This window comes from Acanthochromis polyacanthus, chromosome 17 (assembly GCF_021347895.1).
Source record: "Acanthochromis polyacanthus isolate Apoly-LR-REF ecotype Palm Island chromosome 17, KAUST_Apoly_ChrSc, whole genome shotgun sequence".
In the NCBI taxonomy this organism is placed as follows: Eukaryota; Metazoa; Chordata; class Actinopteri; family Pomacentridae; genus Acanthochromis; species Acanthochromis polyacanthus.
The window spans coordinates 17454736-17557378 of record NC_067129.1 but is presented as its reverse complement, the minus strand read 5'-3'; the positions used below and the strand labels follow the sequence as shown (position 1 = coordinate 17557378).

At 39.7% G+C, this 102643-nt stretch overlaps 5 protein-coding genes across 6 annotated transcripts; 1 reads left to right on the top strand and 4 right to left on the bottom strand.

The window, feature by feature from the left end:
• Positions 1-16835: 16835 nt before the first annotated feature.
• Positions 16836-31107, top strand: cnih2 (cornichon family AMPA receptor auxiliary protein 2). Its single transcript, XM_051937866.1, has 7 exons — positions 16836-17400; positions 18235-18463; positions 20532-20600; positions 24436-24483; positions 26547-26659; positions 26737-26880; positions 27024-31107. The coding sequence occupies exons 2-7, from the start codon at positions 18383-18385 to the stop codon at positions 27049-27051; spliced, it is 483 nt and encodes a 160-aa protein (XP_051793826.1). The 5' UTR covers positions 16836-17400; positions 18235-18382; the 3' UTR covers positions 27052-31107.
• A 15650-nt stretch (positions 31108-46757) lies between these two features.
• On the bottom strand, positions 46758-63421 carry tm7sf2 (transmembrane 7 superfamily member 2). The gene is made up of 11 exons (XM_051937863.1): positions 63288-63421; positions 60179-60260; positions 59081-59277; positions 57588-57642; positions 56941-57135; positions 54938-55041; positions 51778-51897; positions 51514-51682; positions 51350-51430; positions 51065-51187; positions 46758-47425 (listed from the first exon to the last, which is right to left on the bottom strand). The coding sequence occupies exons 2-11, from the start codon at positions 60249-60251 to the stop codon at positions 47265-47267; spliced, it is 1278 nt and encodes a 425-aa protein (XP_051793823.1). The 5' UTR covers positions 60252-60260; positions 63288-63421; the 3' UTR covers positions 46758-47264.
• Positions 63422-65409: 1988 nt separating this feature from the next.
• Positions 65410-74384, bottom strand: vps51 (VPS51 subunit of GARP complex). Its single transcript, XM_022204949.2, has 11 exons — positions 73932-74384; positions 72678-72807; positions 72202-72348; positions 71892-72111; positions 70802-71717; positions 70401-70616; positions 70173-70256; positions 69947-70081; positions 69740-69861; positions 68049-68136; positions 65410-66490 (listed from the first exon to the last, which is right to left on the bottom strand). The coding sequence occupies exons 1-11, from the start codon at positions 74115-74117 to the stop codon at positions 66230-66232; spliced, it is 2505 nt and encodes an 834-aa protein (XP_022060641.1). The 5' UTR covers positions 74118-74384; the 3' UTR covers positions 65410-66229.
• A 1311-nt stretch (positions 74385-75695) lies between these two features.
• frmd8 (FERM domain containing 8) lies at positions 75696-91319 on the bottom strand. 2 transcript variants are annotated; one of them, XM_022204948.2, is made up of 11 exons: positions 91193-91319; positions 89088-89188; positions 88742-88909; positions 88546-88647; positions 86547-86605; positions 85919-86085; positions 82264-82479; positions 82052-82175; positions 81750-81899; positions 81006-81234; positions 75696-79176 (listed from the first exon to the last, which is right to left on the bottom strand). In XM_022204948.2, the coding sequence occupies exons 2-11, from the start codon at positions 89179-89181 to the stop codon at positions 79064-79066; spliced, it is 1422 nt and encodes a 473-aa protein (XP_022060640.1). In that variant the 5' UTR covers positions 89182-89188; positions 91193-91319; the 3' UTR covers positions 75696-79063. The 2 variants fall into 2 exon arrangements, with proteins under 2 accessions (XP_022060640.1, XP_022060639.1); XM_022204947.2 differs by lacking the exon at positions 91193-91319 and adding an exon at positions 90853-91056.
• Positions 91320-94639: 3320 nt separating this feature from the next.
• rom1a (retinal outer segment membrane protein 1a) lies at positions 94640-99041 on the bottom strand. Its single transcript, XM_022204951.2, has 5 exons — positions 98932-99041; positions 98442-98675; positions 96096-96526; positions 95759-96005; positions 94640-95449 (listed from the first exon to the last, which is right to left on the bottom strand). The coding sequence occupies exons 2-5, from the start codon at positions 98589-98591 to the stop codon at positions 95234-95236; spliced, it is 1044 nt and encodes a 347-aa protein (XP_022060643.1). The 5' UTR covers positions 98592-98675; positions 98932-99041; the 3' UTR covers positions 94640-95233.
• Between the last annotated feature and the right edge of the window lie 3602 nt (positions 99042-102643).

Genomic DNA, 102643 nt, shown 5'->3' with positions numbered 1-102643 from the left:
ATTTAGACAGATTTGTGAACAATATTTGAGAGAAATGGTGATATTTTGTATGCGGAAAAAGTTTTCGATCTTTGAGTTCATCTCATAAAAAATGGGAGCAAAACAAAAGTGTTGCGTTTGTATTTTTGTTGAGTGTAGCTACTGAATGCAAACAGATCATCATGCTTACATTTAGCATTTTCATTCTGTTAGCTGTCATGCTGTACAGCTAAAGGTGTATGGAAGCAAACATAGCTGTATTATAGATTATTAATATGTCAATTAACTATTCCTAATCAGTTACTGATATGTTTATGAAACTCTTGTGTCTTTTCAGGTTAAAGCTGACCACTGCTTCTAGCTTAGCCCATGTGTGTTTGTTATATAAGTGGGGTCAAAAATAGAGACCTCAGATCCTCACGATGAAATAGGGTTCCAGTCTGCAGGAGCTCATTTTTCTCAACAAGTGAAATGCAAACTTAGAGTTTCTGATATGGTCCAGAAGAATTCCATCAGTTAAAGTTATCGAACAGTTTGAAAAAAGCCAGTGGAAAAAAATGTTGTGTTCACTTTCAAACTAAAAATAATCTGCCACTCTTGTACTTGTCTTTGAGGGAGATGCTGAACAAACTCAGCTCTCTTCTGACTGCAGAAAGCAGTAAAGTGTTTCTTGTGTTGTTTAAGGTCGAAAGAGTCATTGCGTTTTTTTTCCACAACATGTGAGGTATTCAGTCATTGGCTGACCTGTCAGATGATCACCAGCATCATTAGGATTAATCATGAAAGTCTGTCAGCGTCTGCATCCAACAGCATCCACTCGTCTTTGACTCTGGAGGCGTTGGACTGCAGCCTGACAGAACAGTATTACCATCTCCAGAGCTGCACTGCAAGCAAAGCAAAACATATTGCTTTCATTTTGATAAAAATTCATTTAGCTCTTACTGGTGGATGGATACCTACAATAATGGTGGAATGGAGACCTGAAGGGATGATTACAGCAAACCTTGGAGGGAAATAAAAGAGATTAGGCTGAGATCTGGAGGACAGAGAGCACCAGAGGAGGGGAAACACCCTAACAACATGAGAAGCAGCAGCACACTGGAGACCTCAGCTCCTGCAGAGAGGACTCAGTTTAGAAGCACATGCTGACACTGGTGGAAAGGTTTGCACTGTCACCTGTGGAGCTTCTTCTTTTGAACAACTCGCTAAAACCACAGTGTTCGTCCAACAGCTTCTCTGAAACCGAGAACCGCTCCCATTAACACAGACATGTGCTTTTCTGTTAAATCTAGACAGAAAACCTGACCATTTATTATAAATGTCAAATGATTGATGTGCCAGTCTGTAATATGTCTGTGTAGAGGGTTAGGGTTAGACTTCTGGACTTCTCTTAAAGGTTCTTGAAGATATTTCACTTTCATCCAAGAGGCCTCTTGAGTTCCAACTGACTCATGGGTAGTTACAGAATATATAGTAAGTCTATCTCACATGGCTAGAGGTCTAGTAATGAACCAGGACTCACATCTTACAAGGTGTGAATTGTTGTTAAACCAGAAGGTCCACCAACAATGATGGAGCTGCCAGTTTACACGACAAAGGATGTGAATCTGCCATATCAGGAGTGACTCAAGATGTCAACTATGGTGGGAGAGGAGTAAAGGAAGCCATCTGCAAATAGATGTTTGTGACACCACTCATCAAACACCAATAACGTGGTGATTAGATCATTCGCCAGAAAATTTGGCAATCCTTAACATCTTGAGTCACTCCTGACTTGGCAGATTCACATCCTTTGTTGTGTAAACTGGCAGCTCCATCACCATGATTTGCTGTCATTGTTGGTGGACCACCTGGTTTCACAAGGACAGAAACAAGGCTTTTCTCATATTTTGTGGGGTCTATAGACACATTTAAAGCACATAAATCAATGAAAAACTAGATTCTGTATCATATGTCCACTTTGACTGTTGATAATATACATACATATACACTTAGCAGTAACTTTATTAGGAACTGATGCACAACATATTCAATTAATTACAACAAATCCACCATAAATTCGACCTTTGTGACATTTGTAATGTTCAGTTTTCGTTGATGTGTCAGAAATATGCAAATCCAATCATGTATTATCCCTCATAGATAACAGAGGTATTGTTTTATACTATACTAACAGACTGACCTCAGTGCTAAAACAGACACGTGAAATAACACCTGTGTGAGAGCATGACAAAATAAATATAAACATGAACATCACTGGCATAATAAAAGTAGATTTTCTATCAAAGCAGTTGTATTGGGGGGCTTTAATGAAGTCGTGTGTGTGCTTCCATGATTGAAGGAAAAAACTGGAAGCAGTGATACTAAGTTTAGACCTGTATGAAAGCTGTGACATGCTGGGAGATTATGCATTAAAAATCAACCCCAGGTCTGCACACTAGCTTTCTCTGAGCCTTCAGCTGCACATCACAGACGTTCATCGATGCTTCTTCTTCGAAATGATTTCCTCTTACCGTTACTAGTGACAACAAGGTTGCTTGGATAGGGAATCTACTACATTTTTCTCTCTTTTTTTGGAAGTTTTTGATGTGTTTTTAGAGGTGCGTGTTAGTTGAATTCACAGAGACCCCGAAACAGTCCACATCAGCAGTATTAATGCTGAAGAAAACATAAAAGTAAACAAACTATAAACAGGTGGGATGCTGGAGATACAGGTGTCCCGAGACCTTGTCACCAGCAGCAAGGTGAAGGAGGACAACAGCTGACAAGGAGAAGCAGTGGGTCCCTTTTAATTCCCCTTTGATTTTTTTCATATTAATATTCATGATTTTCTTTATTTTGAGTTTCAGAACAGTGGGATGACACAGCAATGCCATAAACACCCACCCACGGGAGGGGACTGGTCCACAGCAGAGGTTCCAGCCACAAATCGCAGTCCATGTTTCAGTTGTTCTGTCCAACGGTGCTGCTAATCACCACAAACTGGAGGCTCAGGCTTCATCAACACAGGTAAGATCTGTAAAATAAAAGAAAGTGGAGACCCGCCTAACAATAACAGCAGGAACAGATCGGCAGTCAGAATTGCATTCAATAAATTATGTTAATAAGAAGACTAATTGCTAATTTGAAAGAGGAGATGAAAAACGCAGATAAAGGATACACTTTGAGTAATGAAGCAATATTCCACCCTTATCCAGTTACTTCCCTCAACAGCAGGTTATCGCGTTCCTCATGTGGGAGATTTTTCCACGTTTTAGGGACACCATGAGCATCCAGTTACTCTCAGAACACAGGGGCTGCCGTTTTCTGATGTAACATGAGAGTAATTGTTGCAGCAAGAAGCCAAACATTTTGTGAGCTACGTTGTGTAAAGTAGATACTTTGTCTTCTGTGATTCGTGCTCGGTCTGTGCCCTCCGGCTGTGGACGCCAGCACTTTGATGCATTTTGTTGGGCTGCTCATTACATCAAAGTTGATGAAACAATGTTATGAACAAGCGGTTTTGTTGTCTCTCAATCAGATACACAAGTGATAAGAATGCAAGCGCCTGCTCAGTGACTGCTGCCATACGTACGAGTCAGCTTTCTGTAAGCTTCACGTTTCGCATTTTCAGTTGTGTGGGATGAGAAAACAGGATCCAAAGGCCACATTTTGTGCACATGACTTCATGGCTTTCTATCTTTTAACTGTGTTCAAACACTTTTGCAGGGATGTAGTTTTCCTGCATTTACTGCCAGCTCTCCCGGGCAACAAATTCTTGCAGCTATTGTGATGTTAAACTGACTCTGACCTTTGACCTTTATGGAAAAAAGCAATGGAAAAGACAATTCATGAAGCTATAACTTGAACTGCAAAACTTTCAGGATGACAACACGTGATTCATGAACCAGTACATCAGCCGTAATTGCACATATTTAAAAGGAAAATACAGGCAACTAAATCAGCTCAAAGGAAGACAGAAAATCCTCAGATAACCTTAAAAAAATCTCTTTTTTTTTTTATTGCTCTTGTGGAATGGAGGTTGGACGACTGGTTGGTTAGCCTTATCACCTCATGCATGGAGTTTGCATGTTGCCTGCGTGGGTTTGTTCCAGCTTCCTCCTACACTCCCAACACATGCATTATAGATTAACTGGCTAAATTGTCCGTAGGTTTCAGTATGAGTGTGCACGGTTGTCTGACTCTTTGTGTTTGTGCTGCTATGGACTGATGGCCTGTCCAAGGCCTCAGTATCACCTGGGACAGACTCCAGGAGACTCTCTACAGGATGAAGCTGGTATAGACGATAGAGGAATGGATGGAATACTCAGCCACAGTAGAAATGTGTGAAAATGTAGCTTCTTTGCACTAAGAAATATTTCTGTCCACAAATAACTTGCTCAGTATAACAATACATATGTCTAAAAATAGCCCTTTGTAGGATAAAATGGGTGTCACTTGGGAAAGTAGAAGGAAATTGACAGTAAATTCAACAAAATAAAAGCCATTTATGTTCAAAATGCAGGTTAATGTGCTTCACAATTCAGCAGCAAACTGTCAAAAGAAAAAACCAAAATAGCATAGGCATACACACAAAGAGGACAGAAGAAAGTGAGTTTTACTAATAAAACAGCATTAACACAATTTCTTCAGATAAACTGAAACAAGCAGCTGTTAGTTATAGGCCAAATTAAACAGATATGTTTTGAGCTTTCTGTTAAAACCGTTCACTGGGTCTGCAAGCCTCACACTTAAAGACAGAGCCATCCATAGTTGTGGGGCATAAAAACTAAAGCAAGCATCCCCAAAGATTTTTGTTGCGACCTTGGGAATAGTAAAAAGAGCAGCTGTGGAGGATTTTAGGATTCATGGAGGATCATAGAGCGACGGGGAGTCTGTGATATAAGAGGGGGTGAGGCCATTTAGAGCCTTTAAGACTAAAAGAAGAAATTCAGTTGTAAAAGAAACACCGAGCCCATGTAGGTTCTGCAGTTAAATGATTAATTGAGTTCATTTTAGTTTCTGTAAAAACTCGGCAGCACCAACACTCTGAATCGTTTTGCTTTGGGTAAACTGGTGGAGCCACTAGAAACAAAAGCTTTGCAGCATCTTGTTGGCTCAGTAGAGGTCTCACCTTTACTATATTGCAGAAATGACAAAAGGCTGATTTGGGAAAAGAATTCAAATAGATTGTAAAATGAAGGTCCAACAATGACACTGAGTTTCTCACTTATGGTTGTGTCTGAGAGGCCAGATGTCCCATTTTAGCAAGGACAGGATGTCTATTATTTTTTGGGCCAACTAGAAGAATTTCAGTTTTATCTTCATTCGGCATTAGAAATGATCTAAAGGAGGTTTTTCTTTTCTTTGTCTGATACAGTCCATTAGTTTCACTGTGGTGATCTTTCTTATAAAGCTACAGGAGTTGTAATGTTTTATTTAAAGCACACACATTGCAATATTGTACATCTAAATTCCTGTGGCCTCGGTGCAGTTTGCAGTGTACTCATTATTCATGGAAGTTTTTGTTCCAACTTAATTATTAAATAGCTGTTCACAAATAGCAAATCTGTTGTCTGAAACAGGAGACAAGTGCTACCCATTAAACAATATCAGGTGATGTTCGTTAACTGTTTTCAAATCAGGGCTTTCTTGTGCCAAGTTTGCTACAGAAAAGCGGGTAACTTTCATGAAAACAGGAAGACATCCTCCAGGATTATCAGATGTGTGTTTTAAGGGCCGTAAAAACATTAGATTTCTGCTTAGAGACTAAAAAGCAACCTCACAGGGGTTGTTTTTGTTGCTATGGTAACTGTTGCTGCTCCTGCGTATCCATGGATGTCAAGGACGTTTTCATGATTGTGATCATGCTGAGAGATCTTTTTGGCAGACACTTGTGGATTTTTTTTAGCTCGCAGTAAATTTATTAAAAATGGGATGATGCTCAGTGAGAGGTGCTGCACCAGCTCTGTTAGCAGGGATAATCCTGCTGGTTTTTCACACAACAAATCAGAAGAGAAGTAAAACTTACAAATGCATCAACTGATCACTTTTCTTGTTTTCAGCGTGAAGCGCAGTTAAATAATGACCTTGCTGTATCGCAGCCGTACGGGCAGGATTGACTGCATTCTGTTACACAAAAGGCTCCAGGAGGTTCTTCACGGGCAGCATCCGTCCAACAGATGCCCCAACAGCTTCTTGACAACAGAAAGCTGTTTCCTATTGAAAACGTGTCAGTAAGGTGGTGTACAGTGAAATTTATGCATTAGGTGTTAATGCCTCCGTGCCACACTGTGCTCCGTGGATGCTCTGGTAGTTTACTTTGATTTATTATAGCCGCTTCAGTTGCACCCAAAGGCCAAAAGGTCAGCAGTCATTAAATTGATCTCTTCTTATTAACGTATTTGTAGCATCGCTGATTACTTTCACACCCCTCAGTTCCTGTGGGATGTTCTGGATGCCTAGTAAATGTAGGAATATCGCTAAAACACTGCTCTGATGTGTTCGCTGCACTAAAACCTGCTGCGACCAGACTGTGACATCATTCTACTGAGGTCACCTGACTGCATGTAATGAATTATCCATCCAGCCTGCAATCATTGAGGATGTGGCTGTTTAAATTGAGGTGCAGGTAGAATTACAGTATTCAACCTTTTCTTGTACATTTACCAATAAATATATCAGAATTGTTAGTGAGGATGTTTTCCTCCCCCACATGACTGCATGCACAGCAAATAAATACCTGCAAGAATTTCGGATTCTGCCTGAGTGAGTCATTTGTAAGTCAATACTGCTGTTAGGCGTCTAATGCGACCATCTGTTGCTGCCTCTGTCTCTCATATGTTGCCATCTTGTGGACAATTTAAAATCTGTCAGTCTTCATTTGCACTAATACACCATTTAAAATGCCCCTGGATTCCCACATAGTGATCTGTGTCAAATGAGCTAAATAAATGACGGTGTCAGCCCTCATCGCTGTAACAGTCAACACAACTGACTGGGATCAGTGACCTTGAAGAAATTATAGGTCGACCTGAATGGATTTTTAAAAAGCAATTGTGCTTTTTTCAGCAATTACAGCTGAGATTGTGATGTTAAACCAGCAGATTTTCAGTGATGCAGCAGTGAATACACCAGCCTGGATGATGATTTTATAATTTGTAGAAGTAAAGGTTGAAAAGCCAGTCATTACGTTCACATTACCGCAAAGAGGGACAGTCACATTTCATTCATTTCTCACTCGTAGTATCATGCAAAGGTTTTGGGTAATTTAGGTGGAAAAACATTTGCTTTATAAGGTTATTTGATATCTTCAACATAAGTGTATGTCAGAATCAAATACTGTATGTTTGATTTACAACCAGTCCTTCTAGAAACAGAAAAAAAAATAGAATTTAGCATCAAACAGGTGCTATTGAATTGTGCATGAGGAGCATTGTTGTTACCTTTAAGACACTGCACATCCAGCATCGGTTTGATTTAGGTTAGATTTTGTTCCTTTTTACTGCATTTAGCTACCAAGTCAACTGATAAACAAAAAATCATTGCATTCTTTTTTTCCTCACAAGTGTCTCAACCATTTTGCCAGCACCTTACAGTTTGAAACATTGTTATTCCTCCTCATTCCACCTGCATTTATCAGCTGCTTTGGAATAAAATAAAACCAGGAGTAAATGCAGAGTAATGTCAACAGCTTCGACGGTCCTTATTATTACTGAAATGTGAGCAATCCTAGGCCTCTACTGCTTCTATTCTGGGGTTTTATGCCATGCCTTTGCATTGTGACTAACAAGGATGTAAAAAATACACGATGAGCTGCAGTCACCTACTACTGCCACTAGTGGGAAGCCTAAATCCAGTAATCCACAGACATCCACAAGTCTACTGTGGCTTATTGGTGAGGGCGGATTTAGCTTTAAAAAATTTTTTTAAGGTAGTTACTGTTTTGAAAAAAATTTGAGCAATTACTCATGAAAAAAAATCAATGGTTTTTACAGGCAGATTTACTAATGAGAAAGCCACACTCTGAGAAGAAAGCAGCAAACACTTGCAGAACACATATGTATGTTTTACTGTGGTTACTTATACAAGTATAGAAATGCTACCAGGCTGAAAAACAGGTCCGATAGTTTTAATGGGAGAAGTGTTCGCTGTGAGGGCCAGACTACTAACCTTCTTGGACTTCTTCCTGCAGCTTCTGGTCCAGAAACACTCATGTGGTGTTTTTGGGTTCTGAGCTTCTGGCTCAAGATGGAGCCAAAACCTCAGTCCAGAGCAGCCTGGCAGCTTCCAGAACCAGTCAGAGGAAACACATTTACTCAGGAGCTTACTTAAGTGCAAATTTGAGATACTTGTACATTTCACTGGAGTTCTTTCATTTTTTAAGACCTTCAACTGAACTCCACCGCATTCCAGAAGAACGTAATGTTCTTTTTACCATATTCACTTTCATTATATTTATCTGACAGCTTTATCCATCCATCTGTTACCTATACACCTCCTAATCCTCATTAGGGCCACAGGAGAGCTTGATTTCATCCCAGCTGACTTCGGGTGAAGACAGGCGACAGTCTGGACAGGTCGCCAGTCTATCACAAGGCCACACATAGAGACACATTAATCACATTAATCACCAACAACACAACAACAACAACAACAATAGTGCTAACCACTGATCCACTGTGCAGCCCCTGACAGCTTTATGTACTTTGAAAATTAAGATTTTTGCACACAAACATCTGAAAACCTTAAAAAATATGATTTTTTTTTGCTATTTATGGAACAGTAATTATGCAAATACAGCTGAAATGATTAGTCACCTGATCAGTCAGTCAACAGATGGAAAACTAATTTGCTAAAAATATCAGTAATATGAATGTAAACGCATTTAGTAGTTACAGTTTCACAAAAGTAAAAATGTGCTGCTTTCAATTACATTTTAACCTATTGTGATCATTTTGAGGTTTGAACTGCTGATTGGACATACAAGCATTGGGATAATAATCAATCAATCAATAAATTGTCCAATACTAAATAGCGCAATATGAGGTCCACCTCATACAGCTACACCAGTAAAATCCTGTTTTCACAAAGAATACTTGGGTAATAATAATGCAATGATAGGATATGAAATAGACAATGCATTCCAGTATAGGTTACAGGGGGCATTGTTCTGACTTAAAGTGCTTTTTCATAATTATTTTTACACATTTTTACTTACTTAATTTGTATCAACGTACTTATACAGCATGGTATTGAGACTTCTGGTTAAAAGTAATGTATGCTACAATTTGAATCAATCAGCATGTATTAATCACATTTAATTTAATTACATTTAATCACACCTCAGTGAACTCTGCCATTTTGCACTCCTCAGTTTATATCTACCATGATATATTCTTGTATCTACCTCATTGCCATAATACATCTGCTTTTATTCATATTTGCAGTATGTATGATATACTAGTGTGTTATTAAGCTGTGTTTTTTTTGTCTTACTGCTCTCTGTTTTATTTTCATTCTTTTTATTACTTGCTCTAGATTTGAACATATATTTATCCCAATTTCTTATTACGTCATTGTTGCACTGACTGCTCTGCGTGCCTTTTTATTTGCTCCCTGGGGACAAATAAAGTTTTCTGAATTTAAATCTGAATTTTGAGGGCCAACATGTGAATGGTCTGTGAAGCAACTTAATAAACGGGGCCTTCCCCAAGTGTAACAGCCTGTGCACTGACTCCAGTGTAGCAGACTCAAAGTGAATTTTCTGGGAAAAATGAAGACGTGACATTTTTCTCATTCTCCATTTCCTTGCCTCTGTGCATCTCTGCCTGTTCCATTTGGCACCAACAGCAGCTAATGTCGTCTTAGAACTGGAGTTCACAAATATCAATAAAGAAACAACAAATCACTCCTACCATAGAGTCTGAGCACCAGGGTGCTGACTGCAGTTCAATTAACAGCCACCTGCTTGTGTTGGTAACAACAGAGGTTTTCTAAATACTCTACAGAGGATCTGAACACTGTCTCCACCACAGGCTCCTGTGGCATTCAGCTGCAGCTCCTATTAGGAGTCCCATCCCTCTCCCAGTTGTTCAGCACCAAAACACTGAAGGGACACTGACTGTGAAATGGATTAATGCACTTCATCTTCAGTGACATTTTCTCTGTGACTGTTATGTTTTCTGTTTGTAGGTTTAACAACCGGCATGGCTTTAGGAAAGTAATTTAAATTAAAAATAACATCTCGACACAGTTTGACCGGACTGCAGGGAATCCCCCAAACACTGACAACACAGCCAACAAAAATAGACCAGCAACCTCTGCTTAACCATCAGATGGCTAACACACTTACCCAGATTGGTCTGCTTTGTAACTCAGACAGCGTTTCTCACACCGAGCCATCAGCCGTGTAAAGCTATGTGCACCATGTACTAACCTGACAATCAAACTGAATTTTCTTTTTTTTAATTGTAGGCAGAGATTCAGAGGTCTGTAGCCATGGATTTGTAAATACATTCCAGCATAGATCTATCACTGTTATCCATCAGTTCTTAGAGATATGACTTGATTTCACTTTACCATTCATTGATTGTTAATTGGTATCTACAAATACTAAAATTCCCCCAAAAATGCAGTAGCAACTTCTACTTTATATGTGATCCCATTGACATTCTGTCTGCTATAAAAGATTCCTAACATTTAAAATGTATCCCACAAGCGCTTGTAGAGAGCAAAACTGACCCAAATGAAAGTGAACATTCATTAGGTACACATGAAATTGAATGTTGTCGTTCCATATCTGCTGGATGTACTCAGAGGCAGCTGCTTGCTAACCTTTCACATCGGAAGCAGGCGATAATATGGCAACGCTGTGTATGCAGCTTATGTAAACTGCCTCAGTGTGGACAAAAACCAGTTGTTGAAGGTACAAAACAGATGTTGTTGCTCTATGGGATCACTCTGTTGATCAGTGATTGCAGATTTGCTATAATCTGCTCCATCTGGTTGAGATCCTGTATGAACAGACAGCATTGGCACAGAGTTCATTTGAACACTGGGGGGGGGGGGGTTACATTAGGTGTGGGTGTGGGGCTCCATTATGCACCGTTTTGTGCATTTTTCTGCATCAGTTTATGGCGAAAATGTCTTTGTTTCTATAAAGGAAAACATAAATTCGGCCACCAGGTGACATTTAACAACAAAATAAAGGAATATAATGCAGTGAGGCTGTCAGACTTTCTGTGTTGCTTTCAAATATTTATTCACCTGTGGATCTTTTTCTCAATTTTATTATTCTACTGAGTCAACACACACATATAGGCAGGGATTTCTCTTTTGTCCTCTTTTGTGTCCTTTGTTTGGGGAAGAAACAGCTTTAAATACACACCTATTCATGTAAATTAATTCATTTAGAAACCTTTAGACTTTAATAGCTCAGATGACTTTTGAAAAAAATCTGTTCCATCTCAACTGTAAAGCTGAGTGAAAATAAGAATACAACATATTTTGGCAATAACTGATAAAAACATGGTCAAATCTATCACAAACCTGCCCTCATCAGAGGCATTGTTGTGTCTCTGAGTATCACTACAGCTGTTTTTCAAACTAAAAGTCTTCTGCGTCTCTCATGTTTTCATCAGGGTGGCTACATGAAGCTTTTCTGAATATCGAGGGTGTCGAATCCTCTGCTTCTCCCTTAAAATCTATCCCTGTGGCTGAGAGGATCTGCAGATGGTCTACTGTCTCTCACAAAGCACTGATTAATGCTTCATCTTGTCTGGATCTCTGAGTGATTCCCAGTCAAAAGAAATCACCCCAGGTGGTAATTGTGCAACTGCAAAGGAGCAGCCAACATAAAAAGACCAACAAACTGAACTAACTTTAAAAAGCTGAAATTGTGTTATCTTTTGTATATGGGCTACTTTACACATATTTCTGTTTAGTTTGCAAAAATCAGTCAAATATAACTATAAATTAGATGATGCCTCTCTTCAGTTTATTACCACATCTGTGAAAACATTAGCAAGTGAGCATAGAAGTTGAAGTTTGAGGATAAATGATTGAAATAATAACAAGTCAGTACATAAAAGCAGCATAATGGATAAGTAATTGAAATTGTTAAAAGTAAGTGATGAAGAGTTGCCAAGTGAACGGATAGAATTTTAAAAAAGCAACAAAATGCTTTACAATATAAACACAGAGTTCAAAAACCAGAATTCAAGGCATAGACAAGATAAAATAAGTGAAATTTTTTTACAATTTGTTAAGAAAAGTTGATGAAAGTGAGTTTTAATTAAGAGATTTAAAAGATGATAATGAGTTTACATGTCTGAAATTGTATTCTTCCTGTATTTTGAGCTATAGGAGACAGCCAGAGCATTTAAGGCTTTAATAAAGAAACAAAAAAAAGTCTTAAAATCAATTTTAACACTCACAGGCAGACAATGAAGGGCAGCAAGGATTGGTGTGATGTGGTCACTCCTCTTAGTACGTGTTAAAAGCCTGCCAACAGTGTTTGTATCAGCTGCTGTCTCCGGATGTTTCACCTGCTGGCACCAGAGTGCATTAGGTGAAGACACAGAAGTATGACCTTTTCAAAACTTGCAGAGGATAGAAGTGACTGGATGGTAGTTAGCGGTCTCTGTTGGACAAAGCAGGACTGCCTTGTCACCTGAGCATCACTGGACAAATCAAAAATAACATTCAGATTGTGGCCACATACAAACGTTATTAGAAAAGCCTCCCGGACCAGAGGAGAGATTGTAATTATGCCAGAGCTGGGGCCACAGGGGGCAGCTATAATTACCTCTGATTTTCAGTTATTCCGCTGCAAGAAATATTTGGGCATCAGGTTTGTAATATCAGCAAGGCAGGGCATAATACAGAAAGCATCCATGGCACCAGGCTTAGCAGGACATATACTGATGCTGAAAAACTAATGCATGTGTTGTAAGAGAGGACTATTGTAATTCCTTAAAATCAGGAGGTCCCAGTAATTCTCTTATAAACCTCTAGCTGATGCAAAATGCTGCAGTCAGAGTTCTGACAGAAACCAGTAAGACAGATTGTATTTCTTCCATTTTAGCTTCTCTTCATTGGCTCCCTGTAAATCCAGCATGGAATTTTAAATTATGCTTCTAACATAAAAAACTCTTAATGACCAAGCCCCATCTTATCTTACAGATTTTATTTTACCATATCATCCTGACAAAGCCCTTCGCTCTCAGGCTGCAGTTTTACTTGTGGCTCTTGGAGTTTCCAGAAGTAGAATGGGAGGCAGAGTCTTCAATTTTCAGGCTCTTGTGTTGTGGAATCAGCTCCCAGTTTGGGTTCAGGAGGCAGACACCCTCTCTGCTTTTAAGATTAGGCTTAAAACTTTCCTCTTTTGATAAAGCTCTCACCACAACCAATCGAGGCAGATGACTGCCTTCCCTGTGTCTAGTTCTGTGGAGTTTTTTTCCCTCCCCGTTAAAGTTTTATTTATTTAGTTCTTTCTCACTGTTGCTGACTGCTTACTTGGAAGGAATCCAAAGACAACTTTGGATTGCTGGGTTCTTTGTTCTCTGTTTAAAATTTTTACTATGTGAAGTGCTATGAGATGACATATGTCGTGAATTGGTGCAATAAATCTGAATTGAATTGAATATAACTGGGTGCTATCATGTACACACGTGGACAAAATTGTTGGTACCCCTCAGTTAAAGAAGGAAAAACCCACAATTCTCACTGAAATCACTTGAAACTCACAAAAGTAACAATAAATACAAATTTATTGAAAATTAAATAATCAAAATCAGCCATCACTTTTGAATTGTTGATTAACATAATTATTTAAAAAAACAAACTAATGAAATAGGGCTGGACAAAAATGATGGTACCCATAACTTAATATTTTGTTGCACAACCTTTTGAGGCAATCACTGCAATTAAACGATTTCTGTATTTGTCAATGAGCGTTCTGCAGCTGTCAACAGGTATTTTGGCCCACTCCTCATGAGCAAACAGCTCCAGTTGTCTCAGGTTTGATGGGTGTCTTCTCCAAATGGCATGTTTCAGCTCCTTCCACATATGTTCAATGGGATTCAGATCTGGGCTCATAGAAGGCCACTTTAGAATAGTCCAACGCTTTTCTCTCAGCCATTCTTGGGTGTTTTTGGCTGTGCGTTTTGGATCGTTGTCCTGTTGGAAGACCCATGACCTGCGACTGAGACCAAGCTTTCTGACACTAGGCAGCACATTTCTCTCCAGAATGCCTTGATAGTCTTCAGATTTCATCGTACCTTGCACACTTTCAAGACACCCTGTGCCAGATGCAGCAAAGCAGCCCCAAAACATTACTGAGCCTCCTCCATGTTTCACCGTAGGGACAGTGTTCTTTTCTTCGTATGCTTGGTTTTTGAGTCTATGAACATAGAGTTGATGTGCCTTACCAAAAAGCTCCAGTTTGGTCTCATCTGTCCAAAGGACATTCTCCCAGAAGCTTTGTGGCTTGTCAACATGCATTTTTGCAAATTCCAGTCTGGCTTTTTTATGAGTTTTTTTCAGCAGTGGTGTCCTCCTTGGTCGTCTCCCATGAAGTCCACTTTGGCTCAAACAACGACGAATGGTGCGATCTGACACTGATGTACCTTGGCCTTGGAGTTCACCTTTAATTTCTTTGGAGGTTGCTCTGGGCTCTTTGGATACAATTCCAACGATCCGTCTCTTCAATTTGTCATCAATTTTCCTCTTGCGGCCACGTCCAGGGAGGTTGGCTACTGTCCCGTGGGTCTTGAACTTCTGAATAATATGAGCCACTGTTGTCACAGGAACTTCAAGCTGTTTAGAGATGGTCTTATAGCCTTTACCTTTAAGATGTTTGTCTATAATTTTTTTTCGGATGTCCTGGGACAATTCTCTCCTTCGCTTTCTGTTGTCCATGTTCAGTGTGGTACACACCTTTTCACCAAACAGCAGGGTGACTACTTGTCTCCCTTTAAATAGGCAGACTGACTGATTATGAGTTTGGAAACACCTGTGATGTCAATGAAATGACACACCTGAGTTAATCATGTCACTCTGGTCAAATAGTTTTCAATCTTTTATAGCGGTACCATCATTTTTGTCCAGGCCTGTTTCATTAGTTTGTTTTTTTAAATAATTATGTTAATCAACAATTCAAAAGTAATGGCTGTTTTTGATTATTTAATTTTCAATAAATTTTTATTTATTGTTACTTTTGTGAGTTTCAAGTGATTTCAGTGAGAATTGTGGGTTTTTCCTTCTTTAACTGAGGGGTACCAACAATTTTGTCCACGTGTGTATGAATCTAAATCACTGTCATGGCTATGTATGATTTGCCCCAAGGCTGTATATGATGAATAAGAGTCGACAAAAATAATTATTTCATTAATTCAACAAATTAGTCTCAGTCTTTAAACTGACTAAGCAGTTAAAATGACTGCCGTGCTAAAAGTAAACAGTTGAAATCTTACCTAAAAAATACAGTTGTGACAGTTTGCTCAAAAATATTTTAAACAGTGGAAACTGTCTAAGAAACTAAAGTTAATTAGCTGAAAGTGAATAAATGGTTAAAATTGAACAAAATTGTCATGTAAGATTAGCATAGACTATAAACCTACAAATGAAGCTAGATAGCTAAACTTAAAGTGAATAGTCAAAAAAACTTAAAGTAGTGAATAAACAGTTAAAATATAAATCGAAAGTAATGAAAAAACATTTGAAATATACAAAATATAACAATTGAATAATACAATAGATGGTTAAATTAAATAAATTGTTGACATGTTCACCAAAAGTAAACAGCTGAAATACAGCAGAAGCGTCCAGACACAGATTAGCATAGCCAGCAGATAAAATACTTTAGTTAGCTAAAAATAATGGGTGAATGTTTGAAATATGTAATGGAAATATAGTTTAAAAGGCTATCTAAAGATAATAGACATTTAAAATATCTAACATTAGCTTGCTAATTGTAAATAAACAGTTGACATGCTTCATATGAGTGTTCTGACAGTAGCTAACTAAAAGCACTGGCTAATTGATTGAAACAACAACAAGCTAATAACTGACATACGTAGTTAACTAAAATGCCTGAATAAATAGTTTAAAAGGTAGCTAAAGACATAAATGGCAGCAACAATTAGCCAAAAGCAAGGTGTGAAGTATCCATTTTCTGTCATTACAAGTGGTACTAAGAAGATTGTGTTCGCTAAATGTTGCTAATCTGACTGCATGAAAATACTGTAACATGTTCAACCATCATTTTAAAGAGCCATTTTATAATCCATTCAAAAACATAATGAGCAGTTTATTGGTGAGGGGACTTTAGAGCTCATCTTATCATGGACTACATTACAATCCCTACATAGAAAACATAGTCATGGCACAGAGAAGTATTGCCATTTGGCTTTCTTTTTAACAGTCAACATACAGATCAACACAGTGAATGCGTTTTAATTACAGTGGATGCTTTTAATCAAACATGTGGCTGTAATGCGCACCAGTGGCTTCTGTGCTCATAATAGGTTGAGGTTAGAAAAAATAGAACAAAAAGTGAAATAGCACAAATTAGTGAATGCTAATAAAGCGGAGGCAGGGAATGACAAATGACTGAGAGCAACAACCTCCGAGAAACACTTAAATTTCATGGAGTGATGTATGAGTGAAGGCTGTGGTGAGAGGGGCTGATCGGAGGAGAGAGATGCAGACATTTGCAGCCTGCCCTGCCCCCTCATCAGTCTCTGGGGAACGACGGATTATGGAAATGTATAAATGCAAGAGAGAGGGAGAGTGACAGACAGAGAGGAGGAGAGAGAGGAGGAGGAGGAGGAGGAGAGAGAGAAAATGAGAGAGGGAGGGAGGCAGAGCGATGCGATTGGTCGACCGTTATAACATCAACCGTGACAGAAATATTTCTCTCGCAGTCTAAGAAATAGAGGAAGAGACAGCCAGAGACAGTAGACTCAGGAAACACATTCAGGTCTGTTTTCAAAAATCTCTGGAAGGAATCAGAAGAGGGAGGACTTTAGAAAGAAAGAAAGAAAGAAACAAAGAGAGAAAGAAACAAAGCAGAGCAAAAAAAAAAAGCAGGGGGAGATGACAGAAAGGTGGACTTATTAACTTATGACTCCTGAGGGCAGTGGAGATTTTTCTCTTAAGAACAGGAGTGTTTTCAAAATCAGCATAAATGCGTCTCAACATGTAGACATTCTGCAGTTTTCTGGTTAGATTTCCCCCTTTTTTTCATCCTCCCCCTGACTTTTCTCATTTACTCTGAACGCCAGCAAGGAAAAGTCTGAATGTTTCTGGAGAAATCTGAGGGATGCGTTTGAGACAAAGATGCAAAGCAGAGAATTCTGACATGGTGCCGATCCAAATTGACAGAGACGAGGACAGAGTGGACTGTTCAGAGGCAGACACGTCTCCCACCAGACACAGGTATTCTCTACTCGATATTAAGGTCAGTCAAGATATTGATCCATGCTAACTGAAACCATCAATATTGTGCTCGGATCTTGTATTTGTAAGTCCTCTTGGATGTGTTAAATAATCATTTGATTTGAATGCTGATTAGAATATTTTCTGCCTCAATGATTTATACTTTTACTTTGCAAAATCACCGGGGGCAACCAGTAATTTGCTTTATCAGAATATAGCCGCCTAACGTGCAGAGCAATACACTGAATTGACAGTTTAGTAATAACAATAAGTACAGACTGTCTTTGTAAATAATAACTCAAAGCTAATCTGCCAGCTGCTTGTTTACAGACGTGGTAAATATGACTTAGAAATATGCGTCATTAATGGTGTTCTTGATTCTTGATTCAGAGCAACAGATGAACTGAAAGCCATACAAACAACAAACTACTGAACTATCACAAGCCATAACCACCGTAGACAATAATCCTCAGTGTTTTTACTGCGCTTAGTATCGACAAGAATCCTGTGCTTCTGTTGTCAGCGTGTCAGTCAGACACTTGGTGGCTACTGTGAGAAGAAAAAAAAAAGATGTGTAGGCTTTGTCTAAAGAGAAACTACAGGGAGGGGGAGGAGACAGACATTTTGCCTGTCAGAGACTGAAAAGAGGAGCACCGGGCCAACAACAGACAACTGTGGCTGTGAACAGACATATAAGCGCTTCCTAAATCACAGCCAGAAAACAGCCGTCCTGCTGTCAGACACACAAAAACTGAGACATGAGTGGAAGCAGAGAAGCCACAGTTTGAGCTGATTATTGATTGTTACTGAAACTGAGCTCTACCTGCCTGGAAGGTTTCGACTCAGCTTGCATCAGACAATAACCTCCAGTAGAGTAAAAGAAGGATCAGAGTGACCGGTATCCAGAGAGAGGAGGAGAGCAGGGAGGAAGTTCCCTTTCTCTCTCTCGGCCCGTCTCGTTGTCAGGCTGGCCAGCTCAGCCATGGCATTCACCTTTGCGGCCTTCTGCTACATGCTCACCTTGGTACTGTGCGCCGCGCTCATCTTCTTTGTCATATGGCAGGTGAGTGGCACCGCTGCACACACCGACACTAAAGCGGGCACATCTAGGACCTGCAAATGTCCACACTCCATCATCCCACACAGGCAGACAAACACATCCACCTACACACAGTTGTACAACGCTGACAGGAACACAGCATACACACACCACGCTCAGGTCTTCAGGAGGTAATAGCATGCATAAATGTTCCCACTGTACTGACACTTCAAATGACCCCTTAAAAGCCACCAGATGAGACTGTGGAAACATAATTGGTTGGAAAATGATTATTGTTGCGGTGGGTGAAACATTGTGGAATTAAAGGAGATGTGCGAGTCTTAATTTGTGCTTTTTTTCATGTATTTTGCATGCGGCAACTTTAAGCGCTTGGTGCTGTTAGTCAAATTAACCGGGGCCTGTCTGACCTTTTCACACCCAACAAAAAGAGAGGTTCCAGATGGCTCCATCCCATGTACTAACAATAAACAGTTTCTCAAGCAAGGTGTTCAGGGTTCAGCAAACTGCGCGTAATGAGTACAGGGAGACGGCAAAGCACAGCGATCATAAATCTCCCAGCCAGATTGCTTTGAATCTGTCTGCCTGCGGCATTTTGAGTGGAATTTGCACAGATATCGCTGGAGACCGGTGCACTCGGTTCGCTGGTTGCACAAACACAGACTCAACAAACACCAAGGCTTTGATCTCTCCCCTTTAACATTGACTCCATGGAGGCAGGAATAATGTGCTATACGGAACGCATCATTATGAATATAAGACTTGAAATGACTAACATACCAATTGACTAAGTGGGTGAGACTACATATGAGTCAGTCAGTGTGTCTGTGTGTGAAAGAGACGGCGAGAAGCGTGTGTCTGGCTCAGCTCTCGACCATGTGACTGAAACGCTTATCAAACTATGATTTTGTTCCCTCCTTCCCCCAGTCTGCCTCCACCCACGGGTACAGCACCCCAACTATATGAAGCTCTCAACCAATCGGAACATTTGTTCACTGCTATAGTAACCATGGTTCCCGCTCAGGGGCTCGCCATGTCGCCATGGAAACTGCATCTGTTTACAACAGAGCTAAGTGTGAAAGAAGATGAGGGAGAGCCGTATAGATTTATATGGGGGAAATTACTGCTTCTATTTCAGCCAGTGTTGTCTTTTTCAAGTCATCATTCATTGTTGATGCTAACTTATCTGCAAGTAAAGCCTGTTTGTTATTGCTTTTCAATGAGCCATCAAAGTGAAGCTTCGCTATTTAAAAGCTGCACTGATGACAAACACAGCAGGTGGCCTTTACACGTAGAATTATTAGTATTTTTATTGAGCTATTAATCAGGGAGCTGCTGACGGAAATTGTCACTCATCCTCACCTCACAGTGAGGAGTTGGGGAGATATCAGCATGTTGCATCTGAACAATAGCATTTGTTTTCCCTGCAGTGTTCCCAATTTATAATATTTTGAAGAGCACAGAAACCCAAATAGATTTTATATAGTCTTCCAGCGTACTAAAATCCTCTTAAATCCAAACTCAACAAAGCATTCATTTTAATTCATGCATGTTATTACATTTTTAACTTTCCAAAGCACAACTTGTGATGATTGTTTTAATCCTGCCAGAAAAATTCTAATTGTCATTCAAAATGAAAAAAAAAAGCCATCTGCGTCTGTGTTAATATTCAGTTTGGAGCTTGCTGAGTAGAGGCTTATAATTTGGAAGAGATAAAAATCTAGAAATAAGGATAAAACTGATAACAAATGGGTGACAAATCAGATTGTTCTTGGGGCCATTTTTGTTCTTTTAATAGTGATAAACTCTATACTATAGCAAATGTAAAAACACTGGGCAACAACTGGGGCTCTTAAACAGCATAAAAAGCAATGCTCTAACTAATTATGTATGCACACATTCAACATTAAACCACCATTTGTGCTCAGGCAAAGTGAACAATGTGGCTGCAGCTGTACTGGATGTGGAGAGTGTTGCTATCAGCTGTGTCCGCCTGCAGGAGAAACAAAAGAGCTACGTGCACATTACAGTTACACTAAGTGGAAAGAGCTCACACATGTCCATTATTTTTCAGATCATTGCATTTGATGAGCTTCGCACGGACTTCAAAAACCCCATTGATCAGAGCAATCCCACCAGAGCGGTAAGAACCCTGCTGTTTCACTTCTTTCAAGAGTCATCAAACCTTCACTGTGCACACAGAGAAATCCCTTCTTTTCCGATTCGACAAGAACATTCAGCAGCCTACACAGGAAATAGCAGAGAACAAATGGAGGGTTTCTCTCCAACAAAGCTGCATATTAAATTCTCAGTTATTATTCCACATTTTTACAAAACAGTACACACAGTATACCACAGCACGCTAGTTTTCAGCCTTTGCAGTCTTCAAAAAGGCAGCCATCATTTTATGTACCTGTCAGATGTTTAATTCATCTACATTTTCTCAGTCAGTCAATTTTTCAGCATCAAATATTTGCACTGCTTTCTTCGAATCCCAGCTTCCAGGTGATATCAACAGTAGCACTCAGGCAGCGTTTCTTTGAGCACTCATTTGTATGCAGATTAAAGCAATCAACCTTCTATGAAGACGTCGGCTTAATCAATTGAAGAGATTCATGCAAATGAGGCCACTGTTTCTACGATGAGATGCTGTGCTGTCGCCACAATAGAAGCGCAGATAGAAGGCTTTTCCTCGCTGTGACGAGAACAAACTTATTCACTTGAGTCATGCTTGTAAATTCCACCTGGCAGGCTTACAGCAAAACGACAATTGATCTAAATGTTTTCTTTTCTTGCCAGGTTGCCCGTATACAGTATGCAGATTTGAAAAAAAATGTATTAACGTTGCCATGAGTCAATAGTGAGCGTCATTATTAACAGCAGTCGTGAACGTCTTTTTCACGAGTTAGCTAATGTTCTGTGAACCTGTATCTGAACTGCAAAGTGAGAGTGATGAGGAGTGGGAGAGGAAACTGTGAAAACAGACTGTGGGAGTGTGGAGGCATGCCAGCTACAGGGGGTGGACACAATAACTGCAACACCTGTAAAGTATAATGCAATCAAAACACAATACAGCAGCTCTGCTATTTGTCCCCTCAGACAAAGATTGAGAGCAGCTTTGTCTCTCATAAGATTTCAGCAGTCTGTGAGCATTACAAGCTTCACAGCGGTGGGATTTGTATTAAAGCTCCTCTGGGGAGTTTCATTCCATCGGACTGTAAGATGACAGTCTAAACATGTCATCTCAACTGGTGTCAACATGTCAGCCGTGTGCAGAAATAACACGATCCGCAAGATGCTACGCTGCCAGTCTCTCCCAAAATCAATAAGCTGCACAAACACAAGGCGAATTACATGGCAGCAGCCTCGGAAAATAAACAGTAATTATTTCTGATGTTAGCAGAGAGCAAAGCGTGTTCACCCAACTGACGACATGAACAAAAAGGACCAAAACAGCAAATATTTATCGGCAGTAGAGACAACAAGAAAGAGTCTAAACATGTGTTTCCAAATCAGGGTTGTGTGTCCATCCATTAATCACAGTTACAGTCTCAAAGGACCAGCAGGAACTACCGTGATTGGCTGATTGACCGAAAGTGACTGTAACGTTGAATTATGTCCCCTTGAAATGCTTTGAAAGGTGAATCATCCCATTAAGAGCTGTGCCATGCCAAGTGGCTGTAGAATTATTCTTTTGTCCATGAAATAACAAATCACCTAAGTCTTGCTCTTGACATTTCTTTCATTTCCAGCCTTCTTCAAAATTAGCCGCTGTTGAAAAATTACAAGGCAGACTGACAGTTAAATCAGTCATTTTACTCTTTGACAATATTCACTTGACTAAACTACCAATCAAACTAGAAAACTTTTTGTCATGCATTTGTTGCCCTTTCATTTCTTCTGAATGCTGTTAAATATCTTTAAATATGTCATGTTTCTTTATCGGAACCATAAATTATTCAGATAAACTGGAAAACCTGAAACTAACTAGGCCACCTCAGGTTAGAAATTTTGAGGAGCACAACCGTTTAGTTCTGATAATGTGCTGTGTAGTAGATTAGCTTGCAGGTCCAGCACATTTTAAAGTTCAGTGTTTTGGAAGGATGATGTGCACAAAAGAGAAAATTACACAGACTAATTTAAAACAGTGAGACTGGACAGGAGGTGTCTGGCTGTAGATTCAGGGCAAAATCCACAAACGGGTCAAAGTATGGTTCACTGGTGCTGGGATAGTAATAATAATAATAATAATAATAATAATGAGAAGAAGAAGAAGAAATTATTACTAGTAGTGGTAGTAGTATACTAACGATTATATGAATAAATATTCAAAAACAAAATCAAGAAGTGCTTAACAGTGTAAAAATATGTTACACAGTTCATGAGGTCAGAACTAATATTGTAAACACGGTAAAAATATTTTTAAATCAAAAATGATTCACGTGTTACGAGAAAAATTTAAATTTTATTTGAGAAGAGATTTAAAGCTGCAGTAGACAGATTTCTGGGAAAAACAACAAACAAACAAAACTAACAAAACAGACAACAAGCATCAACAACAAAAAAACCCAGTGAGAATTACATTACGTTACATTGCCACCTTTCTGCAGCTCTCCATCTGTTCTAAACTCCTCCCACCAGATGAGTATGCAATTCAAACAAGCTAAAAATAAACATTAATTTGTAACTCCACACAGGATTTCAGCCCTGATCTAACAAGTGGAAAGTCTCCATGTAACTCGTTGTGCTACAAGATCCTGTTGTCACCATGGACTCTGCTATTTTTCCTCATCTAAACAGTGAAAAAGTCCTGTGATTGGATGAAATCTTCCATCTCATATTGCATTTTCTAAACATTGTGCGGAGAGGTGCAGAAAAACTCTTACCCTCTCAATATGCTGAAAGGGTAAGAGTTTTTACCCAATGACACAGAAAAAACAAACACTGCCTATCACAGCTTTAAAGAAATGATCCTGCCATAGCCGGCCTGACGTCTCCGTTCAGGGACAGCAAAGACTTAGTCGCTGTCGGTAACAAGGAGACAATAAGGAAACTATTAGTGGGGCGATTCTGGAGGATTAAGCAAACCACTTGACATACAGCTGACCCACGCTGCTTATCTACTTGATATATTTTGTTTCACAAAATAAATGAAGCCAAACAAATTAGCAATCCATCAGTTAATTACTTAACCATTGCTACTTTGCCTGCGCTCTGAGCCTGGCAATAAAAACAGAGTAATCTACATGGATAAACAAGAGTAAAACAGTTCATTTGCCTTGCTCTCTAATGAATGGACAACCAACTAAAACATCACTGTAAGAGGCAACTATCTGCTGGCGAGTCGATGCAGTGAGAGATGGATGACTTTCATTTCCAGCCTGATAATAGAGGCCTCTCTGATGGCTCACAGGAGACTCAAAGCTGTTAGTTTTACAAGACAAAGTGAAAAGGTCTGTGCCAATCATGGTTCTTTGTACCTGAAATGTGTCTGTTGTGTTTTTGTACTGATGAATGCAATCAGTCTGGGTGTCTTAATGCGCCATTAATCAGTCATTCATGAGGCTTCATGCTGTTGTCGGATGAATGAAAAAAAATCATTTTAGATATGTAATGCAAAACCGCACATGTTTGAGATTTTTAAAAAGCAGCCGATTGGTAAGTTAATTATTTGTTGTTATTTATTATCAGTTGTTTCAATTTTAATGTTAATCTAATGTAAAGCACAGACATATACATCTTTGCTATATCCACAACACTTAATGGGAATCTCTATTTGGAACTGAAGATCAGGTCTATGTTTTGCATTTAATTAAACTGTCTAAATAAAATGAAATCCTTCAAAAAATAATTCTCTGCACACTAAAGGAATGCATTGTTTCTGCCTTGAGACAGTTTTTGTGGTTCGGCACTGCAGGTACAAAGGAGGAAAACATTTGCAGGCTATTGACCAGGTTTTCTTTATATCCTCTCCACAGAGGGAACGAATTCTCAACATTGAAAGAATCTGCAACCTACTTCGCAGAGTGAGTAATACTTGTTTTTTTACCTGCCGGTGGTGGATGACTAAAATAGAGGGGCTTCAGACAGCCATGACCATTTGTCTCTAACCATTGTGAGGACCATGACGCACACTGATTCATTTCCCATGTCGCCATGTTGTTCCCACAACCCACCATTACCATTCTGCAGACACACACTGATGAGAACACTGACACAGTTCAGGTTTTACGTATGTTTTCAGAATTTCTCTTTTTTTCACCTTCTAAGGCTTTTAGAACACTGTGTTCCTGAGAACCTGCATGCTGGGGAAGTCATTTTTTAGACCCATTAAAAAAAAGAAAAAATTACAACAAAAGCTTAAATTCTAGAGGAAAGACAGCACTGGGTCCATACTGGCAGCTGTGCTTTTCTTCTGTAAAATGATAAATGCTGCTATGACTGAATGAATATTTAGTTATTCTGTTAGTAGAATGAAGCTTACTATTTTTATGTGTTTTACCTGTTTGAAGCTAATGACTTGCAGATGTTTGACAGCTTTATTTTCTCAGTCATAGAACTAATCAGACAACTTGACTTTTACTTTTGACTTTATGATAAGCAGTATGATGTTAAATTCATGCCATGGGCTGAATATAAAAGATAAACATAGCCTGTAGTTTTAAACAGTGAAGCCACTGTGTAAGTGCCTTAAACCTGCATTCCTTCTAACAGCCAGCAGGGGGCGACAACTCTGGTTATACAAGAGGTCAGATTGTATAGAAGTCTATAAGAAATTCACCCTGCTTCTAACTTGATTTGTTTCCTCAGTAAATATTTTCCTAATGAGTTTATGGTTTCAATCTTTTGTGTCAAGTCTCCTTTAATACAACATGGTGTTCTTTTGGTAAATTATGGTCTCACTTAGTTAAAATAGATGCTAAAGCAGGGTGTGCTTTTGAGTGTGGCTGTGTTCTGATTGACAGGTTACAAATGTATTCAACTCTTGCCATTACATTTAGTTTCCAAACCAAGGTGGCAATGGGCAAATTACAACTCAGAATCATCAGATGGGGAGTCCACAAACCTATTGTTGATGTCACAGTCGCTATGTCCATCTTTTATATACAGTCTATTGTTCAGGTCAAATCAGCCCGCAGGGACATTTCTTTGTAACCAATCAGGAGCAATGAACAAAGTATTAATTTGACATAGAGAATCTACTAAAGGTTGATGGGAGCAAGTACAAGTTGTCGTGTCAAACAAGAAGATTCTTCTATTTACCTGTTGCTATTTCCTTAAAGCTATAATTAGCAATAAAAATTGTTGATCAAATTACTTCTTGCATTTTAAAGGTCTTTCCCTGAGAAACAAATTCACAGACTATCGATAGATTTGACATACAATCATCTCTGTATAGTTTCATGGTGTCTTCCAGCTCACTGTTTTCGTATTCTGGTCCCAACCCTTTGGTTCACTCTCAATGCCTCATAGCACAGTCTCTGGCTGATACGGTCGGCTGTTTTCAGAGTAGTGGTCTATAAAATGACAGTGTGCTATCTGCTTGGCAATCACCTTTGAGATGGTGATAATTATCTGTGTTTTTTGAGAGCTTGTGCAAGCTGCAACTGCATAATCAGAAAATAACGTATCGCTTGTTTAGAACAATTTTATTCATTGTGACTGTCTCCCCTTTGGGGCTGTTTTTCTGGCTTTGGCACATGATGATTCCTAATCCCACCGACATGAGCATAACACCAGACCTGCTTGAATCACAAAAAAATCTAAATGTGGGCAGCACTTCAGAGGTCTGAAGCAAGCCAGCTATGTCAAATTACAGCAACTTCTACTGCCGTATAAAAACCAGTGTGCATGTGTTTGAAACTGTAATTGCACTTGTAGCAGCAGCAAGTCTTGAGTAACATTAACACCTTCTGTGTGAAAGTGTTTGCATCGCACTATGGTTTTGGTTTCGTAGACTGTAGTTCCATCACATCAAGCAACGAATGGTGTTTTCTGAAGAGATGTTGCAGTGTGATAATTTCCACATTTCAGTTTTTTAGTCTAACATGCAGAGCTGTAACTGATTCTCTGCGTCTGCTCCGGTTAGCTGGTGGTGCCTGAATACTCCATCCATGGGCTCTTCTGCCTGATGTTCATGTGTGCTGGAGAGTGGGTCACACTTGGCCTAAATATCCCGCTGCTCTTCTACCATCTGTGGAGGTACGGTCCCATAACAGATGTCTGACTTGCTTGTGTTGGTCCTTAGGGTGAGTGAGCCAAACTTTCTGCTTTTTCAGGTTCTTTCATCGGCCGGCTGATGGATCAGAGGTTATGTACGATCCTGTCAGCGTGATGAACGCCGACATTCTCAACTACTGTCAGAAGGAGTCCTGGTGTAAGCTGGGCTTTTATCTGCTCTCTTTCTTCTATTATCTCTACAGGTAGGAAACAAATCATAATGTTTTCAGTACGCTGTGTCTTGATTGTGCTTCAGTGATGCCAGATTTGTTCAGACATAGGAACTTGTACAGTCACTATTTTCTTCCTGTTTTGTCATCTGTTGCACTTCTATTTCTTGCTGTAGTATGGTCTACGCCTTGGTGAGCTTCTAACACACAGGAGATCTGAAGAAATAAAAGGAAGTATCTATAAGAAAGACAGAAAGGAGCAAATGGAGACATAAACTGTCCTTCTCTCCATGTATCCTGACTTCATCTGGCTTTGGTTTTGACAGTCTAACCTCGGACAAAACAAGAGGACCAATCTAAGTGAATGTGATCGTAAAGGTGTTGCTCCGTTCGACTATCGCTTTATCCCAGATACTGCCGTCGGACAACATTTGAAGCATTGAAATGAATCAGAAAGAAGACATAGGTGTTTGTGTTGCCTTCGACCCATCACACAATTTAACAATATTTCTGAAGGGCTGGATTTTTCCCATGCTGCTCTTACTAATCCAGTCGCTCAAGTCACTGTGAATTTCCAAACACTCTGGGGCTGGAAAAAAAATAATACGTCTGTACTCTTTGACTTTGACAATGTACTAAAAGCAGGATTGTTTTGGTATTATTCCATACATTTAAGACACCTCTGATATCAAACTGTTTGCTTTGATAGTGTGACAGGTGCATTAAAGTGTAAGAAAAAGGTTAAATTGTGGAGGAGAACTTTAAAATACTGTAAGAAATGCAGAAGGCCCGGTAAGAAAAAAAACGAGTTGGTGTGAGTGCAGAGGCTTTGAACCAGAATAGATGGAGATAAAGCACAGACCAATAAAACATTTGCCTGGTGTTGCCTCTGCCAGACGCAAAGTCAGATATGATGCTGTATAAAAAAAAAAACAGCAAGGAAATAATCCTAAGTTTGACTTTGAGGGTCAATGCTTGCAGTGTGCATTCACAACAGGTATGTCCATAGCTGTGATGCTACATGCTAGGTTCATGCTTTCCAAAGAGCTTTATGCTCAGACATATAATGCCAAAAGTTTGTACCTGAAAAACGTTGTGCTAAATTTTAAAAAAAAGAGTCACTTTGGGCAAGTTGAAAGAAAATAATAAGCTTACAAAGTGGAGCCTCTTGCAGTGGCCTTGCCTTTAATTTGACTTTCTTTAACACACTTTTAGCACAGTGTTTTTCCTTGACAAAAAAAACCGAAAAAAAACTTAGTTCTGTTGTATTTTTAGTGTGCAGGGAGCGCCTTATTCCTACTACCAGTGAAGTTTACTCTTACTCATCTGCATCTATACTATAGTCATTTTAGCACAGCGACTTTTCTCTGATCCGAGGTAGAACATAGTAATCTCATGTACAAAAAGCAATTAACAACAACAAACTAGCAATGTAATATGATTCATGAGACATATCGATGAAATGTTATTCAGTATTTGTAATAACTGTGAGTGGGACGCAAGTGGCAGATGAGACAATAATTATGACAATGTTTAACTTATTTAAGAAGTGTAAAGGCAGTGATGTCACCTCAGTGCATCTACAATCATACAGTTTGAGAAGGGACAGACCTAAGACACTGATGTCGCTGATGACCAAGATGTGTAAGCAGCAAAGCCTTTCCTCAGATGGTGCTGCCTTTGCTGTCATGTGTTCATTAGTTTGATCTATTTGTAGATAAGTGATGGTTCGAGTGTGTGATTTCAGTAAAAGACCAGAAACTCTTGAGGGGTCAGAACAAACTGTGATGTTATCATAGGGTGGCTCAACGTGTAGTAAATGGTGGTGATGGCACCTCCGATGGTTGAAATGTGCGGCTCAATTACTTAACAAACGTCTCGAGTACTGCAGCCTATTGAAGTAGCTTCGAATTATGTGACATGAGTTACAGCTAGAATTTAAAAATTAGCTGATTCATGACAACCACTGACCAAATCACTTTTAGAAACTTTCATACAGAACACACTGTACCATATTGCAGTACACATTATGGTCATGTACATTTTAACTGCGCACGAGGATGCAGATTTTTTCCCAATTTACTTCTCTATTAATTCATTTTCAAACTTCAGGGAACACATTGAGGCACGACTCTCATTTCCGATGGTGCCGAGAGACATACAATATTAATAACACAAAATTATCTTTAATACCAGGACCAGTATGAAGGCTGAAGGCTACCATTCCAATGTCATCTGCCCATTAAATACCCATCATCTGCACACTTCTCTCCAATAAATATGGGATAGTCGGGAGGTTCTCCCCTCTTAAGTAGCTCAGTAGATTTGTTATCATCCATTCTGATCACTGCTAAACAGAAAATAACCTTGCTAAAGTTGGTGTATGGGGTATTTTATCCCCAACCAAGAACTTCTCTAAACTTAATCAAAAAATTTTGATACCTAAACTTAAACATACACTGACTGTAAAACAGCAGTGAAAGTTAAACTCAAAGCCTGACCAAAGCCAAAACATACACAGTAATTCTGGACCACAATGGGATGTGAAGTCTCCTGGAGGAATATCCGCTGACTTCTACCTCCTCTAAACACTCCAACCTGTACATGTGGACTATTGTTCCTCCTTTCACATGCTAAATTGTGGTAACACTTCCATTAAATGGGCTAATAAAGTCCATACCTGACTATATATGTGGGAATGATGTGCTCTGAAAAGGTCTGTTCTGACTTCTTAAATTTGTCTGTTGCACTCAGGCTTGAAGGCATTAGTAGAACAGAAGTAAATCTTCAAAAACATTTCACAAAAATGTTCTTTGATTTTTAAAAAAAGGTTAAATTACTTTTGAAAACAGCACTGTAGATTTAAAATCAGGAATAAATAATTGCTTTGCATCAGGAATACTTTAAGCAGCAGATAAATATACAAATTATAGGAGCAGTTTTTATGACAGCAGCACAGCGTCTGTGGCAGTAACTCAAATAAAACGCAGTGTGCATGTTCATCTTGATGAACACACATGCTACCCAGCTGGGCATACTAATGTGCTTTAAATAGTTTCCGGACGACAATGGAGCTCTTTGACATGGACACATAATATATATTAGGCTTTGGTAAGCGGGGATCGATGCTGTGCTGGTTTCTGTCTTTTCACAGAATCTATTGACATATTAAAAATGTAAAATACCAGAGCGCCCAGATTGCTCAGCTGGCTGAGGAGGCAAACCATAAACAGGGGCTGTAGTCTCTGACTTGGTGGTCATGGGTTCAAATCCAGGCCATCCCCATTTACTGCATGTCATTTCTCCACTCATCTATTCAGGTTTTCTGTCTCTCTTTCCATTGTCCTATATATAATAAAGGCAAAAAGGACAAATATAAACATGCAATCAGCCAAAATAATGTATACACACGAGGAAAAAAAAATTGCATAAATATTTCAACACCAAATTTATTCAGACATCACGAGATTAATACAAGTTACCTTTGGCCTGTACGATTACAAGAGGTGCTCAAAGTGGCGGCCATTGGCTTCTAGACATTTATGTTATGTTGTAGACGTCACTTGTTGTGAGGGTAATGCCATCTGTTGGGAAAACATCGAACAACAATACACAGTGTTTGATCAAACTTCGAAAGAGGTATCTATATGTGTAGAAATATTTATCCAAATTAAATATTCATGCAAGTTTTTCTTTCTTTTCCTGATGTGTTTATATATTATTTTGGCTGACTCTGAAAATTACAATGTCACATAATAGCTTTTTGACTAAAGAAATGCCACAGATTCTATACACATGTCCATGCAGTGTCAGTCATAATCCATCCCATTAGAAGAGCGTCTCAAAAATTTTAATTTCAACACCTGATGCATCTTTAATAGGCTGTCAGTATTTCTGAAGACATGCAGAAGACAGTACATGTTGTGCCAAACGCTGTTCCCATGAAAGTAATCACAGGACACCGAGACCTCAAAACTCTGCCAGCAATGTGAGCGTGTTGAGTGTGGACAATCACTATTAAAGCACAGGAACACAAGGGAAGGAGGAGAAATACAGCTTGGTTGAATGTCATTCTGTAGTTGCTCTAAACAAAGCATTTTAGAAAATTGTATTTAAGTATATCTATTTGTATCTGTCTTTTATACATTTCTCATCGACGTACGCTACAGTAAATTTGGTGGATTACTTTATATTTATTAGGTTACACTATGATGGACAGCTATTCACATGCCGTATTCTAATAAAACAGTAATGCCAAAATGCTCATGTCCGTGTCTCTTATTTCCTGTCGCGCTGAGGGTCAGCAATTTGCCCATCTGTGAGGAGTTCTGCAGACATGATGCTCTGCCAACACAAGAGATGTACTAGAGGAGAAAAATATAACTCAGAGGATGATGAGGGGAATTCATAAGCGAGGACACTGAGTGGTGCATTAGACGGGGGAATAGAAGACTAACTGCCACATCGAAAGCTGTCGAAAAACAGCTGCATTTGGAAGTGGTTCCAGAGACATTCACACAACCTCTTAAAAAGCGCCAGAATAACCAAAATCTATGAAAATGCCTGACTGACGTGGAAAAAGCTTCTACTAGAGAGACAGCAAAGAGAGGATGATAGCCTTTCATTAAAGTCTGTACCTCCAGAATACTAACATTTCAAATTATAGAGCACAGGATGCCTATTAGACTGTCTGACAAAACTAAGCTGAGTTCATCTCCACAGAAAGACATCACTGACGAAAATGTCACTGCAGCTACAAAACATCCAAAAAATTCTGACAGTTTCTCTCTTCTGATTTCACAAGAAGAGGAAAAAAACTAGCACAAAATGCTGAGTGTGTGTCTAAGCCGACTCTGGGACTCATTGGTCGGGTCTTTAAGGTTTGCCAGGTTATCACTTGTCTAAATAATGATTCAGACCGAAGACAGAGAAACAACCAGGCTTCAAGCTGGCTTTTTCCCTCTGTTTGAAAAGGACATATCATTCCCTGCTGTCACCATGGAAACTAAATTGTATTAGAAATTCCTGTTGACTCACTCTGAGGCTCTCACTCAAAACATAGAAAAATCCAATAGAAGTTGGTGCACATGCCCGGCAGCTCTGCTTCTCTCACACTACATTTAAAAATGCTGTATTTCGTCCAGTTCATTCCGTATGTAACAGTTTCATGTATGTAGTCATGGCAACCACAGTCTCAGTTCTTGTATGCTTGACACCTGCTTACCCCAGGAAACGGACGCACACACAGCAGCATGTACGCACACACAAATGCTTGCTCACTCGCAACACATGCATCTGTTTCTGTCTCATCCTACGGTTCACACTGTTTCACACTCATCATCCTGGGCTCTTCCTTTTTCAGCACCCTCCACCATGATAATTGTCTCAACTCCTTTCCCCTCTCTCCTACGTCTGTGCTCGCTCACAGAGATGTTACCATGGAAACTGGCTACAACTGATGGGCTTGAAACGTCATGTTTGGCATACACAATTGGCAAAAGTGCGCACACGCAGAGGTGCATGCACAAACACACTCATGCACACACACACAGGCGCATATTGTGCTCATTCATTATTATGCAAGACACTCTGGGCTGTTGCATATAATGGCTGTATGGTCATGCAGGGAAACCATAACTACATGCTGCATGTATGATGCACTTTATAAGTATGCACACAGTGAAAGTTTCAGGTTGAGTTTTCTTGGTAGAAAACCACAACAATGACAAAGAGGAGATAGTGAAAATGAGAGAATGACAAGAAAAATCAAAACTGAATAGTTCTATTCAAAGAAAAGGCCCAATCAAAAGAAAAAAGAGGAGAAAAGGGAAAATTAGTAGCTGGCTTTTTTTTGTCTGCACGCTCACATTGCTGCCAAATTCAAAATGAATGTGGTTTGATATTTTTATACACAGACTCTCCCACTTGAAAACTCAGAAAGGCACACATGAAAATTGCTGTATTTTTCACAAATCAATCAAGCACGTCGATCTTTTCATCCTGCAGAAGGACCATTTTATCAACACAAAATGTTGCCTTTGCTTTTTGTCATCCTAAGAATGAAGCAGGAGCAGATGTGCCGTCTTAACGGATTCTTTTTGGTGTCCAAGAATGTGTCAAACCTGTTCACACTTATGTTTTTATTTGGACTCAGGATCGTCTGTCCAGACAGAGACGTGACTCACTCTGGCTGTCAGCTACTGTCTCATCTATATAAACGTCCATCACTTTTATCTAAATACTAACTTCATTTTCAGGGAATGGTCCTATAAATTCAGGACTTAGCTGCCGTTTTCGGTCAGTGTTATGTCAGATTGTTCTAAGATTGTGAGACGGGGAAAATGACGCTTGGTGATAAATGGCTGAATAATTCCTGAGGCACTTTTAATGCTAAATTATAGACAGAGCATTGTTCGCATGTAATGGGTCTTTTTAATCAGACAGGTCTGCTCATATCTAATTTTAAGATTCAATTTTGAGATCATATCAAAGTAGATTTTTTATGAATGAGGCCCTGAGGCTTTTATATGAGAGGTTTTGGCTGTGTGCTTTTTTTTCTCTTGGTAATGCTCATGACAGTGTCTAATTTTACTCCTGATGATAGACGACTGTAATACTGATGATAATGGTGGTTTAACGCTTGAAAGATCTTTATAACATTCTATTAATATATAGGGCAATAGCAACTTTTCACAGTTCAAAGAGTATCAGACTGAGACACATTCGATTAGTCTGAGAATATTTTAGCACTGCAGGCAACAAAAGAGCAATGATGTCTGTCCCACTTTGGCCAGAATTTTTTGTGTGTTAGTTTTAGGCTGTCATTATCTTCACTAAAGATGGATGTGTGTTTGGATGGATTAAAATTAAACATAGGAGGGATACGTCATTAGAATGTGCTAGACCCAATGGCTATGGACAAATATTACAAAATGGCATTCAGCCAAGTCTGAACGGCAACAAAAAGACTTTAATCTTTCATTTATTTTTAATCATATTAAAATAACAACAGAACAGCAGAAATAAAAACAGAATTGGGGAAAGCAAATACAATGCCAGTCAAAAGTTTGGGCACATCTTCTTATTCAGTGTCTTTTATTTATTTTAAATTATTTCCTACATTGTTAGTTAATTCTGAAGACATTAAAACTATGAAAGAACACATATGGAATTATGTAGTAAACAAAAATGTGAAACTAATCAGAATATGTCATATATTTTTGATTCTTTAAAGTAGCCCCCTTTTGCTCTGATGGCGGCTTTGCACACTCTTTGCATTCTCTCAATCAGCTTCATGAGGTAGTCACCTGAAATGGTTTTGAATTAACATGTATGCCTTGTCAAGAGTCAATTTGTGGAATTACTTGCTTTCTTAACCTGTTTGAGACCATCAGTTGTGTTGTGCAGACGTCAGGTTGGTACACAGCAAATAGCCCTATTTGACTACTATTGTAATTCGTAGTATGATAACAACCACTCAAGTCAGTAAAGAGAAACAACAGTGCATCATTACTTTAAGGACTGAAGGCCAGTCAGTCTGGCAGATTTTAAAAACTTTGAATGTATTTTCAAGTGCAGTCGCAAAAGCCATCAAGCACTACGATGAAACTGGCTCACATGAGAACTGCACCAGGAAAGGAAGACCAAGAGTCACATCTGCTGCTGAGGACAAGTTCATCTGAGTCACCAGCCTCAGAAATCGCAAGTTAACACTACCTTAGATTAGAGCCCAGATAAATGCCACACAGAGCTCTAATAGCAGACACATCTCTACATCAACTGTTCAGAGGAGACTGTGTGGATCAGGGCTTTATGGTCGCACTGCTGAAAAGAAACCACGACTGAGGATGAGCAACAAGAAGATGAGAATTGTTTTGGTCAAGAAACACAAAGAACGGACATTAAACCAGTGGAAATCTGTGCTTTGGTCTGATGAGTCCAAATGTGAGATCTTTGGTTCCACCCATTGTGTCTTTGTGCGACGCAGAAAAGGTGAACGGATGGTCTCTGCATGCCTGATTCCCACTGTGACGCATGGAGGAGGAGGTGTGATGGTGTGGGGGTGCTTTCCTGGTGACTTTGTTGGGGATTCATTCAAAATTGAAGGCACACTGAACCAGCATGGCTACCACAGCATGCTGCAGCGACATGCCATCCCATCTGGTTTGCATTTAGTTGGACCATCATTTGTTTTTCAACAGGACAATGACCCCAAACACACCTCCAGGCTGTGTAAGGACTATTTGACCAAGAAGGAGAGTGATGGAGTGCTGCATCAGATGACCTGGCCTCCACAGTCACCTCACCTAAACTCAGTCCAGATGGTTTGGAATGAGATGGACTGCAGAGTGAAGGTAAAAGGGCCAACAAGTGTTCAGCATCTCTGGGAACTCTTTCAAGACTGTTGGAAAACCATTTCAGCTGACTATCTGATGAAGTTGACTCAGAGAATGCCAAGAGAGCGCAAAACAGTAATCAGAGCAAACAGGGGCTATTTTTAAGAATTTAAAATCTAAAATACATTCTGATTTATCACTTTTTTGTTTACTACTTAATTCCATAAGTGTTCGTTTGTAGTTTTGATGTATTCAGTATTAATCTAAAATGTAGAAAATAATTAAAACAAATACAAACCATTGAATGAGAAGGTGTGTCCAAACTTTTGACTGGTACTGTATATGATGCATATTGTATCTGCAGACAAACACTTGCACATGTACTAATAAAAGACAAGAATGTTTATCTATTCAGTCACCATGTAGAAATTTGCAGCATTATACAAGCCAGCTCCTAATTAGCACTTAGTACTTAAAAACAACACAAAATAGCTTGCGTAGGCGAGGCCAGAGGCTAACTCTTCTGTAAATGGGCTTAAGAGGTGAAAAATGAAGGTGTGCATCAGCGGAGTGCTCTGTCAACCGTGTGTACACGCCTCGAAGCATGTGAGAGAAACATCATTTGCAGCGTAAGTGCAGGGTGATTTATAATGGAAAAGGGCAAATATGATACGTACATTATTTTTAGACAGAACTGTTAATAGAATAGGGGTCTCAGTGTGTTTGAAAAAAGGGCAACAAACAAACAAACAAATTGCAGCATTAAAATGCCACATGAACCGAGCTTCTGACCATAATGACACCCTATCACGGGATGTTTGCTACTTAGTAAGCACTTTTTCAAAAACTTTCCTCAGAGCAATGCACCAGTTCAATAAGGATGTGACCACCTCTGCAATGAATCGACCTGTCCTGATTACGAAACTTGAAGAAGCAAACATTGCTTCAATGCTGATTGAAGCCCCATTTTCAGCAGCTTTCGACTCCGTTTACTTGTTCTAATACTTGCCATTTACTTTTTGTTCCTTCTGAGTAATTTGAAGTCTGATAGACATGAAAAAGCCTTGAGGCTCCGCGAGCATCTGTTATTGAGGCTTGTAGGTTGGAAAGAGAATCCATTTAAACAAGATGATGATAGCAGGTTGGAAAAGGTTATTAAAAAGTGACACAGCTATTAACTGTCATCTTCACAGCATGATGGCAGAAGATGGCAGTTAATAGCTAATAGCTGCTCTGGTCGTTCAGCCGTCTGAGAAATATGTGTCATCAATGCAAAAGTGTGGATTCAAATCTTCCCACAAAAGAATATGCATCTTACTCCATCCAGTATACAACAGAAGGGAGTACACCTCTGTGCATAAACGCTTAAATGTCAAATGATTCAAAACTGTAACATCTCTCAATAAGTGCTTTATTTGTTGAACAGTAGAGTAATTTCTCTTGTGTAGCAGTTTACAGTGTACAGTTACTATGATAAAAACAGGCTTCAGTGTAGGAACTCAATGCAACAAAGTACACTTTTCAGTACTGAGATTCAAATGTTTTCTGCTGCTTCTTGCTGGGCAAGTTGTGTTCACATTTTTCTTTAAAATACCCCCAAGGTGTTTTGTTGGATTTAAGTCAACAACATAGTTGACCAGGTCATAGATTTCACATTTTTCTTCTTTAGAAACTCTTTTGTGATTTTGGCAGTGTGTTTCAGGTTGTTATTCTGCTGGAATATTCCTCAACTGCCAAGTTCCTGCAGGAGTCATCTGGTCAGCAGGTATTTTAGTATATCAACAGGCATTCATGTTGCATCTATAAATATTATCTTCCCTACACCTTTTGTACTCATGCAGCCTCGTATCATCACATTAACACCTCTGTGCTTCACTGTCAGGACTAAGCATTAACTATAGTAAACATGCTGGACCCCATCAGCTGAACAAATTAATCTTAGTCTCATCTAAGAACAAATGTGCTCCTAATATTCATCAGGCTTCTAATCATGTTCCTTTTTAAAACTTAATCTTGCAGCTTTGTGCCAAACAAAAAGCAACATATTTTTTCTTGGATTCCATCAGCAGAAGTTGTAATTATGAACTATAATTCACACTGTCTGAGCTGTTACAGAAACTCCACTTTCCATTGATAACCCCTAAAGCAGAGTATCTGTCTATTTTTCACTGCAAGATTGTGAAAATAGTACACTGTCCACTCTGTCATTTTAGGGCACGTGTCAAACTCAAGGCCTGCGGGTCATATCTGGCCCGTAATACAATTATATCCAGCCAGCGAGATCATTTTACATTGATTTATTATTATTGTTTTTAATAGCCCCACTGAAAAAAGTGGGGAGGATGCGAGTAAAGATTCAGCAGGAGAAGTGTACTAGTGAGTTGACAGTATATCACTGCATCATCCATCAGGAAATGCTGTGTGGTAAAGTGTTAAAAATGCAACATTTGATGAGCACTGTAATGCAAACCATAAACTTTATCTGAGCTAAAGGTTTGAACCACCGGCAATTTCAGTCTTTTTTGTAAGAAATAGATTGAGAGTTTGCCGACATTCCTTATCATACAGAGGTGTGTTGGCTGAGTCCAGGAAAGATTCTCAATAGAGTTCTTGAGCTACACAAGGAATTTTGTGAGTTCGTGCACTGTAAAAAAGATAACTACAGTCTGTTCAGCAGAGTTGGTATTTTGATTTGTTTGAACATGAAAATTAAAATAGCTGTACTACTTGACATGAAAATACACATCAGACCAATTGTGTGTACCTCAATGTCTAAATTTGTAATTGTGAATAAGCTGAAAATGTCATTTGTTGTTGGTACAACAAAGTTGGGAAAAAAACAGGTTTCCCAGAATACACAGCAGCGGCAAGTCCTCATGCTTACTTTCCCTTGACCGACAACAGTTACCATCCCCTGAAGCTCAGCAGGTTAAATGGAAAACTTATAAACAGGAGCAATATGTAGTGGTCAGGGGTTCAAATCCAGCTCAAGGTCCTTAAAAATAAATTTAAGGAAATGTTTAAGATTATTTTTATAAAATGGCCAGCAAAGAAAACTGAATGTTTGGATTTGTTATTTTTACTTTTGTGGAAAAGCATCATTTTTATTTCATTTTTTCACGTTTTTTTGCAGCATGTTCATAGTTGTAACTTTTACAGTTTGGACAAGAGACATTTTGATAAAGAACAAAGTATTTCAAGTTATATAAAGTTCAAGTTTATTTATTGTGGAATAGTATTCCTGTCTGTTTTTATTCCTATTTATGTCCCAAAAACATTTACTTTTAGTGTGTTCAATAAATGTTTATCCTGTTCAGCCCTAAAGTGTGCTTTGAGTTTTGGCCCCCGGTGCAATTGAGTTTGACACCCCTGCAAGAGACAGAATGCCACCGACAGTCCTGGATCCCGTACTGCCGCCACCTGCCCCGAGTGCCAAGTAGCGGTGCTGCGTCATGCCGTCCGCCCCGAATGAGACAGAGCGCCCCTAGCAGACGATGTGGGAGCTGCAGTTTGATCAAACGAATGCAGTAGTAATGTAGGTCGTAATTGTTTGAATATTTTTTGATATTGTAGATGTATTCCACAGGCCGGGTCGGACTCCCTGGCGGTCCGGTACTGGTCCGCGAACCGTACATGTGACCCCTCCGCACACAGTTTACTTTACAAGGAATCTTCTCATGCTGTGTGCGGAGGGGTCACACGTACGGTCCGCATGTCAGCAGAAAATAAACATAGATTATTATGTGGTTCAAAAAGTGCAAGATGATAGGATGTTGCCTAAAATTGTCATGTATGATATGTGGTTCAAAAAATGTCATAGTGCAGTATATTGTCAAACTAGTATGTTATTCAAGAAAACATCAGAGTGTAATATGTCATCTAAAAAATGCCGTAGAATAATAGTTCATTGCACAAGTAAAAGTACAGTAATTTTTAAAAACTGTTGAAATTCTTATATGTTGCTAAAAAACTAAAACAAAAAACGTCATAATAATATGTAAAATTAAAAAGGCCTATAGTATAGTATATTGCTCTTAAAACGTGATAGTATAGCATGTCGCTAAAAAACATCATAGTATAGTATGTCACTCAAAAGACGTCATAGTATAGCATGTCGTCCAAAATATGTCACAGTATAAACTTTGGCCTAAAAGCGTGAGAGTGTAGGATGACACTAAAAAACCGTCATAGTATAGCATGTTGCTCTGAAAACGTCAAAATATAGCATGTTGCTCAAAAAAAGTCATAGGCTGTGTCCGAAATCGCATACTGACGTACTACTCATACTAAATGTGACGTCAAAATAAGTATGTAGTGCGTTCGCACTGGATAGTATGAATAGATTGAGTACGCGAGAAATACCCAGATGTATACTATATCCGGAAAAAGTCATAGTATAGCATGTCGCTCTTAAAACATTATTGTATAGCACGTCGCTAAAAAATGTCATAGTGTATCATGTCGCTCAAAAACGTCATAGTATAGCATGCCGCTCAAAAAACATCATAGTATAGCATGTCACTCTAAAAACATCATAGTATAGCATGTTGCCCAACAAATGTCATAGTATAGCACGTTGTTGTAAAAACAACATAGTATGGCATGTCGTCCAAAAAATGTCATAGTATAACATGTCGCTCTAAAAATGTCACAGTATAGCATGTCGTCCAAAAAACATCATAGTATAGCATGTCGCTCTAAAAATGTGTTAGTATAGCATGTCGTCCAAAAAACGTCATAGTATAGCATATCGTTCTTAAAACATCATAGTATAGCATGTCGCTCTAAAAATGTCACAGTATAGCATGTCGTCCAAAAAACGTCATAGTATAGCATATCGTTCTGAAAACATCATAGTATAGCATGCCATCCAAAAACGTTATACTATAGCCTTTGGTCCAAAAAAATGTCATAGTATGCCATGTCGTCCAAGAAACGTCACAGTATAGCATGTTGCTCTAAAAACGTCATACTGTAGCATGTCGTCCAAAAAACGTCATAGTATAGCCTTTGGTCCAAAAAACATCATATTATAGCATGTCGCTAAAAAACGTTGTAGCATAGCATGTTGCTCTAAAAACATCATAGTATAGCATGTCGTCCAAAAAACCGTCATGGTATAGCCTTTGGTCCAAAAAACGTCTTAGTATAGCATGTCGCTAAAAAACGTCATAGTATAGCATGTCGCTCTTAAAACGTCATAGTATAGCATGACGCTAAAAACGTCATAGTATAGCATGTCGCTCATAAAACGTCATAGTATAGCATGTCACTAACAAACGTCATAGTATAGTATGTCCTTCTAAAAACGTCACAGTATAGAATGTCGCTAAAAGACGTCATAGTATAGTATGTCACTAAAAACGTCATAATATAGCATGTCGCTTAAAAACGTCATAGTATAGCACGTCGCTCTAAAACCGTCATGGTATAGCGTGTAGCTCTAAAACGTCATAGTATAGCATGTCGCTAAAAGATGTCATAGTATGGTATGTTGTCCAAAAAAATGTCATAGTATGACATGTCGCTCAAAAAGCGTCATAGTATAGTATGTCGCTCTAAAAACATCATAGCATAGCATGTCGTCCTAAAAACGTCACAGCATAGCATGTTGCTCTAAAAACGTCATAGTATAGCATATCGTCCAAAAAACTTCATAGTATAGCCTTTGGTCCAAAAAACGTCATAGATTAGCATATCGCTAAAAGACGTCATAGTATAGCATGTCGCTCTAAAATCGTAACAGTATGGTCTTTGGTCCAGAAAGCATCATTGTCGCCCTAAACGTGGCATAGTATAACATGTTTCTCTATAAACGTCATAGTATTGCATGTTGTCCAAAAAACATCATAGTATAGCATGTCGGTAAAAAACGTCATAATATAGCACGTTGTTCTAAAAACGTATGGCATATCGTCCATAAAACGTCATAGTATATCATGTTGCTCTCAAAACGTCACAGTATAGCATGTCGTCCAAAAATCATCATAGTATGGCATGTCACTCTCAAAACGTCATAGTATAGCATGTCATCCAAAAAAACTCATGGTTTAGTATGTCGCTCTAAAAACGTCACAGTATAGCATCTCATCCAAAAATCGTCATGGTATAATATGTTCCTCTAAAAACGTCATAGTATAGCATGTCGCTCTTGAAACATCATAGTACAGCCTTTGGTCCAAAAAATGTTATGTCCCGGCTGTCTGAAGTAGGTTAAGGAGCAACACAAAAACAGTCCAAACGCTGGTTTCCAGAGGGTTAGACGAGTATTTATTTGAAAGAGTAAGTTTACAACAACACAACATGTAAGGTGGTTAAAAGCAAATGGGTGTTTAGTAGAATAAAAATAAATAAACAGAACTAAAAGTGAACTTCACGTTGACATTGATGGGCATTCCAACCAGGAACAAAGTAAAAGATAATCAAAACGAAAAAAAACTCTTCCTGTTCACCTCTTAAAACCCAAAAACACCACAGTAGCACCCTAAACTAAAACTACCAACGGGTTCCTTGTTTTCCTTTCTGAACAATTCAAAGGTCCCTTTCTATCTCCCCACACATATCCACCAACTACTGGAACACATCTCCAAAGTTCTGCTGAAGCTCAGCTTCCCCTCAGAAGAAGTGCCGCCAGATGAAGGAGCCTTTTGAGAGGCAGCTGGCATCGTGATTGGACAGTATTTTGGTCTGTTCCAATCCAGCTTCAGCTCCAGAGACAGCAGGCGGGATGAGTCAATGGAGGTCGGGTGGACGAAGGCATGCAGCTGAGTACAATCCAGAAAACAACAGAGGAGGAGTGCAGCGGCCCAGGGCCAGAACAGAGTAGCATAGTATGTGTCTTAGAAAACATCATAGTAAAGCCTTTGGTTCAAAAAACAGCATCTTATACATTGTATATTGTACAAATAACAAGTCAAAGGAAAGAGACTTACATTGTAGAATTGTAGTAATTGTGGGCTGACTGATTTTCTGATGATTAGTATTTTAGTTTTTACTGATTTAGGGTAATAAATAAATTTAAGAATGGCGCTACTTTGACTCTGAACCTCTAGCTTCTGGAGTGATTTGATTGGTTATACGTCATGAACAAAACTCCTTTAACTTCACATCTGTAAACAAAAGAAAAACGTATCAACAAAGTTTTCTGTTAGAGTTTGTGTTCTTCTAAGTTTAACTGCTTTCATTTACTGCAAATGAATATCTCCTCGAAATGTCTCACTAATAATCATTATCAGCCTTAAAAACCAACAAAGCATCCCTCTATACTCGACCACACTTAGTACAGTCCGGTTCCCCCTTCTATAAATCTGCTTGGAATCTTCCACTTCTTGTTACCTCTGCCAAGGAGGTTATGTGACACCCGGCGTCTGTCCGTCTGTCCGTCTGTCCGTCTGTCTGTTAGCAAGATAACTCAAAAACGCCTGGACAGATTCAGATGAAATTTTCAGGGGATATAGACTATGGTAAGAGGAAGAGCTGATTTAATTTTGGTGGCAATCCGGAAAGGATCCTGGATTCTGGATCACTTTGAATTTTTTAGTATGCGGTTCAGTATGTCGTCCAAAATATGACAATAAAATCATAGGTTAGTATGTCATCCAACAAATTGGAACAAGGTGTCCAGATAGCTCAACTGGTTAAGAAGGTGATTTGTTAACAGAACTGTGTCAGAGACGCAGGTTCAATTCCAGCTCATGATCCTTTACTGCATGGGCTTCCTGTTGATTAATTAAGAATGGAATAAAATTGTTCATGAAAATATATGTCTTATGTTTCCATGAAAATACAATACAAAACTTCAATTTCTAAATCGTACATAAATGTATGTGAATACAATGTTCCATGGGAATGTCAATATCCTTGGCGGAGGGCTGCGCTCTCTGAGTCATATAGTTTGGTATGTTGTCCAAAATGTAACTGAAACGTCATAGTTTAGTGTGTTGTCCAAAATGTGAAAAAAAACATCATAGTTTAGTATGTCGTCCAAAATGAGACAAAAAATGTCATAGTTTAGTTTGTCGTCCAAAATCTGACAAAAACGTCATAGTTTAGTATGTCGTCCAAAATGTGACAAAAAATGTCATAGGTTAGTATGTCATCCAAAATGTAACAAAAAATGTCATAGTTTAGTATGTCGTCCAAAATGTGACAAAAAATGTCATAGGTTAGTATGTCATCCAAAATGTAACAAAAAATGTCATAGTTTAGTATGTCGTCCAAAATGTGACAAAAATGTCATAGTTTAGTATGTGGTCCAAAATATGACAAAAAAAATCATAGGTTAGTATGTCGTCCAACAAATGGGAACAAGGTGTCCAGATAGCTCAACTGGTTAAGAAGGTGATTTATAAACAGAACTGTGTCAGAGGCGCAGGTTCAATTCCAGCTCATGATCCTTCACTGCTTGGGTTTCCTGTTGATAAATTAAGAACAGAATAAAATTGTTCATGAAAATACAATACTTCAATTTCTAAATTGTACATAAATGTGTGTGAATACGATGTTCCATGGGAATGTCAATATCCTCGGTGGAGGTCTGCGCTCTCTGAGTCATATAGTTTGGTATGTTGTCCAAAATGTAACTGAAACGTCATAGTTTAGTGTGTTGTCCAAAATGTGAAAAAAACGTCATAGTCTAGTATGTCGTCCAAAATGAGACAAAAACGTCATAGTTTAGTATGTCGTCCAAAATGAGACAAAAATGTCATAGTTTAGTATGTCGTCCAAAACGAGACAAAAAATGTCATAGTTTAGTATGTCGTCCAAAATGTGACAAAAACGTCATAGTTTAGTATGTCGTTCAAAATGAGACAAAAAATGTCATAGTTTAGTATGTCGTCCAAACGAGACAAAAAATGTCATAGTTTAGTATGTCGTCCAAAATGTGACAAAAACGTCATAGTTTAGTATGTTGTCCAAAATGTGACAAAAAATGTCATAGTTTAGTATGTGGTCCAAAATATGACAAAAAATCATAGGTTAGTATGTCGTCCAACAAATTGGACCAAGGTGTCCAGATAGCTCAACGGGTTAAGAAGGTGATTTATGAACAGAACTGTGTCAGAGACGCAGGTTCAATTCCAGTTAATGATCCTTCACTGCATGGGTTTCCTGTTGATTAATTAAGAACAGAATAAAATTGTTCATGAAAATACAAAACTTCAATTTCTAAATCGTACATAAATGTATGTGAATACAATGTTCCATGGGAATGTCAATATCCTTGGCGGAGGTCTGCGCTCTCTGAGTCATATAGTTTGGTATGTTGTCCAAAATGTAACTGAAACGTCATAGTTTAGTGTGTTGTCCAAAATGTGAAAAAAACGTCATAGTTTAGTATGTTGTCCAAAATGTGACAAAAAATGTCACAGTTTAGTATGTCATCCAAAATGAGACAAAAAATGTCATAGTTTAGTATGTCGTCCAAAATGTGACATAATCGTCATAGTTTACTATGTGGTCTAAAATGTGAGAAAAACGTCAGAGTTTAGTATGTCGTCCAAAATTTCAGTAAAATGTCATATTTTCGTATGTGGTCCAAAATATGAAAAAAAACATCATAGGTTAGTATGTCGTCCAACAAATGGGAACAAGGTGTCCAGATAGCTCAACTGGTTAAGAAGGTGCTTTATAAACAGAACTGCGTCAGAGACGCAGGTTCAATTCTAACTTATGATCCTTTACTGCATGGGTTTCCCTGTTTCCTCTCTCCCTGTTGATTAATTAAGAATGGAATAAAATTGTTCATGAAAATATATGTCTTATGTTTCAATGAAAATACAATACAATACTTCAGTTTCTAAATCGTACATAAATGTGTGTGAATACAATGTTCCACGGGAATGTCAATATCCTTGGTGGAGGTCTGCGCTCTCTGAGTCATAGTTTAGTGTGTTGTCCAAAATGTGAAAAAAACGTCATAGTTTAGTATGTCGTCCAAAATGAGACAAAAAATGTCATAGTTTAGTTTGTCGTCCAAAATGTGACAAAAACGTCACAGTTTAGTATGTCATCCAAAATGTGACAAAAAACATCATAGTTTAGTATGTCGTCCAAAATGAGACAAAAAATGTCACAGTTTAGTATGTCGTCCAAAATGAGACAAAAATTGTCATAGTTTAGTATGTCGTCCAAAATGAGACAAAAAATGTCATAGTTTAGTATGTCGTCCAAAATGTGACATAATCGTTATAATTTACTCTGTGGTCTAAAATGTGAGAAAAACGTCAGAGTTTAGTATGTTGTCCAAAATTTCAGTAAAATGTCATATTTTCGTATGTTGTCCAAAATGTGACAAAAACTTCATAGTTTAGTATGTCGTCCAAAATGTCACCAAAAACGTCATAGTTTAGTATGTCATCCAAAATGTTCTAAATCGTACATAAATGTATGTGAATACAATGTTCCGTGGGAATGTCAATATCCTTGGCGGAGGTCTGCGCTCTCTGAGTGCTTTTCTAGTTTGTCAAAGTGGCCTTCTACCTGGACAGGTTTTGTTGGAGCTCATGCAACAAACATTTTGGGTAACTGCACTTTAATATGGATGGATGACACTGAATTAGAGTCTGTTTTGATGAGAATGAGTTCAGATGTGTAGCTCTGTCATTAAATAGGAAATTATTTCTCAGAATTCACAGAGAAAAGTCTGAAATGTTTGCTAGGTTAGCGTCCCACATGTTCTTTGGCTCAGCTGAAGCTAACTCTCTCCAACTTCAGGATCTCTTGAGTTGCTTGTTGTTAAAATATCTTTAAAAAAAGTATTAAATACACATTACAGCCAATAATATGAAATGCGAAACCATGCTAAGTTATCACAAGGGCCATTATAAGTCAATATGACTGATAATGGATCAATGATAAGTTGTACTGCCATCATAATATACTGGAGTATCAGTTTCTATTCTTGCTTTCACTTTATAAGCCATGTCATTGACTCTAATGTGTATTTAATACTTTTTTGTTTCGGGGGGACTTTTTTAAAAGAGTGTTGAAAATGGAGTTTGGTTTCTTCAATTATACCAAAAAGTTCATCCAATCATGATGCAGGACTTTGATTTTGGAAAAAAAGTTCAAAAAGTTATAACCCGAGTCCTCACACATCCACCTTAAAGGAACATTCCACCAAAAATCCCTGGACATGAACCTAAAATGTTGGTTTAACAGAGTATTCCATCCAAAATCCTCAAAGAGATCTGAGGGGCTGGTTAAAAAGAATATTACACCTAAAACCTCAAAGAGTCGTTTAGAAAAAATCCTTCAATGCAGACCAAAAAGTTAGTATGGAGGAATATTCCACCAGAAGCGTAGACCTGAGAAGTTGGTTTGGAAGAATATACCATCCTTAACATCCTTATATGTAGACTAAAAGATGGTTTAGAAGAAAATTCCACTTAAAGTCCTCCAATGTAGACCTAAAAGGTGAGTTTAATGGTATATTCCACCTAAAATTCACTACTGTAGACCTTGGAGGTTGATGATATAATCCACAATATGTATATTATATTTGTATGTCTCCCAATTAATATCATTTCAAACAACTTTCTAATGAGCACAGTGACAATACAAGATCAAATGTTTTGAGGTTTTTAGCAGTTGTTTATTTCAAATGCATTTCACAGGCAACAATACACTTCACAAAAAGAAGACATTGTAAAAAAAAACACCGTAATTCTGTGATGCAGACTTTTCATTAACAAAGGCACTGCTACTAACTGCTCTCTCCCAGTCAGTATTTTCTCACTAAAATAAGATGTTTTTTTGTAAATGATACAAAAAGAGGCACGTGTAATGCTGACCGACTTTAACTACACTACATTGCTGTAGCATGTTGAAAGTCAAAATGTAGGGATTTTGAAGAATGAATCCATCATTTTGTAATCAAACCGTAGCCTTAAACACCAAGGCTGACTGAAATTGCGATCTCGTCTGTAGATCCTTAGTAGCAGCACCAGTTATTACTTGCAATCTGTGTAACGTAAAACAGATTTACATTTCAAGTTATTGCTAAGTTTGTGAACTTACAGAGTCAAAAGGATGTTCCCTGGCTGTTTTGGTCCCTTTGCGCCCTCTCCACCTTCCTTTTCAGTAAATATAAGGGAAGATCCTGTAGGGGACACGTCTACAGTAAGTGTCCCATGCCAGTCCATACTTGGCCCTACACTGTCTCTCATCGCGGTCCTCTCGGTGAATCAGCAACACGGTGAAATAAATGACGTAGAAGTAAGGCAGCAGATGTGAGAAACCTGTGGAATAAAGAAGCAAACATACAATGTAACAATTATAAATGACATTAAAAAAAAAACACAGCATAGTCATATTCATGATTCACTGATGAATTATGAAAGAAAAACCAACACCTTATTTTTAACATCAGTGTTTATGAAGTGAATTACATCAAACAAGCTGTAATCAAGCCTTCTCTGTATGTTTCCTTTCTAGTCTGTGTTATGCAAAGACCTGCAGTGAATGAAGCTTTGATTAAGAGTTCAGATTGTTGATTCATTCCGATGTCCATTCTTTGAGACTGCACTTAGTCTCACATAATGAATATATTTTGTCTTTCAGTCAGTGTTTCCTCAGTCTTTATCTACATGTGACCAATGAGCCTTTTTGTCACTGCGGCTTTCATCTGTCGGGAATATGCTGTCAGGATTTATTTTTTTTGACTGCATAATTTTGCAGTTTGTGACATTTGCAGCAGCAATTAAGGCAGAAACTACAGTATACATCTCAGTTACAAAGGCAGCTACACAAGTGAGTCACATAAAGTTGAATAGCAATGAGCAGCATGTGTCAGCTCTAACAAAAGTCTGACAGTCACTATTTCAGGGAGTGACTCCTCGAAGGAACATAAGGCAGTTTACAGAGGAACAAAGAGAGCATAGTGCTGCTGCAGTAATACAGCATAAATAATTACTGAAGACAGGAAGGAAATCTGACAAACATCACAATGGCTATGGCTGTCTGTCACATGTCAGTACGTTTTTTGGTACCAACCAATATGGCTACAATCAATATTCATATAATAATGATGGATTAAATTAATCTTGTGACTGTGAATGTGTTCACAGTGCTGAATCCATCGTGAATTATCACCTGACCACAGTTATCTTCAGATCTTCTGAGCTTTTTTACTATCTTTTAGTTCATCGTTTTGGTTTTCCAGTCTGGAACTTCAGTGTTTTGGTAAAAAGTCAATGTTCTCATGACATAGTTTCCAGACGCAGTTAACAAAAAATTATTTGCTAAAGAGTTACTGTCCAGACAAAAAGGCAGATGTTTTATGAGGTGATAGACATCACAAACTAAACGCTTGTGACCACAAACACGACTGCACATGAATGCTACTGTTGCTCCTTATCTACTGAGTATACACAATAAGCAAAAACAACCCATCCATCCATTATCAATACACCGCTTAATCCTCATTAGGGCCGCGGGGGCCGAGGGTACCAGTCTATCACAGGGCTACACATAGAGACAAACAATCACATTCACACCTACGGACAATTTAGGATCACCAATTAACCTCAGCATGTTCTTAGACTGTGGGAAGGAGCAGGAGAACCCAGAGAAGACGCACACATGCACAGCGAGAACATGCAAACTCCACTGTGAACCGGGGATCTTCTAGCTGTAAGGCAACAGTGCTAACCATCGAGCCACTGTGCAACCTACAAAAAACACTGTTATATCAAAATGAGATGTCAATGTCAGTTTCATTCTAAAGCTCCCAGTGTAATATAAATAGTTTTTCTTTGTTTGGTTAAATCAAGATTTTACCATGTAAAGGGTATTAATATAATTATTACTCTGCCAAGAAATGGCAGTTATTTGACAATCGGTGTCTGCCTGTCCGTTACCAACATTACTCAAAAACAAATCTGGATAAAATTTTTCAGGGAAGGTCAGAAATGACACAAGGACCAACTGATCACATTTTGACAGTGATGTGGCTTATAGTCTGGATCCAAAGATTTGTTAAAGATATCTGTATCATTGCCAGATAGTGGCACGGCGTCACTGTAACTATGACAACAAGTGAACACTACATCAGCTGCCTGCTGACAATCACATGATTGGGATCCTACTACAAACGACTGCTGCGGACTTGTCAGGACTTATCTGTCAGAAATGATACAAGGAACAATTGATTAAATTATGGGGGTGTTTCTGAGTCCCATCAATTCCGGTCGCCCGCTACATATTTAGGTCACTCGATTCAGTGTCCATACGTACATAACGTGCACAAGCATAACACACGCCTGTGCTCAGTACAAGGTCATTTTGTTTTTGGGTACATCTATATTAAATGGTCACATTCTATAGTGCCATGATTTCTGCCACACATTTTTTCAAGATTTCAGCTTCTGAAAATGATATGATTGAGCAGCCTTTTCTTGATAGTTAAGTGTAACTTCATCCTCAACCTGCTACATAATTACGCAAACTACTAAAAATTAGGACAGGGGATGAGAAGGCGGACATGGAAAGAGTTCGTCAGTCACGTCCACAGGCCACAGGCAAATGGACAACAACTCAGAATCTGCCTCAAATACGCCACAGAAGACTGCTTTTGAGGTGGAGGACTTTCCTCTGCTAGAATCCCTTCAAGTGAACATTAGTGTAGCAGAGGACGTGGTGGTCTGACGCTGTACCGATTCGAGTGGTTGGCTATGGTCTGAAGGTGGAACTCTCAAAGTCAAGATTATTCAAGTACAAGCGAGGATGGGAACAGAGTGGTAGTGTAACGTTAGTGAGAAGGGAAGATGGTCTGAAGGGAAAAATGCAGTCTGGTGGTGCTTCTGCAGCTGCATCCAAATAGAAACATACTATGAAAGGTAGCAATTAAATGATTAGGTTTGATCTGGATATATTTGAACTCCTACTTAAAGGAGAGACTGAGGGAGGGACTGATTAGTGGTAGTTACCATACTTTTCATAAATACATTAATGATATACAGAAGTCCCAGTTGACTCTATGTCAGCATTGGTCTTGCAAGGTTCAGTAGAGGCCATCTTGAGCCGATTTCATCTCATGAAATGCAAAATATTATGAAATTTGTAAGAAATGCCATTATTAACAATTATTTTAACCAGCAGTAATGTGTTTCATCACAGTACAGTCATATCATTTAGTTCATAGCTAAAAAAAAAATAGTTCCAGTGTGCAGTGCCTGTTTAAACTTTATTATTAATAATATTTAGCTTGGGTGACGTGTAACACTTAAAAACTTGGGCACTATTTGACTAATAAAAAAATGTTTTATCGGTTTTTGTTACTGATATAAAGCCCATGGATGACATCAGCACAAATACAGATAAATAAAAATATCCAACAAACGAGGTAAACTGTATTAGAATTTAGGAGCCAAACTTGACTAAAGAACACTTGAGAGAGAATTGACTTGATTCTAGTTCAGACTTAAACATCTAAATTGGCCATTTATTTGACTACAATTGACCACTGAATTTCCCTTCGGGGATGAATAAAGTGATTCTATCCTATTCTATTCTATTCTATTCTATTCTATTCTATTCTATTTAGATGTAGCAGCACGATGATTAGCTTTTGTTCCTGTTTCTGTTATTTTGTCCACCCACTGTACAGATGGAGCCACAATGATGAAGATGTACAATGAACAGTGTACAAAGAAGTTTCAGACAAAGAAGTGAATCTTACAGTGGCCCATTAAAAACACCAACCTGCATTGTCTATTCTAATAATAAATGTAGCTGGATATGATTAATACTCAGCCTGACATTAATCTCTTGTCAGTGACTTCATCTACATTTTCTAATAAACACTTTCCGTGACTGTATCACATTGCTGTGACCTGCTTGCAAAACAAGCTTGGCGTTGGGCTTTTAAGCTGTCTTACCACATGGCAGGGACCACGCCAGGGCCATGAGGAGGTCACCGAGGTAATTAGGATGACGAACGAAACCCCACCAGCCGGACACCAGCAGCCGCTTCCCTGTTGCCGTAGCAATCGTCTCCAGTCCTGTAAGGAATTGCGGAGAACGCAGAAGAAGATTTACAAACTGCTTCCCAGATAAACTCCCCGCCTGCGTCCTCTAATGCATGAGCTATTAGAAATAAAATGTGAAAGAGCATATTTGAGTGTATTTGTCATGACTGAAATAAAATTTGAAGAAAGACTTACTTGCAACACTTGGATGAGAAGGGTCTCGTCTGAACTGGTTCTTCTGTGAGTTGGATTTTCTGAAAATGTAATAACCAGCACCTGTCAGCAAACAGAAAAACATTCATCAGTCATACTCAGCACTGAAACATGACGTTTTGCAGCCTAGTGAAAGAGATAATAACCATTCAGTGCTATTATAGCTGCGGCTCTGAGGGATGTTAAGGCCTGCGGGTGCACAACCAGGAAGGCTGCCTGCAGGCCGTATGTGAAGGGAACCCAGGCCAGGTCACCGAACACCAGCATGAAGCCAAAACCATCATGCACAATGTCCATGGTGGTCAGAACGGCCTCCTGTTGGAACACAGCGAAGTAGAAATTCGATAATAGTGGCCCGAAGTACAAAGAGGGATTTGTGCCTGCATATTTAAAGAAGCCCGTCTCCTCACTTCGTTCCACAGAGCGTCGGCCACGTACAGCAGCTGGAAACTGTTGACGAGGATCATGGCGAGGGAGGGCGAACCTCGAAGCTCCACCTCCTTCATCAGCATGCCAAAGTTTATGACCACCTGAGGGAACGGGAATAATGATGAACAGTAGTGGGCGTGTGTTTCATCTGCGCTTCCAAAACAACGGCAGACAAACTCACCCTGTGATCAATTTGTTCAGAACTACAAAAAACAAACATCAAGGTGAAAAATCAAACACCTCTGTAATGAATGCTGCTACTAGCCACTTATTTTTACTGTCACATAATCAGCCAGTTTAATCATCTGAGAGCTGAGAAATTCAATCGCTGAATCTTTGCTTCTGGAACATGAAATGGGTCCCTAAAGCCCATGTTGACATTCAGATGTCCTGTTTTATCTGAGCAGCAGCCCGAAACTCAGACTAGCAAATATTCACATGCTGGAGACAGAATTTTTTCATAATTCTAGATTAAAAAGAGGGCTGAGAGTGGCTTGGTGGTTAGCACTTTTACTTTGCAGCTAGAAAATCCCCGGTTCGCGTCCCTGCCTTCTTGATCTTTCTGCATGGAGTTTGCATGTTCTCCCTGTGCATGCGTGGGGTTTCTCCGGGTTCTCTGGCTTCTTCCCACAACCCCAAAACATGCTGAGGTGAATTGGTGATTCTAAACTGTCCGTAAGTGTGAATGTGAGCGTGATTGTCTATATATAGCCCTGTCATAAGACTGGCGACCTGTCCAGGGTGTCTCCTGCCTTCCCTCTAAGACAGCCGGGATAGACTCCAGCCCCCCACGACCCTAACAAGGATTAAGCGGTGTATAGATGGTGCATGCATACATGCAGTGAATGCTATAATTATTTTGACAATTACATATTTTTTCCACTCATCAGCTGCTGAACTTTAGTACATTGAGTTTAAAATAGAATATATAAATAAAAAACTACATTAAAGTACCAAGTCTCAGCTGCTTATCCGCAAGATTCCTCATCGGCCTACACACTCCTCAGTCGATCGGGTCTTTCGCAGGTCATTTTCTGTGTGCTTCTGTTTTTGCAGAATAAGCCTGACTGTTTGTTTTTGACAGCTGTGTTCTCTGACAGGTTTTTGCCTTTGAACCTCATTGTTATCTTCATTGTTCCTCGTACTGACAGACAGCCTCGACCTAAATGGCAGCTGTCAATCAACCCAGAGTCTCAATAGAAACTGTCCATGTACTTTTGAACCTTCACAATTTGGGCACTATGTGTTTAAGTCTGGCTAAACACGATCAGCTACAACCTTAAAACTTGTCTGATGTTGTGTAGGTCCCATTTGTGCTGCCAAAACAGCTCTGACCAGTCAGGTCATGTAGTCTGGGGGTCTCCTGTGGGGTTCGGCTGTGGGTTGTGGACTTCTGGCACATCTTGTAAATCCTTGATCAGATTGGGTTCTGGGGAATTTGAAGGTCAGGTCAAAACTTTTGGCTCTCTGTTGTGTTATTTTGAGCTGTTCCTGAGCAGTTTTTGCAGCAGTTAAATGCTGCGGCAGTGGAAGGGTGAATTATCCTGAGACTGCTGTCTGGGAGAGCCACTGCCACGGGGGGTGTGCTTGGTCTGGAACAATGTTTATGTGGGTGGTACATGTCATTCTGTGAATGCCAGGAGCCAAGAGCATTGCATTGTAATGAGACGATCAATGTTATTCACTTTACCTGTTGTAATAGATATCTCACACAGTTGTCTTAATATCAACACACACCTACATAAATTAAAACCTAGACTTGGCACTTTAATGTACTACCTACTATTTTATGTCGAAATGAATGTGCAGAGCCTGAAGAGCTAAAACAAGTGTCCAAATAATTACAGAGTGGACTGTAGCTGCCATTCAGCTAATCGATTAAACGGCTAATCAGAGCAGCCCCAGCTGTCATCCATGCTTTTCTTCTTTCAAAATGATGCATGATCAATACCAAGCTGCTGAAGCTGCAATGCCTCTGAGGTTCAGACCCTCCGTTAATTTCCCTGACAGCAGCCATTTATGTTTCTGTTTGGATCCTAAATAAACGATTTTCTACAGAAACATGTGCAGACTTTCTTTATCTATACATTGCTTTGGAATCAACAACACTAACCTCCTGAAACACTCAGGAATAGTATCTGTTGTGTGGTTCAGTGCGTGAATGTGCTGAAAATAGTACTTTTCTTGTACTGTGCAGTACTGCTTTACATTTTTAGTAAACCACTATAAAGTATGCAGAGTGATATGATGGAAACACACACTCGCTCACATCTGAATTAATAATAAATATACATGCATGAGGACAATTAATATTTCATACAGAGAACAGCCTCCTAACTCAAACTGTGCTTTTGAATATGAAATTGATTTATGTCCAAGAATCAATATCTGAAATGTCCATCCCACATTCCAAACAAAATCCATTTACATAAATATGTTTGTTATTTTTCAACATTATCAGCAGCTGCAGTTGTGTTGAATGTTTAAAGTAAGTAGTTTTAACATTCACCAGGAAATGAAAGTAACCCACACACTGTCTAGTTGGTGGAAGCTTTTTCTGTGCTCTCCTACGCACACAGCTTTAAAGCATTCAGATGTGCTGTCGTTCTACTGTTTATACTGTAAATACAGAGAGAGAAAGAGACTTGTTACAGCAATGTTTTCCAGTGCAGCTTGATCCTTGTACTGCCTCAGTGTAGTGGTTGTGTGACCAGTGAAGATAATGGGAAATCTTGCTGTAATTTTAAGAATCTTAATGAATTCTCACTGGGGAATCTATATTCTGTCTTGTTTGGTCTGATGAGTCACACACAGATAATGATGTGCACCCCTGTCCTCCAACAAATCTCTCACTGTGTCAGGTCATCTGGGAGAAAAGTTTCTAAATCTGACTGTGTCAAAGTCACCGACTGCAAGTGATTATTGACGATCAGAGAGCAACATCGCCACCTGTTGGCTGTCAAATCACTAATCAATGCAGTCAGTGCTTCTCCAAGATTTACATGCAACAGCAACTGCAAATATAGAATATTTAATACATTTTAAAAACATTTATAAAACTGATTTGTCAAATTCCGATACAATAAAAGCTTGTAAATTAAATGAACTCAATAAAACTACTCTTGGACAGATCAAACTCACCCAGCCAATCAAACCCGGCCTGAGTTCACAGAAATATTTCAGGTCAAAGCTTCCAATCCGGGGGTTTAGCTCCCGTCCAATGAAGAAGTCATACAGGGGATTTCCTAAATCAAAACAATGCATGGATGCATTAAATAACTGTCAACAGAGACATTATTATTATAAACAATTCTGAGCCTTCAGCGTCTGCAGGTACATGCTGCAAATTAAACATGAGAAGTCACAAACTCACATCAGTAATTAGTTAGAACAATTCATTAGCTGAAATCTCTGTATAGTCAAAAACTGTTTCTATACAAAGCCTTTCTTACACAAGACATTTTAAGTTGTCATACAACGAAAATCAGAGCTAACTGATGGCATTCCATTTCGATCTGACTGTACAGGGGTCCAGGTAATGTCTGTGCTGACTCACTGACCTGACTTATACTAGAGCCACTGTTAGCAGCATTAATCCCACCAATGCTGGTACCAATGTTGTTTAGTCTGCCGCTATAATGACTCTACTGATTGTTAATGCACGCTTCATTGCAAGTGTTACTAGATGGTATAAAACCGACATTTCCCAGAACATGCTTCAACATCGTCAGGAACTACAGACAAAAGACACCATGACATCAGCCAGCGGTGTGTGGTCTACCATTTTTAAAGTTGGCTGTTGCCATTCTGTTTTTTTGATACAGGATGTAAATCAGATGGACTGGATCTGACTGAGAACTCGAGGACACTACAGAAGCTTATATGGCAGCAACTTGTCAAGGTAGCCATGGCCAAAAATGTTCTCCACTTTATTGTCTATTTTACTCTAAATGGGGCCATTAGGTAAGAAATGAATGTCGTGCTGTACTGAAGGAGATTTTAAACTAATGACTGAGATGATAAACCCATTGAAAAAATGTTTACTGAAGTTAGAAATCAAAGGAGAGGTAGGGTGATTTTCTGCATAGCCAGACATATGTCTACAACACTGTGTCATTGCTGAAGAATGGTCTGACTGCACCTCATTATCATTTTGCTACACGGTGAAAAACACTACGATTTATTTGTTTTTGTTTTTTTAGCTAATTACAGGTGTCTTGGGCATTGCTAAGCTCAGGATGTAGCAATGGTACTACAGAGAGGTGGGCACTGTCACGAAAAAAGGTAATTCACTTCAATAAACCCAGCAGAGAGTTACTGCATGATCCAAATCTACGGCAACACATAAAACTTTCCGCATGTAGGTGTAGCTTGGAGTTTGTTGTTGTTGCTTCCTGTTGTTAAGGGGAGGGGAAAGCTACATGAAATCTTTCACTGAAATGGCAAAGCCCGCATTCAATGAGTAAGACTATTTTGTAGTAGATATCTGTACAATCTGACTTCTTTTTGCAACCAGATGAGTCGCCCCCTGCTGGCTGTAAGTACGCTAATGCCACCATGATATGCTCATAGTAATAGAACTGTTAATGTTCCAGAAGCATGTTTACGACATTCACCACCATTGGTTTAGCTTTTTACCATTTTAACTGAAATTTTCTCTTGCTAATTAGCACTAAACACAAACTACAGTTGATGCAGATGGAGCCATAGCACTGGCGGTTGTTATAAATCCTGCATGAGCATTGTTTTCTGCTTTCTAAAGCCTACTTTCTCTGTAAATTTGATTTCACAGCATGACTCTGAAGACAACATGTCGTTGCTGTAGACTTGCTCATTTTTCCTTTACACGAACATCGATGAAAGTAATCTTCTCGGTACCTGAATCACAATAGTGGATGCTTTCTGCCTTCAGATGCAGCGGAGCTCAGTGCAGCAGGGTCAGCTTACTTGAAAGAGAGCATTCACTCGCTGGCTGATGCCTGCAAGCTCCTGCAGAGCTCGGCTGTTAAACAATTACCCACAGGAATACCAAAATCTTCCACCGAACAACAGAAAGGCCTACAAATGCACCGTACATTGCCAGTGGCTGTTTTTAAACTGTATTTAAAGGTGGATTCCTTTAATGATGAACTTTAACTTCTCACCTGTGTTGCCCCCCAAAGCGAGAGCATGGGAAGGAGCCCAGAAGGAGCGGATGTAGAGGTAGACCGAGAACACGAATGACACTGCAATTGCACACACTGCCAGAGGCACCAGCAGCTCAAACAGATACCCCATAGGAGCCCCGAGTCCCAGCAACAACATCAGCAACACACCGCTGATGCACAAGGCATGAAAACCTGAGGGAGGAAAACAAACAAAAGTGAATTCTGTAGCTGGGGGGAGAGAGATAAGCAGACTGACAGAGGCTGGGATGAAATATAGGTAAAAGTTGGAAGAGCTGAGAATTCTGTAACTTTGCTAAACTTTAGGTCAAGGTCAGGCCAACACAGTTAAACATAGCTTTTAGAGCGTCTTTAAAATAAAAATGGAAAAGAAAGATTTTCTCTACAGTAGCCTTTACAAATGTGAACAAACCATTTGCACTGAAAACATGTGTAACACTGAAGAATAGTTGTGAAATACTACAGATATTATATTTCTAAATAGTGCTGCAGCACAATAGAACATTTCACACTTGTGGTATGACGAAGAATTGTTTTAACTCATGCAGATTAAAGAGCCTTTAACAATGCAACATATTCTTAATTACATTTCTTTACTGAACAATAGCAACAAAACCCAACAATACCGTTTATGGGATACTTCAGACGTGTTCCATCCCTCAACACTAATCCTTCAGACACCTGCAGACAAATCCAGTCAGAATGAACAGAATCAATCACTAATCATGTCCTGTGTATACAATAATAACTGAGGAGTCGCACTACTGTATCATAAGGTTAGTCTAACTATATAAGAATCATCAGTCTCACAATAGGAATCATCCATCCATCATCATATCTATTTATTTTTCTAGTACTTGATATTTGAGACATCAGAAATCTGCTATTAATATACAGTTTACCAAATACCATCATGTTAAGGCTGCCTTTTAAAAAGGAAATGCAGTCTGATGACATTGTGAAGTAAAGTGTTATCATGCTCATGGAGGCTCATGAGGTTAGCTCAGTAGTTCACCAGCTTCTTCTTCTCCTTTCTGTACTCTCTTCTCCTGTTTTAAAATTGTATAAAATAATTTATATGGACATTGTGAAGGGTGACATTAGAAAATGTTAGTGCAAATGGAAAAAAATAAAACATAAATAAATGGGTTTTATGCTCGCTTGAAGTGATTGTTGACTTTTTTTAGAAAAAGATGTGCAATTATGGGACACGGAAGCATTCTTACTACAGTACGTTATGATGCAACATTCTTTCAGTTTACTTGACTAATGAGCTATTTCTGCTTCCATCATCTTTGTATCTGGACAACATGTCTAACATCAGCTGACATGAAAGAATAATTACAACCTCCCTGACTGAATACAAGCGGTAGATGATCAAAGTTTCATTTGTTTTTTCCACTCTGGAGAACAGGTAGTTTTGTTTTCAGCTTCTTCTGCTCTGTTTATTACAGCCCTGTGTAATGTAACCTATAGCGCCACCTTCTGATGATACTACACACCCTAGTTTATTCACTCCAAAGCAATTAATGGAAACGTGCCCAATTTGCATGTTCCTCTTTTTGTGACATTGCAAAAGTTCACTTTCAATTCATTAGACACTTAAATGGAAAAGGAACTTTCTGTATAATTACACACTTTTCTGGATGGGATCATTATGGCAAAAACAAAATTGGGATAATCTCAGAACGCAAATCAAAACATATCAACATAACAAACATGGGCCTCGTGGTTTTGGGACATTTTAATGCAGAAATGCTATAAATCATAGCTTTAAAGCTGCAGACTTAAATAGGAAATAACCAGTTTAACTCAATTATCCTGTAACGTTGCCCAAAGAGGCCACCGTTCATTTAAAGTTAGACAGAATGACCTTAATAACTATATTTTTACAGTTATTAATAACTATTTAAATAATTAAATCAACCAACAGTTCTGATATTACTGACTGAAACAATAAAGACAAGAACAAATATTTTCTTTATCGGTATAAATCTTCATTGAGGCCTACAGTGAGCCATAGCAAAACAATGTGTAGCATTAATTATAGATGAATCTGAGACCCACAGAGCCACAACTGATTTTAAAGTATGTTCAATGTCCGATGAATATGTCCTACCTTTCCCAATGGCATGAAATAGAGGAGGGCGTGCAGAGTGATCCATCCCAGCAGAAGCATGGGGGCCACTGGGTCCCACAGCTGGTCCTTGGAGGGGAGAGGAGGGGGCCACTGGAGCACACTGGCCTCAGGAGACCGACTCACACAGATCAGGAATAGCACCGTCAGCGGAAGGAAGATGGGAATGCATATGGCACCTGAGAGACGGATTCAGATAAAAGCGACAGACTGAGTGTGTGGACACGGCCGAGCAACAGCCAGAAGCACTAAAGGTACAAAAATACATGAAAGAGCCTCTGAGGAAAACCAGGGAGTGAAGCTCAGATTTATCTACGACATCAGATAAATATGCTGCAAATAGACTGTGAATAATCCAAGCATCTCAAATAAGTGCATAGTAGCAGAAGAATTAAATCAGCTGTCTACAAAGTTGAGGTTCAGTTCAGTGTTGTCAAATATGAGGTCTATGGAGAGCTTCACTGTCAGAGCAAAACATGATTTCAATTTAAAAACTGGAAGCCGAATCAGCGGTGACGCTCAATTCAAGGACCGCAGCAGGAAACGAAGCTCCACTCGTGTGTTGGCTGACACGCACACTGAGGAGCTGTGACGAATCTGTTCTCTCATCTCATCTCTGCAGTGACACTTGGGACTTTGACGGCTGTGAAGATTCCTAATTAGAGCCGTAATAAACAGTCCTCTGTTGATAGAGCTGAAGCTGTGAAGCTGCTGGTCTTCACCACTGAGAAACATCTGATTATTGGTAAAGTGGAGAGTGTTTTATGATCCACTAGACAAGCTGGGAAAGCCATAAACTGACTTGTGCAATTTTAGAAAGCAACTAATCTCTCATAAATAAGACAGGACTATAAAAGCTATTTGTGTTAGCTGATAATATCATCACCTTTTATCTCTTCTCTTTGAAAGTCAGCTTTTATTAACTAAGACGCTGCTCTTGAGGTTTTCTTTAAGTGTAGTTTGTATAGGACTAAATTAATAGAAGCTGCATTGTTTACAGTGCATTTTGCTTTATAAAGTGATAGTCATGGCAATGTCGTCTTTAATAAAAATCTAAGCTGTGATGCTGCTATGACTCACCCAGGGTTCCTCCAAACTCCCTCTCTGTGTCATGTGGCAGTTTGCGTTTCAGTGCTTGACTATTTGGTCTCATTTTGCTGACCTGTGAAGAAGATGAGGGTTGATTACATATATATAAGTCAATTCAAGTCCATTTGCTCAGTATAGCTCCAATTCACCACAAATGTCACCTCAATGCATTTCACACAGTAGTATGAAGGCTTTACAAAATTATACAGAGAAAAACAACAAACCCAGGGATTCCTTTGGATTCCCTTAGAGCAGCACTTGGCAACAGATGACATAAAGACAGACGGAAATACTAAGTTGTAAAAATGAAAGCCGGACATAAAAGTCGTCTGATCATGAGAAGGAACATTGATTTGTGCTAAAGCTACTTGGCACACATTTTCTAGAGTGAATCTTATTCAAGAGTGACAGTAATCCTCAATACATGCTGCTGTCTTAAAAAGTGCATTGTTGGAGCTCAGATTATTATAAGAATCATTACAAATCTTTGTTGAAATATTGTTAACAATAGTGGTGCAAAGTAACTACAACACGTGGATTAATAAGCAGGTGAGTATTATTTACTTTATTTCTGTGCACATTTTCCAAAATAAATGAAAGTCTCACAGTGTGACTTTCAGTTTTCCAGTTTAAAATACTGACAAAGTGCCATACGATGTTGTGTTCATAATTATTGAGCAGCTTCATTAGATCAGGTAAAACAGAGGTATAACTCACACTGAACTGTCTACAATTCTAAAACACCTCTCAGACAAATGACAGGCAAACCAGGCAAACGTTTTAATGAGAATCGTCAACAGGGTCACACAAACCCACGGAGAGGAAAAGGTGCAAATTACGTGGAAAGGACTCTATGACGCTACAAGGAAGTCATTAGCCTCAAGAGCCACCATCTGAAATCTGCCTGGAGTGTCCTGAAGTACAAAGCGTCAGGTACTCAGAGACACGGCCGAGGTAAAGAAGGCTGAAACACGACACCACTGCACAATATTCTCAAGTTGAAGCATCAGTACTGAGCTAAGAAAAACCTGCAAGCTCATTTTTCTTTCAGTGGCTTCCTGAACAAAAAAAATGAGAGTGACTCTGGATGAATTATGACTGGATCACTAATGGACACAGGGCACCAGCAAGCTGAGGAGGAGGAGTGATATTTACTATTATGCAGAACTTGTGGGTCCCTCTTAGTTACAGTAAGACAAAACTATACACCTCTTCTAACAGCATCAGGGAGGTGGTGGTTGTTGAAAGTTCACTATGAAAAGATCAAGACACTGACAAAGTCCATGGATAGAAGGCTCATGGAAGGGTGGCAGGACTGGTCACTTATTCTTTTTGAAAGGCCAAAAGTGCAATTTAATAGTTATTTTGTGTTGCATTTGTTTAAAAAAATAGAATAAACAATGGGGCTGGGGGGAAACAACATAATTAAGCTGCCTATTAACTGTACACATATATATATTCCACCTATAAAGACAAGGTTCAAAAGGTTAGGTTCAAAAACATTCAAAACTGACTGACGGCAAGATATTTGTACTCTTTTTGAGTATTTCTAATCTACGTTTCTATATGGGCTGCATAATGGATGGTGGTTAGCACTGTTGCCTGGCAGCTAGAAGATCCCTGGTTCGTGTCTCAGCCTGGGCCTCGGATATTTCTGTGTGGAGTTTGCATGTTCTCCCTGTGCATGCGTGGGTTTTCTCCAGGTACTTCAGCTTCCTCCGACAGTCCAAAAACATGCTGAGGATAACTGGTGATTCTAAATAGTCCTAAGGTGTAAATGTGAGTGAGATTATTTGTCTCTATGTGTAGTCCTTTGATAGACTGGTGACCTGTCCATTATGTCCCCTAACTGCACTACATTTTTACTGCACTACATTTATTGAATAGCTATAGGTACAAGCAAATTAGACATACATCTACAGCCGGGTGACAGAATAGGAAAACACAATCCAATGGTTCTGTTATGCGTCAAGAGGCACTTTGCTTTCATGGTTTGAGCTCCTTTGTCCCCTAAAAGGAAGCACCACTGTTAATAAATACAAAGTTGCTCTTAGTGATGAAATATTTCAGTTCTCCTCCAGGATAATAACATGAGGATATGAGGCCTGTATACTTCACAGTCACCAGTTATCATCACAAGTTGAACCCCTACCAGAGATTTTGGACCAGTGTATTAAACAGTGCTCTCCACCACTATCATTTAAACACCAAATGAGGGAATAGCTTTTGGAAGACTGGTGTTTATCGCTTCAGTGGAGCTCAGAGAAGTCGCACTGAAGCTGTTCTTTCAGCATGTGTTGGCCCAACACCTTAATAAGACACTTTATGTTAGTTTTTTACTTGGTCATTGGTTTGGTCCGATCATTTTTATCCAGTATAGTATGATAAATATAACAGAGGCCCTGCATATACAGACAGTGGTGTGTGCAGTGATGTAGCTGGTTAGACCTCCTCAAGTTTGACTTGTACAAGGAGATGCTGTGATTTAAACCAAACTCCACTGACAAGAAACATTATCCTGCAACAAGAGAGTCAGACAACTACCAAAGAGCTAGCTAGACCTCTGTAATTATACTCTAGTACAGTTTAAAACAGAGGGTATTTCTACTGACTTGAGTCAAGGATCTGACAACTTCTTCCACAGATGCTGATAAAGGACATCCTTGATGGAAACCCCATTGATTAAATGATAAAGATATGCCAGACATTTTAAAGACATTCTAACTGTACTTTATCATGAACAGACATTCAACAAAATAACAGAACTGAAAGAATACTGAAACAAGAGCAAGAGAATAAGTAATGAAACGTTAAAAGTCAACAAAAAGTAATGATTCAACCTTTTCACAATTAATGAAATAATTTAAACTGGCTATTCTGTGTATCAGCAGCGTTGTTTACTGCGAACACTGTCATAAATAACAGACAAAGTTCAACCTGCTGTGTGTTCTATTATGAAACATGAGACAAAGGCCGTTCAGTCTGTTTACCTGCCTTCCTGAAATCACATGAACACGAGAGAAATTCAAGGTTTTTTCAGAGAATAAAGCAAATAAAACGAGTAAAGAGCAGCGTGTCTTGTAATTCTGTAGGTTCTTACCGGTGCTTTTAGTGGAAGTATAACTGGACTGTGTGCATCCACTCCTGTGTGTCCATCAACCAGCCGCAGGCCGAACAGAAACGCCCTCAAACCACGTTTTGGCAGCACCGATCGTGTCTCAGCCAATCAGATCCCTCATCGGTCATCAGAAGAGGGTGGGAACAAACGACTTCATCCAATCAGATGCGCTCCTCAGGTGGCGACAGTCAGCGGTACGTCTGGCAGGCAGAGCTTGTGAAATACACCTGCATTACATTTATACTAGGAGATACTGTCCTCCTAATTAATCTCTGACACTGAGGCTGCAGTGGAAATATAAAATATTATACTGTACTGTGCAAAAGTCTCAGAAGCAGCGACCAGTAGATCTGTTTTAACAGGACTATAATGATTATACTGTATTACATTATCTGCATTTCTCAGTCTATATAGATACAACTAGAAGATACAGGAAATCAGTTTTAATCAGCACTCAGTTTTAAAAACAGAAAACGCTCTCTATAGGCTAAAGAAGTATATAGTGAGAACTCTCTTTGCACCTCACATACAGTGTGATTTACAGCACTGATCTTATGCTGTTTTACACCAAGTTTCATTCAGGACATCAAAATATTCTTATTGATTGATCTAAGTTACCTTCTGTTCTGACTAAAAATGAGGTTTGAGCATTACATATACACAACTGTTCAAAAGTTTGGGGTCACTTGAAAGAAAAACATTTTTCTTTCAATGAAGATAACAGTGCATTAATCAGAAATATAGTCTAGACATTGTTAATGTGGTAAATGACTATTAAACGGCAGATTTTTAATGGAATATCTACATAGGGGTACAGAGGAATGGTGTTGAAAGGCTAACTGATGATTAGAAAACACTTGTGTAATTATGTTAGCACATGAATAAAAGTGTGAGTTTTTGTTCATAAATTGTTTGGGTGATCCCAAACTTTTAAGTGATAGTGTATATATTGTAAGTCTGCTAATATATCATACAAAGTCTCAAGCACATCATTTCATTAAAATTCCTGAACACAATTTGACAGGCATAAAACATAATTTTGTATCAGCAAGGGCACTCTTAAAAGCAAATGAACAAACTTCAGACTCATGATGTGGTATTCAAGAAAGAAGAAGTTTGTAGAAGGTAAAAGACAAAAAAGGAGTGGAGGCCACAAAAACAGAGCTGTCTTCCGGTTTCTTCTTTGAGAAACCAGATGAAATCTAGTGAGGAACTTGCTCAGCAGGAGGGGTAGAGTGGCCTTTTCAGAAGAAAAACAGGGCTAAAAGCCTGAAATATTATAAAGACCACAAAGACTGAAGGGAAGATCAATAGAAGAGTCCTGTAGAGTGATCGATCAAAGTTTGAATCAGATCCCGTTGTTGACAATATGTGAGAAAACAGTTGGAGAGCAGTACAGGACAGAGTGCTGGCAGCCGTCTGTGAGACATGAAGGAGGGTCTGTCATGGTTTAGAGCAACATTTGTGCCAGTGGTGACAGGATATTGTCTAAATCGATGGAACCACAAGCACTGAAAATCCCTCATGCCGTTCCGTCTGGAAAACGTCTGATTAGAAAGTTGATTTTGTTTGATGCTGCAGAAAAATCATTATTTTGTTATGTTTTTAAAGAGCTGATGAAACAGGGAAATTGATGGACTGACCACCACAGAGTCCAGACCTGATAGTTATAGAAGCTGTAGGAGATGATCTGGACACAGAACAAATATAAGACGGATCTAAAGAAGACCTCTGAGAAGTGCTATAGGAAGCTTTGTATTTTATACCACAGGAGAGTCAACTCAGGAAAGTTCAAGACAGTGGGAATGCAAAATGACTTTAGTCTGTGGAAGTCATTTGTTTCTGTGTGTACTTTCAATGTATTTCTTGGATTTTCTTGTTACTTAATAGAGACACCGAGAAATAAATATATATGCTCATTGCAGCTAATTGCTGAAACTATAGCGCAATTTTTGGCTTCTCTGTTCAAAATCTGTGATGTTTCCACTGTGCTATGTTTAGTGCTGTGAATTGGCTCTATTAAATAAAATTTTATTTTATTGACTGTATATCTACTTCCAGTATGTTTTCAGTTGGAACCTGACTTTGTAAAGAAGAAAACACCTTTTAAATTGCACATTTATAGACTTTTATTAGAGGATGAACATTTAAACCTTCCCCAACACACCATGTATCTGTGGAGACGTGCACAAAAACAGAGAATCAACTAACCTGACGCCAGCTTCTGCTGCAGGTAGTGCTACACACAGATTACATTCAGGTCGCAAATTATTCAGCAAAAGACCCCTTAAAAAAGATTTATTAATACATGAGATTTCCACAGGACACAGCTTTTCTTTTTACTCATTAATATTCTGTTTTCACATTCAGCAACTTTCCTTCAAGGGGAGAATGTGCTAAAACAGTTCAGCTTGTACTCTGGATAATTCATGTTTTATATCTTAGCAGGCAGAGCAGGCGAAAGGACTTATTCTGTCATATTTTATGTTTTTGTATGACGGCTATAACATTAAACCGAAGAACTACAGGCTCGTGCACATTTATTACAAATGCCTGGAATGTAAATTCACTGTCAGTCAGTGACTTCAGTTTCTTATCAATATAATCACCAAGTGTAGTTGTGGTTTGTTTTAGAGTTAGAAGAATTACTGATATGTTAACTGTGGTGAAGAGCTGCCCCTATGTTTCAGACACAGAAGTTAATATCTGTTGATGCAGATTTTCATATTTTAGATTGTAAGGACTGTAATCATCCGGGTTCAGTTGATTTCTAATGAAGGTAAGAGCATTGAGCAAGTCTGTGCAATGTTTTCACAGTACAATTTAAATCTGGATTAATAAATTTATTAGTAAATGTAGGAGGAAAAGTGTTTCAATTCAACACATGATTCCAGTGTTTGCTGTAATTCGATGCACTTCAAGCTTTAACCTCTTTCACAGATGACTTCGATCACACTCTGCTCCATCGGGGCAGGATCCAGGCAGCGGTGGGCAGAGCTCCCCACTATCTCATCCAGCAGGAAGTGGACGAGGTTCTCGTCAGAGACAAAGCGCCATAAGTACATCTGCAGGTAGTGGCAGTCGACCTGGATCTGCTGCAGCCCGTAACGACCAAAGGTGCGTAGGCGGACGCACTCCAGGAAAGTCTTTAAACTGATTTTGATGATCCCCGTCATCACAGAGACCTGAGGCAGTGGAGAGGTGTGTGAGAAAGAAAGCAAGAGGTGGAACGAAGGCCTAGTTAAATCTCTGAGTTGGCTAACATTTGGATAAGGAAACTGACTTTGTAATTCTTCCTCTCCTGTTGAACCTGAAAAAGCTGGCTAAAACAATGGTTCATCTCCTCATTCACACAGCTGATATCAAAGCATGTACCAGAGTGCATTAATCTGCAGACATTCATGTCTTTAGAAACACAGAAATGGACATTGGATTGTTACCATCTTTAACATGACCTCTTTTATGGTCAATTCCTACCAATGAAAGAGCAGACATTGATCTGGGCACTTTGTGGACTCATCCTCAGTGTGGATGTGTAGAAAGCCCAGGACTCACTGCCTGATGAATTTGTTGTGATCGGTCACACTGATGGAACATTCCTGTCATAGTTATCACATTATGTTGGAGGTGATGTGAATATTTTTGAATATGGATGCTTCTAATTATAAAACTAAAATGTCATTTAAAAGTGATATTTTGATGTTACTGTTGCCATCACTCATTTAGTCCAGTGTAATAAACTGCAGGATTCGAGTTTTATCATCCATTAAGGATAATTTCAGGATGAATTGGGGGACCATGATGAGATAACTTATTGGCTTCTCTCTTCACTCCTGTTTATTAAGATAAAATCCAGAGTGTAGTGGGACGCATTCATACTTCTATTCCACTTTATTAAAATGCATGCTTCATTACCTCCGTCAAGGTTATGTGACACCCGGCGTTTGTGTGTCCGTCTGTCCGTCTGTCTGTCTGTTAGCAAGATAACTCAAAAACGCCTGGGCAGATTCACATAAAATTTTGAGGATATGTAGACTATGGTAAGAGGAAGAGCTGATTTAATTTTGGTGGCAATCCGGAAAGGATCCTGGATTCTGGATCACTTTGAATTTTTTGTATGTGGTTTAGTATGTGGTCCAAAATATGACAAAAAAAATCATAGGTTAGTATGTCGTCCAAAAAATTGGAGCAAGGTGTCCAGATAGCTCAACTGGTTAAGAAGGTGATTTGTAAACAGAACTGTGTCAGAGACGCAGGTTCAATTCCAGCTCATGATCCTTTACTGCATGGGTTTCCTGTTTTCCTCTCTCCCTGTTGATTAATTAAGAACGGAATAAAATTGTTCATGAAAATACATGTCTTATGTTTCCATGAAAATACAATACAATACTTCAATTTCTAAATCGTACATAAATGTATGTGAATACAATGTTCCATGGGAATGTCAATATCTTTGGCGGAGGTCTGCGCTCTCTGAGTGCTTTTCTAGTTCTTTATGTACCCGTTGTCATGATGAAGCATCGTATCAGAGCTCCACTACTGATGCCTTTTTTTGCATTCCACACACGTGTTTTACTCAGCGTGAGCATACTCAAGAGTTGATTGAACTAACTTTGAGCAGCTCTTCAGGAAGTGAAACCTCAGAGTTTCCCATCTCAGGGTTCAGCAGCTGAGAGTTGATGGTTGGAGTCAGAGTTTGTTCAAACTGCTCTCTGGAACAGACCCCTGAAGATCTGCACTCACCTTGTTGAACTCCACTGAGCTGAAGATGTCAATCCTCTCAGAGAACAGCTTGTGTATGTTGCTCAGCAGATTGGTATCCATGGGAGCACTGCGGGTAAACAAGAGACAAAGTGCTCCAGTGAATCTACAATTAAAGCATGATTAAAGACACCTCTATAACAACAGGCCTCCTGCAATGAAACTGATCGCAGTAATACAGATGAGCTGCCTGTTTGTTTCCCTTTCACACACAACATTTCAACAGTCACTGAACTATGGCATTACTTTATCCCGGCATTTTTAAAATGATTCGACGATGGGCAACAATGGGACAATAAATAATAATTACTTGTCTGTACAACCTAGTTTGAACTGACACAATGTAGTAAACACAGAACGCAGCCAACAAAAATAAAAGCTTAAGGCTGTCCTTTGTGAAGTTAGGAAACAAATCTAAAACAGAGTTTTCAATGTCAGTGGCTCCCTGGGCTGCTCGGTTAGATCCTCATAGACAGGTCACCATGGTAACTTACGCTGCACAGCTGACCTTCACTGGAGAAGGTTCTGTTCAGAGTCTGGGAATCAAATCGGGCATAAAAAGCACCACCCTTTCACCAGTTGTTTGAGTGCAGAAAATGGATAAATATTGTATGTTTGGTCTTGTTTTACTGTCAACATGTTTTTAGTCTGCTGGTATCGTAGCTAATAAGCACAGATTAGAAATCCTTCATTACTGCGACAAGGAACACAGCAGAGTTATGTGACAATCGGTGTACGTTTGTCCATCTGTTTGTCTGTCTGTTTGCAATATTACTTAAAAATAGATGAACAGATCTTACTGAAATTTTCAGGGAAGGTCAGAAATGACACAAGGACCGGGTGCCCAGATAGCTTAGCTGGCTGAGCGGGCAACTCATAAACAGCAGCAGCAGTCATGGGTTTGAATCCAGCCCATGGACATTTACTGCATGTCATTCCACCACTCTTCAACCAGTGTTTCCTTTCTCTCTCTCCACTCTCCTATACATAATAAAGGCAAAAAGGCCAAAGAAATGACGATGACATGATTGCAATCCTACTACAAATCCACCGCTGCAGACTTATCTGTTGGAAATCATACAAAGACTGCGCAGCCTTGACTGAGTACTGCGCTCTGAGTGCTTTTCTTGTTCTCTTGGTATTTACTGGTTAAAATTTAATCCGAACATTAATTTCACTTTGGTTTGGCCAAAAGTTTAAGTGACATCCTGCTTTATGAGGCAGTGTCAGACCTAAATATACTTCAATATAACATCATGTTTAAATGTATGAACTTTAAAGTTTCAGAGCTTTAATTTGCAGCTGTCACATTAGAAATAAGCAGCTGAATTGAGAGTGCACTGAGGGGTGAAATAAACATATTAACTTACATCATTAACGATTTTCTACTGGCATTTCTTTCTTGTCTAATTTGCAGCAAAAGTGATTTTTGCTTCACTTTAGTGGAAGAAGAATCAAACGATGCGTAAAACAAGCCCTATTATAGGAGCTCACACAGAGCCTGATTAGAAAAATCTGGTTAACATAGAAAGCTGATAACCACCATCATGATACCCATTCTGTCTGATTTAAGCTTTAGGTTATGTCAAGCCAGCTAATGCAAGGACAGCCTTGCTCCATCAAATTCATGCTGTACTTCACCCCTCAGAGCTGCCTGTCTGCAGCCACAGTACCTTGGAGTGTAGCTGGCAGCATAGCGGGCCTGCTGCCTGGAGCTGCTGTAGACAGAGAAAGTCCTTTTGCTGGAGTCACTGCTGTGTGCCTTCCTCACACCTTCTTCATACAAAAGACCCACCTATAGCGCACCAAAACAGACGGTTTACTTGTGATAATTAACAACAGTGTAATGATAACACAGCAATTGTCATCCAAAGTGTCACCTGCACGTCGATCGAGGTGGTGTCCTCGACTACTCTCTTCATCACAGCACGGACATTTCGTGGCTCGATGGTGTTCACCCAGTCTCGTGTTTCGACGCTCTTTCTTAACATTTGGGAGATAATCAGGCCCTGAACCTGAACAAAACAAGAAGAAGGTAAATGTTTCGCATTTGTGGCTTTCCTAACTTGATGCTGGTTTGGTAAAGGTTGTTGATGAAAAAACTACCTTGACATAATGGTTGAGTAGTTTCTGTGCTGCCTCCCTGGCTTCTGCACACAGACTTGTGACAGGAGTTACAGGACTGTGGTGCTGAGGACAAAAAGATGTGTGGTTAGATGGTCGTGAAAAAGGTTACCTGTGGGTGTGAAACAGGTCAGTCTGAGAGTTCAAAAACATTACAAATCTGTTCGATTTCTCAGGACTGACGACGCTGTGTTTCTACAGTGGAAATACCTGTGCAAGGAACTGTTCGTCTGTGAGCGTCAGTATGTAGGAGATAGTAGAGGTTTCATAGTCCAAGCAGAGGCGAGACAGAAGCAACAGGAGGGCTGGAGGAGTTGAACCTCCTTTGTCTCCTGCGCTCTCACAAAACTGACGAGAAGACTGACACACAAACTTGATGAAGCTCACCACCAGGCTTTCACGTACACCCTGACTGCAGAATTCACCCTACGAGGAGGAAACGGACGCAAACAACTGTCAGTGTCACTGTGCAACAACGAAATACAGGGTTATGATGTCACAGAAGAAAGGAAAAGCAAAAAAAAAAACCTCAAATTCAGTTGTGCCATTAGCTACTTAGTTCATTACTGGGCCGAGTAGAAAATCATTTTAATGAAAAAACTGAAATTCACCTTGAAGTACGGCTTGTTGGAGAATGTAATGTCCTTAGCTGTGAAGAGATGCACTGATGCCAGCACTGACTTAATCTGATTGAGAATCGAGGCTGACAGCGAGGAGAGCAGCTCTGGCAGGCTGGTGGGAGCATCTCTCCCAGAGGCTGGTCCTCCTAGATGAGCTCCACCTCCAGCCACTGAAGCTCCAGCCACGGAGAGTCGAGGTGCCGCCAGGGCCTGTCTCACATCCGTTAGGCTGTCCATGTAGAAGCTCTGCAGAGCACAGAGGTACTGCTTGACCCGCTCTGTCGCTGCTCGTACCACAATCTCAGTCCCTTGGTTTGGAACAGCTGAGCCCGGCAGCAGTTTGGCCACAGCCTGCAGCCTGCGGTGGAAGCGGTCGAGTGCACGAACCAGGAGGGAGTTATCTCCAACCCCTTTCTCCTCCTGTATCCTCCGCTCCACTAGCGAGAAATATCGAGCAGCCAGATCATCCACAAAGGCGTGCAGCTTGCCATTCGCCATCTGGGGAATATTTTTCGATGCTAGCTCACCTGTCTGAGCATGGTTAATAAACAGTTCTTGATAGGATGTAATTACTAAACACAAGCTGCTCACGAATTCATTACAGCCTCTGTCTATGAATTCCAGGATGTCGGTGTTTGAGGAGGGAGACAGGAGAGAGCTTGTTTTAGGGGAGCAATCAGTCGGAGATCCGACAGCAGCAGCAGAGGACAACCTGCGTGCAGATGCATCTTTCAGGGTTGACGTGCTTGGGTATGGTCTTATCTCTGCTTCCAGGCCCTGGAGGTCTGACTCGAGTCGAGACCGTGCATGGCTCAGGAATTTATCACAAAGCTCTTCCGCTGGCTCGTCCAGTTGTAGAAGCAGCTCCACACACTCTGATAAATCTTTGGCGCTTGTTCCACCATCCCTATGAGCACAACAAGACAGACAGGAAGATGTACAGAAAAATAAATGCTTGTTTTTCTGTGGTTTAGAAAATCTGAGCCGAATCTCATCCCTACATTTATTCTAAACTGGACTCTTAAGTCTCACATTCATTCCAATCTATGTTGAGATTCAACATAGCTTAAGAAATTCTGACCTGAACTTCTGTCGAAGCTCCTGTGCCAGCTTGTCCATGATGGCATGGCAGTCATCCTGAATGCCCTTGAAGGAAGGCAGGTGGCTGTACTGCTGCAGCACACAGCGGGCACGGCGGTGGGAGCTCACTGCCTGAGCGTAGGCTTGCAGCTCCAGACACTTATTTAACCTAGCAGGCAGCTCAAACAGAAACTGCAGCTTCCTCAACAGCGTGTGAACCCCTGAGATGGAACATGACAAGACGTGAAAATAACCATCATAAGGTCCCTGACAACTGATTGAACAAAACAAACAGCTGGTTTTAGACTGACCTGACAGTTTTGTTATTTGTGTGTGCTGGTCTTGAAGAGTACCGCTGATCCGAGCACTGAAGTCAGTGATGGCTGCCATGTTAGCAGACAGGCAATCCATTTCATCCTCCATCTTTTTGAAGTCATTCTTCATCTTTCTTATGGTGTCTGGCAAAAGGAATCAAGGATGGATACTTCAAGAAAGGTTTTTCCTGCACTGAGGGATTCGGGGCGACTGTCATGTTGTCCCAAGCACAAGATATAGTTTGTTTATCAAATGGGAAGAAATAACAAGCAATTACATAGAATTGTGTCAAATAAGCTAACACAGACTCATTGCCTTTACTGTAAGTAGACTGATCATGCTTAATGCCATGTGTAGTCACATACCAAGATCCATTTTGAACCTGGAAAAAACCCTGATTTCAACCTCCCAGGTTTGCACGATTTAACAAAAGCTGGTAATTCGACAGCAGTGAATGTGAGGCTTCCTTTACCTGTAGCAGATATAAACTTGTTATAGTTCTCATACACCAGCGTCTGCATGTCACTGTCCAAAGAGCGGATCTGCTTCACCATGCAGGTTTCCTGGTCCATCAACTCCGCAAGAGAGCACTCCCTTCTGAGCTGTATTTGGACACAAAACACACAACCAGTCAAAAAACAACACGTGAAAACACTATATTCAAAGCAAAGATAAAAACTTAATGGAAACTGCAGTCTGGTCATGTGCATTATAGAAATCGCAGAAACAGTTTTTTTTTGATAAAGGTGACGTGTCACAACATATGATTTTAAATGAAGCCCTGTGATGCTGCAAATATGCCCCAGCATACAAATTATGTTCTCCAGATCTAAGTGAGCATGATTGTTTGCCATATATATGAAAAAAAAAACACATTATCATTTCTACATTTATTTCAGGAGAGAGGATATGAAGAATCAATCCATTATTGTTTCCATGAAAACCATATCTGTCAAAATATGCAACATGATTTTTTTGCATAACATTCAGCCTATAAAGAAAGTACAAGATCATTTTTGGCTACTTTACGTCTGCTGGTTATTTGCTTCCTGAGATGTCATGTCAGCTGGATGAGAACTTGTTAATTTAGGCATTGTTTGGTAATAAACAATTATTATATTTCCAACGAGTTTGGTTTCTTTTAAAATCACACCTGTCTACATCTGTACTTGTATCCACACCCTCTTTCACTTTGATATGCTTTAGTAACATAACTATCAGGTGAACAATACTACTGAAGAATGGTGTAACTCAAAATAAAATTTAATGAGAAAATTAAAGAAAAACAACTTCATAAATAGAAAACAGAAAATGAAAATGTATTGTCAGTCTGCCAGATATACAACCAGCTATGTCCAGACAAATGCCGTATTCAGTGATGTTTTAATAATTTGTCCCTCAGCTTGCACATGCAGTCCCATACTGCACACATAATGGGATCTGTGAGTCCCTTTCCTAGCAGTAAGTGCTGCTTTTAACTGTATTTTAAGTAAATTCTGGCTTATATCATTGTATTTGTCACATTTTTTTTCCAGAATGAAAGACGCTCTTTAATATGTTCCTTCATTCATGCAGTATCTCCATGAGTTCTCACTACCTTGAAGCAAACAACACGGTATTTTAGTTGAACAAAAGTTTAATTTTACATATCTATGATTCTATTGCAATGCAAAAAGAAATCCATGTAGGTTATATGACAGACAGCACAACAGCAGTGTTTTCTCACCTTGTTGAGGTAGAGCTCCGGGTCGAAATGCGGCCCGTTGATGTCGCAGGGATCCAGAGACTCCTGCTGCTCCGGGGTCTTTCCTTCCTCGTTCAGCCCGTAGTAGAGCTTCAGCATGCCGTGCACCCTTCGCCTCCTGCCGGAGTCCTCTGACACCGTCACCGAGCCGTCAGCTTCACCGTCCATCCTGAACTCGGACCAGCTGAGACACGAACAAGCGAAACGACGATAAACACAGATGACGGACGTCCGGCAGACAGACGACAAGCAGCAGCTGCGACCTGAAAACGGTCACTTCCTGCTCCAAAACGACCAATGACCGTTTAGCTCAGCTGTATAGTGTAAACAAAGAAGCGTTTCACCATGAATATTCAAAATATATCATATTTTCTCTGACACATAAGCAGCTGACTGGAAGCTGTATTATTTCCGGGTTTCTAGCCTATCCGGTGCCGCGTCGCCACAGAGTGCGTAACGTAAAGTTAGTTTGAATAAACTTTATTAACAGCAGGTTAACACTACATTGCAACAGTTTGGAGTAAATAAATCAAACTGCCTACAACAAAAACAGAAACAGAAATCAATCTGTAAAAGGCAAATCAATATATATTACAGAAATTAAGAAATACATTTAAAAAAATAAATTACATTAATGAATAAAATACAAATTAAAAATGAAAAGTAATACTGCAAGTCAACCTAAATCCCCTTTCAATGTTGGAGTTGTGAAAGCTTTTTTTTTAATTCGAGAATCCTACAGGTGAAATCATATAATGTCTTCAGTTAAAAAAAAAAAATCTTTTTGTCAGTAGTGAATATGATATTTGCTCAGAAGTTGCTCAAAGTTGTTAGTGTCCACATTCAAAAACAGAAATTGGAGTCCAAAAGTTATTTGAATAAGTAGGGACAGCAAATAAATAAGAAAATGACTAAACCTCCCGTTTGCAGAAGGTGTATTAATGGGAAGATATGGTCTATAATTGTGAATTCATTTTTTACATGATATCTATGCAAACTTCTATTATGAAAGTATTTACTTTACAGGGGACAGAAAAAAAATCTAAATTCAGAACAAATATTTCTGCTAACAGGAAACATCACTTTCCAAAGGTGAAAGGATTTTTGACAGGGGCTTAAAACAGAAGTATGTGCACTTCTGATATGGACATTATTACAAGAATATTTCTCAAGAATCTTTCCACTAAGTCATCATAGGCAGCCATATCACAAAATAAAGTGATTCATATGAAAGACGATGCTTTAATGAACAATAGCAATTTAGCGGATATACTTTTAAATAAACCAAAAAGTTGAGAGTGAGAGAAATTTGTCAAATTCCCTGTGTTGGACATACTCCTCATAGATAGTAAGGCTCCCCATATCATTTACAAATTCAGAAATAAGCACAATATCTAATAACGGGGTCTTATTTTTGTCCATTTCTTAAAATCCCCCACACTGATCAAATATGCAGCGTAGACTGACAGTTGTTCTTGTCACAGTTGAAGCTTATTGCCAAGGAATAGTGCCACAAATAAAGGCACTTTTTGGTTGATATTATTTATTTGCAGCTTATGCTAATCCAATAAAAGAAACGTATCAAGAGATAATATTTGAAATGTATAAAATAGCATAAAAAGTACAATAGAATCATTGCTGTATGTTACTAAATTGAAACCTTACAAAATCTGCAGGCATACATGCTGATGCCTTGTGCCATCAGAGGAACAGACACAACACACATGCAGATGAAGGTCAGCAAGCTTAATGTTTAAGAAAAAAATCATTTTATTGGCCAAAGATTCCAGATGTGTCAAAAGCCTATACTGCAGCATGAACAAAAAAAATGTTAAAGTGGAATAACATTCTGTGATTTTGCTCAGGTATTGTAAAATTTTGTGAGTATAGTAACTAAAATAGGTTCTATGTGTATTTAAAACAATTTCCACAGTACTAATCACAAAGCAACTCCCAAAATATGCATTAAAAGTTAATACAACTCTTACATCCCTGCACACACACACACTAGCAACATATACACTTTCTCAGCACAATGGGCCGAAGGATTATATTCAAGGAAAACTGTCAAATAAATCTACAATTGTCAGTGTCTGATCAAACCATGTGGCAAAAATATTTAAGGAAATGTCTTGTGTATGTAATTTTTCTTAAACGAAGCAAGATAACATATTAGTTATGCTGGAGTAAACACTGCAGATATTAAACATCACTTTGCATTTGTTTATTTAAAAAAAAACAAAAAACATCTGACATATTTAAACAAAGGCAAAACTGACCACTGAGAGGAAGCACAATACACTGTTCAACACCAGTCACTCAGTATATCAAGATACTCACATCAGCTAGGAAGAGTGAAATGCGATATATAGTTAAAAACGTGACAAATGCATCACAAACAAAATCCATTTTTAAGCCATAACAATACCAAAATCGTCTGTTCTTGGTTTCCAAGCACCAAAACAGTTATTCAGATGCCAACTTAGTAGAAACCAAAAGGCACTTAAAGCTTCTGCAAAGTGACTGCTTGAAAGGATGATGCTTAATTAGACATATTTCTTCATTCTTGTATCCAAACACTGACAAGTATATGAAAATGAAGGTAAAAATATTCTCTCATAAAAGCTAACAAAGAATACAAAACAATCGGCTGATGTAAAAGGTTTATAAACAGTGTATTAGTATTAATAGTGCAGCATCACATGATGTGGAGACTGTAGGAATGCCTATGCTACAGTGACATGCATAGTGTACGTTAGCAACAATATACTGGACTGCTGCGCTTAGGTTACAGACAGTAGCTGACATACAAGTCAAAGCATAGAAAAGTAAGAACATTCTGCGGCTTGCATGCTGAGGAGAATGAGGAACAATACACAACCACATCTCAAACGAGGACATGTTCAAGTGGAAGGCGGTAATACAGAGATGTGGACCTTCTTTCACGGCAGTTTAGTGAGGTGAGATTGTTCATTAAATGTACGGCAAAGGCAAAAACTGTAAGTATCAGCATCAAGGTGAAGTTCAGAGAAACACCTGGAGAAGTCTGCCAGATGGCAGGTCTGTCTCTGGAGCGTTAAGGTAGCTATCATGTTAGAGAGGTTCCAGCATGTCACATAGGCTTGGTTTGGTGTGTAGACTGAGATTTCACGGCATGGTTTAAACTAGGGGTCGACTGATTATCAGCTAAGCCACTTAACTAAACCCATATGAGCGCTTTTTTCTAATTATTAGTATAGATTTCCAGTAAAATAAATGTGTTCATCAAAATGAGCTACTTTGGATCTGATGCACCCACAGTACTGAGTGGTTACACATTACAAGTGTTAATCTATCAACACTGAGGGACAATTGCATAAAAGCTATCTTTTAATTAAATATATGCAAAACATATTCAAAGGTATTTCAAAGAACAGTTTCTAATATCGGTTATTGATTTTCTACTATTGATAATCATTATTGGCCACAAAAAAAAAAAAAAAATTTATCAATAGACCCCTAGTCTAAAGTTGGACGGTGCCCTTTGCACAGAGCACATTCTTACTCTGCAGGAAAAAACTGTGCATCTCCAAAGTTGGTGAGATGTACATTTTCAATAAACGTTGCTTTACAGGTGGAAAAACATTGTCACGTCTTTGTACGATTACGACTTAGATGGTTAGTCCAAAACAAACCATTTTAAAACTGAATGTATATTTTGAAAATGCACTGTTGCAAAACTGAAAACACATCAGCAACATTATACACAGTGTTCCCTGTGTTCTGCTGAATAAAGTCAAATGCAACTGTGTAGTGAGGAAAGCAATCATTTCAAACAGCTAGCTTAAACTTGCACATATAAGCTACAGTCTGAATTTGTTTAGTCTAAGTGTAGTTAAAGTAGTCCAGTATTGCATCAGTTTGATCAGTCGGCCAAGCAAATGATAGTCAAGTCAAAACCTGTGCATGGACGTCACAGGTGCTAATGGTGCTGGTTTGAATATTTAACACCGATTATGACATGCTAACAGGCAGAAATAACAGCCTGGTATGTTAGACTAGTGGCTAAAATTAAAAGTATTATTATTATTAGATACAATTTTATTTCTTTTTATGACCTAATAGTTTGTGTAGTTTTTGACTAATTTCATTCTTTCATAAGGAACAATCATTTCAAGAAGCTGACCTTATGAACATCTACAGCTAGAAGCTGGAAATAGTTAGTTTGTTCATTTCAATCTTCAGACTAAATTCATGCTATTCCGCTCTTGCAGACAAAAACATTATTTTCAACAAGTAGGATATGTCACCTGCGCTTTCTTTCCATGATAACCATCGACACATTTCAGCAAATATTATGTCAACCTCTTAAATACATGTACTTACAAGACACTTCCGCAACAAAGCCAACGTGCTCCCATACGGATATTTTTACGGTTAGTAACACGGAACACTAAACGTTTCTACCAGTACTTTTCAAAAGTGGCTTCACCCTTTCATGAGAACAAGGCACTGGCAGGTTGAAAAAGCAGAATAGTGTGAACACGCCCTTAGATCGTCCCCTGAAAGTGTTTGTCATGCTGACTGTAAGGAGTTTGTGGTAACTCTTGCAGTTTGAGGAGGAGTGGCAAAGTGTCATACGGAGACATTTTGCAATGTTTTTTTTTTGTTCAATCCCCAATAAAAAGAGGTGACGCAGTGGTTATACTGGGTTGAGGTGTAACATATTTGAAGGATAGCAGTAGAACTGTTTTGGAGCGCTGCAGAAGAGTCAGAAATATCATACAGTTAGAGTGGGAGTCACTATTGGAGGAGTTCTCTAAGGCTTGTCTCAGAATTATGAAAGAGGTCCATCATATGTTCTTTATGTAAGGCCATCTAATAAATAGCCACTTCAGTTCAACCATGGAAGCATAGGTCATTTTGTGTTTCACATTACTGTACTCTCTTAATATACACAACTTCAGGAGAAAAATATTGACACTCACACTTTGATACCTCTCGCTTGGTCCTTTACATATTCATATATTAGCAGTTAAACGTCTCGAGCTCGTATCAAGTCTTTTCTTTAAATCTCCTTGTAAAATGTTCAGGTTTGGTCGTTGAGGTGAACAAGGCAGGGCTGATCAGTGAGTTTAACCCTGCTCCAGGCTCTCTGCCACTTGCACAGCAGAGTAGGTGGTCGCAGACGCCTGTCGGGTGAAGAAGGACGCAGCTCTTTTCGGCTTTAAGCGCTTGATTTCTTTTCCTGCAAGACAAAAATGGAAACAAACACTAAAAAAAAAAAAAATCTTTGAAACAGGAGAAGAAGAAAAGAAGTAGCTCACTCCAGAAAGGTGATACTGTGAAGCTCCTTTCAGACATGTAGTGCTTTCTGTAAACTTGATGGCATCTGAATTTGTCCACCTAATGTCTGAATGAGCACCTGGATCACTGTACTATAAAAGTTACTATATACCAGACCGACCTAAGTCTTGCTAGGTTAGAACTAATAACATTTTCATATCATTCTCAACACAGCACAAGTCTGAACGTCATTAACCCTTTAAGCTTCAGTCAATTCCAGCCGTTTTCAGTACAAAAAAAAAAAAAACGCTAATATTCTATTTTTAAATAAAAAAAATTACAAAAAATACAGGGAATATTGGACGGGCATTGCGAGGTGCATTTCCTTGAAAACGACCGATTCGGGGATTTTATACCGACTTCAGGACATGTTTTGGATAAAATAGTTTACTGGCTTGTGTCATCTGGATGTAAAAGGTTGGATTATGGCCGTTTTTTGTGGAATCTTTTTTGTGTGTAATAATAAACCCGGAAATGTGAGTCGCGCTGTGTGCGTTGAAGCCGTGTATAGAGAACGGATGGATGAATATTCGTTTTTTGTCGGACAAATGTGTTTTTCTCACCCGCTGTAGTAATCGCATCTGAAAGTGGTTTATACCGGCGGATTCATGAGAATCTAAGCTTTCCCTCGGCGTATAGTGTTTGTATAATCGTGTTTGCAGCCGTTGGACATTCTTGAAATTCCTATGCAAATTAGTAGGTGTACCGCGGCGGTACACTGAAGCTTAAGGGGTTAACAGACAGGTACGCACAACACTCAAAGTTGTGTGAAGCTGATGAGGGGAAGGCTTTTTGCACATTTCAGCAACAATATTCATCCAAAAACATCCCAGAGACACAGTCTGCATGAAGAAAAAAAAAAAAAAAATGAAAAAAAAAAAATCAAAGCACCTTTCTGCTCTACAATGTCACATTTGTTCCAAACTAAAATCTATGTAAAAATAAAACTTCACAGTGATAAAGACGGTCTGTAACAGGTCAGATTAATGACACACACCAATGTAGTCCAGGTTTAGACAAAACATTTACAGGAGCCAAAGTTTAGTTTGGTGTTTGTAGGAATCTTTCTTCTGACTCTATAAAATACCTGCAGCGTCATAAGGCAGTAGGATCAGTATGAGTGTGTTCAAAGCAAGATGGCATGCATTCACAGACATGGAACAGCAGTGACTTCATCATTTACTTATAATTGTAATAATTTTTCCCCACACTGAAATAAGATCAAACCGGATCTGACAGCAGTTCATGCTGTGTGTACATTTCTTTACATTAGACAGGTGAGCTGTTACACAATGCCAATGTTTATCAGTTAAATCATTTGTTACACAGCAGCCATCCTCATGTTAAGTCCTGAGCTCCATCACAGCTGTCGGGATATTTTTATTTTACAGTTGGTATAGTAGGAATTATATCGTACATGGACAGTATCTTCAGAGTTCAGGATCACACATAGACTCGGCTGTTAGTCATTTGGACATTTTGATTAACTTGCTGTTAGTTTAGGTTTAGTCTTTTGTTTTAGCACTTAATTATGCGTCACTTGATGCACTGGTCAAACTTGTGTGTGTGCCAAATATTACACACACATTTCTCCATCATTGGGGTGAGTATGTCTAAATAAAACCACGAGTGACCTATGTCTGACTGACAGAATGCTGTCATTTTAACAGACTGTCCCATGTCTGAAAAGGGCTGAAGTGAGCTGCTACCAACTACAACTTGTAGACTCACCATTGTCCACGTAGCTGATGGTGTTAAGTGAGTGGACCCGGCTGCACACAACGCTGCCTTGCCTGTGCAGCATCCCACGCCGTCCTCCACGGCCGTTCTTGCTCCTGCCTTCTTGCCCGGCGGGTTGCTGAGACAGACTCGCCTCGCCGTCCATCTCGGCTGCAGCTCCTCCCTCAGATGCAGATTTCAGCTCCACACAGAACTCAATGAAGCCGCTCATCAGCTCTGCCTGGTTCATTGAAAAAGCATATTAAGTCTGATCCTTCTAAGTGTATGTATTTAACAGCTGTGATCTACTTTTTAATAGTCCATTAGTGAACCACAAGCACATAAGGCTCACATTGCCATCATTGGATTAGAGCCTGGTGTGATTATGCTTTAGTGCCTCTAACATTATGTAACATCTCTTCACCATCTAGAGGCTCAGACAGTCATTGAGTGAATTATTTTAACATCTTTTAGGCTTTGACATCAATATCAAGAGTCATGTTATTCTCAGAACAGGCAAAGCAGCTGCACCCAAACTGAAAATCTCAAATGCAGCAGGTGCAGTGCAGCTCTCTAGAGACGCCTGCATATCATCTCTCCTTGTTGAGAACATCTGAAGTGAGACACACATAGAAAGTCTGCATCTGTCACCCTCTCCAGAAGCAAGACCTTCACTATTTAATGTTCAGGTGTAAGCAGATGGAGGATACAATCAAATGAGATGACTTTTATTTCATTTCATAAACATTTTCTTGCCTGTTTTGAGTAGATCTTCAGCAACTTGTTGACAGCAGTGCCGTCTTCCTCTCCATCGAACTCCAGCCACAGAATGTGTGAGTCCCCCTCCTCCTCGGGGTAGCTGTGGTCCCAGGAGAGCTCGCTGAAACGCAGGCCAAGCAACACATGCTGCAAGAAGACGTGTTCAACAAAAGAAACGGGGATCATTTTAATGAAGAGAAATGAAAACTGCTGTGTAGTGTGTAAAATGATTGCCCAAGTAAACGCACACACAAAGTCAGGGACATGGCATTACAAAGGCTTAAACCAAACCGTCTCACCTTCTCTTTGACATCCATCACATAAACTCCCTCCAGGCAGATCCCAACGTTGACCGCTTTACGTTTTGCCCTTTGGAGGATCCCTTGGGCTGGTTTGTCAATCTCCCCAACGAAGAAAGCGCACCTTTATGTAAAAGGTATGTAAATGACTTGTCTTCAATTTCTAAAACTATCCTTACAGTGTACAAATGGCTCTTCACACAAATTCATACCCATAATAAGGCAGAGAGTGACATGTGTTGAGGTACTGGTGCAGGAGCTGCGTGGGCTCAGGAGAGTTTCCAGCAGATGTGCTGATCTTTCTGTACTCCTCCAAGAGGTTCTGCTCCAGCCCTGCATGACGACTCGACTTCCCTCGCAGTGTGGAGAGCAGACCTCCACTCCCCATGACGACATGTGCAGGCAGAAAAGAAGACAGCTTCTTTTCTCTGTGGAAAACAGAAGACGGAGGTTTATATTACGCATGTGATGCATCTGACTTGTGCAAGTGTGGATGAGATCATATTAACTTGCTTGCTGACATTTACTGCTGAATCTAAACTGCAATGTGCTGTACTGTTCCATGCTCGACTACTGAGAGTCTGTGAGACATTTGTTTCTAGACACATTATAAGTGTCAGAAAATAACTGCTACCAACATGTAAAAAGACTGAGCCGTCTCCAGTATGCAGCACTGGATTTTGGAATCAGTTGGACTACTATTCAACATTTTTGTGTTCAGGATTTTCAGGTCAGAAATCACAGTCCAATGCGATGGAGCAGAAGCCATAATTTGCATCACCTTTTTCTCTAACAATATGAGTGGTTCTCCTACTTCATTGCAATTACCACAAACACCTACACTTTGCAGACTAGCTGTGCAAATACATCTCTGGAAGCGAGACTTTGCAGACCAGCTCAGCTTGTCTCGGCAAAAATCAGGAAATGAAAAAGACATGGAATGATTCTGTGAAGCGCCACACCGAAGGAAAGCAGTGACCGTTTTACACCAGGAGGTTGAACAAACTTTCTTATGAGCGAAGAGGGATTCACGGCTAATTTGCAGTTACTGCTGGATGAAGTCAAACAGACCACGTCCCTCCATAGCCTTCATCCTCTGCATCCTGCCAACATCTGGTGCCATCATCGGCAGTACAACTCCACCAATGAGTGCACGTTGCCTGAAGTGCTTGGTTTATTAAAGTAGGCAATTTATACCACAGCTGCAAAGTGACAAAATATTTAAAATCTACTGTGTTTATTTGAATGATTTTTCATCTACCTTCTTGGGTTTGGTTAAAAAAAAAAAAAGACAACTCATGTCCATTTGCACAGTTAGTAAAGTTCTTCAGGACTAATTTAAAAACTGTCAATCAGTGCAGTTAGTGTACATGCCCCCAGAGTTTCAGGGAAAGTATTGTTTAAAAAGACATTTTTAAAACTTAAATTTATGTACTTGGTGATTCAAATATGGTTGGATGGTTAAAACAGTTTTCCATGGTGTGACAAGCATTTTTTACTGCTTTACACAGGCTGTAAATTCATTTTCTTTGCCCTAATGTCCTCTCCCCTTTCGTGCTCTCGTTAAAACATTCTTTTAAAATGTTTCATGAGAACTCTGATGAAGGCCACTTGACAAAACGTGCTTTATCTACAAACTGAGTTATTTAGAGCACAGGGGTTGCTCAAGTTTTAACCCCCTGTCCTCAAACACCAACACTCAGAAATGATAAGAAAAAAGTTGGAGAGGACTGCTTGACACGACTAAAACAGCATCTTGATTATAAATATAATCTGCGAACAGTAATTATAACACAAAGAATGATTCATCCGGTAGATACCAAGATTACCAAGTCTTTCATTTTTGACACATAACTTATATGTAGAGGAGAAAACAAGTATCCCTACAACACTATGAACAAACAAACAAGTCTTCCTCAAAATTGTCTATTCAGATGTATGCCATTAGTAACTACAGGCAGCCTTTTATGTGCGTCAGTGACTACAGGCCTGAGTGTTGTCGCATTACACACAAAGTGCTACACAGACCCTGCCAAGTACCTATAATTCTCGGTTCTATAATTACAGTCAGGTCTCAAAAGGCTTCACAGAGAAGAAAGAAACATATTCCCATGACAAAGGCTCTCATCAGAAATGTCATTTGTGCTTTCTTGCACTTACAATCCAACACGTAATTGGAAAACACTGCAGTGTCAAGGAGAGTGCTGACATTAAAAAAAATCCAAGCCTTCACAACCAAAAGAAGCACTGTTGACCTTTTTCACAATGCCTGTGGATTTTTATCAAATTGCAACACATTGTCACTGATTGTACTGAAGTACTCAAAGCTGCTCCATCACCAGATGCCCTTTAAAAACATGTGGGTTGAGGGGCACGAGTTTGGTGGTGCTTTTTTTACAGTGCTGCTTTTTTCTAGTACATTAAACTGCAGCCAGGCAGCCGTTCACCACTTGACAAAATGATTAATGGCACAGGCACGGCTTACTTCTTCATTTTATAAAGGCAAACTGTCAGAGTCAACAGTGAACGTGTTGATTTAAACGAGTGCTGGAGCATAAGATCACAACGTCAAGCAGGATCATGAATTGACAAAATGTTGCGTCACATTATTTCCATCACACAAAGTAAGAATTAGTTTCCAGAAAACGGCCAACAAATGGCTTACTGTTGAATTCATATCAGTCTACATGTGTTTACATCAGAGTTATGTTTGAATTCATTCTGTCTTTCCTTAAACAGTTCATACTTAATAAAAACAAGCTACGGGGCAAATTGCTTGCTGGGCAAACTGAACATTTTCTGCTTTCCAAAACAGCAATTACCATGTTTCATGGTAATTACAGTTTTACTGCTTTAATTAACATGTTACATGTTAATTACTGAACTTGTGAGGTGCTGGTATGTGGCCTTTGTTGCCATTAGGACAGATCCAGCTAAACAGTTTCCCCTGTATCTTTATGTGAGGTGGCTCCAAGCTGTGAACTACCACTGAGCAGCATCAATCTTTTTCTCACAAAACCAAAACCTAAAATGTCATATTACTTTAAAGTTTCTAAGCTGTCATTTATTAAATCCCTAAAAAAATCTTCTCTTTGTGTCAAAAATACAGATTTTTTTTCCATGAAAATAATGTCTTTCTTCCTTAAAATAATATTCTCCACTTACATGTCTGGATCTTTTGCTGTGCAAGTCAGATCTCACCTCTTTTTCCCAACAACTGCTCTGCTGCTCAATCACACCAGCTCACCTTCAACTCAGCTCAAACACTGTAAAACTATTATATGTTACACAACAGTAAGCTGTAACATTGGAGTAATTCAGGCATAAAATTTGAACCCAAAACCTGAAGAAGAACAGCAAATTGTACAAGTCTGCTTTACCAATAAGGGAGTGTACGTCATGTGGTTTGTTGTACATCGATAGAAATGTGACAGGAACGGGTAACATGAGACTTCTCCTTGACTAAGCTGTCAAGCGGATATTATTTTGTTGCATATTTAGATAGAGGCTCACAATTTCTCTTTTTGCAAGTTTGCAAACAAAAACAGAACAAGTCCCTGCTTCTGTGTGTCTACTCTGATATGGAAAACAAGAGCCGCTGTCTGAATCCATGTTTTTGAGACATGCATTGACACACTTCACTTTGAAGGTGGAAATGTTCAGCAATGACTGCTTATTAAACTCCTGATGTGTCGTCAACCACAAATATAACACCATATGGACTGTTTAAAGGTAAAATATATATATATATATATATATATATATATATATATATATATATACAAATAAAAATTTAAATTTTCATTATAGGGGTTCTAAAAGAGAAACTGAAGGATAGACAGAAGGAAGTTAGAGGGACTAACTAACCTGACAGTAGTAGTAAATTGCTGGCTTTCCAGACCAGTTCCCTCTTCGAGAGCAAGAGACAAGGCTCCGAGACCCGTCCAGTGTTCAGGGTCACAGGGGTATCGACCCGTGAGGATGTTGCTCCTGGCTTCCTCATAAAGAAGTCTCAACACTCCTTCATCTTCTATCTGCTCGGGAATGAGACAGTGATCATAATTAAGCAATATCCAGTCTGAGCATAATAGATTTAAAAATAAAAGGAGTTTTTTGTCATTTACCAGAGTTTTCTACTTTCTTTTCTAATTTCACTTATTTTCACTTAGCTTGCTCTCATATTTTTTTTAATTTATAGATTTGAATTTATTATGTGTGAAGCACTTTGTACTATGGGTTAGACGAAATACTTTTATCATATAGCACTAGAGAACATCTTTTGAAGAAAACAACCTATGAAGTCAGTGAAGCATTGATGCAGATTTACAGAAAAAGCTCATTATGAACAATGCACTCTAATGACTTTCAAAGTCTTCTTTAAAGTCCATTCAACAGTTTGGTTGTCAACATGTTTACAAAATCTTGGCGATGGATAACAATGTGTACATAGTTCACTCATATCTAAGAGGAAAGAATGCTTCTGCACAGTTAATACCTGCAGCTCTTTAGATTTCAGATAAAACACGTTGCGTCTGTACTGGAGATATGGTTCATCTGAGGAAAAAGCAGAGGACAATGATGCATTAGTGTTGGGGGATTGTATTTTCAGGATCGTTCAAATCGACACTGGAAGAGATTCAGCCTCATCATCCAGAGTGGAGGAGTGAGGGGATACACAGACAACTCAAGCCCCCTCCAACCCACTCGGCTCTGGCTCACAGTCCTGGACTGTGGGCGGCATCCTCTTCACGGAAAAACATAACAGCATTTAAGTGATTATACAATACCTTCGAATACTTTTAGTTTTATAAGTGGTAGGCTGTCACAGTGTCACCAGTTCATTGACATCGCACGACTAAAAGCACCCGCCACACTACAAGCCTCTGTGGGCTGCTTTACTATGACAAAACATAAAACCAGACTAAGTCAGTGCCTCACACCTGACTTCCAACTTCTTAAAAATATGTTAAACTTCACCATAGGTTCATTATTAGTGACAACCAGCAATTAAATTTGGCAAAAATTAAATGTTTGTGTCACCACAGTTCTGTCTTCTCCCAGTTAACTTACAAATACATTCTGCTTTTGCATTATCAATGCTATTCTATTAGTGTAATGTATAATTTATCGTAATTCAGTGCATCTGCTGCAATAGTACAGGAATTATAAGTAGAAATCATACTTTCCCATGGTCACTAAATGTGCTAAATGATTATGATCCTTGTAATGCTTTATGACTGATACACAACACTGCAAAACACTATGAATGTTTGTAAATGCTCAGTAAAGCAATCATGTTGACTGTGTGTCAGTAACATGTGAAAAGTTTAAGATTGATGGAGCTGTTATGCATGTGTGAATCAATTAAATTATTTTCAATGGATGTGCAGGATTTAACACTGATTTTGTAAAGCCAAAAGTTACATCTGCCAGTCTGATCATCAGTTCAAAATCCCAAGACACAATTTCACAACTGGTAACAATTAAAAAAATTACAAACTCTCGATAAACAACACAAACATAGCACGTTTGTTTTTAATTATCATGTTTTTCTAATGTGGACAGGAACTTCAATGGGAAAAAAGAGCCTCTAAATAACATCCATACAGGACAAACGCCTAAATTGCATAAATCCTGTATAAACATCCCACGTTGTCTAAAACAATGCAGTGACTTTTCTTTCTCTAAATGCAACTTGATTTTCTACATGTTCCAGCTTTTTCTCTTCCTCTTCAAACACAGCAGTTCATTGCTTATTAAGTCAAGGCCTCCTTTTCTATTTATTTTTTTCTAAACAAACCTGACAGCACTTTCATCCCTGATTTACCTCAACTTATAAGTCAGCTACAAATCAAGAGGAAACAGCCGCAGAAAAAGAAACAGGCTGTGCTCGGCATGCAAAGACAAAACACACCATGTTTGGATGCAGTAAAGTAGTTTGTTGGGGAAAGAAAAAAAACAATCAGAAAATGTATTTACAGCACTTATGTTGTCTTACAAAAAAGCTCACATTTATATGCAGCTAGTCAGCCATTCCATTCCTTCTCTACATACTACAATAACATTGAGTTAAACGATTGTATGTGTTTTAGGGGATATAGTACATAATGTTAAAGCCTGAAGTGGATGCAGCTGCTTGTATTGTTGTTTGTAGGTTCGACTTTATCAAACTGATGTAAAAATGACAACATGCTCTGTAGCCACAGAGCCTTGCTTTATCTGAGATTTATTTTTTAAAATAATCTACTGTTCAGCTGTAAAACCACCATACAGAGACTTGTTTACTTCCATTTCATTTTTACTCTGACTTTAAATTCAAGGCACATTGCTACAAGTTATTATCTTTTCTTTAATCCGTCGCAGCTACCCTTTCCCTGTCCTGGGTCGCTGACAATCCGTGATTAAAGAAAGCAGCTTTCTACATGTGGCAGCTTTCCTGGTATTAACTGTTAACTGTCTGAAAAAACTCAGCAACATACAATCCCACCCCTCACCTTGTGAAATGTCTTCCTCTGAAGCCTCCGTGAATCGGTACAGCAAATCCTGCCACTGCCGACACAATTTGTAGGGTTGATGCCTCGCCTTTAGCTGCAATTCTGAAGAATAATGAGGAAAGAAAAATGCAATATAGTGAGATGCATTATTTATGTAATGTAATATTTGATATAGGTGTGTGGATAAAGTTCCTACCAAGCAGTGGAGAGCAAAGCCAGAAGGCAAAAGCATCCTGTACAGAGTCAGGAATATGGAGAGCCTCACGAACACTGCGGCCCAACTCCTGCACGGTGACACTGCCAAGCCCCTCTACAGTCAAGTGTACTGCACTGTCACCAAACAAGTATACAAGCACATCTTGAGCTGTGGGAACAAAAGTAAAAAATACTAAATTATTAACAAATACTGCAGAAATGACCAAAAAAATAATAAGTGAAATAAAATCACATAGATCATGTAAACTTTCCGTAGAGCCAATTTGCTACAATAGACACATGCAGGATGATGATAATTTATTGTGCGCGAGTTTGTTGCCCCATACCACGGGAAAGCGTTGCAGAGGAAGCAACACTTCCTCTTTGCGAGTGATCGTCGGACGAATCTGGAGGAAAACTGCAGTCATCTCCTCCTTCCATCTCTAATCTGAAGCACAAACAACAAACTCAGATCAGTCACAACATACACACAGCAACACATTTTGTGCAGTACAACATACTTCACATGCTTAAACAGTCCAATCTGAAACAACCAGATAGGAGAAAGCTATCTAGGGGTGATGTGGCTAGGGGGAAAACATCAATATGAGTCAACAATGCAGAGTACAAATAGGTACTGTATACTTCACATGGAAACATCACATACACCTGAGAGCAAACTAAAGACAAAACTAATCTTCGGGGGGGGCAATTCGCTGGTACAGTTTGGGTCCATTTGCCTCCTTACAAAGAGGGGTCACTGCCATCTTTATCCTGTGATTAAATATTTCTATCCTGATGGGAGTGGTCTGTTCCAGGACGACAATGCCCCCCCTCTATGGGACATGAGTAGCCACAGAACTGTTTGATCAGTGTGAAAATAATGTGGATTATACACTTTGACCTTCACAGTCACCAGATCTCAACCAGCTATGGGAGAATTTGGACAGATGTGTTAGACAGCACTCGCCACCACCTTCATTAAAAATCCAAATGTGGGGAAATGTTTTGGAACATCAGTCACATCATGTGTCTGTACGATGAATTCTCATATTTGAAGCTGTCATTTGCTGTAAGATGTGAAAATACCAACATTAGCAGCAAGCCTGCCACTCCCTTCATGTAATATTTAGGTTTCCTGACCCTAATTGACTGATTTGAGAATAGGGATGTCGAGAGAGTGCTTTGATCTAGAGCACTCAGGGATCAAACATGGACAAAAAAATTGTTTCTTTATCAAGCTAAATGTTTGTTAAATTATCATGTAATTTCTTAAGAGTTGTTGTCTTTGTACAGTTGAATAACAAAAGTGGCCAGTAAAGGGTGTGAGGTGGTGCTCAGAGTTATGAATGAGTGTAATCCACATACACCTTCAAATAAAGGTTTAGTAACTGCTTCTGGTTTGTCTGATGACTGGGATCATACCAACATACAGAGTGAATCTGTCTCACTCAGATGTGTCACTTCATTCCTCCCTTTAGTCATGTTTTGATAAACTAGTAATCAGGCTAACTTAGCACTAGCGCCACCATGTGGTCAGAACCTGGAGCAGAGCAGAGAAGACAACATCCCAGACTTTCGACCTCACCCTGTTGAACTGGAGTTGTCCTTTATCCCTAACATGTCGCTGTTATTCAGACACATTTGCACGCTATGTACTTAAGCTCAGGGCGTTTATGTAATCGTCTGAATACCGTTACAGAGAGATACTAAACACAAAGATCGCTACACAGTCCCTAGGCCCATATGACAAACCTCAGCTAGCTACCAAGTTTAACAGGATTGTCCTTTACATGCCCAGACACAACCAAGCAGCGGGGAGCTTCTCCAGGGAAAAACTCAGCACCTCTCTACATTTACTGAACGTTAGCTATCATTAGCTGGACGACAGTGGAAGCTAGCTATTCAAGCTACGCATTGGAAATGTTTCAGGGGCTGAACGTCACTGCGACAGTTTCAGACCTATTAATACACTGTATTTATCAGCCAGGTGGAAACTATTTGGTCGCTTAACCTATCTGGCCCAATAGCTAACTTTCGGTGTTTAGTTCACCACACTCATGTCCCGTTCAAAACAAACAAGGGAACAAAAGGTCTCTGTTGTCCACCTACCCGCCAGTTCTGGTAAATTTCGTCCCACTCGCTGCCGAAGCTCTAGATGGGAGCCTGCTAATGTAGTAAATACTGCGGCTAAGTACATTAGCTAATCAACGAGCCACTGTTATTCTCCTGGCTACAGCTAACCACTTGTCTCCAACTAGCTTTCCGGGCAGCTGCAACAGTTACGGAGCGTGCGGATAACCGATGATCGGACTTTTTTGAACCGCTCTTCTTTAGTGGGTGTGACGGTCAGTCTGGAAGATTTTAAAATGTGGTAACTAACGAATTAATCCAATAAGTTACCATTAAAGCAGCAGAAATAAAACAATCCAGTGTCATAATTCAAACTTACTTTGGCAAACAGAATCTCGTCGCTGTGAACTTGTCGACACGGAACAGGATCAAAAAGATTTGATCCCAAAAGAGAGTCTAAAAATGAGTCGGATGTCAGAGAGCGCGTTGACTCTCTGTCACGTGACCAAGACGTCATCGCAGCTGTAGTTCAGCAGCAGCAGATTTGTTCAGTTCATCTGCTGATGTATTCATCCAGAAACAACAGATTGCAGCCCAAATTTAGCCATATAATCAGTGGTGCAAAAATAAATACATACATTTACTTCATTTGAAGTGCTTGTACTTTACTTGAGTGTTTCCATTGGCTGCTTCTTTATACTTTACTATAGGTTTAGAGGCAAATATGGTACTTCTCACTCATCTGTATTTATACTGCAAGTTTATTGATTAGTTAATTTGTGTATTCAGACTGATAATGCCAAATTAAAAAATATATATATATATTGTCGTTGGAAAGTTCAGTGGAGCCTTATAAAATAAGATAAAACTACTCTGAAGTCATTAATGCATCAACAATTATAATCCAGCAGCATTATTCTGAAATATGCCATTCTGCACAATGAGCACTTTCACATTTGGTACTTTAAGTATTTTTGGATGCCAAACCTTTTGCACTTTCAGTACAAGATGGGAGTACTTCCGCTACTGCAAGGAAGTTAGGTGCACAGTAGTACAATAATAGCTGGACCAGCTGATTGCATGCAAACTGTGACATAATTCCAACAGAAACTTCACAAACATATTTATTTGATGTCTGTGATTTGCAGTAATTTGACATTTGACAGTGTGTTAGAGCATTAGAGCATTATTTTATAAAGTGATTCACAGGTATTTGTGTAACTTGCAGCGATTTGCAGATATTGTTTGCTGCCCCAGTTAGACACATCTGGTGTAAACAACATCAATGACTGATTTACACTGTACAGTGTCATCAAATTAGATCATGGAAGTATTGACACACAACAACTTCAAGAATTCTAATAATCTGGCATGTACATTACCTTTCAAAAGTTTGGGGTTATCCAGGCAAATTCATGTTTTCCATGAAAACTCACACTTTTATCCATGTGCTAACATAATTGCACAAGAGTTTTCTAATCATCAATTAGCCTTTCCACACCATTAGCTAACACAATGTAGCATTAGAACACAGGAGTGATGGTTGCTGGAAATGTTCCTCTGTACTCCTATGTACAGTGGGCACTGTGAGCTGTAAGGTCTTATAGACAGGTGTGTGCCTTTCCTAATCAAGTCCAATCAGTTTAATTAAACACAGCTGGACTCCAATAAAGAAGCAGAACCATCTCGAGGAGGATCAGAAGAAATGGACAGCATGTGAGTTAAATATGAATGTCGCTGCAAAGGGTCTGAATACTTACGACCATGTGATATTTTAGTTTTTCTTTTATAATAAATTTGCAAAAAATTCTACATTTCTGTTTTTTTCTGTCAAGATGGGGTGCTGAGTGTACATTAATAAGAAATAACTTTTTTGATTTTGGCAAATGGCTGCAATGACACAGAGAGTGAAATATTTCAAGGGGTCTGAATACTTTCCGTACCCACTGTAGATGACTGCACCTCAGGAGACCCAAGCGTGAAGCTCTTAAAGTTTGCACACGACACAACTGTCATCGGCCTCATCCGGGACGGTGATGAGTCTGCGTACAGACGAGAAGTGGAACAGCTGGTCCTCTGGTGTGGTCGGAACAACCTGGAGCTGAACACGCTCAAGACTGTGGAAATGACAGTGGACTTCAGAAGGAGCCCCCCTGTGCTGCCCCCCCTCTCCATTCACAACAACACGGTGTCTGCTGTGGAAAGTTTCAGGTTCCTGGGTTCCACAATCTCCCAGGACCTGAAGTGGGAGTCCAACATCGACACCATCAGGAAAACGGCCCAGCAGAGGATGTACTTCCTGCGCCAACTGAGGAAGTTCAACCTGCCACAGGAGCTGCTGATCCAGTTCTACACCGCAATCATCCAGTCTATCCTCTGCACTTCCATCACTGTGTGGTTTGGATCAGCCACCAAGCAGGACAGGCACAGACTGCAACGGACAGTCAGGACTGCAGAAAAAATCATCGTTGCCAGCCTGCCCTCCATTCAGGACTCGTACATGTCCAGAGTCAGGAAAAGGGCAAGTAACATCACTGCAGATCCGTCACACCCTGGACATAACCTGTTTCACCTCCTCCCCTCCGGCAGGCGCTACAGAGCTCTGTACGCCAAAACCACCAGTCACATGAGCAGTTTCTTTCCACAGGCTGTTGCTCTGATGAACATTTGAAACCAGTCACAGTCCGAATCATGAACATAAACATCCATAACCTCAACAAACAGTCCTATAAACAATAAAATTATAACTAAACACATTCTATATATACTGTGTAAATAAAAATGATCTATATTTGTATATCAGGTACATAAGCTCCAGAAATGCACCATTTCCACTGATCACTTTAAACTAAGTTACTTTATGTTGTCATTTTATGTTATGTCATGTTATGTTATGTTATGTTGTGTTAATTTTTCTTATTATGTAATGTTAAAGTTGTGTTAGTATTTTTTATATTGTTTTTGTTACATAATTTATGTTTATTATTTAATTTTCTATTTGTCTTGTACAAGAGGGTACTGTAAAATACCAGAGTCAAATTCCTTGTATGTGCTCACATACTTGGCAAATAAAAATGATTCTGATTCTGAAAATCAGCTGTTTCCAGCTAGAATAGTCACTTACCACATTAACAGTGTCTAGACTGTATTTCTGATTAATTTCAAATCATCTTCACTGAAAAAATGCTTTTAATTCAACAATAAGGACATTTATAAGTGACCCAAACTTTTGAACGGCAGTGTATGTAATGATACTTGTTCATATTAGACTAACTTCCCTGAGAAAATTAAAGCAAAAGCTTCATCTGCCCAGTTATTTTTGATTTGTGTGAGTAAATCAGTAAATCTCTTCATCAAAAGCCCAACTCTTGACACTCTGTCTGTCTTTGAAAATGTATGTCTCCATTTATTCAACCTCAGTATTGTTTTCTTTTTTAATGTTTATATTTTTTGAGCAGTCTTTGTACGGTTCAATCTGCATCCTACATCCACCTGACGCAGGTGCCTAACTGCAAAGGCAGCAGGTTAGGCATTAACAAACGGGATTAGCAGCTTTAACCAAGGTGTCAGAACAGAGGACACACTTGATAGCTTTCACGGCATTACTGACGCCGATTAATCAATCCTCTTAATTCTATTCCTTTCACTGAGAGGAAGAACAGAGGCAGGCAGAGAGAAGCATCCTGGTGCTCCTGTTATGGAACCTGATATATATATATATATATATATATATATATATATATATATATATATATATATAGTATTTGAATATTCACCATGTTGTGTTTACATCAGAAAACAAGGAAAAAAGTGACTCCACTCCATAAGGCATTTAGGAACTTTAAACTTTAATAAATCATTTGATACATTATGATATAGTGCTGTTGCGCAGCGGAGCATTTTGCCTCATCTTTCTCTACAGTCAGCTTTACATCTTTGTTTTTGTAAGACCCCAAATAATTTTTGCACAATACCTCAATAATTACTGTTTATCCACTGGTTGAACAGTGGGTATTTTGTTGCCCTTGACACAGACAATTCATGTGAGAATTCAATTAGCAATGCACATCACATTCAAAGCAATGAAGAGATTTAGTGAGACTGTAAAGAAAAAGTCAGTAACAAGAATAAAAATCACCAAATTATAATTTTAGAAATGTTCAAATTAATTTTGAGGATAATATAAATTTTATCTTAAGTAGTGTTTCAAACCAGCAGGGTAGAATTTGAATGGGAAAGTAAAGTAACACAGTTTTCGTTTACTGCATTGATGATTTTGATCCGACAATAAAAAATACTATCCCTAAATTTTAGAAATTTATAGAAATCTGTGATTCACGTTCTTCTTTTTGAATTGAAATCAGTCATTAGTTACCTCTCTGTGTAAAAATTATTTACATGTGTGTACATTGTATGTAGTTTAGGTGGCAGCTGGGGTCGCACCCGAGGTGGTGGCTCCCTCTTCCACCTGGTTTGTAAGCAGCAAGAACTTCAGCACAGGGTTAAGGTACTCCATGACGGTGTCCTTAACTGATTTCTCCAGCAAGTAGCCTTCTGTCTCGATCTCTGTGTTTTCCTTCCCGGCCACTGCCTCCATGGCCGTCTGCAGGAAGCGCAAGCTCACCAGCACAGAGCCCTGTAGATGTGGAGAGACAGGGAAGGCAGTTAGATATAACGTTATTAAGTACTATCAAGCATGAAAGCGGTGACTGATTGATTGTATATCAGAAATTAAGTGGCTATCCTCTGAAGTCTGAATTCTTACAGTATGAATTGCATTTTTGACTCTGGGCAAAATGTTCAATGTAGAGCAGTTTAATAACACCATCACAACTGCACTAATCCCTTAATATATCTTAACCATCCTCTAGTTTAAAGCTAACTGTGGCATCACCAACTCTGCTGGAATGATCTTGGGACCACTGGAGCTCCTCTCTTAGTGTACCTGTAGGATGAAGATGGACAGCACTCCAGCTCCAATGGTGTTCATCAGGCCCATGTAGTAGTTGACCAGGGCCTCTCTGCAGCCTCGGAGGTAGATGTTGAGCTCCTCGGTTTGGTAGTCGTAGTTATAGTGAGCTGAGTTGTTGGTGAGCTGATACTGGATGCATGGTCGTGGAGAGCTGGGGTTGCAGCAGCTGAAAGGGACTCCATCTAACAAGTAACGTCCATCCACGTTGCTCTTGATGCGGCTGAAGAAACAAACATAAGATTACGAACACTGTTCATTTATGATCGTGAAAATGCACAGATGGAAAAGTCGCTCCACTACATCCACTTACTCTTTCACTTCCTTAGAGCTGAAATCAAGGTAGCGGTTGCTGATCCACTGGACCTCAAACCAGTCCCTGAAGTCATTGTTTCCACAGCACTGAAACTCCATCTGCAGGCGATCGATGTTCTGCTTCTGGAAGCAGCGTCCGGGGGTGTCTGTGTCCTTGTAGAAGCGGATGCCGTTCCTCAGGCCGATCTTCAGAGAAGACTCCAGACTGCCCTTCATTGCGTAGCTCATGATGACAGCGAGCAGCATGAGAACGGTGAAGAAGCAAGAGGCAGCGAAGTAGGGCTTCAAGAAATTCTTCCAGCGAGGAAACCGCCCAGCATCCAGGGCATCCTGACAGATCTTTGACGCAAAGTAGTTGATACCCAAGGAGGCCAGACCAACAATCATGAGGGTGTTGGGCACAATATGTACGTCTGCATTATCCATGACCTGAAAGAAGGTCACACGACAATGTGAGGAATATAAAAATCATTTGTTTGGAATATGAATAAAAAACATTTTAAAAAGTATGTCATTAAAATTATACATTACTACTCTGAAATTTGTTATCACCAAAGTACGATCTGAACCGGGAAAGACAGCATTTAGGTTTTCTCCACCTAATGCTTGGAATAAATTACAATCTCAACTTCAATATCAAGCCCTTGTTCCACTGAATGAGTTTAAAGTTCTGGTGAAGTCATTACAGTCTACCTTGTCTGTGTGCAAGTGTTACATGTGAGTAAGTTTTAATGTTCATTTTGTTTGTTGTTCACATATGCTGCTGTCCTCTTGGCCAGGTCTTCTTTGTAAAGGTGATCTCTGATCTCAATGGGATAAACCTGGTTAAATAAATGCTAAATAAAATATATAAAATACACAATTCTGCAATGAATGCATAACAGTATGCTCTATATGCAAAACATTTCAAAATACAATAATCATCTGAATATATGTTGACACCTACAAACAAACAAATTAAACCACTTACCAGTCACTTTTGGACTGATAACGTCAACGAGTAAGATTTGAAATACTATGATTTTCCAATAGATATAATGTAATAGAATAGAATAGAATGGAATATGATTTCCTAAATAGATGTATAATAATTGTCTTTTGCAACTGTATTCCTGTCTGTCATAAAAGCTCATAATTAAGAGCATCAACCAGAGTCATCTGAACATGGAGCCGCTGGGACCTTAATGTGTTGCTCAAAGGCACCTAGAGTCACTGAGGAGGGACACAGCACACGCAGTCCACTCAGTATAAATTATATTTCACTAATTAAAAAAAACAACATAAACTTAAAGGTCTGTCCAATGTTAACTGTAATAGTTACGGTATATGTGGGACTTTGGTAAAGTAGGATGATGGCATTGGTTTGTGCAGAAGGTCTTTGCATAACACACAGGTCAGACAAACTGACACCTAAAGTAACCACTTTACTTTGGTTAGATAGAAATGTGAACGCTCACTTTTAAAAGATAATAGTTAATTTGTGAAGATTTTAGAAAAACTCAAAAGTTTTAGGTTTATACAAAACACTCAAAGTCAAAAATCTGGTACCTCATCCTCATTTACACTGATTTTACCTGAATGTACAAGCACGAGAGAGAAATCTAGAGGATCACCTACATTGTAACCGTTACATGACTTGATCACAATTTTGTTGTAAAACAGACCAAAATGAGCTAAAAACCACCGTTTAGGTTTCTTACTAATGCAAAGTTATAATGACAGCCTTCAGATGAAGGATTAGGATGATTAAGACTGACAAAGACTGACAAAGCCTAGTTTATGAAACGATGAGTCAGGATCCAAAGTGGGTCACAGGTATATCTATCTCCGATAATAAGAACAATTAATTGATGGCAGAAGAGTTAACTTTCTTCTTTCAAGTTTTTTTTTTAATGTTTTTTCTCCAAAGATATTGTGCCAACAGTTTAAAATTCAGACGTAGACACATGCCAGGTGTACTTGTAGCAGTTCATGCAAATTAGAAAATTAGTGTGTGATCAGCTGCATCACAAAATAACATGAAAACTGTACTGTGTCCCTGAATGTTCATATTTATCACACAGCATAATGTGAGTTTATTAGTCCTATTAGTTTATGTGGCTTCTGTTCCATCTCTAACAGTTGTCATTACAGCAAAAACAACTATAACTTCACTGAATTGCTTCCCACAGCATTTCTTGGACAAACTTATAGGCACATTCTACACATTCTGAAAAACTACTATGTGTTCTGTAAGTCTAAGTTTTGCAATTAAATTAATGTTCTCTCATGTCACTTCAATGTGAAAGAATATGTCAATTCAACAACAGTCTGAAATGATTTACTCTACTTAAACTTTCAGTACCTCTGCCCTCCTGCGAAGCTCCGTCTTGAGGACGCACCCCAGGGTGAAGGTCGTGGCCCCGGCGACTGTGGCACACCAGGACAGGAGCCACAGTCCCTGGGCGAGCTTCACCCTTTTCTGAAAGGGGAACTTCATCTTCATCACCACCATGGTTGCAGTGCGGGAATCTGAGTCTTACCGGGGGAATAGGGGAAGGAGAGCGACGAGGTGATGAGGGACGGTGCTGTGATTTGTCTGTAAGAGAGGAGGAGAGATGAGAGGCCGGACTCCAGAGGCTTAGAGAGGAAGATGACAGAACTAAAAAACAACTGTGAACTGAAAAATGAAAATTAGACGAGTAGCAACAGCGTAAGCACAATTAAAGCACACAGAAAACAATTTTGTCACAAAAAACAAGAAAAGGGTTAATGCACAATCCTTAGAGAATAAAGCTTTAGAGGTTTGCATCTCAAGTGGTACATCCTCAGTTAAATGGTGTGTCAAAGTTTACCTTATTTTTCTCCCCAAAAACTGCTGAAAAAAAGTCCAGTCAGCTCCACCAACCACTGTGCACCGTCCAGTGTGCCACACAGTGGATTTGGCACACTGGATTTGGCAAACCTGGATGCCGGGAGCGTCTTATCACTAATGCCTACCTATCCTATTAAAGTGGTCTTCAGGATCGAGGCCATTGTCTGCTCAGCACCCATCACTCATACACAGGGACACGGATGACAAACCAAATTGAAGCTGACAGGTGGATGGATATTATTAGTATACAAGTCATTATCTGTGTAGCACAGATCAGGACACAACTTCACATGCACACATGAACTGGAATACATTTGAGTTCAAGAAAGGATGATAAAATTGGTATAAAATTTAAATGATATGTGCATCCTTATCAATTATTTACTTGTTAAATAATTATTTATTAGTTCTTCATTTTCAAACTATATTTTTTTTCCCAATTTTTCCTTGGATTTCATCACCTAAATAATTTATTATTACGGTCAGTGAATAAATACTCATCAGCCATGGCATAGAGAAATGTGTGGTAGCAGAGAGACAGCGTGTTGATTATCTTATGACATCCCATGACAAGTTCAGAGGGATAAATATAATATAATGTTGAGCTGAGTGAAGAATTTCTAGAAGTCTCAGGAAGAATAAGTGAATGCTTTGCTTTTGAAATGAGCTTCAGTGCATACAACAACGCCTGTTCAAATGGATGTCATTGACCTTACCATTGCTACAGATTCTAACGGTCTACAGTTCAGTATGACCAAAGTCCTTAAAGGCAACTCTCATCACTTAGCAGCCATCTTGGTAACACCCCTAGGAAACTATTTTGAGTCAATAAGACCAGGCTTCTATCTAAGTGAATAGGAAAAGAGCTTTAACTGCAATTTCATTGCTCACTTGGACATAAAAATGCATCTGTAGAATCACCGATCAAATCTGATAAAGAAAGACTTTGAAAGTAGATTTGGTGACTTCATCCAAAAGTAAGGTTTGAAAAGTGTTGCACAGTAAGCCACATATGCGCTTGCCTGGGGACCAGACAGCCTTTATATTGTGTATTACAAATACACATAAAGTCAGTTCCCCCCGTCGAATCGCCACCTTATCGTGGTGGAGGGGTTTGAGTGTCTCGGTGATCCTGGGAGCTATGTTGTCCGGGGCATAAGCCCCTGGTAGGGTCTCCCAAGGCAAACTGGTCCTGGGTGAGAGACCAGACTAAGAGCGATTCAGAAGACTTCGATGAGAACAATTAAAGGCAAAGCCGCTACCTCGCCCGGGATAGGGAAACCGGGGCCTTTCCCTGGAGCCAGACCTGGGGGGGGAGCTCGTACAGGAGCGTTTGGTGGCCGAGCCTTGGGGTCCCGTGGGGCTCGGTCGGGCAAAGCCCGAAAAAGTAACACGGGGCCACCGCCCAGTGGACCCACCACCTACAGGGCAGGAAGTCGGGGTCGGATGCTATGTTCACCGGGCAGTAGGCAGGAGCGGGCGCCTGGGCGTGCCGCCCCCTGGTGGCGTAGACTAGCTCTGGGGACGTGGAACGTCACCTCACTGGCGGGGAAGGAACCTGAGCTGGTGCGGGAGGTGGAGCGATACCGGCTAGATATCGTTGGGCTCACCTCCACGCACAGCAAGGGTTCTGGAACCAGAATCCTGGAGAGGGGTTGGACTCTCTCCTACTCCGGAGTTGCCCAGGGAGAGAGGCGCCGGGCGGGTGTGGGGATACTCACAAGCCCCCGGCTGAGCGCCGCTTTGTTGGAGTTCTCCCCGGAGAACGAGAGGGTCGCCTCTCTGCGACTTCGTGTTGCAGGGGGGAAAACTCTGACTATTGTCTGTGCTTATGCGCCGAACAGCAGTTCAGAGTATTCGGCCTTCTTGGAGTCTCTGGGTGGGGTCCTGGAAGGGGTACCGCCCGGGGATTCCATAGTTCTCCTGGGAGACTTCAACGCTCATGTGGGCAACGATGGAGAAACCTGGAGGGGGGTGATTGGGAGGAACGGCCTGCCCGATCTGAACCCGAGTGGTGTTTTTTTATTGGACTTCTGTGCTAGTCATGGTTTGGCCATAACAAACACCATGTTCGAGCATAAGGTTGCTCATAAGTGTACTTGGTACCAGAGCACCTTAGGCCAAAGGTCGATGATCGACTTTATAGTCGTATCGTCAGACCTGCGGCCGTATGTCTTGGACACTCGGGTGAAGAGAGGTGCAGAGCTGTCAACTGATCACCACCTGGTGGTGAGTTGGATCCGATGGCGGGGAAGACTGCCGGACAGACCTGGTAAACCCAAACGTGTAGTGCGGGTGAACTGGGAACGTCTGGCGGAGGACCCTGTCCGTAGGGTTTTCAACTCCCACCTCCGGAAGAGTTTCTCCTGCATCCCGGGGGAGGTTGGGGACATGGATTCTGAGTGGTCCATGTTCAAAGCCTCCATTGCAGAAGCAGCTGTTAGGAGCTGTGGTCTGAAGGTCACTGGTGCCTGTCGCGGCGGCAATCCAAGGACCCGCTGGTGGACACCAGCGGTGAGGGAGGCCGTCAGGCTGAAAAAGGAGACTTATCGAGCCTGGTTGGCTCGGGGGTCTCCTGAAGCAGCTGACAGGTACCGGCTGGCCAAAAGGGCGGCAGCTGCGGCAGTGGTGGAAGCTAAAACTCGGGTGTGGGAGGAGTTCGGGGAGGCCATGGAGAAGGACTTTCGATCGACCTCGGGGAAGTTCTGGCAAACCATTCGACGCCTCAGGAAGGGGAAGCAGGGCTTCGCCCAGGCTGTGTATGGTCGGGGTGGAGAACTGTTGACCCGTACTGGGGATATCGTCGGGCGGTGGAAAGAGCACTTCGAGGAACTCCTTAACCCGGTAAACACGTCCTCTATGGAGGAGGCAGAGCCTGAAGACTCGGGGGTATCTGCGTCCATATCCGTGGCAGAGGTCGCCGAGGTAGTTAAAAAGCTCCTCGGTGGCAAGGCGCCAGGTGTGGACGAGATTCGCCCTGAGATGCTGAAGGCTCTGGACATTGTTGGACTGTCTTGGTTGACACGTCTATGCAATGTCGCGTGGGCATCGGGTACAGTACCTGGGGAGTGGCAGACCGGGGTGGTGGTCCCTATTTTTAAAAAGGGGGATCGGAGAGTGTGTGCCAACTACCGCGGTATCACACTTCTCAGCCTCCCCGGGAAAGTTTACTCTAGGGTGCTGGAAGGGAGGATCCGACCGATAGTCGAACCTCGGATTCAGGAGGAGCAATGCGGATTCCGTCCCGGTCGTGGAACAGCAGACCAGCTCTTTACCCTTGCGGAGCTGCTGAGGGGGTCATGGGAGTATGACCTGCCAGTCTACATGTGCTTTGTAGATCTGGAGAAGGCCTACGACCGTGTCCCCCGAGGGGCTTTGTGGGGGGCACTGCGGGAGTATGGGGTCCGAGGCTCGTTGTTACGGGCCGTTCGGTCCCTGTACAACCAAAGTGAGAGCTGTGTCCGCATACTCGGCATTAAGTCAGACACGTTTCCGGTGGGTGTTGGACTCCGCCAGGGCTGCCCCTTGTCTCCAATCCTGTTTGTGGTTTTCATGGACAGGATTTCAAGGCGCAGTCGTGGTGGGGAGGGTTTTCGGTTTGGGAGCCTCAGGATCGCTTCGCTGCTTTTTGCAGATGATGTGGTTTTGTTGGCATCCTCAGACCGTGACCTCCGGCACGCACTGGAGCGGTT

What these genes read in the sequence shown, in the direction of transcription:
- cnih2 (XM_051937866.1), top strand. Translation starts at nt 18,383, where the DNA reads ATGGCATTCACCTTTGCGGCCTTCTGCTACATGCTCACCTTGGTACTG. An exon ending in AGAGCAATCCCACCAGAGCG is followed by an intron (nt 20,601 to 24,435) that starts GTAAGAACCCTG and finishes TCCTCTCCACAG; the next exon opens with AGGGAACGAATTCTCAACAT. An exon ending in TTCTTCTATTATCTCTACAG is followed by an intron (nt 26,881 to 27,023) that starts GTAGGAAACAAA and finishes TTCTTGCTGTAG; the next exon opens with TATGGTCTACGCCTTGGTGA.
- tm7sf2 (XM_051937863.1), bottom strand. Translation starts at nt 60,251, where the DNA reads ATGAGACCAAATAGTCAAGCACTGAAACGCAAACTGCCACATGACACA. An exon ending in TCTGAAGTATCCCATAAACG is followed by an intron (nt 57,136 to 57,587) that starts GTATTGTTGGGT and finishes TTCCTCCCTCAG; the next exon opens with GTTTTCATGCCTTGTGCATC. An exon ending in CGCTTTGGGGGGCAACACAG is followed by an intron (nt 55,042 to 56,940) that starts GTGAGAAGTTAA and finishes GTTTTGATTTAG; the next exon opens with GAAATCCCCTGTATGACTTC.
- vps51 (XM_022204949.2), bottom strand. Translation starts at nt 74,117, where the DNA reads ATGGACGGTGAAGCTGACGGCTCGGTGACGGTGTCAGAGGACTCCGGC. An exon ending in ACAAATAACAAAACTGTCAG is followed by an intron (nt 72,112 to 72,201) that starts GTCAGTCTAAAA and finishes GTTCCATCTCAG; the next exon opens with GGGTTCACACGCTGTTGAGG. An exon ending in CCAACAAGCCGTACTTCAAG is followed by an intron (nt 70,617 to 70,801) that starts GTGAATTTCAGT and finishes TCCTCCTCGTAG; the next exon opens with GGTGAATTCTGCAGTCAGGG.
- frmd8 (XM_022204948.2), bottom strand. Translation starts at nt 89,181, where the DNA reads ATGGAAGGAGGAGATGACTGCAGTTTTCCTCCAGATTCGTCCGACGAT. An exon ending in CTCTGCAACGCTTTCCCGTG is followed by an intron (nt 88,910 to 89,087) that starts GTATGGGGCAAC and finishes TTGTTCCCACAG; the next exon opens with CTCAAGATGTGCTTGTATAC. An exon ending in AGAGGAAGACATTTCACAAG is followed by an intron (nt 86,606 to 88,545) that starts GTGAGGGGTGGG and finishes CTTTTTCCTCAG; the next exon opens with ATGAACCATATCTCCAGTAC.
- rom1a (XM_022204951.2), bottom strand. Translation starts at nt 98,591, where the DNA reads ATGGTGGTGATGAAGATGAAGTTCCCCTTTCAGAAAAGGGTGAAGCTC. An exon ending in AGCTCTAAGGAAGTGAAAGA is followed by an intron (nt 96,006 to 96,095) that starts GTAAGTGGATGT and finishes TTGTTTCTTCAG; the next exon opens with CCGCATCAAGAGCAACGTGG. An exon ending in TGTCCATCTTCATCCTACAG is followed by an intron (nt 95,450 to 95,758) that starts GTACACTAAGAG and finishes CCACATCTACAG; the next exon opens with GGCTCTGTGCTGGTGAGCTT.